This window comes from Miniopterus schreibersii (assembly GCF_964146895.1).
Source record: "Miniopterus schreibersii genome assembly, chromosome: 12".
Classification (NCBI taxonomy): domain Eukaryota; kingdom Metazoa; phylum Chordata; class Mammalia; order Chiroptera; family Miniopteridae; genus Miniopterus; species Miniopterus schreibersii.
Window position 1 is genome coordinate 13,810,027 of NC_138112.1, and position 144,179 is coordinate 13,954,205.

The window sequence follows — 144,179 nt, forward strand, 5'->3', positions numbered from 1 at the left end:
TCCAGAGACAGAAGCAAGGAACAAACTGAGGAATCTCAGAGGAAAGTCTGGGGTGGGTGGGTGGGTTGGGAGAGATTAATCAAAGAACATATATGCATATGTGCATAACCCATGGACACAGACAATAGTGTGGGGAAGGCCTGGAGGGGATGGTGGGTGCGGGGTGGAGGGAGTCAATGGGGAAAAAAGGGGGACATCTGTAATACTTTCAACAATAAAGCTAAATAAAAAAAAAAGTTTAGATGCTGACTCAGTAACAATAAAGGGTTGAATCTGGTGACTTTTGAGGTCTTTTCCAGTTCTAAGATTCTGTAATTTTGTTAATATAGCATTTTTAATAACCATATGCTAAATATTCAACAAAACTTAAACCCCATTGGCTGCTTCCTACATGCCCCCTACAAGGGATAGAGCCCACAACCTGTGCATATGCCCTGACTGGGAATCGAACCTGTGATCTCCTGGTTCATGGGTCAATGCTCAACCACTGAGCCACACCGGCTGGACACCATTTACTCTTGATAACTCTTTTATGCTGTACATTAAAGAATTTAACTGTAAACATAGCAAAATATCAAATGTCACTGTAATAATTATAAGTTTAGAAATTGCTTTGTATGTAGTGACATGGTACTCATGAATATACAGACTTGCTATTTCAACCCTAAATTATATGTTGAAATTTGCATTGAAATCATATTGAAATACTCATAAAATTACTTATATAACATCTTAATTGATAAGCTAACTGTAATCACTGTATTACATAATTACTAATTAGTGTGCTTATTAACAATGGCTCTCTTTGGGACCCTGTCAACAGACATGAGAGTATATTCTGGAATACCGCCTTCCAAAATAAAGTGCCTCTTAACGATGTCTTTTTGGCAATTCTGGTTCTAAATGGTATTGTCTGAGATCCAAGAGAAATCTGTCTTATTGCAGACTTTGGCCCATAGAAAATCATATTACATATGTTTCTAGTTTACTCTAAGGCTATGATGTAGTGCATTTATTTCAAATAGCTCAAGATATCAAAACATAAAAAAGGATTTAAAAAAACTTCTATCAGGTAAGATTAAATTAATAAAATCTTCAAATTAGAAATAACCTTGGAAGGTATCTAGTTTCATCTGTTTCACAAGGTACACATTTCCCTTCTGTAATCATCTATTTTCTAAGTTTGTCCAGGTACGGGAGAGATTTATTTATTTATTTTTTTGAAGTGATTTTTTTCTCCTAGTGGACTGAAATAATTATTAGAACTACCTTTCTTATATTTAACCAAAATGAACATTCTTATAATTTCCCAGCTTGAGTTTATTGTGGAATAATTCTGCTTCCCATTTCCTATGACAACAAGGGAAGAGGGGAGGTTTGAGGGTAGGCTAAACTAATTTATATTTTGTCTTTTGTGCTAGATGTTTGAAATGTATTAGAAATTCTTCCCCTCATTTAATCCCTATGAAGAAGATACTATCCCCTTTTCTCTCATTTTTAGAAACAGAGGCTGAGACTTGGGGAAGTTACACAACTTGTCCAGGGTCACAATTCATAGGAATGGGAATCAGACTGGGACCTACATCTTCAGGGCAGTTCGTCCTTCTAACACTGCTGTCATTTAACCTTGAATTTGTGTACATCTGTAGAATACCAGGCATGCTAAGTACTGAATATGTAGTGATGAACAAATCACATGGTTTTTTATTTGGAAAAAAATAAAAAGGTAGTGCAGATGTATCATTTCTGACCCAACTACAACCACAGATGACCTTAGGAAGGAGCTCTCCCACTCAGGCCACACACACCGTCTGAGATAGTTCATAGTTATGAGCGCTGGGGTTCCCATTTCTTTGAAAACCAAACAGTGATTCTGGTGTACAGATTTTACTCTCTGGCGACATAAATCCCCCCCGCACTGCGTACATGTGCTCTCAGCCTGTGAGACGTTTCCCCTAATGAACTGCTGTTCTTCCAACAGCTCTGGTTTCTCAAGCAATTATTTCTCTCAACAATTGGCTTTCAAAGTTCAATGATTCTCATTTCCACAGCATGTGTTTGATGAAAACAAAACGCTCTCCCACGACATCTTTCTAGCAACATTGTGTCAGTCAGCAATCTTGGTCAGCACATATGTTAGATGCTCGTTTGGCAGAGGGTACAGCCCAGGCATCTGCCGAACTGTCACTCGCTTTGGCATGCACTTCTCAATATATTCTACACGTCTAATGGCTTTTGCTGCGTGATGTGCCAGTCACAAGACAAGGGTTTTAATCACTCAAGGTATTACGCATTTCAGAATAGCCGTGAAAGTCAAGGGATAGATTTTTGATACGCAACTTTCCACTTAAATGTAAATAAAGGACATTACAATTTGATCTTTTTAATATATATATATCTTTATTGATATCAGAGAGAGAAAAGGAGAGGGATAGAGAGAAAGAAACATAACTGATGAGAGAGTCATTGGTCGGCTGCCTCCTGCACACCCCCTGCTGGGGATCGAACCCACAACCTGGGCATGTGCCTTGACTGGGAATTTAACTGCGATCTCCTGGATCTTAGGTTGATGCTCAACCGCTGAGCCACACCAGCTGGGCACAATTTGATCTTGAATTTGAAATATTACAGATAAAATACTACTGACTTATCAAGAAATCGATACAGTTTCTCACTTGTACACCGTGTAGACTTGGCCAAATTATTTACCCTTTTTGGTCGTCATTTTCCTAATCTATCAAATAATAATTTAAGAAAAGTATTTCTAGAATTAAAAGTCCATGGTTCCATGTATATGTTATAGATTTTATCTAAGATATTTACTCTACTTAGTAAAGTATATAAATTACATTCCATATTAAAGTTGTATAATTAATGTTATTAACTAATTTCACATGGGAAGTTTTCCTAAAATCAAATAAAAGAAGAAAAGAGAGATGCTTTCTATTAAAGTGTGTCAGTGATTATATATTTTGAATGTAATAGTGACAGTAAAAATTTATGTAGCACTTACCATATCCTAGGTATTGCTTTAAGTGCTTTTATGTATTAACTCTAAACCATCACATGATCTCCATAGGAAAGATGCTAATATTAATCCCATGGAATAACAAGGAAATTGAGACCCGAAGAACTAAAGCAACTTTCTAACGATCCCAACTGGAATTTTGAAACTACTTCGCTCCTGCCTCTATGTTTAACCTCCATACTGCGTTGTATTGCTGCAAAGTTTACTGAGAAAGTAGCAGAGAGAACAGCATAGTTTGATTAAGAACCAATTTCGAATTTACTGAGGTCAAGGGGATCTTGGAGAAGCTACTTCATCTCTAAGGGCCTCAAATATCTCAAAATCAAGATTCGGGAATAAAAATAATTCAGTTTTTCCTGTGCTTTCAGAAGATGGCTGGCATTCTAATAGTTTGGGTCCTTGTAATAAATAATTAAGATCTGTTTTAATTTACTGAAATAAAAATATATGAATGCATAAAATGTCCTATTTCTTAGTTCTGCAATTACAAATACTAGAATCTAAGATCAGATAAATATCTTTGAACTCATTATCAAATATTTATTTTAACTTAATGTAATATGTGTGATGTTATCCAAAGAGCATTAAAGCTTCCAGATGCTAGTATCTTTAACAAGACTGAAAACTGAACTAGGTGGTTTTCAAATCTCCTTCTAACTTTTTGGTAGTTAGTATTTAAACATGGCTCCCAAGTGAACTGTACCTCCAAGAAATTTTGGAAAACTCCCCACTGAATTCTGATATGGTCACTTTTGACAAACTCAATGTGGCCCAAGTAAGCATGTATGACTGCTTAGACTAGATCAGTTCTCCTGAAATTTCTGCCTTGGTCTCTTGGAGCACTTACTTGTGGATCCCTGAGCCATTGTGGAAGAACTCCAACTACCCTCCTGAATAAAATTTGTGGAGATTAGAGGGGGAAGGTCTGAGCTCAGGTTTCCAGCTGCCCCCACTAAGATTCTAGACATGTGAATGAGGCCTTCTTGGACTCTCCAGACTGGATGAACTGTCAGCTAAGTACTAGTGAGTGAATAATTAGCCATCTGAGTACCTCCCAAATCATGAGATACAACACAACGGTTGTTATTTTAAACTCTTGGGTTTTGTAGTAGTTACCAAAAAAGAAGTATATAACTGAGAATTCTAAAAGTAATTGATTCAATACATTATAGAGTCATCTCTTGGTTACTAGATTGCATTTCAGCTTATTCAACAATGGGCCATGGTCCACATGGCGATGCTGTTGAAGTTCAGTGAAGGTTTCCAGGATACAGTGAAAAGCCAGCAGTGAGTTTGGAGTCAGAAATAATTCCAACCTCAGAAGGTAATAAACAGCCCTTGGTGCAAATCACTCTTTTAACTTCATCAGCAAAATGGGAATAATATTTCCTCTTTCATAAAGGATTAACTATATTAAACTCATAAGAAATAATTATTACTAGTAGTTTTTATGGCTTGAATTGTGTCTCCCCTCCCAAATTCTTATGCTGAATTCTTAACCCCCACTACCTTAAAATATGACTTTATTTGGAAATAGGGTTGTTGCAGATGTATTTAGTTACCATGAGGACATAATGAATTAGGGTTGGCCCCTAATCGAATATGACTGATGCCTTATAAAAAAGGAAAATTTGGAGATAGAAGGTGAAATAAAAAGGATAGGGAAATGATTGCCATCTGCAATCCACGCAGAAAGACCTAAAACATCCTTTCACCAAAGGCCTCAGAAATAACCAATGCTGTCAACAACTTGATTTTGGATTTCTAACCTCCAGAACTGTGAGGTTCTGGTCTACAAGTCCCCCCGTTTGTGGTACTTTGTTATGGCAGCCTCAGCAAACTAACGCAGTAGTATTGCTGTTCCCATATCGAGTCTCGCAGTGACGCTCTTCCCACAAGCATCCAATGATTCACTCAACCTGAAGCTCTCACTTCAGAAAAATACTCTAAGTGCTACTAATTTTTACTAAACTGTAACTTATTTTAAGAAATTTTGCATCATAAAAAGATAATGTGGAAAACATTATTTTAAAGAATTGTCAGCATCAGAGGATGGTTGGGATAGATGTTTTTCTGAAGAGAGATTCCTGGTATTACTTCATCAATTCAAGTCACAATATATGGTCAGTACTGAGGTTTCGATCAGAAGCTCAGTTTTTTAAGGGGCATTTCAGGGCTAAGTTTGCAGGGCAGAGCAATCTTTTTTTTTACTACATAATCGATGCTAGCATTTTATATAAAACACGTCCAGTTGGAACAGATGAAGGAACAAATTAATTCCAACCAAAAAATAATCCAATTTGTCACTAATTGTAAAAACAGTTCAAGGAAAGATTGTACAGCCTGCTGTTCTCATATACACAATGAAATTACCATGGCTGTGGCAACTCAACAATATGAAAACAGTAGCTTTAATTAACATTTTGACATCGATGCATTATGGAAAACTCTGAGAGCAACAGGATGCTTTAATAAGGTGAATTTTCATTTACTCGTGTTTGAAATTATCAAGCACTATTTATATATCTAATAATTTCATTGTCTGTCACATTAATTTATAGGAAAAAGTAAAAATACATATACCACATCACAAGACTTTGAAAGCCTCACTTTATCAGCTACTAAGAAGCATGCAGGTAAACTTCTGATTTAGATATGAACATATGCACAGAAATTCCACCATGGCTCTCAGTGACCAATTCTGGTGTTTTTTATTTTGAGATTCGACCATTAGATCTACTGGATCATAATCTAAGTACTTTCTTTTTCTTGCCCCTTCAGAATGGAAACAACTAAATTATAACACAAAATAATCATCCTTTGCCAGAAAGTAAATTTAAACCCTCAGCCTTTAGCCATTTATTTATAAGAAAAAAATGACCAATATGACCAATTCTATTCAATAGATTTATTCCAACATATGTATTGAGCTGAGCTGTGGCAGGTATGGCTCTAAGTGCGAAACTTCACATAATTTCTATGGAGGAAAATATTAAAGAGCAAGGGGGCAGACAGCAAAGGGTAGGGGTTGGAATGGTGAGGGACTGAGATATGGCAGATGGTCCGGGAAGGCCTCTGAATAGACACGAATGATATAAGGGGACCCCCATGCACAGTTCTAGGCAGTGAACTTTCCAGGTGGAGGGAATAGTAAATATAAAGTCTATAAGGTGAAAAATAGTTACATATTCAAAAATGAGCGAGATAGTCCGCGTGTGGCTGGAGAATGGCTGAGGGTGAGTTGTCAGGAGGCGAAGTGAGAGACGTGGACAGAGGCCAGATGGTGCACCCTCACCCCATCCTGGAGCGTCGACCTGAGTATTATATTTATTTCATGACCAGGGGGCCGACACTCTATAATATGTTTATCGACTCTTAACATTTCAAAGACAGGAAAGATTCCCAGTACCCCGAAGGACAGAGTAATAATCATTATGATTTAATGAGAAACTTCCTATGGCACAAGGTCAGTTGTGCCACTAATTTTATGTGAGTGGGCAGAGGCTCAGTTTACATACACTGAATTCAGTTTCTCTATCTTTTGAATAGGGGGTAGGGTTATATTATTGTACTTTTTTTTCAACTCTGAAAATTGATAGAATATAGATAATGTTCCTTCTGTAGATCGAAACAATAATCTAAATCCAGCAAGAAGAAATATAAGAGGGATAAGTGGAACCACAGTGGTCTTTAAATGTTTAAATTACATATCAAATGACGGAATCTTAAAACACTCTGAAAATCCCTAGGAACTTGTAACTACTGTTAGGTTCCAGAAAATAGTATATTCATAAAAATAAAAAAAAAATCACAGATATCTAGTACCCTCTGACTTAAGGTTTAAGGCTCAATTTGTATCTAACTTTTCAATTTCTCTAATCCAGTGAATTTCTTTATGAAATTCTCAAATATTCCATTTATTATAATATACAGTGGCCCTATTTTTATTATTTTTTAAAATTTAAAATTCATGTACTATAAAATTTACACTTTTAAATTTAAAATTCAGTGGTTTTAGTGTATTTACAAAGTTGTGCAACCATCACCACTATCTAATTCCAGAATATTTTCATCCACTTAAAAAAGTAGCCTCATGTCTATTAGCAGTCACTACTGATTCCCCTTTACCCCCCTCCTTAGGCAAAGATCAATCTGCTTTCTGTTTCTATGAATTTTCCTATTTAAATAAATGGGATCACATAATATGTGGCATTCTTTTTATCTGGCTCCTTTCACTTAGCATGATTTTCATGGTTTTCAAGGTCCATCCATGTTGTAGCGTGTAACATGTAGCATGCATTTCTTTTTAGCTGAATAATATTCCATTATATGGCTACAGCACATTTTATTTATCCATTCACCAGTTCGTGGGCATTTGCATTGCTTTATACTTTTTGGCTACTACAAGATATAATATAATAGAAACCCTTAAATACAAGTTTGGGTGTAAACACATGTTTTATGGGAGCAGAATTGCTGGATCACATGGCAACTCCATGTCTAACTTTTTTAGGAACTGCTCAACTGTTTCCAAAGCAGCTGCACCATCTTACTTTCCCACCCGCAGCATAAGAGGGTTCCAATGTTGCCACATCGTTGCCAACACTCTCGAGTATTTTTAAATTAATTAGTACATGTGTTTTGGAAGAGATATGACTTTTTTTTTCTTTGCAGATTACATGATACTGGAATCCATATTTAAAGAATCTAAAATGAACTATATTTTTCTTCTTTTTCCTTTTTATTGAATTTATTGGGGTGACACTGGTTAACAAAATTATACAGGTTTCAGGTACAGAATTCCACAACACATCATCTGTACACCACCCCAAGTCAAGTCGTCTTCCACTTATCCATAAATGCTCTGTACTGTAGCTGTTTATAAAGTAAGTCTCCTTTAAGATATGTGCAAAGAAGCAAGGCAAGTGAATTTTATTGTGGATGCTTATCGTAGCATATTTTAATCAGTAATATATTCAGAATAACACTTTATACATTTTTAATAATTCAGAGACATTTTATGTATCTTATATCCTATCCCAGGGAAAGTCAATTTATAGATGATGCCTATCATATCTCAGAATGAACTGACATGACATGACTGTGTAAATATAAAATGATAAAACAGAACAAGATTGGCACCTAGTGCTAGACTCTTCGGGCAGGAATGAGAATGTAGGTTAGACTTGGCTGCCAAATGACATTACTATGTCCTTGGGGGCATTGTAATGTTATTTCTCAGGTATACGATTAGCATCATGAAGTGAAAACATATCAAGATGCCGCCACAGAGTGAATAATCCTGAAAAGGCAGTTGCAAGATATTCAAAACTCCAGAGAGATAGTTTTGGGGACATTTGAAAAATAGGTAAGTAGCTCCCAGCCATGGGATGAGAATTGCCAGCGGTGTTTTGACTCCTGGGTGTGGACTGTCTTAGGAGAGGTCTGAAATACTAAGCAGGTAATCAAAACAAGAATGCGGAGAAAGAACCCCAAACCAAAGCCAAATAATAAGAATTCTGTGTGAACATACACCCCCGATCTCAGGCACAGGAGCCTTGCCTGTGAATATGAGCATTAAGGTGAGTGTGTGACCTGTGAGAAATCTTGGTCAGCACTGACTTTGCTCCAGGTTAGAGAGAGGCAGATAGAATTCCTGAAACCCAGTGACAAGTCGTGGGGCCTGGTGTCCCTGTTTGCCCTGACAGGGGTCTGACTAGGGAAAAACAATCGATCTGTAGTTATCAGGGGTTTTTAAACTACCTACATTCTGTATATGGGATAAAGTGACTTGAATCTAAGCCTACTGAGTTTGAAGTTGCTCATGTAGTTCTTTTCTCTAGTTTTATTCTGAAAATTGGGAAACCATTGAAATTCTGATTGAGAGAGTAGGATTTAATCTGCAATGTCTACAGGGCATTATATTTAAGGGAGAAAACAAGATTATGATGATCACCAGGGTAGATGCATTTTAATAAAATGGGACTCAATCTTGTGTGTTTTTTTATTATTATTATTTCATCTTCTCACTATCAGACACACATACACACGTACACACAGAGTCACCATTTTTCCACTCTTGTTAATGTGCTACATGCTTGTCCCCTTCCCTCTGTTTTCCCTCTTCACTGTCTCACCACTTTTCTTTTTCTTTAATTTGCAGAAATTGCACAGGTTACTAATCTTCTCTGGTACCAGTCTTCCCAGTACTTTTCACTCTTCCTACTCATAAATTTTCACAACGCTGTCTGAAAGATATTATAAAGACCCAAATTACATTGTTTCCATGAGGAAAATTCTTCAGAAGCTCTGCATCACTTTTAAGATACAGTCCAACACTCACAAGCAGTATGTCTAGACTTGACCCATAAATACCTTCCCAGTCTCATCACATGTGAGCCCCCCCTTTTTAAATCAGTTTGGTTACACAAAACTAATTTTAAAATTACCTAAAATCAAGAAGTTCATTTGCTAGCTTCTGGGTAGTTGTATTTGATGTTTTTGTTTGTTAAGAATATTTGCCTCCTGACCCTTCATGACTATTAGTTCCATCAGTGTTTTCTCTCTTCTATAGAATATATCCCTGCGTATTATAATTTCCCTTTGTCCTGTTGGTTGGACTGCACTGACATCAGTGTCACCTCTAGGATATAAGCTAAATGGAAGAGTAGCTTGTCTCTTAGTCATATTTAGTCATTAAAGTGCTTGGCCCACAGTAAAGTGTTCAGAAACTCTTTGATTAAGAGCCGCAATGTATGGGTAATGACAACTCAGATTTAGAGCTCGCTTTCATCATCATTTACACCTACATAAACTAGGGAATGTCAAGTTATTACCTTTTGTTTCCATATATGTAAAATGAGATTTATACATATAGCCACCACAAGAGGTTAATATAAGTTTTAAATAAGAAAAAGTAAAAAACATACAAAGCGCCGGAGCATGTCTGGCACATGGTAAGCAGGTAACAAATGTTTGCGATGATGATGATGACATTGGTGATGATGATGAAGATGATGATGATAGTGGTGATGGTGATGATAGTCATAATGATGTCTGCCATTCGAATAAAATAACCCTGAATATTTGTGTCTTTGGGGGAACTGTGGAAAGAGAGAATGAAACTATTATGTATGAAGTACTGTTAATTTCATAGTGTTTTTCACTTAGTCTAGTCAACTTATTTTTAATAGTAAGAAAGCTAAGATTTAAAAAGTAGAAATCATTTCTCTAGTTCACACAGCTTTAGACCTATGACATTAGCTATTAGGCATTCTTTTTAGGACTCTAACATGAGTTATATTGAGTCATCTCATTTAATTCTGATAGCAAATGCTTTGCACAATGGAGGATGATGCTATTTCCACTCTATAATCATAATTGTGAAAATCCTGCTTCTGCCCAAGCTTTTACAAGGACCTGACCTGAAGTATAGATTAAACAAAAAAAAGTGGATTCTTTTCTTCTAGTTCTTGGAATTCTCTGGTGTAAGGAAAGGAACTTGGGCTTTGGAAGATAAATGAAGTGTTCTTGTTCTGCTTTGTGTTTTAGACAACAGGTAAGTACGACCATTCTTTAAAGGAGATACAAACAAATTGAAGCAGTCAGAGGAGAAAAATCAGCATGATAAAGTGACATAAAAATCAGGTAAGATTAAAAGTAGTTGGAGGAACCAAGGAGAGAGTGGACTCAAGAGACCCAAAAAAAAGTGTTGGTTTTTTTTAATATTTGATGTTCTGTCATGTGAATGAACATTTTTTCCATACGATTATAACAGGAAGAATTAGAACCATTGGGCAAAAGGCACAGAGAAATGTATTTGGCCTCAATATAGGAAAAGCTTTTCAAATAAAGAGAGTTTGTACGAGAAGGGATAGCTCATATTAAAAAACAAAAACAAGTTCTCAGTTGCTGGAGGTGATTTCAAAGGAATTCAAAGTGGTCTAATTAAATGACATTTAAGTTGTCTTCTAACTCTGATAATTTATAATTTTGGCTAGTTCATGGAGAATGTATGATGTTTATAGCATTATCAACTCTGTTTGCCTTTCCTATCATCTTATTCCAGACAGACTTAATAATTACATTGTGCATCTACTTAAAAGTACTAATTTCTGCTTCTCTTACAATGTGACCATAAGATCATAAACTTGAAATGAGACAGACTTGACTTCCAATCCTGAGTTTATCACTTACTCTTTTGAGGACTTTATGCAGTTTCTCTCGGCCTCCTCATAGCAAGATTTAATCAAGTGAATTTTGTGACATACCTACCACATGATAGTGGCCAACAAATAAAGTCATCAGTACCATCTGATAAACAACTATGACATGAACAACTACCAAGAGAATATTTAATTTATATTCTGGTAAAGTTTTTGTTAAAGTCTAACGTACAGAAAAACACTCAAAGTATAAATGGTTGGCTAGATAAATTTTCTTAAAATAGGTTTTTTTTTTTTTTTAACAGATAAATTTTATGCTACATGTAGAAGGATGATATCCAATTTAAGGGAGATAATAACCACACATTATGGGTTATATAATATTAAAAGAACTAAGAACTGGAAAATTATGTTTTTAAGCTATTCTATTATATATAACATATATAATTAACATGTAATAAGCACATAGATTTATAAATTTTGCCAAACACCTTGTAATCAGCATATAAATAGAAAATTACCCCAGAAGTGTCCCCATGCACTTTCTGTTTCTAACCATAGTTTTTTTTCCTGTTAAAGCATAAAGCAAATTTTTTTTCATATATTCATTTTCTTGCTTTTTTTTTTTTTTTTTTGCATACTGACCAGTGCTTCTCAACCTAGGCATGCATCAGAATCACCTAGAGGGTTTGTTAAAAAACAAAAGCTGGAGCCACACCTGCAGTTTCCAAATCAGTGGGTGTGAGGTGGGGACTAAGACTTTGCAGTTATAACAGGTTCTCGGGTGGTATTGCTGCTCTTGGCCCAGGAATCACACTTCGCAGCCTATTAATCTATAATGTTCCATTTCACGAACATATCACAATTATTTATCCATTAGACTCTTGATAGAAATTTTGGATATTATGAATAATATATATCTGGTTGTACTTGTACATGTGCTTGGGTGGGTAGGTAGATGAATACATAAATAAATAAAAATTGCAGGGTCAAGGTTTTTGCTTATTTTTTTCTATAACTGATATTGTTGACAAGTTTAAGAGTAGCTGTAATAACTTGTAATTCCACATGTAAGAGAGAGGCCTAATTGCTTTACATATATAACAGCTTTTTCATTAAAACTTCTCTGTACTAAACATGTAGCTGTGGCTCACTGTGATTTTATTTTGTATATTTCTGATCATTATTGATATTGAATATATTGGCACATGCTTCTTTGGAAGTACCTTTTCATGACTTTTGTTCAATCTTTTACTGGTTTATCTATAGGTTTCTTGCTAATTTATAGTTGTTTTTCTATTTGTTGGCTGTAGGGACTGTCTTTATGGCGTATCTAAGCAGAGGGGACAACCGATGGACTCACAAATATGTTCATGATCCAGGGCAACGAAAAGATGCACCAGAATAAGTCCCAATCCTCAAAGGTGAAAGAGAAATATATCAGAGCTCTCTTAGATCTGAAGGAAACTTAAGGAAATGAGGGGCATCATAGCTGCCATCTATAAATGCCCCAGCCCGGCTAGAGGACAGCCATCTCCACAGATGCTGATGAGTTTAAATGGATTAAATATAAAACAAATGACTCCTCCAACACCTCAGCCCTGCTTAGGACCCCTAAAATTGAGCCAGTAGTAGAAGGAAGTGGAGATGGAAGCTGACAGATGTTGCTTCTTCTACCCAAAAGAATAAACTCTCAAAATTAAAAAAATTTGAATCAAAAAATGCACTTAAATTTCCTGCTCATTTGAATTTGTAGATAAAATTTGTATAGAAAATGGGTATTTTTGTTTTTCAAAGAATATTTCATTCATAAATTTTAGTTTTTAAATTTAAATTTTAATACTTATGGAGCTTATAGTATTTCATTGCTTCTTTCTCAAATTACAATTCATATGTTGGCTTAAATAACAATTTCAGGGCTGAGAAAGTTACAGAGCTAAAAATGTCAATAACTGCTAATTGTGTCTTTGTCACAAAATCTTGTGATTACGTGTCAGTGTATTACAAAGGGCAGGAAAAACAAGATTTTTCCATATTGAAGCAAGACATTTTATATTCATTTGACCAATAAATGTAGCCTGTCTATTAGGGGAATGCTAGGAGAAGGGAAATAGTGACCAAGATCTTTAGGACTATGCATGCCAGACATAATTTATACACTGTGTCCATAATGCTGATTTTATATTATGTGGCAAATAAAGCACAGCAATGTGCATAAAAAACCCCCACAAAAACAATTTATGAAATGACTAAATCTTTCTCCTAGGACTACTGACATTTAGAAGTATTTTCGATTGAAGAGTTTTAAATCATACCAAACCAATGTAAGATTAAAATGCAAGCCATGGTCGATGATTAACCTTAGCTGACTCCCATGTCTTTTCCTTTCTTACAGAATTGTAATGTTCTTTAGTTTATTCCAGTGATTCATCAATGAAAGGATAAGAAAACAGAGTGAAATCAGTTAATTACGCAATGCTCTAAATTGGAATTTATATTTAAGTTGCAGTTCTATTTTTGTGATAAAGTAATACAAGTGTGCAAGTTTTTTCATTTTGTAAACCTTACAGAAGTGTCATAGGACATTCCATATAACTTCATGAAAGGAATTTTAAATCAAGAATTATTGGACCTGCCCTGGCCAGTGTGGCTCAGTTGGTTGAACATAATCTCATGCATCAGGAGGTTGCCAGTTTGATTTTTGGTCAGTGCACATTCAAGGGTTTTGGGGTCAATCCCCAGTAGGGGGTGTGCAGGAAGCAGCCGATAGAAGTTTCTCTCATTGATGTTTCTCTCTGTCTCTCTCTTCTTCTCTCTCTAAAATCAATAAAAACATATTAATTTTTTTTTTAAAAAGAATCATTTAGCCATATTTTATTTGGGGAATTAAAACAGTGTTACAGAGTTGCTGATTATATTTTTAATTATTTTGAAAATAGAATTATATTTTAGCTGATTCAAAAGGATAATCAAGCAGTCATTTTTGTTCTTTTAACATTTTACATGGATGAAGTTAAAATGTTGAACTATGTGTGTTCTTTCTTCTTCATGAAATTGAAATTGCTGTGGTCTTGGTCTTTGTGTGCGAATCAGCTTTTACCGTGCACTACACAGTCTTGAATCATCTGGTCCTTGCTAACCTCTGCAACATCTCTCACCAGGCTGTTCTATCAAAAATGTTTGATTAAAAAAAAAAAGTAGGCTTCAGCTACTATGTATTTCAAGTCCTTTATTTCATCTTACCCTGTCTTGACTCAAGGATTCTACACATCCCATTTCTTCTGCGCATAACCCTTCATCCTGCTCCCTTCGCCGAGCTAACCTGGGCTCATTCACTTGGTTTCAGCTTTAGAACACTTTGCAGGGAAGCCTTTCCTAACTATGGATCTCTGGGTCAGATGTCTCTCTGTCTGCTCCTATAATTTTTACATTTTTCCAGGACTACTACTTATTAAAGTATTATTTTATTTTCTGGATCCCTCCACAAGACCCAAAATCTCCACAAGAACAGGAAACAGGACACACTTGTTCACCAATATATACCCAGTGCTATCAAAGTATCTTACACATAAATAATCTATACATGTGCCATGTATTGATAACAATACACATTAATTAATAGCAATTCAGTGATAACACCGAATTGTGTCCTTCTCAAATTCATATGTTGAAACCCTAAATCTCAATGGGATGGTATTTAGAGGTGGAAGCTTAGAAACATAATTAAGTTTAGATGAGATCATGAAGGTGACACTCGTGATGGGATTAGTGCTCCTATAAGAAGAGATACCAGAGAATATTGGTTCCCCCCCACACACCCAGGTGAACACACAATGAGACATTCTACAGTCCAGAAAAGAGCTCCTACCAGAACCTGACCACACTGCCATGCCGATCTTAGACTTCTAGCCCCCCAAACTGTGAGAAAATTAGCTTCTGTTTTTAAGCCACTCAGTCTATGGTATTTGTTATGGTAGTTCAAGCTGACTGATTAAATGAATGACAAATTAAACAAATAAATGACTATTTGATAATATTTATCTTATGGACCTAGAACAGAGCTAATGACCATCTTAGACTGATAAATCTAGTCTAAATCTGTTTCTGAGCTCTAGACTCATTCCTTCATTTAGTTGATCTTCACTTTGCCAAAATGAAGCTGCCATTGAAGAGTTCAGAGTGAACTTAACATTCTCAACACTCTTCTTCCCTTCTCCTTCCCCTTCTATGTTTTATATCCAATTAATGGTGATGTTTAGAAAGAGCTCAGCCTAATATATTAAATGGAAGCAGTATATAAATTTGGCCTTAACATATAGTATGGTTAAGATTATTTTTTAAATTATATTTTAAAGCTGGTGGAAATAGATTCAAGTTGACATAGTTTCTGCTAAGCAAATATTAATTTTCCATAAGGATTAGATGCTTAAAACTTTTGAAAAAGTGATTATATGAATTTTTCAAAGTGACTTTATACCTAAAAAGTAAGTCAGTCATATCAACATGATAACATAAACTTTATTTATATATTTTTGAATATATATTTTTAGCACCTAGTGCAGTGCCATTTAATATGGCTGCTAATTAAGTTAACAGTAAATTTATCATCATTAAAAGATATATTTATTGTACATTATATGGTATGAAACAACTTCAGTGATGTGTATTTTCTTGGACCTTAAACTTTTAAACAGAATTATACCTAACAATTATGAAAGACCACAGAAACATGAAAGAAAAACAAAACATTTAATATTATCTTTTGTGTCATTTGCGTGGAAAAACAGACTTCCAGGATTTAAACCAGAAGAGATAAGTTATTTCTGGCTATGGCCTATGACTCTGAAATTCATAGTTATGGGGGTGATGAATGAGATAATTAAGTAATTTAATAAAATTAATGGGAATGAGGACATGAGATAGATTAGAAATAAACATAGTAAAAAGGAGAATTACCAAAGTCCTTGAAGTACAGATTAAATATTTTAAGATTTCATGAAATTAGAATCCTCTAAATTACCCTAAAAAGGGAAGAATGACCTTTGTTTTACCCTTCCTGCTAAAATCATAATTTTTACTTGTTTCTGACCTTCTAAATATGCCAGTTAGATTTAATTCTACTTGCCCATGGAATATGGCATACTAATAAACTATTCATGTGTGCCTTGTCAAGTAAATGTACCTTAGCTTCTTGAACAAAACTGAATTAGTAAAATCACTTAAAACTAGAAAAGAGCAACTGTGATGTTTCTAGCCAAGAAGCCTTTTGACTTTATAAATTCTAAGGCAGGAGAAAAATCATGTTGACTTTATAAGATGTATCAGAATTATTCTTTCAATATAACAGAGTATAAATAAATAATATATTAGAATATAGTTATCCATTTGAAAAGTATAGGAGAAAAAATTATGTTGTCTTGCTGTTCCTTGGAATTCATAGGCTACTCGCTGGACTCTAGAGAGGGCCATTGCTTTCAACAGCCTATTCCATTGCCCGTGATCTCTGGGAAACATGCGGTCCTATAATGGGCCGATTATGACTGGAATTTCCCTTCCCACAACGATTACCCTGAAACGGTCCGGAGGGCCAAGAATTCAAGGAAAAGGTAGAATTCCATGAGTAGCTGGATGATTTTATTACCTATTAGTCCCCCAAGACATACTTTTCAGCGTAGGAGAGTAATCTCAGGTTTCTGTCTTTGAATTGTAACCTGAAGTGTATGTCTCAGTTTCAGGCAGCAGTTCACAAAAGCAAACTAATAATTATCTCCCTTTTTCTGACAAGTACCTTTCCAAATGATGAAAGCCAGCTGTGGCTTTATGTTGACTTTTTCCCAAAACTCAAGGTCTTCATAAAATATTTCATATAAGCAATAAAGTATTAGAGAAAATGGCATGTTATTTAAAAATCTGATATTATTTTTCAATAGGAAGATTTTTGAAATTCATTCCCTTGGTCATATGCTTTTCTATTGTTTTATTAATTTTTAAAAATCTCACTCTGAAAGTAATCCATGCTTAATAAAGTTATTTTGAAAACTAATATAAATTAGTGGGTAAATTTCATTTTAGATTCTCTACTCTCTTTCCCTCTACAAACGCACAAAGACACACCCACATATATCAGTATCTACATCTTGATAGATAACTACTGACATATAAATAAAAACAGAAATTTGTATACTCGATGTACAATATTATGCCCTGTACTATCCATTTAATGTTGTATCAATATATCCTTTTTATTAGTATATATAAAGAATAAAATGTCTAATATTCTCCCGAATTTGTACACTCTAGATTTAACATTCCACCAGAGATTAAATATCTACATTAATTTTAGTTTTTCATGATGTATATATTTCTATTCCTAATGAGTTCTTAAGGACTGTTCTCGCAAATGGAAATTGTTGTATCATTTTCTATTAAGATTATGGCTACTGATAATATCAGATATTAGATTTATATGTTAATATATGAGAGTATCCCTTTTATTTGTCTCTTAGAGGCATTGGGTAGCTTATAAATGTTTCCTAATTTAAATTCTGAAAATAATATATTAATATTTTAAATTTATAGTGACATTACCAAAAAAAAAAAACACCTATTTTTTATAATTTTAAATCTATTGTATTAATCCTTTTGTGAATTTTGAATTTGTTTCTGTTGTCCATATATATAGGAATTTGAAACTTTTTCTGAAAATTTTCATGCTCTCTCTGTTCCTTTTTTCTTTTTTAATCCTCACTCAAGGATATTTTTTCCACTGATTTTCAGAGGGAGTGTGGGGCGGGAGGGAAACATCCATGTGAGAGAGACACATCGATTGGTGGCCTCCCGCACGTGCCATGGCTGGGGCTGGGGCTTGCCCTTGCCCAGAATCGAACCCGGGAACCTTCAATCCAAAGGCCGATGCTCTAACCACTGAGCCAAACTGGCCGGGGCTCTCTGTTCCCTCTTTTATAAATAAAAATACCAATAAAAATTTAGATCAATTCATTAAACCTATGAAAACTCTTTGTGTTGATATTTTTTTATTTTTACATTTATTGGAAATACATTCTTAATTTGCTTTGTTAATATAAACATCATTTTTATTATACATAGTAGAAAATTTTAGTTGATTATAATATTGAAATATGTTAATATTGTCTTATTAAATATTTCCTTTATTTCTAAACTTAGAAACCATTCTCTTCTTCATAGCTTTGATCACTATTCAGATATATGTACATATCTCCATGGTTTTATTTTCATAAATTTTTTTTTTTTTTAATATATCTTTATTCATTTCAGAGAGAGGGAGAAAGAGAGAGAGAGAAACATCAATGATGAGAATCATTGATCAAGCCCACAACCCAGGCATGTGCCCCGACCAGGAATCGAACCCCCATGGCCTGGATCCTAGGTCTATGCTCAACTGCTGAGCCACGCCCAGCCAGGCTATTTTCCTAAAATTTAACTTTTCAGTCCATGTGAAATTTATGCTAGCCTCTTTTAAAGTGAGAAATATTTTAATATTTTTCAGCTTGACTATTTATCTCAAAATATGGTTATTCGTTTTAAATTTAATAGAGTGTATTTTTTTATAAATTGATTTAGGCTCTGATGAAAAATTGACTGGGTTCAAATCTATTCTCCATTACTAGTTGGAGCCTAATTTTTCATAAGCTCTTTGTGCTAATTTCTTTACCTATACAAAAAAGGACCGGAATAGCACCTCTGACAAATAATTCTTGGAAGAACTGAGTTAATACATGTTTAACAATTACTTATGATCAGGCTGTTCTTGTTATTATTTAAATTGTTTTGATTTAATGTTTTATTAATATTTTTTGTTCAGTAAAATTGTAAGAATTTTTATAGTTTGTATAATGTCTTTTTCATGACATTATATTTGGTTAAAATGATTTTTTTAGTATTTGGAAAAATGTCTGAATTCTTTTTTTTGGCTAAACTTTTTGATTACACAGTACTAAGTACAAAACAGATGCTCCATAAATACTAATTGCTTATTAACTAAGATGCAAAAGTGTCAAAAATTTATGGCACACTGGTCACACTCAGCCACAAAAGAGAAGTCCTTAAGGACAGAGCCTTAGAACACAAGACCCTACGTAGTAAATACTGCCCTCAACAGGGAAGTCTCTCTCTGTCTCTCTGTCTCTCTCTAACACCCTGGAACATGCACATACTCACACATACAAACACACCACCTGTTTATGCCCCTGTGTAAAACCACATTCTTAGCTCCAGATGATTTAATCAGGATTGTATACTTTGCCCAAGCTGGTTCAATTAGGTATTCTGTTCTGGGACTTAGAATTTATGCAGATTATTATCCCTGGCTCTGAAGAGAGGAAAAAGCACAAAGGACTGATCAATACTGAAAGCTAGTATGTATCAGTCAAGCATAAAAAGGTGGAGAGAATGGTTTCCTGTTAAAGGCCTAACACAGTTCTCTTAGCTGTCAAATTAAAGGGCTGTATTGCTAGTCTAGTGATAGATAAAGGGAAAAGGCAGTTTCTAAACTACAAGTAAATTTAATGTAAATAAAACAGAGGGAATCAATAGTTTTAATAGAAAACAGTTTGACAAAATTATTTGTGTGAAATTAAAAAAAAACTGAACACAACTGTCTTTTCATGAGACTGTAGAACTTCCAAAGTTATCACTTCTTATAGCTCCTTTTCTCCATATAAATGATATAATTATTAACTAACACATAGAAAAGGCTTAGAAATAAAAAAATGCCACCTTCAATGTAATGGTTAGGAATATAACTGTCAAACATGTCTATGAGGAAGTTATTCAATACATTTTAAAAAATAACCATATAAAAATGCAAGAAGAAAATTAGTTATGATAAAGAAAAAAATATTTTTCTTCTATTAAATATACTTTGTTAGTAAAGGTTTGTAAATTCAATAAATACTGATTGACTTCAAGTTTTATGCAACTCATTATTAATTATTAAAAATATTATGTGTATTAGATTATTGATATAAGTATAGGGATAGGATGAGAGTTATAAACAGATGTCTGAGTATTGTTTAATATATAGTAATATGTGTGACTCTAATAACATATGCATATGTCTTTTCTCCCTTTGCTGTATATCTCATGCATTTCTGTAGTCACATCAAACAACACAATGCCTGGCTCAGATTAGGGTTCAATAATCAATGTATTAAATGAAGTACATTCTCTATCACTTTTATTCTATTTTTGTTTAAACACAAATTTTAAAAAATGTTTCTCATTTTTTAGTATCTTACAGTAAACTTGTTCTGTCAGAACTGTGGCTAATTGGTAACATTTAACTTACAGCTGTTTTTGAACAGTAGTCTGGTCTCTTCGCTTATGCTATAGCTTCTAAAATATAGCATATATCTACATATTTACTCTGGATTTCTTCCTGGATTTTTTTCTTCCTTTGATCATCTAATAATAAAATTTCTTAAAATTTATGAATTTCTTTCTGATTTCTACAAAATAGATGCATTTGGCAAAATTTTAGTGAAGTTGACTGTTATTTGGAAAAATTTGAGTGGCATTAATTTAGATTCTATACTAGGATTCTCCAGTAAAACAGAATATACATTTATATGAGAGAGAGAGAGAGAAATTGAATTATAAGGAATACTGTGATTTTGGAGGTTGATAACTCCCAAGATCTGCAGTCAAGAATCTGGAGACTCAGGAGAGCCAATGGTATAGTTATAGTTTCAGTACAAAAGTTAGCAGGCTCAAGACCCAGGTAAATCTCTTTTCAGTTCAAGTGTGAAGGCAAGAAAACAAAACAAAAACAAACCTATATTATAGCTCAAGGCAGTCAAGCTAAAGGAAATTTCTTTATACTCACAGGAGCATCAGCAGGTTTGTTTTATTTAGGCCTTTAACTGATTGAGAGAGGCCCACACCCACGTTAGGGAGGGCAATCTGCTTTACTCAGTCTAGCCATTCAAATGCTAATCTGATGCAGAAACACCCTCTCAGGCACACCAAAAATAAAAATAAAAAAATGTTTGATCAAATGTCTGCGCTCCCAGGAAACATAACATTAACCATTACAGATTCCTTTTTCATTTATTCAGGTTTATGCCTTTTGACTTGTTACTATGTAAGCTAGTGCCACAGACAGAGTAATATTTTCCCTCTTCAACTTTATTTATTTTATTTCTTTTCCCATTTCCTTTATAGGCCCCTCTGCCTCTGCCTGTGTTTTAAGTGGTGACATTCCCCAAGGTTCTTCCCTGGACACTTTTCCCCAGGTAATCTCACTGCTCACAGGGCTTCGACTACTACCTGTTTATAGTTGTATGAGTCTTCTCAGGCTGCCATACAAAATACAATAGATCCGGTGGCTTAAACAACAAAAATTTATGTTCTCACAGTTCTGGGAGCTGGAAATCTGAGATCAACGTGCCAGCATGATCAGTTACCCGGGAGACCTCTCTTCCCGGCTCACAGATGGCTGCCTTCTTGCTGCGCCCTCACCTGGCAGACAGAACAAGTCAGAAACTCTCTGGTGTATCTTTTTGTAAGGGCACCATGACTTTCTTTTTAGTTCTTGAGATTTGTCTTATTCTTACTAAACGTTATGATTTTTCATAAGCTGTTCCATCTGGCTGGTTAATTCCTATTTATTCTGCAGATCCCAACTTAAAATCACTTTCTCCAGAAAGAGTTCTCTGAGCTGTCAAACCTGCATCAGCCATCTCATAAGGGCCTACATCTTATCATAATGCTTATTACACACTAATTATCTGTGTTCTCCCAAGGCTGTTGAGATGGTACCTGTCTTGTTCAATTTTATACACGCAGCGGTTAGCACTGTATTTGTCACATAGTGGAAGCAATAGAAATAACCTTTATATGAAACAGAAAACAAAGAATTTATATGCATTTCAATATTCCTAAACCTATAAAACACTGGCATCATGTAAAATTCATATGTATTTTACATTGAAAATGTAATTGAAATACTGTTTTGACATTCCCAGTTTCTGTTCACTCTCAATAAAAATGATGTTATACAGTTTTGAAGTGTTTATTTATTTTGAAAGTTTATTTATTCAAAAGTCCTACCTGACTGACAATGGAAAGCAGAGATCTTGGCAGAAGACGTCCCTGCAGTGGGCCTGGAGTTTTAGGTATGTTTTTCTGGCCATGATCCTGTGGTCTTTCAACCCATGGCCTAGGAATTTATGGGACCAGAAGGTGGAAGCATATGGATCCTGCATTTGTCTCCCTGAGAATAGATTGTAGGACCACAGCACCCAACCACAAGTTTACAGGAGAAGAGCTTCAAGGAGTGACTCTTTAGGGAAACTGATGGAACGGATACATCTTTGAGTGTGCTCACAGGCAGATTTAAGGCTTCTTATAACGAACTGTACGGTCAGGAGTAGGAAAAGAAGTGTTGGGGGAAGGGGGTGGAACCAGGGCCCAGGGGCTGGTGTAGCTGGTTCTCCCTGTATCAACGTCTTGCGGGTCATTACAAACTTGTATTTGTCAGTGTAGGAGGCTAGAGATTTAATTTAATGAATTTTTTAGATATTTGAGTAATTTTAAGAATTGACTTATAAACTTTAAATATTTTGACACATGGTATGTGTGCTCCATTTGTATGATTGTCACAGTCTCTGCAAAAATGAGAGGTAGTTCAGGCAGAAAGTGATCAGACTTGTGGGCGTGCATATGTACTATTTAGAATGATCTTTCTTTGCTATCTGATGAGATCCCCAATGAAGATCTCTAGATTTATTACTAATTCCACACCTGTACCTCACTCACATGAATGCCACTACTGACCCTCTTCCACATTTATGCCTTAAAATACCTTGGGCACTTCTTCAGGACAATGCTGCTTTTCCAAGTATAAGAACATCAGATATATTTGTACACTTAGGCATAGTGTCTTCCGTTTTAAGATCTGTTATAGAGTTATTTCATCATCTCAGAATCACTTTTCTTTAACTAACTGAAAAATAAAATGTCCTACTCAAGAAAGAGAATTTCCCTTTGAAATGCCGTTTCCTGAGCTTATCAGGGCAGAAGTATTGCTCTATAATACATATCTCAAATGATATCTTCAGCTACAGAAGGCTGGGTGCTTTAGAAAAAAAAAACTCAAGTTGATTAATCTTTCAGATAACAAAGGCCAACACTAAAACATAATCTTGCAGTTATTCATGTCTTAGTTACATAGACTAAAGAATATTCCCTCAGAAACGACAATAGATATGTAATGACTTATATTTCTAAAACATGTAACAAGAGCCTTCCGTATTGCACAGAGTTGCCAAGACTTTACCTAACTTCTGTGTAGAATAAATTCTTCCAATTCTTTACCCATAATTTAGAGACAAAAAATTGTAATAATAAGACAAAGGTGTGTTGTTGTTTTTTAAAAAACAAACTTTAAGGTTCAACATATACCTTTAATCTTTATAAAATCCATCTTTTTAAAACTAAGCTAAATGGTAAACTCCTTAATAGGAAGAGATATCCTGAAATGGTAAAGCTCAGGCGTAGGTGGAGTGTGGTATTTGGGTGTTTGCTTTATATCAATATTTGTCAAACTCTTTCACCCTGTCCACATCATATGAAGTATATAGCGCCATCCTCATCTTATTGTAAAAACATAATTCATTTCACTATTTCAATTCCCTAACAAATATAGGAGATGAATAATTTTTAATAGCTTAGCAAAAAAAAAAAAAAAAGATTATTTTCCCTTAGGTATTCCAGGATCTACATTCATAATTGTTCACATAATCTCATTAGTTTGGGATCAAAATTTATTAAGGGACTCTTCCGTTAACAGAACCACAGGAGACAACACTTGTGTTTTTTTTTAATGACAGTGATTGACTTCCAAGATGAGTTAAGGCATTTTTTGTAAAATGAAAGACAAAAAATGACAAATATTTTATAGCAATAACCTGACATAGAAATTGCTATTGCTTTTCTTTCTCATAAAGAATAAAAACATCAAATATTCAAACAGAAATTTATATTGGAGATATTAAAAATAAAGCATATTACCAGACAAATTTGGAAATCCATGAATATTGAGTCACCCCATACTATATTGAAATTTAACTGGATTAAAAGTCAAATATAAAAAATCAAACAACTGAAAAGCTTGAAAATAGAATAAAATAGAAAGTAATATTTAGCAAACCCTTTGGTATGGGAACGTTTTTTAAGCTTAAAAGTAGTCAAAGTGTTTAGAAAGCAACTTGTCAATAGAGTACATTAAAGTTGATCTGGGTGATGTATTGTTATTTCTCATTCGATAATGAGTGGCAAAGAGGTTCTTGACTGAGGGAATTGTTTGAAGTTTGGGAAAATTAAGGTTAGGGTAAAAAATGTGTGGAATGCCATTAAGAAATATGCTAAGAATGCCCTAGCGCTGTGGCAGAGTTGATTGAAACATCATCTTATATGACAAAAGGTTGTGGGTTTGATTCCAGCTCAGGGCACATACCTGGGTTGAGGGTTCCATTCCTTTTTGGGGCACCTGCAGGAGGCAACAGATTAATGTTTTCCTTCCACATTGATGTTTCTCTCTCTTCCTCCCTTTCTATCTAAAATCAATAGAAACATATCCTCGAGTGAGAATATATATATACATGTATATATATATGTAATTAAAGTAAAATAAGGGGAAACATAGAAAGTAAAAAACGGTACGATCTCTCTTATATGTGAAATCTAACAAAATTGACTACATAGAAGCAGAGAGTAGAACAGTGGTTGCCAGGTGTGGGAAGGTGAGGAAATAGGGGAATGTTGGTCACAGGGTACAAAGTTGCAGTTATGTAAGATAAATGAGTCTAGAGATTTAATGTGCATCGTGATAACCATAGTTAATAATACTGTGCTGAATACTGCAAATTTGCTAAGAGAGTATATTTTAGGTGCCCTCATCACACATACAAAGAAATATTAACTACCTGAGGACAGGATATGTTAATTCGCTTGAATGCAATAATCATTTCACTATGTATATTCATATTATCATATTGTATACTTTAAATATATATAATTTTTAATTTTTAAAAAATGTACATCTAGTTATGTAATTTTGGGGTTAAAAGTTTACACTGCCCCTTCCCTTTTGCATTTAAGTTTCAAATTTATTTATACATTCACTTGTCCATCCATTCATCTATCCATTCAATTATTTTTAAAAATATTTATATAAGCAGAAGAGAGATGGAGATACAGATAAGACAACCAAAAATATGTAGTCAGAGAAAGAAATTAAGAGATAAAAGATTAAGTGTAATAAATTCCTGGAGCAGGTAAAGTCTAGAGAAAACTGAGATCAAGAATGGGACTTTTGGCCCAGCCAGGCGTAGCTCAGCTGTTGAGCATCGACCTAGGATCCAGGAGATCAGGGCTCGATTCCCGGTCAGGGCGCATGCCCAGGTTGCGGCTCTATTCCCAGTTGGGGGCGTGCAGGAGGCAGCCAATCAATGACTCTCATCATTGATGTTTCTATCTCTCTCTCTCCCTCTCCCTTCCTCTCTCTGAAATTAATGGAGATATATTTAAAAAAAAAAGAATGGGACTTTTGATTTGGAGATTTTAAGTTCACATGAAATCAGTCTTCTAGTGATCACTGTTATGAGAATGTTAAGTATAAAGCCAGAAAAAAAATAGGTTAAGAGTCAGTAGGTGGTAAAAAATGGAAATAGTGAGTTTAAAATATTATTTTCTGAGAAATGAACTTTTAAGTAGCTATAACACAACTATGATCAATTTTATTGCTCTTATTCAGGTTACTCAATGTTCTCCTTTCTACTTCACAATCAAGCCTTTGTTTGTTCATTAATTTAAAAATTTTCCAGGTTTATTGAGATATATTTGACATATAACATTGTATAAGTTTAAGGTGTAAAACCTGATGGTTTGACATGCATATAAATTGTAGGATGATCACCACAATGAGGTTAGTTAATGTATCTATTACTTCACGTAGTTACCATTTGTGTGTGTGTGTGATGAGAACACTTAAGATCTACTCTTAGCAACTTTCAAGTATATAATGCAGTGTCATTAACTGCAGTCACCATGCTGCACAGTAGGTCCAGCAAACTTACTCATCTTATAAGTGGAAGTCTGAACCCTCTTACCAACATCCCATTTCCTCCACCTCCCAGCCCCTGGCAACCACCATTCCACTCTGTTTCTAGTATTTTTTTTTTAGTGTTTTCTTGTTTTTTATAGATTTCACATACAGTGCTTGTCTTTTCCTATCTGACTTGTTTCACTTTCCATAATGGCCCCAAGGCCCATACGTGTTGTCCCAAATGGCAGGCTTTCCTTTATTTTTATGGCTGAATAGTATTCCATTGTAAATATATATCACATTGTCTTCCTGCACTAGCCCGTCTATAGACACTTAGGTTGCTTCTATGTCTTGGCTACTGTGGATAATTTTGCAAGGCATATAGTGGTGCAGATATATCTTTGAGATGGTGATTTTATTTTCCATATATATATATATATATATATATGGAAATATATATGTGATTGCTGAATCATATGGAAGTTCTAGTTTTAACTTTTTAAGGAAACTCCATACTATTTTTCATAATGGCTGTACCAATCATAATCAGCCCATTGAATGAATGAGTCTAAAACAATATTCATGCACAAGATTGGCTTGTAATCCATGTGGTCAGAGTCTCTGTTATGGGTTGGTTGTGTTCTTCCAAAATTCATATGTCAAAGCACTTCCCAGTACCTCAGAGTGTGATCTTATTTGGAAATAAGGTTATTGCATATGTAATTAGTTAAGATGAGTTCATGCTGGAGTAAGGTAGGCTCCTAATCCTATAGGACTGGTGTCCTTATAAAGAAGTGAAATATGTACACAGACACACACGGAGAACTCTGTACAAACATGAAACAGATATGGGGTGTTGCATCTGCAAGTCAAGAAATGCCTAAGATTGACAGCCAACCACAAGAAGTTAGGATAAAGCGTAGAACAGAATCTCCTTTAGGACTTTCAGATGGGACCAACTCTGTCAAATTCTTAACCTCAGACTTCTAGACTCCAAAACTGTGAGACAATAAATATTTGTGGTTTGAGGCAATCAAAGTTATGGTACTTTGTTATGCAAGTCTTAGCAAACTAGTAGAGCATTTGGACAATATCTATGAATCTGAATTTTATTTTCAAATGACACCAAAAATGAATCAAAGGCAGAAGATAGAGGCCACAAAGACAATGAAACACATTGAGAAAAGAAATATTGGTATTAAAATGGAATATATTATATTTATTTTTCATGAAGAAAAGGAGCTGTAGACAACAGGTGTGCCTGTGTGTCTGTTGGCTGTTCAAAGGGAGTGTTAAAACAGTTTCTGTGGGATTTTTGACTTTTTCTTTGACTATAACAATTTCCTATAATTATTTATGAGTCATAGGCTCCCATGCTTGACAAAATGTATTAAAATATTCACAGCAAAAATAATCTAGATGTAGAGTCAGCTACACTTGGGATTTCAGCCATACTAGGGATATTTCATATCTCCTGACATCTGCTGCCTTGACCTGTTTCTGCCTCCTCATGCTAACATTCTACTTTTTGTATTTTCAGCATTTTTTGTATGTTTAGTTGGAACTGGAATTGTGTAACCCTATGCCATGGATTTGAGGTCCAGATCTCTCTCTGTTCTCCACCTGCAGCAATCCTTGACCATTAGCAGTTTCATATCCACCCTGAGCTTCTGCCCACTTGACTCTCCAGACCAACTTTATCCACCTGCTCTTCGGTCTTGGGTATAAAAGAGAAATTGGATTTTTATGCTTCCATCAAACACAAGAATTGACTTTCTTCTTCTGAATTGGGGTGAGGAATCTTCGAGACCCATTCTTTCGGTACACACTTTATATTATTATGTGGCACAGCTGGAGTAGCGTAAACTGTTCATTGCCTAAGGCTGAATTAGGCTAATTTTGTTTCTTGACATTTTACTATTTCTCTGACTTCTTTTTTAAAAAATTTATCTTTATTGTTGAAAGTATTACAGATGTCCCTTCCCCCCACCCACTGACCCTCTCCTTGCCACTTCCACCCCCCCAGACCTTCACCACACTATTGTGTCTATCCATGGGTTATGCATATATTTATATAAATTCTTTGGTTAATCTCATCCTGCACCCCTATACCTTCCCTCTGAGATCTGTCAGTCTGTTGCATGCTTCCATGTCTCTGGATCTATTTTGTTTATCAGTTTCTTTTGTTCATTAGATTCCACATATAAGTGAGATCAGATCATGTGACACTTGTTTTTCTCTGACTGGTTTATTTCAATTAGCATAGTCCTTTCTAGGTCCCTCAAAGGGTAAGAGGTCCTTCCTTTTTTACAGCTGCATAGTATTCCATTGTGTAAATGAACCACAGCTTTTTTACCCACTCATCTACTGATGGGCACTTGGGCTGTTGCCAGATCTTAGCTATTGTAAATAACACTGCTATGAATATAGGGGTGTTCTTTCTGATTGGTTTTTTTAGCCTTCTTAGGATATATTCCTAGAAGTGGGATCACTGGGTCAAATGGCAGTCCCATTTTTAATTTTTTGAGGAAACTCCACACATTTTCCATAGTGGTTGTACCAGTCTGGGTTCCCACCAGCAGTGTACTAGGGTTCCTTTTTCTCCACACCCTCGCCAGCACTTGTTGTTTGTTGATTTATTGATAGTGGACATTCTGTCATGTGTGAGGTGGCACCTCACTGTCATTTTAATTTGCATCTCTCTGATGATTCATGATGTTGTAAGCATTTTTTCATATGTCTCTTGGCCATTTGTATGTCCTCTTTGAAGAAGTGTCTACTTAGGTCCTCTGCCCATTTTTAATTGGATTATTTGTCTTCCTTTTGTTGAGTTATATGAGTACTTTATATATTTTGGAAATTGACCCCTAATTAGATGTATTATTGGCAAAATGTTCACTTATAAAATGGGTTCTCTTTTCATTTTGATGCTGTTTCTTTTGCTGTGCAGAAGCTTTTTATTTTGATGTAATCCCATTTGTTTATTTTTTAAAATTTTTTCTTGCCTTAGACATTGTATCAGTGAAAATTCTGCTATTTGACATTTTGCTTCCTACGTTTTCTTCTAGAATTTTTATGGTTTCACATCTTATATTTAAATATTTTATCCATTTTGAGTTCATTCTTGTGTATGGTGTAAGTTGGTGGTCTAGTTTCATTTTTTTGCATGTACTTGTCCAATTACCCCAACATCTTTTATTGGAGACTATCTTTACTCCATACTACCCAAAGCTATCTACAGATGCAATGCAACCTTTGTTAAAATACTAATGGCATATTTCACAAATCTAGAACAAGTACTCCAAAAATTTATGCGGAACCAAAAAGACCCCGAATAGCTGCAGCAATCTTGAGAAAGAAGAACAAAGTTGGAAAGATCACAATACTGAATATCAAGTTATACTACAAAGCCACTGTAATCAAAACAGCCTGGTGCTGGCACAAGAACAGGCATATAGATCAGTGGAACAGAACAGAGAACCTGGAAATCGATCCAAGCCATTTCATTCAATTAATATTTGACAAAGGAGTCAAGAGCACACAATGGAGTAAAGACTTTTCTGACTTCTTAAATCTACTTTAATTAATTCTTTTATTTTTAACCTTTGCTAATAAAATGTTACAATGCTACAAGCTTTCTATGTCTGAAGCTTTGTATTTCCTTTGCCACATGTGGTACCATTTACAACATACAACTAGACTGATTCAGATTCTATCTGGAAGCCAAATTTGGTAATCTGCTCTGACAGAGGCAATAGTCAGCTACTGTGGGATACCTATAAAAGATGTTCTCTACAGGAAGCTAATATGGAACCAAAACAATGTCAAGTACGAAATCCCAAATTTTTGATATTTATTATTTGCACACTATACACCAGATTTTTCAAAATACATAATTCTCTAGAAATTACCAAGATTATATAGGCTGAAAACACTGGTCCTCATGATTTACAGAAATTCTTAAAATTGTATTACCAACTAATAAATATGGTTAATATTATGCATTTATGTTTTATCATAAAAATATTTTATTCAAAATATTGTTTTATTTGCGTGTTTTTTTAAAGAGATGATATAGTGAGTTTATACTTCTGTCCTCTTTGATGCAATAACACCATATGCCACTGTTTTCTCTTTATAAACGCCTAGAATTTTGGATGTGTTTCCAATAGAAAAATGTTATTTGGCATTAGTTGCTGTTGCTGCTGAGCAGAACTAATCTATATATAGTAAAGATGTTCAGCTATCCTATGTAAGAAAACAGATTGAAACTATGAAAAAGAATGTTAGGACACATAATTTATAATTTTAAGAATGGAGTATCAATGTAAAAGAAAAACAGCTATTGATTGATGCATTCACTAAATATTTATAAAGCAACTGACACATGTCAGTCTTAGCCCATCTGCTGGGGATGTGGTTATGAACATAACGCAAAAAGATGCTCCTCCTATACCATCCTAGTGGCAGGATATAGAAAACAAGTACCTAACAACATTTTTCTTTAAAAAGTACCATCCAGTAACAAATACATGTGGACACTAGGTATGGAAATTAACTTGGTGGCTACTGCGTGTTCAGGATATTTAATTCAAGAGAATGCTTATTAGGGCATCAAAGTCTCAACTCTTTGTTTTCCCAGCCAGAATCGATGTTTAGATAGTAGCTTTAAGAGAGAGCTATGTCTGTTAACACCTGGTTGTACTGTCTGGCTTTCCTTTGGGAAGGTCTCATCTTCTGCCACCCCATTTATCTTTCCGGTTATTGATTTAGTTAGTCATCCAGGCTTATATTTCTGCCATCTTACCCACTGGACTTTTTGACCTGTTTGATATCTGCTGTTTAACTCTAATTTTGACCTTGGACTCTGCCATGGCCATGTCTGTATCTGTTTGCTACTGACTCAGCACCGGTCTCAGGTGCCCTTTACTTCTGTCTTACTATGTCTACCATGAAGCTTTTAAATGACAATTACTGTGTGTAAGTTGTGGACATAACCACTATATTATCTTTATTTCAGCCCATTTTACCATTCAGCTCACTTTAATAATAAAGAAATAAACTCACTTGCTTAGAGCATAAGATCTGAGAGCTATTAAAAATTTTTTGCTAGCTTATTGATATTGTAATCATGCATAAATTTTAGAGAAATAACCTCTTGTACTTGAGTTTCAATGCCTTCTGCTAACAAAAAACCACTCTTGCCAACCTGCAGTTAGAGTTTAAAGCAGTGGAAATATTGTGTCATTGGTTTGAAAAATGATTTCAGTGAGACTGAAATCCAAGTTTACTAAGCACCCATTGCTTACACAACATTTACTTTAGAAAACTTGGTCTGGGAACTAAATGCTGTTGAAATAGAGTGATTTAGCTTTACCTCTACTCCTATTTGAAGAGTTTTGTTTTCTTGTTTTTTTGTTTTTACTATTAATGTTTTTCAATTAAATTCCACTGTTATTCTTCCAAAAAGAAATGTCAATGTAATAATGAGTTAGACTAAAAGAAAAAATAGTCTTTTCCAAGAGGAAGGTTGTCACAAAACTTGACGTCCTGAAAAAGAGAGCCTTTTGTAAGTGCTGTTTATGAGATTTTGTTCTTTGGGCCAAAAAGTCAGATGCTGGTAAATGAGCCAGATTGTCCCCAGTGCCCAAGTCACTTTGGAAGCTCAGCGCAGCCAGCTGGGTTCAGCCATCCTTGATGAACACTGGAGGAGTCCCCTGTGGTGAACCGGAGAAGGGAATTGAAACAAAGAAGTAAAAGGTTGGCTTCAGTTATATGAGTCAAATCTACCCCCTTTATACATTGATGTCACTAAAGAGAAAATGTATTAATGAATAGTCAAATTGCTTTTAACCAGTTATATTCACATCAGAACCTCAGTAAACAAAATAAAATAAAACAAAAACAAAACATAAACAAAAAGTGAATGCCTAAGTTAGACAACCAAATGCAGTTTAAAAAACAAAAACAGTGTAGGATAAAAGTTTTCCAATCTCTATGTAAAAATTCTTAAGGCAAAGGTTAAGAAATGTAAATTGAACAAAGAAACATAAAATACATTTTTAAGACCAGGTAAAAACTATAGCAATTCTAACCTTTCTATTGGCCTTTTTTTCTATAAGAATGCAAATGAGAGAAAAATTCAATCTTTTCTATTTTGCTAAACAATTCTGGGGAGAAAATAGATGAACTGAAAAAAGAAAGCAAATGTTTGTGAACACATACTTGTGTCCATTAAAATATATAAAATGAGTAATTTGGACCACGAAATTGTTCTATCTAAATGCCACCCATTTAGGGACTGTTCTCTGAGATGATAAAATTCATGCAGAACTGCTTTCTTCCTGTTAGCACAACAGGTAATCCCTGCTCACAACGGCCAGTCTCGGATTGGGCGGAGTGGCAAATAGCAGAATCAGATTGGAAATCTTTGGGTATTTCCAAGTAAAGCTGATCCAACACAATTCTGAGCTAAATGCACAGACATGCTTGAAGTTATTGCTCTGAACAAAAAGTAAATCTTTGTGGAGAGGCTAGCACCAATAGTCGTCATTTTTTCTCAAGCTGGTCACACACAGTGGTGCATGTAGCTGCTGATTTGACAGGACAGAGGAGTGTCTTTGATTTCACAGGTTGCCTGGAGTTTTGTTCCCAGTAGCTTTCTCCCTCCTTGACCCTGATCTGATGGTAACACAGCAACTGCTAATTTATATATATATTGCTCTCTGCCAATGGAGAGAGCAACACATTTTCTTGTCTACTTCCAGCTGACCCTCTCATACGCACACCACAGGCCACCTCAGGGAAATTCTACAAAATTGAATTTTACACATAGACCTATGGAGATGTAACCTAAATAAAATATTTAGTAGAAAATAAAGTAACCAAATGCCTACCAGAGTGTGCTTTTAAATGTTCTTTCCTGGTTGTAATCAGCAGTCTTTATTAGTTATTGGCTGATATAGAGGATTTTGTGGGACAGAAGATCTCTTTAGAGATTAAAGCTTTGTAATAACATACAAGACATTTTTACACCCTCAAAGACTTTATTTTCCTACATGGCAACAGAATAAAGACTGTAAAAAGAAATTTTCTCCTTGTGGGGATTTGGTGTCTGGTAAATCCATTTTCTAGCCAGCAGATTAATTGTCCTTCGAAGAGGGAAAGAAGAGAGAGTGGGTAAATGTGCAAGTAAAACGAGCCACATTAACAGTGTTCCAGAGGAACTGTAGTTGAGAGTCACTATTTTCATCTTATCTTGGAAATAATGTGATAGAAAGTAATGTTGATAATTACTGAAAAAACTCAACTTATTATAGTTGTCCTATTATTCAACAGCAAAGTAGCTATAAATAACTTTTCTTTATATCTATGACTTTATAAAAATAATAATCTTTTTTTCTCTAGTTAAATTTAAAGTGCCCTTTTAATCTATTTGATTATAAACAATGAATATGGAATATTATATTAAAAGATTTTCAATAACTCTGGCATATAATCATCATTAGTACATTTTTTTTAAAGGCAGTTAACACTGACACATTTAAAAAGGTATTTATTTTCCCCCCAGGATTTCTAAGATCACGGAATTGATAATATAAGAGCTACTTGTGTGGGTTTTTTCAACTCCGGTTGCCTACTTTTTTTAAAACAAAAATATAATCCTCCACAACAGCTCTTCGATTCAGTCTTATCCTTGCTTTTCCCACGGAAACCCTGAAGCCCAGAATGGTTAGATAATTAGCCTCAGGTCAACAGCTATTATGTGGCAAAGTAATATTTTTACTTAGGAGCTTGAATTCCTTAGGAGCTTGCAGCATATTCCTTTCAGAGTTGCATAATGTCATACATGTTTAGAATAGAATTTGAACTTAATCTAAGTGCTGCAGTGCTGGCGTCAGACAGAATTGTTTCGTGAGGCTGCCTCCTCCATTTACCGCGGCTTTCTTCTGTTTTTACTCTGTAGTCTCTTGCTAGGCTCATTTAAGTCCAAAGGCTCAACCATTATTTATATCCTGCTTATTTCTAGATGAGCTGCCCAGGATGAAATCTCTGAATTCAAGACATTAGATGTCTCCAATGACTGCAAATGCCCCTTAGCCAACTGGTCCAATCTCAAGCCATTTCCTCCAAATCTGCTCATCTCCTAGTTGTTTACTCAGCAATGGCACCGCCGCCCAAATACATTTTTATGTCAAAATTCAAAAAGACCCGCTTGCTATCCCTTCTCTCTGCTGTTTCCAACGTCTCGCCAGGTTCAATTAACTTTACCTTTTAAATACCTGTTGTATTGATCCATTCTCCTAAATCTCCTCTGCCACAGGCCTAATACAAGCTACCATCACCGCTTATCTCGGTCGCAGTAAAACCTAATTTAGTGCCTTTAAATTCACTCTGATCCACTTGCAATCCACTCGGCAGGCTCCAGCTAGAGAGGCGGTCTCAAAAGCTGCATCAGGCCCTGTCTCAGGGCTAAATCCCGTCAACGACTGACCATCGCTTTCGGTTAAAGCCATTAATTTGTCCTACAAAATCCTGCTTGGGCGGCCTCTGAAGCCAGTTCCATACCACTCCTCCATCTGGGGGCCGTGCCCACCTCAACGTCCAGCGGGCGTCTGTGGGTGTTTTACAATCCTCTTCATCAGGCACGACAGACACCCTGCTCTGACCATCAGGGACAAAAGTCAAGTGATCGCCCTGCCTTGGAGCAGGGATGGGATGCCTGCACACTGCACTTCCACGTCTCCTTTGGGAGAGGGAAGGGTGGGGGACCCCATAGCAATGATGAACTCCTAGAGGACTGACTTTGTAAAGACTCTGTCCAGCAGTGGAGAAAGTTACTTGACTAGACCCTGACTCTGTGCCCTGGGGAAAAAATCATTTGTCCATTTTTTCACCCTGCAGTCCAGGGCTACATTTGTAATGGGCAGTGGGGAGGATGTCCTCCTGGTAGGATTTACATTCTATAGCCTCATGTAAGTGTAAGTGGGGGGCAAGGGGGGTTTTAGACCAGGCTTATAGTTTACTTGACAATACAATTCTTGCAAAAATGAATCTAATCGCTTCAGTCAGTGCAACCTATCCGTAACCACTCTCCAGTTCTTTGATCATTGAAATTGCCTCGCCTGAGTCTTTTGTTTGGGTCTTTCCTCCTCGAATTTTCTTTCTCTTCCTTTGAAATTAAGGGCAGCTGTCTTGAGCCCATGTGACCTGAACCCTGTCCATCAGCCCTCGCCACTATTCATCCTCTCCCTGCTCAGAGTTCAGTCCTCGCTCAACCCAAGGTCCTCAATGTGTGCCTTTTCCAGTTCAGGATCTAGAAGCAGCTGGCATTTTCAATCCTGTGAGGCCCACGTTTTGAAATTCTGGTTTAAATTCACTTGTGCTCTGAAACCAGTCTGTTCTTCCCAGGGCTCGCCTCTGTTTTTTTGTTTTTTGTTTTTTTTCCTGTTACACCTCCCTGTAAACATTACTTTACAAAGAGCATACATACTGATATTCTGTTGTTTAAGCTTTTTCCCTCTGTGGCTATCCAATGTTCAAGGAAAACAATTTTACAAGATATTTAGTTATTACAACAACATGCGTCTAATAACACTGACAGCTACCAGATAATTAAGCCAACTGAGACATGTCACCTTTTAATTTTTTTGAGGTATAATTTACATGTAAAGAAATGCACAGACCTTCCTCTATAGTATGTTTTGACAAACGTGCACAGTTGTGTACACTATCAAGATTTAGTTTTCATCATCCTAGGACATTTCTTCATATCTCTTTCCAGTCAATCCCCTATACCAAAGGGCATCCAGTCATCTGATTTTTATAGTCATAAATTTGTTTTGCCTTTTTTGAAATGTACATAAATCAGACCCCATAGATGTATTCTTGGCATATGACTTCTTTTGTTTTATGTAATGTTTTCTATTGCATATGTTTTGCTATGTCTATTAGTTGTTAATTTAATTGCTTAGTAGTATTGCATTGTGTAAATACAACAACACAATATGTTTTAAATCCCTTCTATTGACAATTGGAATGTTTTCAGTTTGGGGCTTTGAACATTCTTGTATTAGTCTTTTTGTGGATATATGTTTTTATTTCTCTTGTATAAAGCAATAGAAATTGGAACTATTGAGTCATAGGAAGGTAATATTAAACTTTATAAGAAACTGCCAAATAGCTTTTCAATTGGCATCATTTTACACTTCCACTGTCAATGAATGAGTTTTAGTTGCCTTATAGCCTCACTGATGTTCATGCTTTCACTTCTTAATTTAGCTATGTTAGTCGGTGGGTAGTGGTATCAAATTGTTTTTTCCCCCTTCAAATACAGTTTGAGTACATTTTAGTTTGCTTACTGTTTGTAAATTCTCCTTTGTGAAATATCCGAGACTTTTGCTTTTTGTTTACTTGAGTTACTTGATTTTTAATTTTGAGTATTGAAAGGTTAAGGTTGGGTGGTGGGAGGGCAGGCTCAACAGCCCTCTCAGACAGTGGATAAAGAAAAATTGAATTTATTTAATTAAACGGGGGTGGGGATATCCAAAGGGAAGAGCTACACAGCATTGAGTCAATAGGTCTTGGGTCATGGTGGCAGCAAAACCACACTTGGGACAGTGAAACAAGGCAGAGCATAGAAGCAGCGACAGGAGAGCCCAGGCTGGGCTGCTGGGGCTCACTGGGAAGTCAGAGAGGGAGAGGGGGCCTTGGAGACAGGTTCAGGGGGTGAGCCCAGGACGAGCTGCTGCTGCCCACTGCTCCCCTGGTTGCAAGCCTGGAGTCCCCTTGGAGGGATGGAGATGGTGCTGGGTGCTCCCTTGGGGGGAGTGTGCTCTGGGTAATTTGTCCTGAGCCTATTTATCTCTTCCTTGCAAGTGGGAATCTGAGGGGAGGTCTCAGGGGAGGGTCTCAATAGAATATTCACCTTTCCGGGTGTGCTCCTTCAGGGTCGTGGTCTCCACTGATTGGTGGGAGCCAGGGCAGGGGGTCAATAGTCAATGCATCTGGTCCTGAGGCAGCCAAGGCGCCACTTGTCTGGTTTTGCTGCTTTTCTGGGCCTGGAGGTGAAACACAACGGAGGCCTAGATGTTATCTTTAGGGAGGAAGCACTCAGTGGTCTAAACCACATGACCAGCAATATGCTGTGGGAGGATAGTTCACCCGGGGGACAAGGTTCTTGTTTTCCCAGTTTTGACCCTTGTGAGGCATCTGGGGCTTCCTGCCCTGGTAGGCTTTTGTACCTGGCCCATTGTCCTTGCTCTACTCATGTCGGTCTAACAAGTCTTAGGAGATCTTCACATCTTTTATATATGTGTTTTGTCAAATATATGTATTGTGAATAATTTTAACTATGTTGTAGCTTGTCTATTTTTTAATATATTTTAATTTTAATTTTTTTTAGTGAGAAACGGAGAGGGAGAGAAAGATAGAAACATCATTGAGAGAAACATTGATTGGCTGCCTCCTGCATGCCCCCTACTGGAGATCGAGCCCACAACCTTGACCTGTATCCTGACTCGGAATCAAACTGGTGAACTCTTGTGGTGCGTGGAACGATACTCAATCAACTGAGCCACACCGGCTGGGCAGCTTGTTTGTGTTTTAATGGTGACCTTGATGAGTGGAAAGTATTCATTTTGAAAGAGACCAACTTACAAATTTTAATGGCTATACACGTGTGTGTGTGTGTGTGTGTGTGTTCTCAGATGTCTTACTGCACTAAAAGGTCATATAGATCTTCCCCTATATATTCTTTTTTTTTTTTTTTAAAAAAAAAAAGCTTTATTGAGATGTAATATGCATACCAAAAACTTTACCTATTGAATGTGTCAAATTATTAATTTTTATTATAATTACCTGCTTGTGCCCCCCTCACCATAATATAATTATGGAACATTCTCATCACTCCCAAAAGAACCCCCATTAGCAGTCCCTTCCCATTTTTCCTCCCTCCAGCTCCCAGCTCCTCTAGTAGGAATCACCCAATAGAAGGGTAAAATTTAATCTGCAGCCGTGACAAGGGAGGGGTTCTGGGGAAGTTATGCAGCCTAGCTGGTGGGCAAGGGCAAGGAGGGTGTGGTTACGGATTCACGCAGATGATTAGCTCTAGGCTCAGGAGAACAGGAAGCTTGGTCATCATATAAAAATGATTATGGCAGAGCAGAGGGCGGTTGGGGTTTTAATGGATGGTAGGAGAAAGTGTAAAATCATTGTTTAGAATGGCGGATGTGAATGAGTGAAGTAAATTACTATGCTTCTTGGTTAGCATCAAGGGCCATTTGAGGCTAGTGGTCATAAATTTCAATTTAGATCAGATGACATTGTTACAGGGCAGTGAAAAGCTAGGAAAATTCCAGGGCAAGTGGAATGGGGAAACTGAGACAGGAAAGTTAAAACAAGGCCAATGTGGGCAGTTTGCAGCTGGCTTGTAAATAACAAGACATTATCTTCTCCCCCAAGGACACTTGAGAGCAAATGGTTAAAAGCCTCCCTAAGGAGAGAAGGCAGGAAAGGGTGGGGGGAGGGGAAAGAAAAAAGGGCAGTGTTACTCCCTAAGCAGAGAAGCAGCAGTCCCAAGGCTTGGCAAGGTAAGGCTGCCAGGTGCTTCATGCATTCTGGAAAGGCCACAACAAAGTAAAAAGGGACCTTGAGAATTAGTCTGTACCAAGACACTCAGCAGAGGAATTCTGAGACCTATAGACAGGAGGGTGTATCACGCCTGGAACCCCCACCCCCCAACTCACTGAGAGCCTGTCTGAGCTTCATAAGCCAAATGTATAGTTTTGCTCGCTTTGCTTCTGTAATAAATTTTCTTGCTTTAATTGCTTTAATAAATTGGCTTTATCACAGTGCAATCATCTGTAGTTTTCTCATTTAAATTCATTTATATGAGAAGAAAAGAATTGAGGTTAGGGACAGCCCTTTGCCTCTGACTCAGGGGGCTGTCCCGTAACTCCTCTCTGGGGTCTGGGAGAGGTGCCTGTCACAACAAGACTAGGCATCGTTTTCCAATGATGTTCTGAGTGGAGGTGTTTAGAATCGGCAGAGTTAGAATTAACTTTGGTTGGGATTTTACCAGCTGAGAGGAGCAAAGTAAGAGATGACATGGGCGTTAGGGACTTACATGAGAAAGTGATGGTTGTCATGAATCAGGAAACGTAAGCTGGATACGGTGGGATCTGAGGACATGAGCAGTGCAGTAGGTAGTGAGAAACTATGCGTAGGTCAGTGGGTTGTAGGTCCAGCTGTAACTGAATAGTTGTTGCACTCAAGGCACCAGAAGGTATTTCTTCACAGACACTGTTTTGATCCTGCAAGTAACATGTATCAACTGCAACTAGTTTTGGAGTCCATTATTTTATAGTTCAACTACATCAAGACTTATATTGGTACCAGTTTTAAAATTCTCTCTTTTTCCTTTTACCACTAATTAACCATTGAGGTAGCATAATATTTTGAAAATTGATAGTGCTGATATTTCCAACTAGATTTCCTTTTAGTGCTTGGATTTATCCCTGGATTCAAGGACAGAAATCTACTCACTCCAACTGAAATATTTTTAGAAAATGGGAATTGTAATAAATGCTAAATTTTAGAAACTGAATGAAGTAAAGCCCGGTGTCATAAAAACAGTGTTTAGGAAGACTGGAATGAAAGTCACACTCTCCATCTTCGAGGATTGCATCATCTCTCTTACCTACGCTTTTCTATGATTTTTCCCCCCTCTGAGTTGGGCTATACTGCACAGGCCTGCAAATCCATGGCTGTCAGCTCTGGAACTCTATTTTTAGTTGTAGGACCCGTGACCATCTGACTAGCTTGCGTGTGTGTGATATTTAAATATGACTAAACTTAGACTTTGGATTCAGTCAAGTGTGCACTGCTGGTCCATTCTGCTGTGTCCAGGGCAGGAAAGTGGAGCTATGTGTCGATCTTTTCAGCAACTCAATTGAAGTACAATGGTCGAGCAAATTACCTGCAAATATTCGATCATTTAATTCATATTCTTAAACATCTAGAACAGGATAAATTAGCTTCTTCTGCTGATCAGCTCCCTATAGTTTTGTTACATGTGAACCCCTTTGTCAGTTACCCAAAGTAAAATCCTTGAAACCATCCTTGAGTGCTCGTTACCTTTGCCTTTAAAAAAAATCGTTAGTCTTTTTGTTCCTTCATAGTTTATCTTTTATTTTCCCTTTCCATTATCACCAATTTAAGTTAGGCGCTGTGACGGTTAGGTCTCTTTCTAAGGAAGGTAACTAACACTAATCTAGGTATTGTATAAGTATTTTGTAGATGTGGTTAATATCTACAATAAGTTGACATTAAATAAATGAAGTTATCCAATCAGATAAAGGCCTTTAACAGCAAAACTAGTTTCTCTCAGTAAAAAAACACGCATCTGTCATTGGACTGAAGTATTAACTCCTACCCTAGAGTTTCCAGCCTGTCAAATACCTCCCCCAAACCCCTATATTATGTACATAATCACGCTGACCATACACCTACTGGTTTCATTTCTCTGGCAGAACTCTGACGGATACAGACTTTTATGGCCTTTAACCAGAGTCAAATTGGGTACATATTTTGTTAAATATTGCTTTCTTTTCTTGTTTTTATTTCCCTATACATGACTTTGTTTGTAACCAGTTTGAGTTATCTGCATAAGTGAGTAGATGCAGGTGACAGAGATCATTTCAAAAGTAATGAAATCAGAGTTGATAGTAAATATTTGATAATTAAAATAAGATTGTGTACCAAAACACCAGGTTTTAACATTATATTTGGACAAGAAACAGAAAAGTTTTCCAAAGTTTTTGAAAATAATAAGAACCAAGGGTAAAGGCTTATTGTAAAGTTTCTTCTATAGGTGTAGAGAAATTCCCTCTGCCCATAACAGTTTTGGAGTTTCCTACTTAAGAGTAGCAAGAATACAAGGTTAAGGAAGAAAGATTCTTAAGTATACCCTTCCAAGCTTGAACCTCAAGTGCACTGTGACTTGGGTTCTGATGACTGCTTTGACAGTATTCAGTAGGGGATGGGTAGCTCAAGAACATAAGGGCTTGTGTCTTGCTTCTCTTGGGATACTAGCAAGGATCTGTATGCTTTTAGGGAAATCCCTGAGAGCAACTTCTTCCAAGATGGCACAGCCTCATTGATAGAGGCATCCTCAGAGATGGTCCTGGAACACAGGCCTGGTTATCCATCGTTGTTATACAGTGATCCCAGGAATTCCTGTCTGCCCTGACGACAGTTATAAAGGCAAGAACCTAGCTCAGGATGAGAAGCTGTTGAAGGTTTGGGCTTTAAGATTGAAAATCAGTGACCAGGACCACAGACCACAGTGGTGGATACTAGCATAACATATTTAACCCCCAAAAGAGCCAGGTAGAACCAGTTGCAGCTCATCAGTCACAAGTCAGTTGTAAGACAAGACAAACTACTCAAATACCATAACCTGTGTGGTTCCAGAAGATGCCTGCAACTGTGAGCACCCCTTTTCCTATAAATCCCTAGTCATTTAAACCACACTTCCTCCACCGTACAGTCAGATGACGTTTGAAAAAGGAGCGGAAGGAGGGAGGGGAAATCTGAGGGACTAATCATTTTTCTAAATGAATCTGAGTGTTTACTTTAGAAGAATGCTTATATTATTAGATTAAATTAAAAAGTTTAGATTGAATTACAGTGCGGTTAACATAAAACTTATCTTGTTTTCTACCTTCTTGTCAACTCTCATACCCTACTTGGTTTGGAATGTTTATGCCTCTATATCTCTCCCACAAGGCATGAGAATATAAATAACAACCATATCATACTCATTTTTATATCCCCTGAAGCACCAACCACAAATATTGACAGTTAGCCATTGCTAAATTTGAATTGAAGTACCAAGGGCAAAAATAGGTCAGTGACTCAACGCAGCAGCTCATCTTGGGTATGGCTACTGATGTCAGCGTGAGGGATTGTCTGTGCTCGTACAGGTGTTAAGTAGCCTGGAATAGGTCAGTTAAGGGAAATTTGGGGTTATATGATCCCAAGAGCGATTTAGATTTTATCATGTGCTGATATTGAAGCACAGGGACTGGATTCTCTACAAAATTCTCTAAATTTTAATGCTGTTCTTCAAGGTCTAGCTAAAGTGCTTTGAAGGTTCACTGGATAATAGAAATTTTATTAGCTCCATTCATTTAACAGTTGTGGAATATCTAATGACACCCTATGGCTAACATTGCATTCTAAGTTAACACATTACTATTAATTGATTTTCATTTGACTGAGTATTTTCTTTTAAACTAAATTATGAGCTCTTTGAGGCCAAAATGTTGGCATTTTTTTGTATTCCCCTAAAGTCTTCAAAGAAGACATTTTAAAATATCAGTCGGTTAATAAATAGCTTCATGTACGTCCTGGTGGCATGGAAATATCTATTTGGTTGCTCTAAAACAATGTCCTAGAAAAAGCAGATCTTGATTTTATCTTGAAATTTATAAAAAGTGTCAACCAGGAATTGCTTCCTGTAATTTAGCATATCACTAGAGAAAAATAAAAAAAAAATAAATGAAGGAGCACAGCACGAATGCAGTTTTGATATATAAAAACATATGAATATTGTAATTTCAGTTTCTAAAGAATATGATTTTGCAATTAAGACATAGACTCAGATTTTCAATGAAAAATTGCCAACACAATGCTTCATTACAGGTTTTAAAAATTAATGTTAATGATATATTCTATCTTTGAAAGTTCAGCCAAACCTATAACCTTTTGCCTGGAAAAAAGAGATAGGCAGAAGCTGAGTTGAGTAGGAGAATCAGTTCAGTGCTAACAGAGCTCATGATTCTAGTCATGTGGTGAGGACAGTGGAGACACACAGGGAAATGTAGAGATCATGGGTTAGATAAAAGGGAGTAAGAGAACAGAGCCTTTCACCTATGTGTCCCTGGTTCAGAGTGTCCCTGAACAAATCTGAAGACCATGGACTCTGCTCTGACTTCAGCCTGAGTTTTGAACGTGATAGCATGTTAATAACCTGTAAATGGCTGAAGGCAGTGCCACATGATGTGATCTTTATTGGCATTTTCTGGATTAGTTCACTAATTGTTGAGGTGGCATAGTGAAACTAATTTAATATGACATCTCTGTAAAATGCTATTAAAAATATTGCAAAGCCGTTTCTAGGTGAATCGGCTGTGGATTCCCACTATGTTAAATGATAAATCTAAAGTTAACCAAAAAAATTAACTTTTCAATGGATTCAAAATTCTCAGGGTGGGATTATTTCCCTGGCAAAGTAAAATAAATAAGGCATTGTAATTTACACACTTGGATCGTCTCTATAATTTCAAGCGCAAATCAATACTTAAATGAATTCTAATAAAAAGTGCTTCCTGTGAGTGAATACACAGGAATATGTGTCTAATGTGAGTGAGAGCAAAGTGTCCAAGAGCCGTGGTATGACCTCTTTTCGTGTGTAAGTTTTGAAATATGAGAGATCATTTAGAAAATCAACTAACCTTAGCTCTTCTCTAGCTCTTCAGCCAAGTTGTTTTTGTTCGCTTGAGAAATAGAGTTCTCTCCCTTATTGCCAAGTGAATGTTGAAGCCATCATCGGATCGGAGCCACCTCTGGGAGGGTAAGCACGAAGCCTGTCAGTCAGAAGACTAGGGAGAGCCCTGGCTGGTGTGGCTCAGTTGGTTGAGCGTTTTCCCATCCACCAAAAGGTCGCCAGTTCAACTCCCTTTCAGGGTTCATACCTGGGATGCGGGCTCCACTCCTAGTGCAGGGCCGTGCAGGAGGCAGCTGATTGATGTTTCTCTCACATTAATCTTCCTCTCTTCCCCTTCCTCTCTCTCTAAAGTCAATAAAAACATATTTTAAAAGAAGAAGACCAAGGAGAAAGGCAGCCTGAGAGCATAAGGCAAACTCACCTGGAGTTCCAGCTCAGGGAACACTGAGTCCCCAGATGAAAGCAACAAGCCCAATTATATAACCGTGCCCTTCTCTTTTAGCTAATGTAGGAAACTACATGACTCTTGTAGATCAATTTCAGAAAAGTGACCTTGAGAGACAAAAATGGAAGAGTTATTGGAGATTAAATCATGTCCTGCCTTTTTTTTTTAAAGGATTCCACTTAAATATATGCTTTCCAAGTAGTTTTAGAGGTCATGGAAGACTCCATGCATAATTTTTCAGCATGGTTTCTACATCTATTTTTGGTTGATGTTGTTTTAATTGAAATCTATTTTCTGGACAATATAAATGTCAAAACTTTGAAATTATTTTATACTTTTATAGCTTGTTTTTAGCAGCAATACACTGCAAGCAAAGAAAGATTGATAACATAATATTGTGTTTAATTATTTCTTTGTTTTAAGGTAAAGAAGAGAGTTGAAAATAATTACATAAGCAGCCATGTTTATCCAGGGCTTATTAACTATTAACACTTTACTTACATTCTTTACATTATCTTTATAAAAACATAGTAAAGTTGGGTGCTTAAATGTTTGTGAAATAAATGAATAAATTGTACAGAAGGGGAAAAAAAAACACGAGGAGCTAAATAACTTTTTTCAAGTTCATAAAGTTAGTAAGTAGCAGAGGAAGACTTGAGCCCAGGTTTCTATGACTCCAGATTATTAACCATTCTATAAAGTATAATTCTTAATAGAATGAAGCAAAGAATTAAAACTTATATAGAAAATATATTTAATAAGTGGAGCAGAATCATTTACTCTAACAGATTCATAACAAACTGTTTACTATATAATTAACTATTGCTTTCATTCACCAATCTCAAACTTTTTTGTAAGCATAATTTTTGGGTCAGTGTTGCATGGTGGCTATATTATTTTACTTAAAAGGTAAAAATTTAAACATTAGAAATGATTACTGTAAACCTGTTACCTGAAAGTGGACCTGGCCCTTGGTGAGCCTGCCTAGGGCCAGTGGGGAGTATGTGGGTTCTTGACTTTGTGCAGGAAAAATTCCACAGTACGAGTCCAGATGACTGAGGGAACATTTATTAAATCTGGGCACAGTAAAACAAGAAAGGGCCTAGCATGGAAGAAGCAACAGGAGAGCCCAGGCTGGACTGCCCTGGCTCTCTGGGAAGTCAGAGGAAGGGGGCCTTGGGAACAGGTTCAGGGGACTGGCCTGCGAGGAGCTGCCTCTGTCCCTTGCTGCCTTGGTTGCAAGCCTCGTGGGGTCCCTTAGAGTTTAGGAGGTAGGTGCCTGTGGGGGGAGGAGAGGGGAAAGGGAATGGTGTGAGGGGAGGGGGGCTTGGGGGAGGGTCGTGCTCTCCAGAGGGAAAGCACGCCTGTCCTTTGTCTTGAGGCTTTTATTTCTTTCTTGAAGGCGGGAAATCTTAAGGGAGGTCTCCGGTGCAGAGTCTTAATAGAATATTCGTCAGCTTTCCAGCTGTGTTATTTAGGGGTGTGGGCTCCACTGAGGGCAGGGGGTCATCAGTCAGTGTATCTGGTCCTGAGGCAGTAATGGCACCACTGTCTGGTGGCTTCACTGCTTAACTGGGTCTGGAGCTGAAATACAACTGAGACCAAATGTTATCTTTAGGGAGGAGCGCTCAGGGGGTCTAACTGCACATGCTGGGGGAGGACAGGTCACCCTGGAGACAAAGTCCTTGTTTTCCAGTTTCACCCCTTGCTAGGTATCTGGGGTTCCTGCCCTGGTGAGTTTCTGTACCTGGCCTTATCGAACACAAACCATTTATTCTCAAGTGTCCTTGGTTTAGGGAAGATAGGCTCTGTAGGTGGCTGCAAACTGCCGTTTAATCCGTCTCAGATATCCGATTCCACTTGTCCTGGCTTACTGGCCTGTCTCAAACCTACAGTGGGTGCTGGGCTGAGCCCACATGTTTAACTTACCTTCACATATATCACTGAAATGACAGTGAAGAAACATGCAAAATAATATATTTACAGAACGACTAGAACTAATGGAATGAAGTAAGAGTCAGCAATGGGTAACACTGCATCGCAGAGTTTCATAAATTTCTGGATTATGCAAGGTGATTAAGTTGTATGGATGCTTAAAACGAGTGGAGTTCAGAGCATGCACAAAAAAGAAGTAGCTTAGAAGTTATAATTCTTTCCAAAGAGCAGCATATCATATCAGGAGGCTTCTGGGCTCTGAATTAGTGAGTACAGTGAGCCAATAGATAAGTCTATTTTATTTAAAGACTTATCTGGTAAAAAACAACATGAATATACCTCCCTCTTTTCTAATCACATCCCCCAAATGTAATTATCACCCACAGCAAGTCAGTGGCAAAACATAGGCCAGAAATTGAAAGTCCATACCTGGGCCTTACCTGTGATTTATGTACAAACCAAGATCCAGGAAATGGGATTGATTTTTTGGGTTATTTTCCTTCTTCCTTTATAACACCATTTACAAAACTGAAATAGCAAAATGTTCCTTCAAAACCTAGTGAATTGTGAAGTTTGGCCAATTTGCTTTTTATGTGCTGAATAGAATACTGCAGTCTATATTTCTTTATGCTATATTTATGGGTCTATTACTAGATGCTAGTCACTTCTTTGAAATTATACTGGTATTTTTTTTCTGTGAAATAAAATATTCTTTGGAAGTCTATCAAAGAAAATGGACCAAATTTATTCTATGATTACAACATTCTGGCTTTGGTTTTACAATATCTAAATGCTGTCTTGCAGTGCTGACTCTGATACAGGCTGGGGGCCTTTGTTTTTGTGGGCATGCTGCACAGATAGAGGCCCGTTGCTTCTCCAGACTTTCAGAATCCAGGACAGGTTAAATACCCATTGTATTATGGGATAATTGCCAGCACTTTCTTAAAAATAGACGGGAAAAGCTGATGGAGATTCGAAGCATGTCTATAATAAATGTGACAAAAACCATCAATGCGTCATTCTACTCCATGGAAACTCCGTTGTAACTTCCATGCACATTCTGATCATTAAAAATATGTTTAATTTACAGATTTTAATGTGCAGTATCAATCCTTCCAAATCATTTATTAGTGTAATGATCAGGCAGCTTTTGAAACTATTCATCTGCTCTGAGTTTTATCACAGGCCTAAAGAGCAAACCAACCATTAACTGCTGACATCAAGTAAATCTTTAAGGACGTATAAGCAGGTGATAAACGAAGCTTGGAATTAGCACTGTTAATTGGAGAAAAGGTTACTTGTGCTCTTAGAGTTCAGTCGAAAAACTGGCCCATCTGGAATTCAGTTGACAACATTGTATCTTTAAATTATTTTTTGGTAACCTATCTTGTATATGTTAATACATTTTTTTATTATCAACAAATTGTTAAATGCTCAATATCTGAAAATAAGGCCTGGCTCACTAGCAAGGAATTTTCATATGGTAGAAAAACACGAAAACAATGCATCATCCAGACTTTTCTCTGCGTGTGTACATATTCCTATAAAATAAACACTTCAGGATTTTGCATTATTTAGATTTATTCTCCACAAGATATTTGCTTATTTTCATAATTTAATTATATTGATGCTCGTAGGAAATGTGTTTCTTACAATCTTGATGCAATTTGCTTTCTCAATTTTCAGGCATGGTTACTTATTTACTGGCTGTTCTGAGAGTAAATTTCTTAAACTTGGTATTTAAGACATCTGAGTCTTTTTCATTATATTATTAAAGATTTAGTACTTATTGTAACTATTAGAGCATATTCCTAATACTAATAAGAATAAGATTTTTTTTCCTGAGATCTTAGGAATTTATTTTCCTAATCTTTTTCTCTCTCAATTGTATATAATAGAATAATTATTTAAACAAATTTTGGTGACTCATGAGACATAAGATAGTGATAATACCATTCAGCTTCTCTGAACTGAATTGCATTTTGGAATCTGAGGTTTGTTTTATTGTTAGAAGTCATTTTCCGCTTTTAGCTAATTAGTTCTATGAACACTACCCTCTAAACGTTTAAACATTTCTCATGTTTATCCATCTCCATGTTGCTCCAGACTGAGTTCAAAACATCATTTCTCAGCCAGGCTATAAAAACAGCCTATGTTTTGCTATCCCTTTCTTCAGCCTTATCTTTTCCCCATAGACCTGAACTCCATATCAGAGTGACTTTTCTAAATAACCTTTATTCACTCAAAATTCTTTATTCACATTTCAGTTCTTACAGAATGATATCTTACTTTCTTAGCATGATATGATTATAATATCTTGTAAATTTGTTCAGCCTTATGTTCTCTTATTCTCTGCTTTCAATAAATTATTTGCAGTGACCTAAACCCACTGTCCAATTCATGTATCTATTTGCTTGTCCCCATTATTTAGGATAATTTTCCTCTTTATATTTATCTGGAAGCCTATTACTTATGCTTTAAAATTCAGTGCAAGTATGGTGGATCTTCAAAAATGGTAGAAAAAGAACCTCAGCACACCCTCTCCCCTAAAAGCAATAAGAGTAATAAAAAATTACCAAAAATAAGCATTTCAGCATTCTGGAAATTAACCGAACACATACAACAAATGTTTTTTTTAATAAGCAAGAACTACTGAATCTTCGTAATGACATTGAGCTCTGTGGTGCTTTAACTTGTGCCTGCACAATTCTATTAGGGCTCATCTGGTCTGAGGCTCTATGGAGAGGAGTCATACCCAGAGGCATTGTCAAAATAACCAGCAATTGGTAGCAAATAATGGGAGAAAGTCAGTATCTCAGCTGTTTCAGGCTGTGATGCTAGTTGAGACAAGCAAGGGACCAGCCAAAAACTTAAAAGGGAGACCTAGAGAATAAGAATCATGAGGCTTTGAAAAGCTTCAACAAATTTCCGGTAATCCAGAAGTCTGTGTGCATGTGCAGGGCTGCATGCATGCTCAGGAAATGAGGGAGAAGATCCCAGTTAGTTACTCATATCTGGCAGAACATGAGACACTTCGCAAGAAAATAAATGTTAAAACAATCATGTAAACTGCCTGAACATTGAATGCATGCCACAAGGCACACACAGATTCCTTTGGCAAATGGTGAAAGCATTACTGGCTCATGGTGTTTTAAAACAAGTTTTGCTTAATCTTTAAGTGACCACGAAGCTCTACTTAAGAAACTGGATTTTAAAATAATAATTAGAAACAATCTTAAACAGTAGGCAGAAATTTTAGTGTTTGGATACTATGGGGAAGACAGTTTCTACAGAATTAATCCAGGCAAGTCATTAACAAACAAAGAAAGGAAACCAAAGCAACAACTGGGGGACATTAGAATCCAGAGTTGCTACCATAATTTACCTAAAATGCCCAGTCTTCTTCTAAAATCGTAAGACATACAGGGAAACAGAAAACTGGCCTGTAGAGAGGGGAAAAAAGCAATCAATAGAAACTGTCTCTGACTTTAAGCCAGCTATTAAAAATATGTTTAAAACACAAAAGGAAAATAAGTTTATATACTTTAAAAAAATATGGCACCAAAGACTCACCAGGTAGAGAATATGAATAAAAAGATATTATAAAAAAATGGGAAGTCAATGGTCTAAAAAACCCACAGTAACTGAAAATGAGAAATATACTGGAAGTCCTTGACTGTACATTGGAGCTGGCAGAAGACAGAATTGGCGAATGTAGAGATAAATCAGTAGAGATTTCCCAGACTGAAGAACAGAACAAGTGATCAATAGAGAAGAAAATGAACAGATCCTGAGAGACCTATGGGGTACCCTTACTATGCTAATATATACATAATAAAAAGCCTCCAAAGAGAGGAGAGGGGCAGGAAAAAAAATTAGAAAAATAAGTGATCCAAAACATCCCAAAGTTGATGAAAAAAATTAATATACATATTTAAGAAGCTCAACAAAATGCAAGTAGTATAAACTCAAACAGCTTCATTCCTAGATGCACTATAGTCAAACTATCGAAGGACAAACACAAAGAGGAAAGCTTGAATGAAGAAAAAAAAAGAAATGGCCCATCACTTACAAGGGAACCTCAATACAGCTGACACCTGCCGCTTCATCAGACGCAGTGGATGTCAGAACCAGTGGGATGTATGTTTTAAAATGTGTATCAAAGAAATAAAAATATTCCGAGTAAATAATGATTGAGAAAGTTGTTGCTCGCAGACTTGACTTACAGGATTTGCTAAAAGAACTTCTTCACACTGTTAAGAAGTAGCTCAAACCAACACCAATGAATAAAATACTAATAAAGATAATTACATAGATACACATAAAAGTTAGTATGTGAATATATATATTTTATTCTCCTCTTAACTCATTCAAAAGACAACTACATAAAACACTATTTATAATATTGTGTTGCTGGGCTTGAAACACTGAAAATAATCATTTGTATTTCAATGATAACACAGAGGAGAAGGCAGGAAGCAAAGTTTCTACCTACTGTAAAGTTAAGTTGTTATTAATCAGAAATAGGTTGTTTTAAATTAAGATGCATCTTGCAATTTTCAGAGCAAACTAAGAGATGCTCAATAACTAAGAAAATTACTCAAAATGTATAATAAAAAATTTAAGTAACACACTAGAAAATATTTACATAACAAGAAAGAGGGCAGTGGAGGAAGGACAAAGCAACAAGATATGAGACATTAAAAAATCAATAGAAAAAAATGAAGGTGTAAATTCAACCATCTCGCTAATTACATTAAATGTGAAATGATTAAACAGTACAATCAAAATGTAGAGATTATCAGATTTATAATTGGATTATAAAAACAATCCAATTAAATGCAGCCTGTAAGAGACATACTTTAGAGTCAAAGAAAGAAATAGATTAAAATTAAAAGTATAAAAAAATAAAACATGCCAAGTGGCTCCACTAATATCAGACAACATAGATTTTATAACAAAGATGTGTTACTAGAAACAAAGACATATTAATAAATGGGTCAGTTCATCAGGAAGATATAATAATTATAAACATATGTAAGTTGAACCACAGAGCCCCAAAATATGTGAAACAAACATTGGTAGAATTAAAGGGAGAAATAGATAATTAATTCATCACTAGTAGTTGCAGGCATCAATGCCTCCCTCACTCTCAATAATTGAAAGAACTACCAGACAGAAAATAAACAATGCTATGGAAAATTTGAACAACACTAATATTAAACAATTTAACCCAATTTACTCTATTCAAAAACAGCAGAATTATTCCAGGTGTAGGGTATGAGATACATAGTGGGCTTCTCACAGAAATAAGCATGGCGCATTCGAGGGACTGCATGTGTAGTACATGCTGACATATATCTGAGGTGATGGGAATAATGGTGGAAATGAGGCTACAGAGAGTAGATCCTTGAAAGTTTTAAAGGACATGTTAAGGAGTTTAAATTTTATCATAACAGAAAAGGAAAACTTTGGGGATCATAGCAGAAAAGTAATGTTAGATTCATATACTAAAGGATCATTCTTACTGCTTTTAAGAAAATATATGAAAACTGTGCAAGACCAGAGACAACTGTGTGTAACCCAGTTGACTGCTGAGAGCAGTGTTATTTTCATGAGAGGTAATTGTTAAATTGTTTAATTGTATAATTTTAATTCTGCCCATATGAGGTATGCAAGTATAGATTCCTTTAGGCAGCATTATATGTATAAATTCAAAGCTTAAAAAAGAGTTAAGGAAGAGAAAGCAGTGTCCTATAGTTTTCTGAGTAAAGGTCTTTTACATCTTTGGTTAAGTTTATTCCTAGGTATCTTATTTTTTTAGTTGCAATGATAAATGGGATTGTTTTTTTTTAGTTTTTGTTTCTGAGAGTTCATTATTGGTGTATAAAAATGCCATCGATTTCTGGGTGTTAATTTTACATCCTGCTACCTTGTTGAATTCACTTATTAAATCTAGTAGTTTTCTGGTGGAGTCTTTAGGATTCTCTACGTACAACATCATGTCATCTGCAAATAATGACAGCTTTACTTCCTTCTTTCCAATTTGGATTCCTTTTATGTTTTCTTCTTGTCTAATCGCTGTGGCTAGGACTTCCAGTTCTATGTTGAATAAGAGTGGTGAAAGTGGACATCAGTGTCTTGTTCCTGTTCTTAGGGGAAATGGTTTTAGTTTTTGCCCATTGAGTATGATGTTGGCAGTAGGTTTGTCAGATATGGCCTTTATTATGTTGAAGTATGATCCCTCTATTCCCACTTTGCTGAGAGCTTTTATCAGAAATGGGTGCTGGATTTTGTCGAAAGCTTTTTCTGTGTCTATTGATATGATCATGTGATTTTTATCTTTCAATTTGTTTATGTGATGTATCACGTTTATTGATTTGCGAATATTGTACCAGCCTTGCATCCCTGGAATAAGTCCCATTTGGTCATGGTGTATGATTTTTTAAAAATATATTGCTGGATTCAATTTGCTAATATTTTGTTGAGGATTTTAGCGTCTATGTTCATCAGGGATATTGGCCTGTGATTCTCTTTCTTTGTAGTATCTTTATCTGGTTTTGGAATTAGGCTAATGCTGGCCTCATAAAAAGAAATAGAAGAAGATATAAACAAATGGAAAAATATACCATGTTCATGAATTGGAAGAATTAATATCATTAAAATGTCCATATTACCCAAAGCAATCTATAAATTCAATGCAATCCCTATTAAAATACCAACAGCATATTTCACAGACCTAGAACAAATACTTAGAAAATTTATATGGAACCAAAAAACACCCAAATAACCATGGCAATCTTGAGAAAGAAGAACAAAGTTGGAGGGATCACAATACCAGATATCAAGTTATACTAGAAAGCCACTGTAATCAAAACAGCCTGGTACTGGCACAAGAACAGACATATTGATCAGTGGAACAGAACAGAGAACCCAGAAATTGAGCCATGTCATTATGGTCAATTAATATTTGACAAAGGAGGCAAGAACATACAATGGAGTAAAGAAAGTCTTTTCAATAAATGGCGTTGGAAAAATTGGATAGATATATGCAAAAAAGTGAAACTGGACCACCAACTTACACCATACACAAAAGTAAATTCAAAATGGATAAAAGACTTAAATGTAAGGCATGAAACCATAAAAATCCTAGAGGAAAACATAGGCAGTAAAATCTCAGACATCTCTCACAGCAATATGTTTGCTGATACATCTCCTAGGGCAAAAGAAACTAAGGAGAAAATAAACAAATAGGACTACATAAAAATAAAAACTTCTGCATAGCAAAGGAAACCATCAACAAAACGAAAAGGGAGCCCACTGTATGGGAGAACATATTTGCCAATGACACATCGGATAAAGGGTTAATATCCAAAATATATAAGGAACTTATACAACTTAATAAAAGGAAGACAAACAATCCAATTAAAAAATGGGCAACGGACCTAAATAGACATTTCTCCAAAGAGGACATACAAATGGCTAAGAGACATATGAAAAAATGTTCAAAGTCGCTAATCATCAGAGAGATGCAAATGAAAACCACAATGAGGTATCACTTCACACCTGTCAGAATGGCTGCCATCAACAAATCAACAAACTACAAGTGCTGGCAAAGGTGTGGAGAAAAGGGCACCCTAGGACACTGCTGGAGGAAATGCAGACTGGTGCAGCCACTGTGGAAAGCAATATGGAGTTTCCTCAAAAGATTAAAAATTGACCTGCCATTTGACCCAGTGATCCCACTTCTAGGAATAGATCCTAAGGAACCCCAAACACCAGTCACAAAGAACTTATGCCTCCCTGTGTTCATAGCAGCACAATTCATTATAGTAAGATCTGGAAACAGCCCAAGTGCCCATCAGTAGATGAGTGGATAAAAAAGCTATGGCACATTTACATCATGGAGTACTATGCGGCTGTGAAGAAGAAGGACCTTTTGGCCTTTGGCACAGCATGGAGTGAACTAGAGAGTATTATGCTAAGTGAAATGGGTCAGTTGGAGAGGGACAAGTACCAAATGATCTCACTTATACGTGGAATGTAATAAACAAAATAAACTGATGAACAAAGTGGATCCAGTAACATAGAAGCTTGGAACAAACTGAGGGATCTCAGAGGGAAGACAGGGAAGGGGGTGCGGGTGGGGAGAGATTAACCAGGGAAAAATAAGAGAAAGCAAATAGCTGCTAACAGAAGTTATAGGAGTGAATGACTGTTACTGGCAGTCTCCCCTATTTGCCAAGATGGAGCAAGGAGAGTTTCTTACACTGAGCATGCCAAAATCTAGAAAGATGAATGAAGAGAGCCTGAGTGCCCAGAAAGCTAGCAAGATAATTGGATAGGGAAAAAAAGCCCTCCCCTCTGTATTCTTATAAGAACCAGGCTTGAGCATAAAGGGGGTAAGGTCTTTGAGACAGGAACCCACCTTTCTCCCAGGTCCTTGCACCTGAATAAACCTTTCCTTTTGCACCAGTGCCTGTCTCACAAGTTTGGCTTTTGTTGGGGCAGGCAGCCAAACCTGCATTTCCGTTATAGTTTTCACCTAGGGAGTGAATATAAGGTGAAAAGAGAAGGGGAAATCCTAAGGAACCATGGCATTTAAGGGATTGTCACACAAATAAACTAGAAAAATCTGTGGCTAACAAAATAGGAGGAAAACTGTGAGAAAGTCATGCCACAAAATTAATATTTTAAGAAGGAACAGGGCTTGATAAATAAAACTAATCTATTGCAGTATATCTATATATCCACTTCCATTAGTTAATTGGTATAACCAATTTATGCTTTAATTAATTTGCTCCTTTGTCTTCTCTTTTTGTCATTTGCCTGCCTACCATCCTCTCTCAAGTGTGATAACTTATGACATTTCAGCATATTCAAGGAAAGGCACCTCTGATTATATGTATATACTCATTTGTGATGACACTCAAGTCAGTAGTGATTTATGCTTTAAGTGTACGCATTAAACCCTTTGAACAATGTCTCAAATAAATTGAGATTATATTAATTTTTAATTTTAAAAAAAAAATAGTTTAAATTTGTCCAACTACCACAGTTAATTTATATTGATTTAATTTATATTAAGTATCTTCATATTGTATGATCTCAGGGTTGAGAAACTATATAGAAATAGCTACTAGAAGTGGTTTATATTTTTATGAATTACAAATGCCGTAGTATATAGTTCTGGTGTTCATAGACTAGTAGAATTTATATAAAGCTTGCCTCTATATATTTCTTCCAATATCCTCTCTCAGCTATCCATTGTATTTGTTATTAAGCCTGAGTCTAGGAAGCAGTAATTTGCTTTGGTTTTGTAATTTGCCCTAATGTGTTGCAAGCAATTCCTAAACCACATTTTATTTTTTGCTGACTATCCAATCCTTTGTAGACTATCCATAGGCTTTCTACCAAACTATCCTTTGCCTTTTAAGGGAGGTAGACAGGATTCGGGAAATCTAGGAAGCTCCAGACTGAGATGGTTCCTCCTTGCAATGTTTTCTAATGTTCACTCAACGGACAGTGTCATATCCCATAGAGTAGCAAAGGATATTAGTCTCTTTGTAGTTAACTAGTTTTCCCAGAATTTGTTTCTAAAGTCATGACCATGCCTTCATAACATTCAGTGTATGTGCTCACATATTTCCTATCTCCAGTTCCATAACAGTTTGGGGGGAAAGCAGAGATTACTGTAACCTTTTAACAGATCAGGTAAAGGAGTTTCAGAGAGATTAAATGGCATAGCTAGATAGTCTGAGAATAATCGGATGGGAGCTAAAAGTAATTGGTTTTAATGTAAGACACATTTGGGCTCGAATCATAGTTTTGTCTTTTATATGCTAGGTGGTCTGCTATTAGGGAATTACTTAAAATCTAAGAGAACTTTGTTATTTCAATGAAGATACAGAGATAATTAACTTCATGAGTTGGTAGTGAGGATTAAAGAAGATAAAACATGTTTGGTTTATGTTTATTATTATTATCATCATCAAACTCAGGTCTTTTGACATGAATACTAATGTCTCCCAGTTCTTATAGACCTGCTTCTCAAAGAGTTTTCAGTTAGGCTGTCCGGGGGATGGGGGCCGAAGGGAGGTGAGAATAATGCTCACTTTCTTCTTTTTCCAAATTAATGATTAACTTATTGTCTTGGATTTTCTTGGAAATTAAATAAAATAGGACATAAGATTCCCATGGTATAAATGTATTGTATCATTGTTGGTACTAATTAAACTTAACATATATTTAAGAAATGTAAGTCCTTTAAGCTGGCTTTTGTTAAAGTCTTGCTTTAACGATGTCATCCATGAAATGCATTAAGAGGAAACTAGGTTTTTCAGTGATGCCAGTTTGACATACCTGATAACATTTGGCTTGAAATAAGACTTATGAAGAAGCAGATCTCTTTGGAGAGCTTTAAAATATTGCGAAGTTATGATATATGTGTCACAGTTTATTAACATTGACTGACAAAGTATGGGTTAGAGAGTATTTTTAAATGAATGGGGAAAGGCTTTAACGACAAAATCCCCTGTTTATATACAATATTCAAAATACTTCCTTCAAGGGTGCTTCATCAATTAGTAATCAAACAAAACGAGGTATTTATGATACTCTCAAGTGATACCTTCATTATAAAACGTCCAACTAATTTTATTTCTAATTTATAACAATGAAATTACGAAACTGCATTCTTTATTAAATAATATTGCTTTAAAATCAGTGATTATCATAACCAGACTCAGATTCAAGGTCATATTGGACAAGGAGACAAGAGAGCTTTTATTTACAAATAAAATTCATTATTACTTGCTATGTATTGTCATATATGGCACACAGTTATAAGTTAGTGAGACTGATTCTCTTTTAGAGACACTATTTTAAGTTTATTTCATTCCCAGGGGCTATATTTTATTGACCAAAAAAGGCCAGTGTAGAAAATATTTACAAAAATTAACAAAAAAAAATACTAACAATTTTCCTTGGGGAAATGTGTCTGTTTGTAAAGAGAAAAAAATCTAGAGGTATCCATAACTAATATGAATAGTGGAATTTATTAAGTTATGTCTAGGGTGTTAGGGTAGCAGAGAAAGGAACTGATTTGGAACAGCAGGATTCAAGAGAGACAGGGACATTTGCATTTTTAGTTTAAAAAGGTAAACGCATTTGTGCATTATTTCTCTAATTATCAATAACTAAAAAACAAATTTATTATAAGAATAATGGACCATGTGCAGCTCAGTTATCAAAACATTAAAGTTGCTGTTGTTTCCAGCTTATTCCTGTAGAAAAGAGACTAAGGCAAGGTCCTTCATCATTCTGTTCAGGCACACTGCATTTGTAGGTGCTTTCATCTTTATAAGACATTTTCACCTTCCCCATGTGTTAATCTTCATAACAGCTTTAGATTATTTAAGCTTATTAATTTAATCATTTTATAGAGGTAGGAGCTGAGAGAAAGGCTGTGTGAATTACCAGCAAAGCTTGCTGTACATATCTTTTTTTTTTTAACCTCTATTAACTAAGAATGCCCTTAAAAGTAGTAATTTTATTAATCAAAGAAATTCATGAATGGATAAATCATGCCTAGTAAAATGCTTTGAAGACAGTTGACACAATAAATTCTTACAACTAAATGAATGTTAAATTCACTGTACAAGTATATTATTTGAGCAGTTATTTTTTTACTAATTAATTGATGATTGTAAAGACAAAAAGAATCTCTTGTTGTCATCATGTTTCAATATAGTACATATTCCCTGATTGTTTGCACTAAAGTGAAATTCATAATTAATCACTTCCCTGACTTTTATTTTGGAAATGAGGAGCTGAGACCAAGAGTGAAAAAATTAATTCTGACAATAACGATAATAGACCCATTTATCCAGTGAGAATCTGACCTCTTTATTGGAGTTATAGTTGAGCCTTTTATTAATCAAGCAAAATAGGTACTATTATTTTTCTCATGTAGGAAAAATAAGACTAAGACCAACAGGAGTTCAACAAATTAACCAAAAACCACTAGACCTGAGCCAAACATCTCTTCTTCTAAAGGTCCTGCCCTTTCCTGACCACCTTGAAGACCTCCTCCTCTGGGTCATTTTATGACATTGCCCCAATTTATTTTGACTTTAACATTTTTCGTTACCTACCCTCCTTTTGTTATTTAACGTCTGTGTTTCCCTTTAGCAAATGCGTAAGCTTTACGAGAAAAGGGAACTCTCTCTGTTTTATTTACCTAGACGAGAGTCCAGCACAAACAATATTCTCAATGACTATTTAATGAATGGATAAACATAATACAGTCTTCCTTCTTAGGGTTTTATTTGTGCCTTTAGGGAGAAGGAACTCTTTGAAAGTGTCAAATTGTCTTTTCTACTGTCAAATTCCTTATCCATAGACTTAATAGACCACCTTTATCGAACTCACATGCTGCACCACTTCACGTAGACTCATGAAATATAACAAAAGGAAAATGTATTCAGTGTGGGTTGCATTAGGCACCTGATGCCTTTTCACAGAAACAGAAGTTGTGATGTTTGGAAACAGTCTCGGGACATTTTTATATTCATCATTAAGCAATCAGCATCCTTCGAAATGGATGCTCCCAGGGCTATCATGTAAAAACTTCAGCAATGTTCAGAAACGGCATTTGAAATTTGAGCTCTATTATGTGAAATTCACTTTTACCAACTTGAAGATATCACCGTATTTGTGACTGTAAGATGAATAAAAGCATCAAGACACTGAAATCTCCTCTCTTAATAGCTCTGTCTTGACATTTCTTTCTTACTCTGAAATTCGGGCTGCAGTTGTGCATAAATGCTGCATTTTTCTTTCATCTGAGCAGAAGTACTTTTCATTTATATCTTGAGAATAACAACTACCTTGTTCATACTTTTAGAAACTCCACTCTTACCCTACTTTTGAGGCAAGATAGAATATCTCATCAGCAAATTATGACTCCTCCTTCAACTAACTGGGAAAGAGCCTATTTCGGAAAGGTGGTCTGGACTTTTAAAGGGCGGAATGTCCCCTTTGTTATCGTTGAGATACTGAAAAACCAGCACATTAGAGTTCAGCTGTGTAGGTTTGATGAATACTGGCAGGTGTTAAATCAGTGAGCTACATAACAAAATATCGTAGCACCTACAAGAAGCAGGCTAAGTCTTTTTTTGTTGTGCCTGGTATATCCTTTCTCTACTGAGCTGTCCAGAATAACTGGTTCCACATAATCAGCTCTTTTTGGTATAGGTATGCCCTAAAAATGACAGAAAACCCCTGTCTACTTTAAGTTTCAGGAAGCACTGGAGCTTGTCAAACATAAATTATCTAATGTACACAGAAAGCACCAGGTGCAATAGCTATTTTTAGAACATACCATGAATTTTAGCTTTCCCTGAAAAATTCCAGTAAGAACTTGAATGTACATTTTAGATGTCCAATAAGAAATTCTATGAACTTCATTGTGATGGCCTAAAAATGGAAAATATGTGGAAGAGATTTAATTATAAAATGATAATTGTTTGATGCCCTTAGGCACCCTGGGAGCATTAGACATAGAAAACCACTGGGTTATTATTATAGATGCCAACATTTATTTCCCTTTTAAAAGTTTAGGCAACTCCTTGAAGATTTCATTAAAACTGTGTGTTATATGAAAACTATAAATGCATTTTAATGTAAGAAAGATATCATTACTTGTTATTGAAAAATTGAAGACAACGTGCCTCCCTGACTCAAGGACAACCACGTGGCTGTGGGACTGGCACCGAGAGCTCACTACGAGGGACCACAGCCTGGCAGTGTTATCCTTTCCTGTTGGGCCTGACATTTCCTTCCCCTGCCTGAGTCATTAGAAAGGAGATTCTGACACCAATAGCGCTCAGACTGGAAAGCCTCTTCCTCCCTGTGGGCCTGAGGCTACCCCCCACCCATACCCTGACAGCCTGCCGCACCAGGACTTCCCTGGGAGGTACTTTGTCTTCATAGGCTGGAGACTCCATTCCCCCGTCTAGAGGCGCCAGCTTGCCCAGACTGGGGAAGCTCTTTTTACCCCTCAAGCTGTATCAGGAGGGACCAATGGGAGCCAACAAAGGCATAAGATAAACCGAGAAAACTAACATAGTAACACAAAGGCTCTAAAAATTAGATTAAAATAGGACACTTGAGAGCAAATGGTTAAAAGCCTCCCTAAGGAGAGAAGGCAGGAAAGGGTGGGGGGAGGGGAAAGAAAAAAGGGCAGTGTTACTCCCTAAGCAGAGAAGCAGCAGTCCCAAGGCTTGGCAAGGTAAGGCTGCCAGGTGCTTCATGCATTCTGGAAAGGCCACAACAAAGTAAAAAGGGACCTTGAGAATTAGTCTGTACCAAGATACTCAGCAGAGGAATTCCGAGACCTGTAGACAGGAGGGTGTATCACGCCTGGACCTCCCCCCCCAACTCGCTCTTCAGATTAGCTGAGAGCCCGTCTGCGCTTCATAAACCAGATGCATAGATTTGCTTGCCTTGCTTCTTTAATAAATGTGCTTGCTTTAATTGCTTTAATAAATTGGCTTTTCACAACCCACTCAAGGTCTCTCGTATAAATTCATTTATATGAGAAGACAAGGATGGGGTTGGGGACAGCCCTCTCGCTCCGACTCAGGGGGCTGTCCTGTAACACCTCTCTGGGGCCTCTGGGCTGCGCCTCTTACAATCCTCCCGATACTTCCCAGTGCACTAATATAGACGCGGCTTTCCTAGCTTATTTTCACCTCCCTTTGAATCAGGTCCTGTGCTGTAACCGTTGTTAAGAGAGGCAGGTACTGGGGTTTGCCTGGGCCCATGTGCTATCAAGTGTCCTTGCGAATAGATGGTGACTCCCTCATGCACAGCAACCTCAGCACTTGGGCAACTCAAATCCTGCCTCAAAAACAAAAAAAACCCACCAAAACTACAAATTACTGCATATCATTGCTACTTTCAAAGAATCGAGAGAGCTAATGTTAAATGTGTGAATGCCAAAGGTCTACTAAAAAATATATGAAAGGAAAAAGAAGCTATGAGAGGTATTCAAGTCAACAGAACTAAATTATGGAGTCCTGGGTTTGTTACACTTTTGCCACTGATTCCTGGGGGAGCTTCTGTTGTTCACCCTGTCTGATTTGTCTCTCGAATGACTGCACCCTCTGTATAAGATCACTTTCCCCCCCTGGAAATTAAAGTGAATTAAATGATTTTTGTCATTTATATTCAAGTTAGAGAAAAAGTGAAAATAATTAAAATAACTTATTTTAAAATAATTTATAATAATTTATAATTTTGGGGGGAGGGGTTGTAGAATGAATCTTCTCTCTGTGAGAACTTATTATAACATATTGCACAGCTGACAAGTAAGAATGGTTTACACGTTGCTGTTCAAATTCCAGTAAGTCAAAGTATTTCATCTCTCACCTCCAGTACAGATTTTGAGGGGAGAGGGAAAAGCACAGATTATCACCAGATCACTATTGGTTACATGCTCTGGTAACCTATGGAAAATTGGTCTTACGTACACCCTAAAATGTTGTCACTTAGTTATTACCAAGGGCACATATGTTATAGTCATGACTCTTCTAGTTCTGATAATTGAAAATGAATAGAAATAGATTAGCAGGAATGAGTAGAAATAGTGTATTGAACAGCTTATTTAAAACGAATACAAACATGTTCAGTAAAATTCAAGTGGTTTTTTCCCCCCACGTGTTAAAGGTGTTAGTGCTGTAAAATGTGTGGTAGTTTTACTTAAGCAACTTTATCAAATTGCATTTGGTTGCCTCATCAAATATTGGACACAAAGTGAGAGTAGATGGTGATTCACTATGTGAAAATGGATGTGGGTTGTCTTGACCAAATAAATAGAGCTATTTCATCACTTCAAACGATTGTTTTGAAGGTGCCAGTGGGATTTTTATTTCCAACGTGGAAGAAAAATAAGCACAGGACAGCTTTCAGGGAGTTCTGATCTCAGTTACTTGCTAACATTTCAAGGTTATCCTATCTCTTGTCAACAGATGGTTACTGACCCCTGATACACACACAAGAAAAGCTGTGAAATCACTTCGGGGTCAACTAATCTATTTTTTTTTTTAAACCGCGAAATCAAGAGCCTTAATCACATTAGGGATGCCTGACCATTCTGTTTCAATTCCAGGGCTGTCTAGTGAAACTAATGAACTGCCTTGGTGGCTCCAAAGCAGAGCCAGGGCCTCACAGGCCCGTTGTGAATTACGAGCACATTTCCTTTTATTGCCCATAAATCTTTTCCAGTTTTATATTCACAGTAGCTTAAAACACCTAAATTCACATCAGTGACTGTGCAGCAGCGCTCTGGATGTTTGGAATTAATAGTGGAGTTAAGTATATCCCCTATATTTAAAAAATGCATCTTCAGTATAGTCCAAACTTAATTACAGTAAATCAGACCTTATCTGGTGACAAGGTTGATAAATGTCAGCGCCTTCTTTTCCAGTATGTGTCATCATAACTCCCACACTGCGTTATGAAATAGTGGTCTGGAGAGAAATGGAGCTGGAGTTAAATACTATAACATCAAGTTTGAAAGGTAATATTGGTTTTGACATGAAACCAGCGCATGACTGAAGCTGAATAGCTGAAGTGAGGGCCGAAGAATGGGTGTGGGGAAGTCGGTTTGCCCATTGTGTGCATGGAGGTTATGGTATGGCTTTGATGGCAACTGGAATTTCTCAGGAAGGTGGTACAAAAAGAAAAGGGAGTTGGTTTTAAGATAGAGATTGGGGAAATGTCTGTAACAGAAAAACAGGAAGAAAAACAGGCTGAAGATCTGCAGTGCTTGTATTTAACTGAAAGTAACGCGACGGTCATAACGTGCAAATGGAAGTAAACGGGACGTGAGGTAGTTTGTGTCTTTCATGAGGCATCATTGAAATGAGTCAGAAATCGGATAAGTGGCCAAGAGGAGGCGAGTATTGAATGAAACAAAATTTGGTGCAAAAGGAGTGGCTGGAATCCGGTTCTGAAGTGTGGCAGAAGCCTGAGAAAGGTGCTGCGGAGGACGGGAACCCTGGGAGGGGAGGCAGATGGGATGAGAGTGGGTGGTGTTGGTGCAGGTGCAGCACCAGTGTGACTACGCTATAGAATTTGCTGCCTCTTGTTTTCCTCTCAGGTGCCATTGACCAGTGGACGAATCTCTGCTTTAATTTTTTTTTCCCCACCCTTCTACACCCACACTGGCGCTCTGGTTTTTGGCTGGAGGAGTCATTCAAATACAAATCAACTTTTTTGTTTATTAAACCCATTTTCCTCTAACTCTAGCACTTTTTAGGTGGTTTGTTTTTTTTTTTGTTTTTTGTTTTTTAAATTTTCCTTAGTTCATTGCCTTTATACATCCTCTAGATGGATTTCAGATGTCATAGGATTCCTGGCATGACTCCCAACCGTGCTGAGGTGATCTTAACCTGGGCTAATCCCAGAAAGGAGGGGACCAGGCCAGTATTACGCAGAGGCGGCGGAAACCTCCACTAGAGCCCTGGCCTAAGATTTCCCTAAAATACAAGAATAGTTGTAAAAATGGTCATTTATTAAATATAATAATAATTAATAAGAATAAAATAATAATAGCAATAGCAATAGTCCCTTTTTTGGTGTTGAACGTTTGTTATATGCCAGGGATTCTAATATGTGCTTTGCTTATTTTATTCATTTTAATCCTCTCACCAACTGATGATTTAGGGCATCATTTTCCCAATTCAGAGATGAACACTCTGCAGCTCAGAGAGATTAAGAAACTTGCCCAAGGCCACGCTCAACAATTAGACAAATCGAGGCTCTCATCAGATATGCCCTAGTGCCAAAGTCCATGTTTATAACATGACAATGTAGATTTATTTTACTGAATTGAGGATTGTCCCTGACTTTTATTCTTTTGTTAGGAAAATACTCTAAGGCATGGGGTAATATTAAAATTCCATAACTGTAGTTTTAGTAAATGCCTCATTTACTTTCAATTTAAAAGTCAAGGGCCCAATGCAATGTTGAGAGCGTAGGGCATTTGTGAAGAAAGGATGTGCTTAAGTGTTCGGTGTGAGAGAGGAAAGGAATCAGGAGCCCAAGAGCACATGTCCTGCATCACAATTTTGCTTAACCTTGTTTGTGACTGGAAGTTTTTAAGATTAGCTCATTTCAACAAGATAAGAGCAAATATGCAGTTCCAGACGGGCATAAAAGATCGCCACTAGAGCCCCAGTCCTGACATTTCCCTAAAAATATAGCAAAAGTTGTACTAATTATCATTTATTTTTAAATTGTGTTCATTCTAACCCTCCCACCAACCCTATGATAAAAACTGGCAAATATTTCCAGGAAGCATGTGTTCCTAGACACCAACAGGTGAGTGCCACAAGGGATGACATCAGTGCTGCTTCCAAATGAAGATCGAGACACCAAGAGAAATAAAATAAGAAGAAGTAATGAATGGCAATAAGGGCACATGCTTGAAAACAAGATTGGGATAAGCCTACAGAAATAACATTACAGTCTTTTCAGATGTGAGAGGTCAATTGCCTTCTACATTTCAAAATAGGCTCTTATAATTTCAAGTCAAGATAACCACACAAATATTTCAGGTTAGAAGCCAAAGGCACTGACTTACCTCCCCATCAACAGTGCACAAGGGTTCCCTTTCTTCCAAACCCTCACCAACACTTATTTTCTCTTATCTTTTTGATAATAGCCATAGTAACAGATGTAAGGTGATAACTCATGGTTTCAATGTGCATTTTGCCAATGATTTGTGATGTTGAGCACCGTTTTATACACCTGTCGGTCATCTATATGTCTTCTTTGGAAAAATGTTTATTCAGGTCTTTTGCCCAGTTTTAAAATTGGGGTATTTTCTTTTTGTTATTGTTCTGTATGAATTCCTTATATTTTTTGGATATTAACCCCTCATTAAATACATGGTTTGCAAATATTTCCCACCATTCTGTGTTGGTGGGAATGTAAACTGTCCTGGCCATTATAGAAAATAGTATGGAGCTGTCTTGAAAAATGAAAAATAAAACTACCATATGATCCAGCAATATCGTTGCGGGTAATAACACCAGTGTCTTAAAGAGGTACCTGCCATTCCTGTGTTCATTGCAGCATTATTCAGCATAGCTAAGGCATGGAAACAACCTAAGTCTCTGTCAATGGATGAATGGATTTAAAAAAAATACAGTGTGTGGGATATTATTTAGCCACAAAAAAGAAGGAAATTCTGCCAATTGTGACAAGATGGATAGACCTGCAAGAAATTATGCTTAGTGAAATAAGCCAGACACAGAAAGAGAAATACTATGTGATCTCAATTATATGTGGAATCTTAAAAAGTCTAACTCACAGAACCAGGGAGTAATTGTGGTTTCCAGGGGCTGGGAAATCGGGGAGAAATAAGGAGATGTTGGTCTAAGGCTATAAACTTTCAGTTATAAGATGACTAAATTATTGGATCTAATGTACAACATAGTGATTATAGTTAATAATACTGTATTATATTCTCACATTTGATATGAGAATAGACCTTAAGTGTTCTCAACACACACTCAGACACACACACACACACACACACACACACACACACACTATAACTATGTGAAGTGAAAAGATGGGAAAAAATCTAAAGGCACTAGAATCTGGGATTGAAACAGGGAAACCAGTAAGACAGAAAAGAGCCAGAGCTTTGTAGATCTGTGAGTGCGGGGGCTGGTCAGGTAGTTAATTGAACAACATTAATGAGGCCCCACCATGACCTGTGATGCCCTTGAAGAAACAGATAGTGTCAGGTTTCTTCCCAAGAGAGTCAGTAGTCTAATAGAAGCAGAGGCCACATAGAGGGAGAATTTAAATACAAAATGGCACTGTTTAAGAAACTTTTTGGAGCAGAGGAATTATTCTTAATCTGGACTGAAAAGAAAGGTCTGCTGGAGGAGGCGTGATGGAGAACTGGGTCTTGAAATATGAGAGAATTAGCTTGTAACGAAAACTAAGGCCTCCCATCTCTAGCGACATGACAGACTAGCGACTGCCCTTCCGAACAAAACAACTGAACTGCTTGGTAAGGTAATCAAAACATCGTTTTCAATGGCGTTCGGACATTGAAAGGAAAATTCTATGCGGCTCACAAAGTGAAAGCAAAAATGCTGTTAATAGCGCACATCAAAACCATTTTTCTGCCCTGACGATGTGGCTCAGTGGTTGAGCATTGACCAATGAACCGAGTCACCGTTTCAATTCCCGGTCAGGGCACATGCTTGGGTTTCAGGTTCAACCTCCAGTAGGGGGCGTGCAAGAGGCAGCCAATAAATGTTTCTCTCATTGATGTTTCTATCTCTCTCTCTCCCCCTCTCTTCCCCTCTTTTCCAACAAGGGGTTTCTGCCACACTTTGGAGACCTTAAGCTTCAGGAAATAGTAGGTACAGATAGAAAGTCTTGGAAAAGACCCTTATAGAAAAGTTGGGACCCCAAGGGGACAGGCTCGGTGTACAGTGAATACTAAATAAATCCCCTGCTCAGAGGAACAGTTAACAAACCTGACCTGAGATTAATACTGGGCATGTGGGAAAAAATAATCCCTCCTGAGAATTTTTTACAAGCCAGTAAGTTCCTGGTTCTTGTCTGAACTCATAGTACTTATTTGGTCTAAAAAAATATCAAACAGATAATTTAATTTCCAATAGTCCCTAGATGAGAAGCTTTCAAACCAGCTAATAATATCAACCAAAGCCTAACAATTTTCCCTCAGACACAATTCTACAGAGACTATGCAGTTCACAATAAATGTCACATAGTGAATACTTAAATAATGCCCCTGCAATAAGACACCTGATAAATACCAGAAAATGTAAGTAAATACACATATGTTTCAGATTACCAGGAATTATCAGGCAAAGGCTGTAATATACTTATGTTAAATGCATTTAAGGAAATGAAGGCATATTGCAAATAAAAGCAAGAAACAAAAGCTACAAAGAATTATAAAATAAAATTAAATATAACAAAATAAGACTTATAGAAACATTATAGATATGTGCACAGTATATTACACATCTAATTGAATTTTAAAAGTTGATGAATAGATTAAATAGCAGAGTTGAATATGGAATTTGAATAAATTTTTTAAATTACCCAGGATGCAGAGAGATGAAGTAAGAGAGGGTTTGAAGGCCAGAGGACAGAAGGAGAGCTGCAGCAGCCGGCTGTTTGAGGTCCCAGCATTAGGGAGGAAGGGGAACCGGGAGGGGCAGCCCTTGAACAGGCAAAACCACAAGCCCAAATTTAAGAATCTCCCTAAACCTGGACACATCAATGAAGAGAAGCGAGGAGATTAATGGAGAGGTTAATGAAGATTAGACCTGTGGTGGTGACACTGCATGAAGAAAAGGCAGATTCCTCAAAAGCGACCTGGTGGAGACAGACATCACCTCCAGCGTCGCCCCGATTAGTCAGACGGCGGCTTCTCAGCAGCGCTCATGGGAGCTGAAGACCCTGGCCTGTCTTCCAGAGTCTGAGATAAAACAACAATAACAAAATGCAACCTCGAGAGAAGCTATCTTTCCAGAACACAGGTAAGATACCAATGGTACACGCACACCTGAGAGGTCCTCCCACCAGCGGACACTTGCCGGATAACACGCGAAGGTGCAGGAGTTGAGGGAGAAATGAAATAATCCCACAGGGAAGGTCTGTGGGTGATGCCAGAGTGAATACTGAACAAAAGTGTTGGCAAATGTGCGGGCAAGTTCTAACGAACGCTGTGTAAAACAGTAATAATGCCTGGATTTGTAGGCGAAAAATAAAAATAAAGCACATAAATTGGAAGAAAGATGAACAAATTGAAAACTATGGAAAACTTGTCACTTTGTAAAATATGTGATTGTCTCACCATGATGCTGTATGCCTGAAACTAATACAAAATATTATTAGATGCTGTTGTCAGTTTCTTAAAAAGTTAAAGGTGTATCCACCCTATGACCTAGTAATTCTATTACTAGTTATTTATGCAAAGAAAGTGGAAACCTCTGCCCCCCCCCACCACCAATAGCATTGAACAAGAATATTTAGGGCAATTTTATTCACTACCCCAAACTGAAAATAGCCCAGATGGCCATGAATAATAGCAGGTATTTTAATGAAACAAAAACAAAAATGCAAACTCATAGTACATTCATACAATGAGATACAACTTATCAATTTAAAGTAATAACTGATGCACACAAGACGGATGGATTTCAGAATTAGTATGCTGAGTGAAAAAAAGCATGACACAAAAGATAATACCCTATGATTCAATTTATATGAAGTTCTGTAACAGATAAAACTAATCTACGCTATCGACGATAGAAACCAGACCATGGCTGTTTCAAGGAATGGAGGTGGGGACTGACTGAGCAGGGGCACAATGGATCTTTCAGGAGTCATGGAAATGTTTTATATATTTCTGGAGTATCGATTATACAGGTGCAATTAAAAAGTGATCAAATTGTACACAGAAACCTTGAGCTATTCAGTGCATGTAAATTATACATCAACCAAAAGAGATAGATACATAACTTCTCACCAAGTCTAGGGCAAATAAAACTACAAACTGAATACCTGTCGCAGAAGGCAAGAAAGAAAAAAAAAATATAAATAAGACTGAAAAAAGGGATAAAGAAGGAGTACATATTAAGATAAGAATAAATCTAAATCTATCAGCGATCACAAAGTATATAAAGTCTCAAAACACAAAGGTATATTATTACTTGATACATATTTAGAAAATGCAGCTCTGTGGCATTTATTGCTACATAACAAAGGTATGAGGAAAGAGAAAGACTGAAAGTGAAGGGTAAGGCTCCGCCGGCGTGGCTCAGCGGTTGAGCATAGACCGAGGATCCAGGAGATGGAGGTTCGATTCCCGGTCCGGGCACATGCCCGGGTTGTGGGCTCTATCCCCAGTCGGGGGCATGCAGGAGGCAGCCAATCACAGACTCTCTCATCATTGATGTTTCTCTCTCTCTCCTCCTCTCCCTTCTTCTCTCTGAAATCAATAAAGATATATTTAAAAAAAAGAAAGTGAAGGGTAAGAAAATATATAGTAGGGGAAAAACAACTTAGAGAAAGAAGGTATGAATTCATTAATATTAGACAAAATGGACATAGCAAAAAGGAATATCAAAAATAAAGTAGGGTTTTATAAAATGATAAAAATCTAAGTTGAACAAGTGTATCTAAAAAACTTAAACAATATTTTCCTAATTAGAATTATATATAGCCCCACCCCCTTATATATACATATATATACATATATATATGTATATATAAATGAAATTTGATAGAACCACTAGGAAAACTTGACAAAGCATCATGAAATTGACACATAAATCACACAATATATTAATAAAGATAGAGAAAATGTAAACAACTTATGAACTGCATATCCTGAACATATCTAGTATATTAAACCTAGCAACTGGAAAATACATATTCTGTTGAGACTAACCTAGATTTTAAAAAATGTCCTCACCCTGGTCTTTAAATTAGCCTCAAAAATTGTAAAAGATTGAAACCATGCAAATAACATTTTCTGTCTAAAATGTCATTAAGCTAAAGCCCACATATATAACTAAAATAAAATACTAAATGCCTAGAGATAACAAATCACACTTTTAAATAACTCACAGAGTTTGAAAAAAAAAAAGTATACTGGAAGTTAGGTGGCATTTATAATGGAGCTGTAATACCCACACCATGCCCCTTGGAGGTCCTCGGATTTCTCTCCAGGGAATGGGCACCTCATCCAGACCAAGGAGAGGATTTTTGCATAGACCGGTTTGTGTAGGTCAGTCTAGCAGCAGAGTGTAGAACGTAGTTAAGGTTGTTTGGAAAACACAATTAAAATTAAGAATATGAAGACCTAAATAGAAGTAAAAGGGGGAAGAAATGGAAAGGTGGGAATTCAGAAAATTTTACAGAGTCAAATGAGCAGAATTTGGTGCTCAGTTAGATGACGGATGTCATACAGAGAAGCCCAGGATTTCTGTTAGGTTTCTGGCTTGATGTTTGTGAGATGAAGATGGTGGTGAATCCTCCATTGGGCTGTGGAATACAGGAGACAGGTCGGGTTTGAGAAAAGTTGTGCATTCGGATTTGAAAACGTGGATTTTGAGTCCTGGCTGGCGTGGCTTAGTGGTTGAGCATTGACCCATGAACCAAGAGGTCACGGTTGGATTCCCGGTCAGGGTGCATGCCCAAGTTTTGGGCTTGATCCCCATGGGCAGGAGGCAGCCCATGGATATTTCTCTTTCTCCCTCTTTCTTCCCAAATTCCTCTCTCTCTCAAAAAAAAAAAAAAAAATGTGGATTTTGAGATGATTGTGAATGTGTCCACATTATTAAATGTCTTGAGAACTCAAACATCAGGAGAGATGTGCAGATTTGTGAGTCGTCCGTACATAGGATGTGATAAGATCGAGAGCCATGCAGAATGGCCATCATACCAGACGCAGCAGACAGAACAGGGACATGAACTCTCTCCAGTGCCAACACGCTGGGCTTGGCTACACCGAGACCACTGGTGGCCCCACTGGAAACAAGCTGAGTGAGGATGGTGGCTTTCCGAGTCTGACTGCTTTACTCTGAGATATAAAAGTGAAAGGAGGAACTGGACACGATGATTATACCCCTTTCTAAAAAAGTTCTGTTCAATGGTAAGGACAGAAAGCAGACAACTGGAACTTTAATGACCAATGAGAATTCTTTTTTTAAGACTGAGTCAGAACTGGGCATATATATAGCCTTGTAGAAAGGAGTCAATACTGAGAAAAATGGTAACAATGAAAGAGAAGAGTTGATTTTTACTGGAAAAAAAGATTCTGGGAGAGTGTAAGTGAAATCAAAGGCTGACCTCAAAGAGGTTGACCATCCCAAACTCTCTTGGAAACAGGCTGTGATTATGGGTACAGATATAAACATTTCTCTTACAGAGAGCTAAAAGTAGAATGTGCTTCATACATAAATCCTATTTTAAATTGTGGATGGGGACCTTATATCCCTCTATTCTTTTAAGTAGACTGCTGCCAAAATATAAGATTTAAGATTTAACAGGAGACCAAGGTAACTAGGAAACATACTGACCTCACTTGAAGCTTTCCGTGTGCCGTGGAGTCTTCAGAATCATTTCCCCCATATATTTGAACACATTGCTGCTAATGACTGCACTCATCACACTCTCAGAAATTTGTGTTAATTTGCTATAGGCACTTATATGATAATTTTAAGAAGAGGTGTTTCTGTAGGAAGAAGCCTTTCTTTTGAACAATGGTATGGAGGGGGAGGTGAAATAAACTGATAATGAATATTAGAAGCAAAATCCAAAGAGAAAACAAGTATCACTCTTTGTTTTTGTAGCAGAAACCTCTCTTAATTTGTATCCATGTCACTAGTTTGGGGTGTTTTTCTTTGCAAATTTAGGGAGTCAGAAAAACAAGAGGCTTTCTGTCCTTTCAAGTGATAGTTCATCCCAGAATTTCTGTGAGAGCTTTTGAAAATTGCTCAGGGCTAGTTCTTAATGTGCAGAAGTACAGAAGTATGTATATTTTTGTCGGGGAGATGTGGGGGTGGTTTGCAAGTAATTGTGTCAATATTTCAGAAGAATGAGTTGTCAACAAAAGCTCAATACTCCATTTATCCATTTGTCACTGCAAAACCTTCTGCAAGTTCAGTTTTAAAATGAATACATCCTACTACCTCCCTGCTCTGCTAAGATAAGTTTCAGAATTATTTTTAATCAATTAGGCTATTGTATTTAGATAAATTTTATCATGCTTTCGTATTTAAAAAACAAGTGAATGTAGACTTGGTATACAACTAGAATCTCTATCAACACAGAACTGTGAACATCAGCTTAAAGATGCATAAAAATATTTCCTTAGTCAGCAGTCTGAAGTAGCAGAAGGTCAGCACAGGAGGGGCGACGTCACCGACAGATTATAGAGGATGCATTGTCCGTTTCCCAAGTGTAGAGGGCAAATCATTTTATGAGCACCAGTGGTGTGCAGACCACCTTGTATTCTTGATCTCATTTCGTATTTGGAATAATTTGAGGTAGGAACTATTCTGGTCCTGCGCACAAGAATATTAAAACTCAAAAATTAAAAAAACAATTATCTTTATTGTTGAAAGCATTACAGATGTCCTCTTTGTATTCCCATTGACCCCAGGCCATCATTTACCACACTATATTCTATGTCCGTCGGTTATGCATATATGCATATACATTATTTGGTTAATTTCTCCCCACCCACCCAGCCTTCCCTCTGAGATTTGTCAGCCTGTTCCATGCTTCCACATCTCTGAATCTATTTTGTTCATCAGTTAATTTTGTTCTTTAGATTCCACATATGAGTGAGATCATGTGACACTTGTCTTTCTCTGCCTGGCTTATTTCACTTAGCACAATACTCTCCAGGTCCCTCCAACTGGCCTAAATTTCTGTCAGAGCACAGATTTGAAACGAGCATTATATGCATTACATGCTTAACTCAGTCCTCCACACACACCTGCTCCTGAATTTGACCATAATGAGAATCATGCATTTTCAGGGTGAAGTAAATTGTAGGAAATATAGAGGAAATGAAGAAGATAGGACTCTTACCCAAGCAAGGGAATTAGTGTGGGTCTTGGGAAGGAGGTTAGCAGGATAATCAGAATTAGCCTTTGGCAACTATGTGGTCAGCGACTGTGGACTGCACCCCCTTGACAAAGGCCACCCTTGTCCACAGAGATAATCTCAAAAGTTTAGGATGATGACTCTTGGCCAAAGTTTAGTGGTCAGAATTTACTTCAACCAATGTAAACATGATAAGTAGCACTCAGAGATGATCAGGGAAGCCACATAAGTAGGTGCTTTCTGCTTGGGGCTAGATGAGGGTGCAGAGGAGATATAATTCCTATTAATAAGACCAATCCACAAGCATACTGATCATCTTCTAGGCTAATAGCAGAATTTATGATAAATAATATGATTTTTAGTTTGTTTTGGGGTTTTTACTTTTTATAATAAATATTTAGCAAATAGAATAAAATGTTCATTTAAATACTGTGTGGTTCAAAATTGTTAATTCCTCTGTTATCTTCCCTCATGGATTCCAAATAGCTCAAGTGTCTATCATAAGCCTAGAGGGAGAATATAAGTACAACACTATTGTGATTTATTTTTAACTGCTTAGCAGTTCCTAATACCCAAGCCTCAGAGGCCTCCTATTATCTCAGATGTATGTGTTGTCATTTTAACAGCTTTTATGACATAAGCATCATACAGTTCAGAGCTAAATTGCATTTTTTTAGACTTGTATCCCCACCAAATTTATCATTTGTCACATTAACTTGATACTATATCACTGGTTCAAGCAAAATAACATTCTAATAAAAATATTGACTCAGAAAACTGCTTCATATACAATATGTCATTTAAATATATGCCAGTGCAGAGAATATGCTTTACAGAAAATAGTATTAAATTACAGAATATATACATCACTGAAGTCATTAAACCTATGAGTTAAGGTTCATATAAGAGACATTAAGATACATTTAGTTTTAGTATGTTCAATATGCCTTGAATATGTATTATGTTCTGCAAACTCACATACAAGTAACCATGTAGCAACCAGTTAATGAATACTTATTGCCTAAGGATGGACTGAGAGTTTCATAGCATTATCTCATTGTATCATTGTAACAATCCCTGGAGCTTGGGTGATGTTATCCTCATTTAAAGATGAGGCAAAGATTTCTTACATGCAACACAAAAAGCATGCCCCATAACAGGAAAAAAAATCAATTTTATTAAAAATAAAAACTTCTACTCTTCGAAAAATAATGTTAAGAAAAATAAAAATAAGCCACAGCCTGGGAGAGATTTTTGCAAAACACATATCTCATAAAGGACTTGTATACAGGATGTATAAGGAACACTCACAACTCACATAAGACATTGTGTTTATAAGAATTCATTCAGCAAGGGCCCTGGCTGTTTTTGCTCAGTGGTTATAGCATTGCCCCGTGGACCAAAGCATCCCGGGTTCGATTCCCAGTCAAGGGCACATACCTGGGTTGCAAGTTCGATTCCAGGCCCCGGTCAGGGTGCGTTTGGGAGGCAACCAAACTGTGTGTCCCTCTCACACTGATGTTTCTCTCTCTTTACCCCTCCTTCCCTCCTTTCCACTCTCTCTAAAAAAAAAAAAAAAAAAAAAAAAAAAAAAAATCAATGGAAAAAAATATCCTCGGGTGAAGATTAACCAAAAAAAGAAAAAAAAAAAGAATTCAGCAAGAGTTCTGTATATATGACTAACTTGTCAAAGTCATTTTTATAATTAAATGTTAAAAACTAACATTTATAAAATTAATTTACATAGCAAATAACTAATAAAGATTACCAAAAAAGTCAGTAAGTCTACCTCAGTACCTGGCTCTAAATGTAGAAAAGACATGTGTGATCACTATGGAGACATGTGTAAAATATACTGAAAATCATCCAATAAGATCTCAATAAACGGGGAGCCACGTTGTATTCCTGGATAGGAGGAGTTTATATTTTGGGGATTTTAATTCTCATATTTTTAATTAATCTTGCAGTCCCATACAAATCCCAATAGAAATTTCATGTTTGTATGTGGAATTTGACCCCCTACATCAAAACTTTAAATGGAAGGGAAAATGGTTAAAATTAGCCAAAAATTTTTCAAAAAAAACACACACACAAAAAAAAACAAAGTCAAGAGATTCTCCTACAAACTAGAGACTTCTTATTAAGGTACAGTAATTCAGAATATGAACAGTTGAATAGGAATGAAGCATAAGAAAAAGTATATACATGTATAAAACAACGTAGATAATAGTATCATTAAGAAAAAAAATAGTCAAGAACTCATGTTGATAGAATTGGCTAACCACGTGGAAAGTGTTATTTTGATTCCCTCCTCAGGCCCTGCATAAACATCAAGTCGTGAGTTTTAAGTGGATGGCCATGCGTTCCACTTTGCTCAGATCAGTCCCAGGTAATCAGCATAGCACCTCCTGCCCCGCCAGGCGTGGCTCAGAGGTTGAGCATCGACCTAGGATCCAGGTGATCGGGGTTCGATTCCCGGTCAGGGCACATGCCCGGACTGTGAGCTCGATCCCCAGTGGGGGGCGTGCAGGAGGCAGCCGATCAATGACTCTCATCATTGATGTTTCTCTCTCTCTCTCTCCCCTCTCCCTTTTACTCTCTGAAATCATAAAGATATACATTAAAAAAAAATATATATATATATATAACACCTCCTTTCACTATCAAAGATGTCCAAGTCTGGATGATAGATTATATGATAACACTGAAATGTGTCAAAGTATACCATTAAAGCTTTTAAAAGAAAATCCAAACATATTTATATTACTAAGATTGACAAAAGATTCCTCAAATAAGAACCAAAAGTTCCACACTATCTACTCCACAAAAATGGTTAGCACATTACAATTTAGATTACTAGACAGGGGCAGGCTTAGACTCTGCCCTTTTAATGAGAGTAGTTTAGGAGTTAGGAATAAAAATACTCAGAGAAGTTGGAACAGGAACAGGACAGTTTCAGAACAGGAGAAGCAGAGAAAAGGAGACTGTGAGAGCCCAGTTCAGGACCTTGGAACGGTCCCTTCCTTTAGAATTTCTGAGTGTGGATACGATGACGACCGGGTGCGGAGCACTGAGAAATGGGTCTTCCTGGAGGTGGCTTTTAACTCGTCTTCAGAGCCCCTGAAAATTCACTTTTGTTTTCAGTTCCCCTTGTATCTATAGCAGCTACCCAGAAATATCAAACAGCCATGTCTTTGATAATTTATTTGTAGTTTTGACAGGATTATTTCCCCAGACCTTCATGGTAGCTCTTTCTGACTTTTACTGAGTGAACTTTTAAACGAGATATTTGATCAGAATCCTGTTCTATGGGATATAATGTCGTGTGGCCATGCATTAGTTCTTCTCAAGTCAAACTCATAGCTTTATTATTCAAAGGTAAAAGTTCACTTTTATGCACCTACAAAATATAAGACTCGGGAATAAAATTATTTTCTAGCATTAACTAACTAGGAGGAAATGATCTTGGGTTACTTCATTCCTCTCTCTATAAACTTAATGTTTTGAAAAATTTGTTTGTTCCCTCTTTCATGCAACAAAACTTTTGAACAGCTTCAGCGGGGGCAAAGTACAATCAATACAAATATTGGTAAGACACAGCCACTGGTTGCCTTAAGTCCGCGTTCTGGGAGAGTGAAAGGTCAGGCAAAGAAATAACTTCTAATAGTTTAAATTATAAAAGTTCCAACGTAAACAACAGTGAATGCCAGGGGTGCACCTAGCTCCGTGCGTACCAAGACCCAGGTGCCAGAAGGTGCCATAGGCATGCTGTTCCCTCTGTATCTCTCTCACGGCCCCAGTTCCTTTGGTGGTCAGCACTCCAGCCTTACGTGGTCATTCTCAGGAGAGTTCTGTCTTTCAAACATTCCAGGAACCCCCGAGGATGTTTCTGATTTCCAGCACCCATCCCTCCCCCCTTTCCCCACCTCCGTACCTATAACACTTGCAGCCAGGGGCCTCGTGCTCAGGTCAGGCCCGGTAATGTGCCCACACATCGGTATTGACTAGGAGTGTGGTGACTGGAGAGAGGAATGACCGCTACTCATGGAGCTGGGGCAGGTGGAGCAGTTGTAGTCCGTTGGGTGAGATTTATCTCAGGTCACCTGATGTGTACTGGCGACCTTTAATCACGTAAGCTTTACAGGTGGGGGAAAGATAGCAAATTTATTTCTGTACATTTAAATTTATTGTGAGAATTCTGGGTAAAGGTGTTCAAAATGATCTGTTTATGAGTACAGAGGATAACATTGCCAGCCCTCTGCACAGCAGTGGTACTTGGAGCTGTGAGGTAGATTAAGAGAAAGTCGACCTAAACAATAGCACCACAAAAACCCCATGAAATAAAAGCAGGATGATGCTTTACTGTGATAGGTTACAGGAAGCATTTTCAGGGGTACAGAGAAGGTGCATTTAAAATGGTAGACTCTGAAGTATATTTGAAATTGACTTGCAAAAAGAAAATGATTTACAAACAATGTTTAGTCGCATCTTTTTTATGAAGTAAAGAGCTATCACATCCTTCTGCCAGAGTTTGTGGTTTGCAAACAGCCTTAGGAATATTTATGTTTATTTTTCACATTCACGCCACAGACCTATCAATGCTCAATCTTACACAAAGGTAGAGAAAAGAGTGAGAAACTTACACTCTACTCAGTTGGGTAAACACATTTTATGCTGATGATTTCACATATGCAAATAAAATGCAATGTCCTAAGTAGCAAAAATGGGGCCCGGTGTTCCTTCTTATATTTTATTTTAAAACTAGAGCAAAACTATTCTATTGTAATGCAAACTTTGATTAGATAGTACAACTGACCTTGTAGACTATCTAATTATTCCCCGCTTCCTTCATTTCTAGCATCCCCAGAATTACATTTTTAGCCCTGAGCTGTGTTTTATACATGGTCCAAATCTGTCATTGCTGTTTAACTCATCACTATAAAAATCCTTAACCAAAGGACTTTTCAGATCATCACTGGATGTGATATCCATTCTATTTTTTTTTCTAGTTAAAAAAGAAACATGGACAATAGAAAACATGAAGTTTTTCTGAGAAAAATCAGATTTTATTTCCCCTACTGTATCATAATTTAAATTTTCCATAAAAATGAGATTATCCAGGACTTAGTCTTTTAACAAGTTAGCAGGAGGTAATATTGGTCATCATAGTATTTAGCTTTCAAACCTCTTCTTAAAATAAGCTCTTCTTTAAAAACAAATCACAAAACCTAGAGTGTTACAGTGCACAGAAGTAGCAATTAATGTTAGAGACATAAACAGCTAAAATACTACCTTTCCAAAGCTGTTAGTATGAAAGACCATGTGATAGCCAAGGAGTCTCTATAGGAAAACTGCACTTGCCTGCTGTTCCCTACGACTTAGGGACTCCTTTATTGATAAAAATAAAAAATTGGTACCAAACAGATAGCAACCAGAACTTTCAAATTTTCGTTGAGTGCATTTTTGAACTCTTAGAAAATGTTAAGCCATATAAAGTGTTAGACTGAGTTTTATTGAAGGCTCTGCTGAAGGATGTTGAATTATAGTAAAACTAGCAATGTAAGCATTCATTACCTTAAATTTACTAATATATATATATATACACACACAGACACAGACACACACACACACACACACACACACACATATATGCAGGTATGCAAATAAATAATAGAAACTTTCAAGCTTAGAATAATTCTTTATGTACCTCTATCTTCTTGCAAGTAATTATAAAACATCAATTTATAGTTTTAATTTCTCTCATACTTGCTTTTTAAAAAAGTCTGATGTGGTATAGTTACAAGGCTGAAATAACATTTAACTGTTCCACATTTCTTTTTTTAAAATGTTTTTATTGGATTTCAGAGGGAGGATAGGAGAGGGGGAGAGAGAGATAGAAACATCAATGATGAGAGAGAGTCATTGATCCGCTGCCTCCTGCATGCTCCCTACTGGGGATCGAGCCTGAAACCTGGGCATGTGCCCTGACCAGGAATCAAACTGTGACCTCCTGGTTCACAGGTCAACGCTCAACCACTGAGCCATGCCGGCCAGACGCTGTTCTCTATTTCTTAAAGTACATTTTCTATATGCTTCTAGAACTGTTTAATTCTCATATATACCTCTTTTATGCTGAAGTTGTCCTGATGTAGGTACCATGCTATTTCTGGTCATGCATGGTAAAGGCCCATGTCTGTATTTTATCTATGTGTACAACTGAGGCTTTAATTGAATGGGATCTTCTTTCCTTTTATTGTAGAGTGAGACAGATTTCATTTCCCCTTCATTTGTAGTTATGATGTCTCTACTAAAGATTCCATCATCTATGTAGGACACTGTCCCCTGTAGGTTTGATGCTTTGCAAGACCAAAGGGACTAATGCATACCTCAAGGTCACCAGTCTGTGCACCGACAAGGTGGCAGCTGAATTCCTGAGTATTTCCAACTGCTTCACCGGTAAGCTTCTTCCATTCTTTTATTCTGAAATTGTTTTAGTATTTGTCCATTCTCCCTCCTTAATTAGAATAACTTGCTTTGGATTGTGTTCTTAAATTATCCCAGGCACTATGTAAAATGCTTCCCATGAATTTTTCTCAATTAATCCTCATAACAACATTGTGTGGTAGGTTTTATTACTAAGAAAGAGAAGTTCAGAGAGGTTAAAACACTTGCTCAAATCAAGCAAGAAAATGAAAAGAAAAAAAAAGGGATTTTGAAAAACAATTCTGCAGTCTATTGGCCAGAAGTACCTGCAAATTCGTCTTATAGAGATGTTGCTGGTAACATCAGTTTAGGCCTATAAACTAACATCAACTGATGCCAATATATTCCTTAGGTTTCTTCCCTTCTCCATATATATATTAAACAAGTGCTTTATGGATTGAAATTTGCTCTTGACCTACATTTCTGGACTCTAGGTAGTTTTGAGTTTATTGAAGATGTGTTTGGCCATGAGTTTGAATTCAATAAAGCCTGACTTCTAGTAGCCCTGTTGTTTGAGACTCCTTTTCACCTGCAGGACTTGGGCAAGCCTAAAATATATGCAGGTCACGCATTTGTCTACTTCAGTGCACAGCAGCATCCATTGATAGAAGGGGACAATTCTTTTCACTTAGATTTTCAGTTCCTTGAAATATTAAGACCATGAATATCAACTTTCTTCTATAAACATTGAGAGAAAGAAATGCATAGATATGTTCAACTTCAGAAAAATAAGTATTTGGCAAAAGTTATTTAACAATTGGTGTCATTATGCTTCCACACACACTCACGCTTGGACCCTACACTTTACTTTTTCGTTGCTGTTTACTTCATATAGCTTACACATTTCAAAAACTTGCATGGGCCATACAAAGTGACTCATTTTTCCCCATTGTCTTATCTAACTATGATGGTGTTTCTTTAATAATTTGAACTCCAATATCAGCAAAACCAAGGATTTATTCTGATAAATTGTTTTCTCTGAAGAGCATGGGGTTTTGCATTCTGTTCCTGGAAACAAACATTTAAATACTGAAAGTAGCCCGACCTGGTGTGGCTCAGCGGTTGAGCGTTGACCTAGGATCCAGGCAATCCGGGTTCAATTCCCGGTCAGGGCACATGCCTGGGTTGTGGGCTCGATCAATGACTCTCTCATCATTGATGTTTCTCTCTCTCTCTCTCCCTCTCCCTTCCTCTCTCTGAAATCAATAAAGATATATTTTAAAAAAAATAATAAAAAAATAAATAAATACTGAAAGTAGCAACTTAAACCTACCTTGGTATGATAGGAGCTTGAGACTAACATCTTTAAATGCATACAAATTTTCAGAGAATTCAGCTTAAGCGTTAAAATGAAAAGAGAGACTGACTCAACAGTGATCCATTCTCATTCAGATGACTGATAGGAGAATGTGAAAGAGTGTGTATTTTATGCTATTTCAAGATTGCAACAGTCCATAGTTCTTAGGCAAAAATTCTTAAATCTCAAGAGAGAGGAAATGTTGAGTTGTGAAGAGGTAAGCACTATATCCACTAAAACAAAATCTTATATTCTACATCCAAAAAGAAAAGTTGACAAATCTTATAATACATGTTCTTACAGATTTTAAAACTTTTAGTTATTACATCAATATTCAATAGGTTAGTGGAAAACTCAACCATGTATTGACAATAATATAAATCTGCATTTGGCATATCCTGGTAATAATTTATTGCATGACTGAACTGATCAGAATCCAATTAATTCATTCTTTCAGTCTTTAAAATATTTGCTTGCTGAAAACTGACCAAATTGCTATACCATTAATCCAACTAAGTGATTACAAGGATCAAATTAATTGCTTTTATACTATCAAAGTTTGGTTATATTGATCACTTTAGTACTATGATCTGCAACATCATTTCTGAATAATAAACACATATGGCTGCTTTGTCTTTGATATCTGGTAAAGCTTTGTATATTTGGGAGTGATGATAACAGATTACACTTTACCTTTGAATTTGAACCCCAAAGCACAGATTTTACGATTGTTTCTGTATGTCAGATAATCAAGAGTCAATTGCTTTGACCATAGTAAATTTTTAATATGTACAGAAAAGCAATCATTTATGGATTCTGCAAGAAATACTTTCTCTTATCACTATTATTATTATATTGTTTAGCACTGGCTTTTCTCACCTATTTAGTAGAGATAATGAAACCATAGAAATAAAAATGAGGAAAGTTTTCTGATAAGTAAATGATGACGAACCAATTATCTCTTTGTATTTAAATATTTAGTAATTGCACCATGGTGTGTGGGAACTGATGTCCCCAAGCAGGGCCCCCTGGTGTGCATCGTGAGCTGTCCAGTTGTGGAGAAAGTTCTTGTACTTGTGACAATCAAAGTTCACAAGACAGTCACGGATTCTATAAAGAGAAACATGTAGACAGGAAATGGACAAAGGACTCGGAATATGAATTGATTTAATGTGTTCACTTAGCATTTTAGGAGAATACTATACTTTAGATATGTAATAAAAGATAGTCAATGTCTCAAACTCCTTATAGTCTAGTGCCCATCTACAACTGAACAGGCGAACAAACATTGACAATACGTATTATTTTGGAAGGAAAAAAATGAAGTCTCATAAAAGGACTAGAGGAGAACACATATAGTTTTTCAAGGAAATAAAGGAATGATTTAATGTTCTAAGACCAGCTGCTGTCAATGTGGATGAATTGAAATGAATAGATAACACTTCATTTTTTAAAGAAAAGTATTATTTATCAAGTGTTATTCTAGTTATTTCTTCTGTCTTCCAAGAGTTCACAAAATAAATGGCTCCTGATGTTTCTATGATATCTGTCTTTTTCTTAAGAACTAGAAGTTTCTATCAGTCTGTGCTGCTTATTTATTGCACCCCCTTTTCCCCCATGGAGAGGGGAAGCTTTTCGCTGATGACATTGTGCTGTGTTACTTACAGCAAACCTCCTTGAGAGAGTTGTTTATACTCCATTTCCTTCCCACCCATTTACTCTTGAACCCACTTGCATCAGGCTTTCATCCCTTCCTTCTATAAAAACTGCTGTTGTCAAGGTGACAATCTGGACATTGCTAAATGCAATAGTCAATTCCCAGTCTTCAGTGTATTTGATCAACACACTGTTGATCCGTCTTTCATATCTGAAGCATTTATTTTACTTGGCGTCTAGGACACCAATCTCTGTTCTCTTCCCACATTACTGACAATTTTATTGCCGACTATTTTCCTGATTTATCCAGACCTCTAAAACCTGGAGTGCCCCAGGCATCAGATTTCTATATTTTCCTAGGTCCTTCTTGGTGCTCTTATTCAGGCTATGACTTTAGCTAGTGTCTTCCTGCTAATGATGTCCAAATTTATATCCATTATGCCTACAGTTGATTAAATTGCTATTCCCCTCTTCTCTAGGTGAAAATTATATTCCTCCACTCTAAAAATGTCAAACTTTACCATGTGATTTGCTTGGGCCAATGAAATGAGAATAGACATTATGCTGGCCACTACTTCAAGCTTTATGAGCCAGCGTGTGATGTGTCATGTGTACTCCATCTGCTATGAGACAGACGAGGTGTTAACCGATCTGCTCTGTCCGCCTGGGTCTCGGAATCAAGGCAATTGGAGCAGAGCCTCACCAGCCCCAAGGTGGGCATGTAGTATGAGTGAGGAATAAAAATGTGTTTACTATAGGCCACTGAGATTTGGGAGTCATCTGTTAACTGCTGCATAATGAAGTATTTTGACTGGTACAAACCCTTCCATTTCCCCAGGTCCCATGTACTGTCTCCTCCTGCATGTTGATATTTTACATGTTTCAAATAAAATCCTCATAATTCTCCTGCAAAACTTTCCTCTTGCCGTCCTCTTTATCTCCCTGAATGGTGATTCCATTCCTTCTGTTGATCAGACCTTGACTTCTCTCTTATTTCACGGGCCCAAATTAATCCATTGGCAGGACCTGTGAACTTCAAAATATGCTATAGTTTTATCTATAAATATATAACTTCTTTTATCCATTTTCCCTCTAATACAATTAACCATGATCCCTCATTTGAATGAACTACTACAATGTCCTAACCAATCTCTCTCTACTTTGATCTTTTTTATATATATTATATTGCATCGTTCCCTAACTGAATAGTCTCTACTGGTTTTCCATTTCATCGAGATATAAAAGTTCTTTTTACCATTGCCTAGAGAACCCTAACCATTGACTGCCCTGACTCCCTCTCCCACTCCCTTCTCTCCTCACTTGACTGCAGACACATGGGCCCCCTTGTAGTTCTTCAGATTTGCCAAACAGGGTCCTTCCTCAAGGTCTGTGCATGTCTGTCCCCTATGTCTGGCATGCTTCTCTCCTGATACCATGAGTGTTAAGTCTCTCACAGCCTTCAGGCCTTTTCTCTGAAATATCACTGAATTCATAGGGCAGTTCCCGATGACTGCATATAAATCTAAACTCTTACTCCCCAAGCTGCTCCTCAGCTCTCCCAATTACCTTTATCTTACTTAATTTTCCTCTGAAGTGCTTAACCCCATATGAAATATTCCACAAGCACTTGTTTATTGTACCCTCCCCTTAACCAGAAGCTCTGCGACAGCCAGGACTTGATCTGTTTTGTTCACGGCTGTATCTCTTGTGTCCTGATCAGAGCCTAGCATATAATATGTAATCAGAAACATGTGTCAGTCAATGCTGAAGGCATACAAAGAGAGTTACGAGGTCTTGGCTGTCCCACTTACAACATTTGCAACTTTGAAAAGTAAATTGCCTCTGTTCTTTATTTTAATTTTTTAAATTCTGAGACTAGTTGGACTTATATGGTTTGTATAAGGATTTTTAAAAAATCCTCACATAAGGATATGTTTATTGGTTTTATACAGAGAAAGGGAGAGAGTGAGAGAGAAACATCTAAGTGAGAGAGAAACGTTGATCAGTTACCTCCCGTACACACCCTGACCGGGAATCAAACCTGCAACCTTTTGGTGCACAGGGCGATGCTACAACCAGCTGAGCCACCTGACCAGGGCTGTATAAGGATTTTAAAAGAGAAAATTAATGTAACACTGTCTGGAACATAGTAATGGCTCAATACATAATAGCAAAAAAATAGGAGATATATGGTTTATTGAAAATTGGGAGTGTGTTGAGTATCAGAAATTCATAGTTTTGAATCCCTGCTGAGCCACCTCAAACTGGATCACCTGGCATAAGCCTCAGTCTCTATGCCTCAATGTTCTTATCCATAAGTTGATGATAATAGAACATAGAATTGAAGATAATGTATATATAATGTCCAGACTCTGTCTTACTCATAGTGGGCATGCAAAAGTTATTGATGTAATGGCAAGAATTTACTGAGTAATTAATTTGTACCAGAAGCTTAGTACTTCAACAATCCTATAAGGCAGCTATTTTTATTGTTCCCACTTTTCCAAATAAGGACATTAAATTATAGAGGGGCTTAGGAAATTTTATTAGAGCATATGGATAATAAGTACTGGAACCGGAATTTGAGCACTATTTGTGCTCTTAAACACTAGTGTACATTCTCTATTTATTAACTCATTCGTTAATAAACATGAGTGTTCATCCTCATAGAGTTTAAAACCTGTCTGGCAGAGAGGTGGTACATCTATCAACACAGTTGAGTAAACATGATACAGGATTGAAATAACAATTGGAGCCAATATTAAAAGCTTCCTTGTGGCACTTTTGGAATTATTACACCATGAATAGTTTTAACAGTGAAAATTCAGATTAAAGAGGGAACATTAGGAGATGTTTTCAAGAAGAAAAATAATTTGCTAGTTTGTTGACCTGACAAGCAAGGCCTTGAAGGACGCATCTGTGAATTGACCAATCATATCTTGTGTTAACATTTCTGAATCTTTACATCATCTTTCTTCCCTTTGTGGAGAGATTGTGCTCTAAGGCTCCTGTAGCTACTTGAGAGGAATAACTATGTTGTAGGGTTGGTCTTGTTATACATCTGTTCCAGAGAAGAGGCCAGTAATGCCTATCTGAGCAGATGTAATAAATCTAAAAAGAGGAGCAGTTTGTTTCATTTCTTGAGCTTATAAAGTGTCTAATTAGTCGTCTCAAAGTTAAATTTCTCATTAACAAGGAAGGAAAGGAAATAACAACTGGGGGTTATCTATTGTGTTTTACATTATCTCACTTAATCCTTAGAAAGTCACAAGGTAAATAATACCATCTCTATTTATTTATGAAAGAATTGATGTTTAGAGAGATAGGTTGTTCAAAGCCATGAGACCTACTTGAATACGGAGTGTCAGCCTCGATGGGCACGCTCACCCCCCTTAGACCCTTCATCCTACTAAACATATCTGAAGAAGATTAGGAGGACACAGGAAAAGTAGGGCAAACATTTCCAATTTTCATCTCTGAAAGTTTTACTGCCATTTTAATTCATCTCTTTAAAACCTAGGTTAACTTTAAACCCTGAATCTCTGTTGAAAAGAAAAAAGTCCATCATATAGTTCAATACTTTGGAAATTTGTGGGGTAATATTTCAACACCTTAAAAGGGGATTTAAAACCAACAAGACCCGTCTCTATCTCCTGTTCTATCTCTCTGTGCACATATCCACATTCAAATCCATCAATTGATCAATAAATCCATTGACCTATTGCTATTAGATAAAGAGATTCTTCCAACGTATTACTAGGTTTTTTCCTATGTTTAAACAAATTACCAGCATGTGGTCTAGAGAATCCTTTTTACTGGGTTGAGCTAAAAGTGAACTGAGACTCAACGAAGGGCAGCAGGGAACCAAAGATGAATATTCAGTGTTGTCCCCTTTCCTGATAAAATCTGAAAAAATGTTTTGTAGCGTGCTTGCCTGGGCTCTTTGGGTAGGGGGTTCCCCAAGCTTTGAAAAAGAGATGGTGCAGGAAAGGAAACAAAAACTAGGGCCAGGAAAGAGCCGGAGGACTTGCTCACGCAGGTGAAACTGGGTCTGTGCAATTTGCTCCCTAAGAATTAATAACACGGTGTCCAACCTAGATGCTTCTGTCTTGTCTTTTTCCTGGAAGGTTACAGAAAAATCTTCCCTAACTGCACAGACACATCGTGGCATCGGTTGGTGCAAAGGGTCCGAGTGTCGGATTTCTCCGAGCAACCCGAGCCTGCCTGGTGTCCTGGTTCCAGAAGAGCAGCCCGTCTGCGCCAGGAGCGGGCTGGCTTCCCCGCCGCTGCTCCTGGCCTGGCCGGGCTCACGCGCTGCTCGACGCTCTCTTCAGTCTGTCTAAACGGACGTGTTCGGTTTTAGCTGCAACCCTTCACTTCTGTCCATAAACTTTTTCATCATGTGTTAAAATATTAAGTAAGTGCCTTAGTCTGCACCAGATCACACCTTCTTTTTAAAGATCCTTCTGGGGAACCTGTACTTGTTAGTCTTATGTAACGTGCTGAGAAGTTTTACAGAGAAACAAGCTGGGTGAAATCTTGGCTTGGTGCCGTTTAAGGCAGGCTGAGAGCTGGAGTGAAGCGCACTGTATCACACGCACACACACACACACACACACACGCACACACACACACACGCACACGCACACACACACGCACACACACACGCGCACACACACGCGCGCACACACGCGCGCACACACACGCGCGCGCACACGCACGCACACGCGCACGCACACGCACGCACACGCGCACGCACACGCGCGCGCACACACGCACGCACACGCGCGCGCACACGCGCACACACGCGCGCACACGCACGCGCACACGCACACACACACGCACACACACGCACGCGCGCACACACACGCGCGCACACACACGCACACACACGCGCGCACACACACACGCACACACACACGCACACACGCGCGCACACACGCACACACACGCACGCGCGCACACACACGCGCGCACACACACGCGCGCACACACGCGCACACACACGCACACACACACGCACGCACACACGCGCGCACACACGCACACACACACGCACACGCACGCACACACACACGCACACACACACACATACGCACACACACGCGCGCACACACACACGCGCACACGCACGCACACACACACGCACACACACACACATACGCACACACACGCGCGCACACACACACGCGCACACACACGCACACACACGCACACACGCACACACACACGCACACACACGCACACACACACGCACACGCACACACACATACGCACACACACGCACACACACACACACACACGCACGCACACCCCCCTTCTTTCCTTTTCCCTCTGTTCTCAGTGTCACAGGTCACCTCCGTGGCGGCACATCGCCTGCGAACCAGGGAGAAAGGCCATGTCCTGCGAGCCGGGGACACGCTGCCCTTCAGGAGGAGATGCTCAGTCTCCAACGCCCTGCCCGTCTCACCGAGGGCACGGGGGCTGCCCCCGCGCCCCCCAGGGTAAGGCCGCGCGCCGCAGGCCGGGCTTTCCGTGCCCTTGGCAGCAGCACTGTTGGCCCGAGCAGCCCCCGTCCTGCCTACATGTTTCAGCTCCCCGAGCTTCGGCTTGTGCGGTCCTCGCCACCCTTCCCCCGAGCAATGGCCTTTCCCTTTGACTTCACATTCAGACCCTCTTATCCCAGCGCCCCGCCTGTCATCCCTGAGACCTTCCCCTGTCCCTCTGCCCTTCCCCACACGCCCCCCGGCATGTTGCGCCAGTTCCCGCCTCTGAAGAGCCAAAACAGTCTCTGTAAAATTCTTAAACGCAGGTTTTACCTGTGCCATCATCCACCATGGATAGATTTCACTTCTTTCCACAAGGCCTTAAGATCCATGGGACCTTTGATTATTCCCTATACCGTGAAATTATTAAAGGGTTGCTAGGTAATAAATAATAATAATTAAAAAATATATATGTTTCTATTGATTTCAGAGGAGAGGAAGGGGGAGGGAGAGATAAAAACATTAATGATGAGGGGGCCTCCTGCACGCCCCCTGCTGGGGATCGAGCCCGCAACCCAGGCAGGTGCCCTGACCAGGAATCCAACCGTGACCTCCTGGTTCACAGGTCGATGCTCACTCGCTGAGCCACACTGGCCAGGCTAACCCTCCAGTTTTTTAGGTGTTGCGTTTAGGGTGTAGGCAAGACTACTGGTAGACCCCAGGATCATGCTGAATATGTGGAGTCACAGCACAAAGGGTAGGTCAGGTCTTATGGTATAATTTAGGAACCTTGAGAGCAGAAGCATATGTTTTTTTCCCCCTCTTCCTCCCCACAAGTAAATAGTAAAATGCACAGTTTACCCCACATTTTGGCACCTGCCACTTGGGGTCACCTGTTATATGTATTTTCCTCAGAGGTGTTTTTATATGTCATATCTGAAGACCTGTGTGTATATGTTCAATTTCCATATTTGATAAACCATAATAGATACAACTTTGGGTTTTTTATAATTTAATGCAGAGAACAGAGACACACACACATAACACTATGCAAGTAAAATTCAATCGGTGGGGTACAAAGTTTATAAGCAAGTTATTATTAGGGTGAGAGGGCTGAGAAATTTCTCTGGCAAGAAGATGATTTGTCTACAATAAGATTCTTTAAGAGCAGGAGAATTTGAGTTCTACAGTGAACAATGGTGAAATTTTTTCAAAAATAAATATTGTTGATGTTTGTTTGCCTGGCTTTAAAATGCTGAAACTGTAAAAAAGTACAGTATAAAGAAGAATGAAAATGGTTCATTCTAACAACAGTGAAATAACCGTAGTAAACAATATTTCCTCCTTTTTTTTCATATTGCTTTTATATACAGATTATATACTGTATATATGTTACATAGGTTGATTTTGCTATTTAATATTAAGGTCCAAGAATATTAGCAAATGACAGATAGCAATATTTTCTAGTTATATAATACTTACCATGTGGGCATATTATGTTTTAACTTATCCATGATTTTAATGTTTTCAATTTTCTTTTATTACATAAATTCCCCAATGACTTGTCAGATTAGTTTTTTATATATCAGTCATATTACCATGTGAAATGCATGAACAGTTTGAAAGCTTCTGATAAACATCACCAAATAGCTTTCTGTAGAAACTGTGAAAATGTCTAATGCTGTTTGAGTGTGAGAGTGCCTGTTTTCAATGCACTCTTACTTGTGTTTGATATTTTTACTTTTATTATGAATCTTTCAAGATTGAAATGAGAATGACATACCTCTGAAAAACTGTGCATTCCATTGATTAGAAAGATTAAATAGTTTTCTAATAATTTGTTAGTATAACATTGCCTCTTTTAGATCTTCTGTTTAATATAATTCTACTGAGGTTTAAAACTCTGCACTGAAGTTTAATTTCTTATTGTCTGATTTCATTATAGATTAAAATAGTAACCCTTTGTCATATTTCTTTGAAATATGTTTCAGATTATACTGTTAAGGTTATCAGGTTATTTAAAATGGAGAAAATCAACTCTATGAACCCTTTAATTTTTGGTTTCTTCCAGTGCTTTTAAGATGCTAAATTCTTTTAATATGCAAAAATCAAATATAGTATACAATTTATTTTATTTCTAAAATAATTTCTTAAATTTTATTTTATTCTTTGATGCTTCTGAGACTTGCTTTACTGAAAAATAAAGCATATATTATGAAGCACCATTTATGAATAATCCCCTTGCCCATTTTACTTTGGGATTTGTTCTGTAGGACACATTAACCAATTTCATATGTACTCAGGTCTACATCTATTCTGACTAGTCTCTTCTATTGGTATTGACTACTACACGCCCAAACCAAACTCATTTTATTATTTGGGCTTCATAATTTGTTTATTCTCTCCATCCAGTTCATTATAAAATCATATATATTAGTTTCAGTCTTTTAAAAATGCACCAGAGGGATTGTGGCTTCTTTACACAGACCAGGCTCAGTTTACCCAGAGTATTTCATATATTTTGATGCCACTACATTTGAATATTAACTTACTTTATTTCATCTAAATAATTGTTGGTGGTATAAACAAAGTTTTTGAATGTTGCATATTTATCTTTTAGCTCATAAGCTTAGTTACTAAGTAGTTCAATTAATGATCTGAGGTTTTAAAGTCTGTATTGTTTCTTCCCCAAATTATTATTTTTTCTCTTTTTTTGTCCTTTCTTTATTGTACTGACCAATAATTCCTGAATACCACAACACATTTTTGCTTTGTTTCTGATTTTAATGAGAAAGCAATTGATGTTTTACTAAGAATGTTGTTGGCTTGCCGGGGCAGTGTTGCTCAGTGGTTGAGCGTCTACCCGTGAACCCAGAGGTCACTGGTTCAGTCCCTGGTTGCCCGGACTGTGGGCTTCATCCCCAGTAGGGGGCGTGCAGGAGGCACCCTAGCCATGCTGATGTTGATGTTTCTCTCTCACTGGTGTTTCTATCTCTTATCCCTCTCCCTTCCTCTATCTCTAAAATCAATAAAAACATTTTAAAAATTAAAAAAAAAGAATGCTGTTGGCTCTTGGTTTAAAATAATCTTTATCATGTTAATATGAGTATTTGAGGCTTTTCTAATGTCAGTTCAACATATTTTCTTTGGTGACTTCATTGATGTGATCGTCCATGTTAATAATTTATAATATTAAAATGTCTATTCATTTCTAAGATAAACCCCATTTAATAGTAGTGAGTTATTCTGTTAACTCGATCTACTTCTTTTATTTATGACCTGTTCGTCTTTTTCTAAGTGGGAATGTTTATTTCGTGATTACTGTTTTAGATTTGACATCAAGATTACACCATACTCAGAATATAAATTATTTAGCTTTCTATCTATCCTGTTATTTGGGAAGCATTTTTTTTTTCCTTTTTATGTCAAAAGAGTTCAAAATGTATAAGTGTGAAATAATCATCTATAAAATATTTAGGTCCAAAACCATTTGTTGAGAAAAATTATTCTATGGATTTTATTTTATTATATTACAATTACTTTAATAACATTTTCTAGCAATCAAATTATTAAAGCACATTGAATAAAATGCAGGAAATTGAAAGAAATGAAATAAAATGACCTAAATTGTTCTATCATCAATCAATCTATCTATCTCCATCTATCTAATCATCTTTCTGTCTAGCTATCTCCCTATACATTTGTTTATATTAATTGACACTGTACTTTATATGAAATTTTGCAATTTATTTTTTATTTTACATCCTTTCAGCAATATTGTCACTGGCATTAGAGTTTAGAAGGAATCTATAGCAATTATTTTAACTTAGCTCTACATTTGAGATATTTCCAAGCTCCTCTTATCTTAACGTTTCAATTTCATTAAAATCCCAATTATATTTAAAAAATTTTGATTTAAAGGTGGCCTTAAGTTACCTTTTATTATTAGGTTGATATTATGATTTCACAGCCCCTGCATGAATAAAAATATATCTGACCTTGAGCACAGCATGATCTTTTTTGGACTTTTCTGTATTTATGTGCTTCTTGATTTGTTTGTTTCTACAATGTATCAGATTGCCTCAATGTGCCTAGGTAGATATTTATTTCCATTTGTATAGCTTAGTCTGATAAAGACATTAAAACTACTTGCTCAAGTATTTGTTTTTTTCTTTTGGCTTTGGTATGTACTAGACACTGAATACTTTTTATAAAATAACAGATCAGTATTTCTGCACTCTTTCTGTTCCCTTATACAGAAGTTGAAATTATTGGATGGCAAACAATAAAAAATTATTTCTGAAGTAATCTAAAAACTTATAATAATGTTCCATAGAACATTCCATGATACTTTCTTGCACCCTTGATGACAGGTAGAAATTTTCTAGTATTTTGTTTTCTTTCTTCATTCACAGAGCTTTGTTCTTTCTTAGGCAATATTTTCTTTCTTTTGAGCTATGGAATTTCTTCATCACTCCTATTTCTAACAATAAAGAGCATGTTGGAGTTGATTTTCAGCCACTGTATGGACCATTTAGGTGCTGTTAGAACTCCATTTCATATCTAAAATTGGAGAACAGAATAATGCGCCCAGTTCCTAATCTTACCTCACATTCCTAATTGGCATTTACCGTGTTGCTTTTCCAGATCTAAATGCCTCTTCTGTCGCCCTCTCCCACTCCTCACAGGGTTTCTGATTGTGGACAGTAGAACACTACAGGCCACCTGTCATCTTTCTGTGTTAAACAAATTATGTGCTGTGCATGAAAACCACGGGTCCTGCATACAATGTGCAGAAGCAAACCTTGTGTTTCCTGACATGCTTTCCAAGGAAACTGTAGTCTTTCAGTGAATGTACAGAGGCAGGTACTGAGGTTGGTAGATTGAGAAGGAGGAAAGCTTGGCAGGAGTGTTTGATGTTCTGCTTGGTTTTCTGAATTCTTTGACAGACTTCTATATTTAAATTTAAAAATACGGTGTTAGAGGAAAGCTAATACTCCCTTTGCATTCCTCTTTGTTAGTGATATTCTTCTATATCATTGAAAAGAGAGTTTACTTTAAGATTTAGTTCCTCAATCTGTCTTAATATTATTGGGAATTACTTCTGAAACACTGCCTTACTGTATTTCTTAGTTTTATTGGTTGTTATGCCCTTTAGGCTTTTTCTATGTTTCTATAAATATTTTAATAAGGTGAGCGAAGCAAATTTAAGAATGTTAGCTTAATATCATCTTTACTTGGATTTCCACCTTATCAGAGGAAAAAAATGTGAGCCAAGTCAGAAATGTGAGAAAAAGGGGTATTTCTGGAAATTGGCTAAATCCTGGAAATTATACACTTGTACTTTGGATGCCACAGTGGGGAGCCATTAACATTTTTCGACCTGAAATTTGACATTATGAAGCTGTATTTAATAGAAATTGGTGCGACCACATGGTTAGAATTAATCCAACGAGTCAGTGACAATTTATGAGGTATATTGCTATGGTTCAAGTGAGAGGACATTTAGGCCAATACCAGATGACACATTTAAGGCTGTATGTATGACTTAGAAGGTCAAATTGCAAAATGGTTAGTTTTTAGAATCGGACTGCCTGTTCACTTATATGAATAACCTAAGGACACAGACATTGGTATGGGGAAGGCCTGGGTGTGGGGTGGATTTGGGGTAGAGGGGATCAGTGGGGGAAAAAAGGAGACATTTGTAATACTTTTAACAATCAAGATAAAATAAAATAAAATAAAATAAAATAAAAATGCCTCTCAAAACTTTAAAGAGATTTAATTTTGGGATTTGAAAACTATACCAAAAGACCTGAAATTCACAATATTAATAATAGAAAAAGATTTGAGAAATTGGGCTACTTATTTGGATAGGTTGAGCCAAAAAGTAAGTCTTGATAAGAATTGAGAAGGTAGAAACAAAACGTTGTGGCTTTATTTTTTTTTTACAGGAGGAAATGAACATTCCTCAACCATGGCTGCTGCAAAGAAAATGTCCAGTTTATGATTCTAGCAGATGTCGGAGCAAAGATAAATTGCTATTGTGTCATCGTTGAAAGATGCTATCTCGTTAGACCGAATGAGGGATGATGGTTTCACAGTCAACAAATAGTTATCTCCTCAGATTTATTTTTTCATTTAAATTCTCTCCGCGAGATTGTTCTTATCTTCTGTGGGCCTAATATCTACATCTTTTTCATTTCAAAGAAATTTAATATTGAAATGCTGGAGATGAAAAGATGGGAAGTCCAGACTAAACTTCCAAATCTAAATCTGTCTGGGTTTTTGGTTCTACATGAGTAAAACAGTTTATAACACCTACCCAGGTAGGCCAGACAAGGCAGCTATAGCCATCTAAAAAGTGATTCAAGTATTTGGATTTCTCTCCCTCTGTCTCTCTCTCCATCTGCCTCCCCCTACATTCTCAGCTCTTTGTGTATTTTTTTTATATTAAATATCATGTTATTAATTTCTTCCACTTAAGTAAAAATTCTTATATATCACTTATATGAATGTGTATCAGTCAAGTGCTGCATGGTGATGCAGTGCCCAGACATCACAGAGTAGACTGTTCACAGAGTCACCATTTCTTAGCTGGGTGACATTGGGAATGTTATTTATGACCACCCCCCGGTCCCCCTACAATTTCTGGCTCTATAAAATGAAGTTAATAACAAAGCCCATCTTGTGTGTGTGTGTGTGTGTGTGTGTTTAAATGAATAAACATTTGTAAAGTGCAGCAAGGGGATTTCCTACACTAGCATTATAATTGGCTCATCTCTGACTCTTGGAATGTTGTAATTTTCTTTGCATTGATTATTTCAGTAATACTGTAGAGTAAGGCATAATTAAATGTGTCAGATCTTAAGTAGGTGCCAATAAATATTTAGTAAAGGAATGGACACACACACACAAAAATAAGCCTCCCTATTATTTATCTGGGGAAGCTACAGAAATGGAATACAGTCACTTCTGACTCTAGAATTCTTCATTCACAAACATCTTCACATCAGTTTCACATGATTTCACAATCCTTGTCAGCAAAACTCTTTGACAGTTATTGATTGGGAAGAAAATAATTAGCAGCTGGCCTGTAATCCATTTGTTCCCTTTCTACGGGAAAGCATATGGTAGCACCCAAAGAGAAGGAAGGTGGGGTGGGAGGCAGGGAGGGATGGAAAGGAAGGGGGAGAGAGAACATTTTCCTTTCTTTTGTCAAAATCCCTCTCATGTCCGGGCACCCTCACCCTATACCTCTTCACGCTTACCCTAATGTAGTCCTCAGGCATCCTGGAGAGGCCAATTGATTGATCTTTGCTTTGCTAGTAGATCTGGCCCAGTGTCCCCAAGACAACACGTGACATTTTGTTCACTCTGCTCACTCAGAGAGCATCTTAAAGCAAATTACACATTCATCTGTTGAAGTAGTAGGGTGTTTTTTTTTGCTTGTTTCTAAATCCTTACCTGAGAGGATATGTTGGGTATGTTTTTATTGACTTTTGAGAGAGGAAGGGAGAGGGAGGGGGAGAGGGAGAGAGAATTGATGTGAGAAAGAAGCATGGATCGGTTGCCTCCCATACAGGCAAGACCAGGGATCGAACCTACAACCTAGGTATATGCCCTGACTGGGAATCGAACCCAGAACCTTTTGGTGTAAGAAATGATGCTCCAACCAACTGAGCTACCCAGCCAGGGTGAGGTAGTAGGTTTCACAGGACCAAAACCATTGGAGCTGAAGAAGGAGGTGATCTACCAAACAGGAAACAAACGGAGGACTTCAGAGCTCAATTCGAATAGAAATTCCTCTCTCATTGCAACAACTGAGGCTAAGCATAGGTGAGAATGGGACAGAAGTGTAAAGAACCAGGCATCTGTCTTTCTCCTTAGAATTTCCTTCTGCTTCTCACATAACTCCTAAACCCAGGCTTATTGTTCTAGGCTGAGGCGGCTGAGAGTTTGCAGCTTGGGCATCTCTACTACAGACATTAAGGACACACATTCTGCTTATTTATTTCTTGAGTGTGCATGTGTGTGCTGTGTGCTGTGGGGATGTGAGCACACATGGCACGTGTACACTGACTGCTATGCTCTGGATTAGCTCTTTCATTCACTGGAAAGGTAGGATGAGATTTCAACCTGAGCATTAGGGAAATGTGAAGCGAGTGTTTTTGCAGACTTCGGTTTGAGGGTTTATAAAGAAAAAAATGCAGTGTACAGGAGTTCTGCGTGGGGCGTTGGGTCAAATCACCAGTGAATGTAAAGGTCTCCTCCAAATCCATCATTACGCAGGGCGACAGCAATGAATTCCAGGACATCAGAAAAGCACTGTCAAAGTAAGTAAACAGTCTGGACAGGACAGTAGAGAAAGGTTTACAACATATGGCATAACTATGGTGACTTATTTCCTCCCATGCTGAAGAAAAGAATGCATTTAGAGAGCAGGAGGCATAAGTTATCTTCAAACCTTTGTAAGTGGTGAATATTTTAATTTCCCTCAACACCCTGAAGCTTGAAAAACAGGGTTTTCAAGACTGACTTTTGCTCTGAATTATGATCAGAAAAGGACATGCTTTTGTTACATTAATAGAAAAAAAAATTCAAGTTTGGGTTTGAAATGATTAAGAACCAGATCAAGAGGGAGTCCCCAACGTGTTTCACTAGTATTAATACAACAGATTTCTTCATAAATCTCCTCTGCTTCTCCTTGGCTTCTGTAGACAGGCTGAGTCTCCGGGGTCTCCTCATCTCAATGAAGGTTTAATTTGTCTCAACCCCTTCTCTGTGGGAGAATTTCCGTTGGTTGTCTAGATTTCCTAGCACATCCATTTCAGAATGATAGCCCATATTTCCCTTTGACACTTAAAATGCTTACTGCTAAAAGAAACAGTGGGACGTTTTTAGCTGACTGTAAATCTGACTTTAGAGAGCTCTGCGGGTTTACTGTCAATTACCAATGCAGAAAACATCCATAACTAAGGCTTTAATGTAAAGGAAGCCCTCACAACGAGAGGAGCATGTGTACATAAGAGATGAGGAATTTGGCCATCAAAATGGGAAGAAAACTGTTTAGTGCACCGGAGACTGTTTCCAGGGTGCGGGAGAAGGGGCCCCCCTTGCCCTGCGGCCCCTGGGCTGCGGTAGTTAATGAGACCTGTGAATCACCAAAGAGGGTCGCTTCATAAGCTGGAGCAGAACTGATCTTCACTGATGAGTCCTTCCCGGAAAGGCCTGCGATTTCGAAGCGAATTCCCACGGGTGACTCTGAAAGCAGCTTGCATAGGACTTGAAGCTCTCTCCAAGGGGCAGGTAAAACAGGAGCGCGCTCCAGGTAGAGTCATAGGAGGGTAACTGCATGCAGTGTTGTGCTTAGCGCCTATTCAACCACCTCTACAGAAGTCAATCACAATTTTTTTTCTGAGGTGGAATTCAAGTGTATTTTAAAACATATCTAAAATATATAAAGACATCTAAAATAATTCACAAGTGACATCTTTCTTTTTGGCTAATCTGTTTCACGTTCACTATAATCTTCCATTTCTGTCTTTAAGCATCAAATGTTCCTAAGCGTGTCCTGACCGCAGGCTCAGTGCCTTTGTGCCCAGTCCCACCCCACATCCATGGGTAAAATGTGGTCGGCTAGGTGGGCCCTGTTTTACAGCGAGGATTCAAAACAGTCACATAAGAGCCAAAAAGGACAGCAATCGGCGGGAATTTGATTTTGCAAAAAATTTGGATGATTGACTTAGTCTGTCAGCTTGAAGTGTGAGAATAAAATGCTGGGAACCAGAATTTTTCTGAGATGACTTCGATGTGGGTGTGTTTCAACTCGTGACTGATTCCACAGCGCATGGAAATGCATGATTTCATAAGTTCTTCATGTCTCTTATCATTGTAGTGGCCTGAAAACAAAACAAAAAACACCTGGAGCTTAGTCAAAAGCTCGTTACGTGCACCTTTTCTGAGACTTCACCGCCGTCTTCCTTGTCTTTTGGAGCATTTGGAAGAGACCCAGTCTGGAAATTCAGGCAACATCAGTCATGTTAGGTTCTTGGGGCTTTTGTTCCTTCAAAATTAGAATCTAGAGTGAGGAGCTGAAAATAGATGATATTAAAGGACTAACATTTCATTTCATCTACTTCTCTCTTTCTTTACATGAAAATACTTATTAGCTTAATTAATGCTCTTATGAGCATACCAAAGGCTATCATAATGGTGCCTAATGGTATATTCAGATCAGGGAAAAGATCTTGATAGGTTAGAAGTTTACCTCTCAATATTTAATGTATTTCTGTGTGTATAACCATATCATCACAATAGTATAATAGGTTTGATTTTTAAATTATTTTATGCCTGGTAAGTAGTGGACAGTGAGTTGATTTTTTACTTCATGATTTTTTTTTTTTTTTTTTTAAGAAATCAATCTTTTATGTACTCACTTTGACTACAGAACACTTATGTATTATCTGGCATGTCCAGTCATTGACTAAGGCGGAACCCACGTATTTCTCTCAGTTCACTGGAAGATCAAATTATATTTCCTCCTTACCTCATGGATTTGATATCTTTTCAGCCTTCTGTGATAGAGTTTTTAACACCCGCTCTCATATGAAACCTACGGAAGACTCACTTTAACGGAATCTGGTTTTCTAGCCCTTACCTCTCCCGCCTTTCAACCCCAAATAACTAACGTAATGATGTGATTCATATGCTTTTATTTTTCTTTGCTATAGTGAGCTCTAAGGAAAAAAAATCTTATATTTTGCATAGTAATATACAATTATTTTCAAAAAGTCCTTGTTTAAAGACAATGGTTGAAAAAACAAGGCTGTTAAATAAAATACAGTTGCTATGTTAATGTTTAGGTTAGATGTAAATGAGAGTAATTTCCCCCCCAAATGTGATGAAACCCAGTCTGTAGGAAAGTCACCAAAAAGGCCAGGTGAATGATGTCAACGACAGTAAACCCAGTTTCTTATTAATAGGTATTAGCTTAGGGAAAACAAAATGACTTCTGTAAATGAACATAATCTGTATCACTATTTACCAACTGTAATTTTTATAAAAGAATAAAAGAGTTACACCATTCAATCCAGGAGCAACTAAATAAGGAAACAAAATAGAACTTATAGTTACTGTTTACCGTTTTATAAATACTCCACTTCTAAAGAAGTCCTAGGGTTGCTGAACAAATGCTCTCTTTCTAACATGTTTGCCATTACATTAAGGTCGAGGGAAAGCTATCTCTGAATGTGGTTTCTGAAGGTTATTTACAAAGGCTTGGCTTTGTAAAAACTGACTTCCAGGCAGTTTTGTTTTTGGAAAGCATAGACAAAGCACGCTCCGATTTACTCTTCTGTTTTGTTCAGCCTTAAATCTGCATGAAGCGCGTCATCGGGTCCTGAATACCTGCTGACAGATGCTTAAAGAAAGGCCTGTCCTGTCACTCAGCAAGGTGCCTGAACTCTCACTGTTAGCACTGCTCTCGCATTTCCCTCCCAGCATATCAAGGTGATGTTTAAATCGCTTTCCTCACTCCTATATTCACACGCCTTATTTGCAAGTTCCCTTGAGTGTAGAAAGATACGATTGCCTACAACAATATGAGGGAGCTGTGACTACATTTAAAATACAGCCTTAAGAATTAGATCTAACCCAGTTAAATTTTATTACATGTGTATCAATTCCAAGCTTTACATAAATTATTTATATAGTAGATAATCATTCTGGATTCTTTTGCTCAACATAATGTTTTTGAGATTAAATTATGTTGTTACCTGCTTCTGTGGTTAGTTCACTTTTATTGCCATTATTATTTATTAACCCATTCATGCGTGTTTATTAATTTCATTGTATAAATTTACTAAACGTTGCTTATCTGTTTACCTGTTGATGGGCAGTTTGGTTTGTTTCTAAATCCTGATGTTTAGGACTAAAGCAGCTATGAGCATGCTTGCTTAAGTCTCTTCGTGTATGTATATTTTCATTTCTCTTGGGTGAATGCCCAGGATTGACAGTGCTGGGAAGTGGATATTTAACTCGGAAGCGGCTGTACACTTTTTCATTCCCACTAGCGATGGGTTAGGGTTTCTCTTACTATGTATCCTTACCAGTCCTCGGAACTGTCATTCTTTTTACATTTATAAATTCTATTAGGAGTGCAGGGGTATATAATCTGGCTTTTATTTGGATTCCCCTAAAACTAATGATATCAAATATCTATGTTTATTGGCCATTTATTAATCTTCCTCTGTAAAGTTTGAGTTTTTTATATTGGGTCGTTTCTACTATTGATTTACTTTTCTATTTTAGTTTCAAGTCCTTAACAGAAATGTGATAGGAATATTTTTACAAGTCTATGGCATGACTTTTTACGTCCTTTAATAAAATTGCTCCTTCATATCGATGTCTCTCTCTCTCTCATCTGGTGGGTTTTTCTTCTTTTAAGTTTTGGTGTGTTGCACTGCTCATTTTCCAATGCTGAAAAGCAGTGATCTTTTATATTTATCTACTTTTATAGGGAGAGAGAAAGAGGGAGAGAGAGAATGAAAACCGATGTATTTATTTCAAGGATTTTTATTCAAGCCTATTCAATCTCCCAGGTGAGAACAGCATTTCAGAATGCCTAAACTTTCTGGTTCTGTGCCAAGGAAATTATGCCCTATTTGAGTGTTGGAATAATTTTGCTGATTCATCGGATAAATGTCTTTATTATTAATTCATTTTTAGTTGATCATTTTATGCTTAACTTTTCCTTGGGTTTAACTTCCCGCCCTCTGTAATTTAAGCCCTTTGCAAAGTGCAATATATCTTTATTGACATGAGTTTGAACTGTAATTATGTAATTCCAACTCAAATGGCACAGAAAAAGTCTTTCCATCACCCTTTCTTATACTCTGCCTCCAATGTTTATTGAATGTGAAACCCCAGTGATTGTTTTTATATGTGTAAACAAATGCAAATTGTAGAAGATGATTACCGAGCAAAAAAGAAACTGCACTGTCTAGCTCCATTAATTAAGGCAGAATGACATGATCAAATGAGATGGGAATAGTACTTATAGTTGGAAGAAAAAGACAATGGTATTCAAATGGGGAGTTGAGAATCCTCTACATTGGAGTAGCTGAGGTAACAGAATTGGGAGTAGCTGCTGTAAAATGGGAGGCGGGGGGTCGTATGGTTTTAAGCAACAGAAAAAGAAGATTGTGGCCTTGGGTAGATGATTACTAATAAAAACATAATCGACATTTCTTTAGGATCAATACTATTTTAGACCAAGTACTAAGAACTCTTGTAAGAGGTTTTACTAAATTTGCCTCCTAAATTCAATGAAAGTAGACCATGAGTGGCTGACCAAAACAACTGTTAAGGCCTCTCCGTGTCTAATTTAAAAATGATATATCATTTGTCTAAGGCTGAAGGAATTTTGTTAAAAACATAACTTTGAGATAAGAAAGGTATGGATTCAAGTTCTAGCTCTGGTATTTGTAAGAAGCGTCCTATTAGGAAAGTTACCTTTGAGCTTCAGTGTCTCTGTAAAATGGATGTGACCGCATGAAGAGTTGTGGTAGGAATTAAATGAGATAATTTATATATTGTTGCCATGGTGTCTGCCACATAAAGAGCATCAGTCAGGAGTAAGTTATTACTTATTATAATTAACGCTGCTATCATTGTCATCACAGTCAAGAAATCTACACTGAAAGTTGGTTATATCTGCGATTATTTAACAAGAAAAGAGAACATAATGATACAGGGTTAAGGTGCTTCTTGGGTGAGAGACACAGGAGAAAGCTTATGCCCTAAGAAGTAAGAAATATGTGGAAATAGACTGAGAAGCCTGATGTGCTGACAGTGTATATGAAACACAGAGAGCATTGTATAGGGTCATAACTGTAATATATTATCATGACTGCACTCATCTTTCTAAAAGCCAGCTGTATACTTTACTTAGTTTTTACATAAGTAAATTAAATAAGTATTTCATACTTTCTCTTGGTTATGCCTATTTGGGTAGAAAGAATACAAAATGTTGTAATGTATAAAAAGAACATGCGAGAAGATTTTATATTTCAAGTGTTAAAAACATTTACAAATAAGATATGTAAAGGTAATCAATATATTTTTAAAATTAAAATCAAACTGAAGTGTGAATGAAAAGATGCAGCCCTTTTGGAAAGAAATTTGGCATTCTCTACGGTGAGCCCCCAAGCCATATGACTCAGACTATTTCTGGGAAGCCATTCTCCAAAAGTAATTCAATATAGAGGGGTTTCCATAGACATTAATGTTTTTATCTTAATATTGCTATGTTAAGTTTCCAATTTATATTAAATGTGCAAGAAAATTATTGATAAATAATTATCAATGCATATTATTTGTAAATTCATTTATATCATTAAACTAGTAATATAGAAATGAAACAATTATATATATTAAATTCCAAATGCTATATTTATGGAAGGGTCATGATAACTAATAAGAGAAATAGGGGGTCATGAAATGGAGAAATGCACTAATATGTTGACATGGTAACATTCTGCAAATAGATTGGACTAATTTTTTCCTTTCTCTATTTTTATTGTTTTATTTAAAATTTTAAAATAATGGCATAATTTTTTCCTATGAACTAAATATTGTCTCCTATGAAAACACAAACTAACTTTAAAATAAGGATTGATTGTGCCTTTTTAGGAGTATTTGTTTAACATACACACACATAGCTTTAATAACATTATAGGTTTTCTGATTTAGGTGAAAGTTCATGTTCATACAATTTAGATTATAATCTGATGCTTACTGCTCCTAGAATCTTCTGCATAATATATCCTTTTGTAGCTGGACTTTTGGCTTCCACTCATGAAAATGGTTATTGCCTCTCCTTTCAGCTTATCTTTCAAAGGGCTGAGAATATTTTTTCTCCTGTTGATACAAAATCAGTCTTCCTATAGATTATAACTTTTTGAAGTATAATCCTTATACATGGCAATCTTTCAGATGCATAAACACACTAATAATAACACAAAAACAAATCAAAACAGACAAAAAGCACCCAGATTCTGATTTACTTGGCATTTGTCTCTTCAGTATTTTTGTCTTAATTCATCTGCAATTTATCTCTAGTCTTCTTTATAGTTTATTACTGAGATCTGAATACATCTCTGTAATTTTCCCTCACTAGCTCAGAATAGAAAGAGACTATCACCTTTCTCTTTCCATTAACAAAGCTTAAATCCACTTAGCTTCCTTTTGCTTCATAGGAAAAACATTTTTAAAGAGGCATAGTTTACAAACAGAAATTACCTTTGAGTTTTAAGCTTGATCAGAACTGACTTTAATGAAAAATAAAATCAAAACCATTCCCATGCTTCCCATTCTCTTAACTTTCAGAGAATCAATAAAACTACCCAAAACACACCACAAAACATGCATTCCACTCAATAAGGTGTTAGGAAATCAATACAAGCAAAGAAAAATTATTTTATGGGAGCGGAAACTTTCACTCTGTTTAATATAACTGCTTAATCATATTGCGCTCCACATTTTTAATATGTCTTGACAGAAAGGGAACTATATCCAATGCTTCTCTTAGCTAGGCTTCAAATATTTCTTAGGATTAAAAACATGAAGATATGTAAAACACATTTTTAAAAATCTCCTGACCAAAAGCACATTACTTTTTGATTGAAGGATATGAGGTTTATTCCACCTATTCCTTCCTTAGTTAAGATGCTCCCTTGAATTTTAGTTGGCATAAATTGATTTAAGTGAGTACTTCAAGAACCGATACTTTTCAATTCCCTACAGTTTCATTGATGACTTTTTCTTGGGTGGAATCTCCAGAATGGACATATCACATGCAGTGCATAATTGTCCTCTACGCACATCAATACATTGCTAGTGTGCGATACTAAAGTCCAGTTTGCAGAAAGTTTTTTCAACAAAGTCACTTTTATTTTAAAATATATCTTTATTGATTTCAGAGAGAGGAAGTGAGGGAGAAAGAGATAGAAACGTCACTGATGAGAGTCATTGATCAGCTGCCTCCTGCACCCCCCTACTGGAGATGGAGCCTGAAACCCTGTCTAGTGCCCTGACCGGGAATCGAACCCTGACCTCCTGGTGCATAGGTCGATGCCCAACCGCTGAGCCATGCTGGCTGGGCAAGTCACTTTTATTTGAGAGCCAAGTCATCCTTGTAATCTTAGGCTCGTCATTTTTTCATTATCTATAGAAGTATTTATCTCCATTTAAAAATGTTGGCAAGGATGCTACGCACATACCAGAATTCTTATGCACGTGCCCTTGGCTGAGTTGTCCAGCCAGGCACAAAGGCCATTTTGCACAGGGACCTGTGTCTTCTCAGCGTAGTGATGGTGAGGCTGTAGCTCAGTGACGACTGGCCAGAACCACCGCTTTAAGTCGTGGATTGAAATCGGACAGCCGCTGATGCTTGAATTCTTAATCCACCACTTTAAACACAGGGTACAAAAGAAAATAAGTGGGCTTGAAAAGACTTCCGAAAGAGGAAGGGTATTATATTCAAGAGAGAAAATGGTATTAGTCACCACTTGAACCAGTATGCGCGTATTTCATACGCACAGATCAGGAACTCGCTTGCTTCCTGTCTGTAGTATACCGTAGGCTATGGTAACACACTCTGAAATAATACCTTATTTTCAGGGCTTGTTAACAAAAAAAGAGTATTTTAATATTTCTTATGGCATTTTGCCCAGTCTCTACTTGATTGCTCAAATTTTCATAATTCCATAAGAATGCAGTCCCTTTTTAGGCAATAATGGACCTTTTGGCTAAAAGCAAGCTTATTTATGTCTCAATTCTTTTGGTCTACAGACAATGACTTCTCTCTGGATAAAAATGTTGGCATCATAAAGAGATTCCTTAATGATAAAAAAAATTAATTACAATGGAGTACTTTCAAAAAATTGAAATAATTTTTAGTCATATTACCCACCACACACATATTCTCTCTCTCTCTCTCTCACGTACACACACAGGGCACATTATATTTCTTAGTGTCATGAACCAAAATTATATTATTTTTTTAAGATTACTTATTTCTGTGTCTCCAAATACAATGTAAAGGAACATTTTTATTTATTTAATTGCTAAAGCCACAGTGTCCAGTAGGGTGCCCAGATCATAGTAGGTACTCTGTTCTTTTTTGTTAAATAAGCTAATTAATTATTCATACTATAGAGTACGTATTTAATTATTAAGTGAATCAATTAAGAAATGTATAAATAATTGAATAACTGAATTAATAACTGTGATGTTAGAACGCCTGTCTTCATTTAACACACATAGGAAGAAATAATAGGGTTTACTGAAATCTTGAAGTAAGAATCTATAGCAAAAACATTGGCTCTGTTGCCTCCAGATTTTCTTGCATTTTTGTACTAATGATTGAAGTGGGAACTTTTAAAATATGGTTGACTTCTTAGCGGTAAATATGAAATAGCAGCAGGAAATCGGAATTATCTTTAAGAATTCAGAAATATAGTTTGTTTTTAAATTTATCTTTATTGTTTAAAGTATTACAAGTGTTCCCCTTTTTCCCCATTGACCCTTTCTACCCTGCACTCGCCTCCTGCCCCAGGCCTTCACCACACTATTGTCTGTGTCCATGGGTTATGCATATAAATTCTTTGGTTAATCTCTTCTTACCCACCCACCCACCTTCCCTCTGAGATCCCTAAGTCTGATCCATGCTTCTATGTCTCTGGATCTATTTTGCTCATCAGTTTATTTTGTTCTTTAGATTCCACATATTAGTGAGATCCTGTGATACTTATTTTCCTCTGACTCAATTATTTCGCTTAGCATAATACTCTCCAGTTCCCTCCATGCTGTCCCAAAGGGTAAGAGATCCTTTTTTACAGCTGCGTAGTATTCCATGGTGTGAATGTCCCACAGCTTTTTTATCCACTCATCTACTGATGGGCACTGGGGCTGTTTCCAGATCTCAGCTATTGTAAACTGTGCTGCTATGAACATAAGGGTGCACATATTCTTTCTGATTGGTATTTCAGGTTTCTTATAGTTTTAATGAAAATTAAGATGTAAAATTACCATTATTTATATAGAACTATTAGGAGTTATTTGAGTGCTTACATTCATTCCGTAAATTCAAGGGTTGAGTTTTTGGAGGTTTAATATGGATCTATTTAATAAGATATACTCAGGTAACACTGTAAGTTTTTATCAGTTTTTCTGGTTGTCATCCATCGTTACAAGCTCTAGAACTTAATCTCAAGTACCATTGGTCTTTTTTTAGTAAACTCAGTCTTCAATTTGTTTTTTCTTTTTGACTCTACCCTTTAGGTTTCAGCCTGAAGCTTCTGGTATATACACACATGAATATATATATAGAGATATATATATGTATGTGTGTGTGTGTGTGTATAAATATATGTATATGATATATTATATATTATATTTCTCCAAACTACCTCTGCACACTCATCCTTTATTCCCACTGAATCCCCTGTTGCCCTGCATAAAATTTGTTTTTGTTCGATCAAAACTAATATTCTCATGTGCCACTTTAATTTTAACATTTCCTTTTCTGAGATGACTTAATGATACATGTACTCAACAAATATGTATTGATCACCTCCTGTGTGGCATGTTCTCTAGGTCCTTCAAATGTATCACTTTAACTAAACAGATAAAGATCCTTGCTTTCATGGAATTTATAGCATTGCAAGGAGTGACATGTAACAAAGTAGACGTACTAAATAAGTAGTTTAGTATAAGCTGGTGAGAGCTAAAACAAAAGAAAAGGGAGAACAGGTTATGGGAGATTAGGAACACGGAAAGAAACTATCAGCAACAATTTTAAATAGGTTGTTAGATCAGGGATGCTTAAGGAAGTAAGCTATGAGTAAGGATACAAAGAAGGTGAAGAATTAGCTTTGCAGATTTATGACTGCAATATATGTAAGATGATTCGGGGGCGGAGGTGACTATGGAGAAAGTCATGATTGATTAGGTAAAGGCTAAGGGATAATGTATTATTCAGAACACTTTGTATTTGATGTTCCTAGTGGGATAAACCTTAAGATATTCACCAACAGCCCTGGCTGGTGTGGCTCACTTGCTTGAGCATGGTCCCATGCACCAAAAGTTGCAGGTTAATTTCCTGGCCTGAACACATCCCTGGGTTGTGGGCTCGATCCCCAGTGAAAGGGGTTGCAGGAGGCAGCTGATAGATGTTTCTCTCTCACATCAATGCTTCTCTTTCTCTCTCTCTAAAAATCAATAAAAACATATTTAAAAAACAAAAGATATTCACCAACAGTTTGGAATTCTAGCATATCTCTTTTAAGAAAATTTAGAAATGAAACAGACTCTTTTCTGCATCTAACCACCCTTTTCATGTTTGGGGTAACCCTTCCCCTTATGGGGTAGCGTCTTACTTTAGAATCAGAGAAAGGTTCCAAGTAAATCTTTCTCCAACCTTTGTTGCAGCTGAAGTCCGTGTTCATCATCAAGACTCCACTAATGAGGTTTATCTATCCCGAATGCAAAGCAAACAGCTAGTAAGCAAAGAAGCAAAGTTGATACAGACTTCCATCTTTTGAAGCAGCAGCAGAGTGGCACTTACATCAGTGTGCAGAGAGCAGGAACGGGTGTAACTGATGATGGTGGCCCTACGGTATCTCGGTTAGCGGTGCTCTCATGAGACCCTTGCTGTGTCACACTAGTAGAGTTGCTCCTGCCTGTTTGCCATCCAAGCCAAGCTCTGTGGTCCTCCCCAAAATTTTGTGTTTAAACAACTATCCTTTAATAAGTTTATTTTCTGTCTAATTTTAATTCAGGCAGAGCTACTTAATAATAAGAACCAAAGGCAGATATGGACGCCATATACAAATACACATAACAGTTGAAGTCAAATGATGAAAAATACAAATTAAAGAGTTGGGAACTAAGGACAATAAACAAATATGATTGAGTAAAACTATTTGGTGAATTATTTGGAAGAAGAAAGAGGAATCCTAGCAGAAGCAGCCTGAATATAGGAGAAAAGCCAATAAATGGCTTCCTTGTAAATGGGGTAAAATTTTAAAGTATTTCAGGGAGGAATCAAATTTCATAGGGATCATTAGGAACATTCAGGGTACTTTTTGAGTAAGATCATTTTGTGACATTCTCACAAACTCACATCCACCTAAATTGTGAAGGCAGCTTGAGGCCATGTGATTATCCTACTAGTGTTCTTTCTACCAAACCAACCTTATTCACAATCAACATCCCAATCAGCATCATATGATTCGGTGTTTTTATTGCTTCACATACATAAATATGTTAGTCATGCCTGCTAGATTACAACCTTCAATATTCTTTATATTCTTTGTGCTCATCTAAGATACTGCACAGGGTGTTCTTCAGATTCTTTAAAGGTTTTCTATATGTTTTATTGTATCTCTTGTCCCTACCTACTTTCACTGCTCTTGCTGACCTCTCAACACACGCAGTCTTCTGCTCATTGTTGGCTTAATTATTTGGTCTGTGTTCATGAAAAATGTAAAGCCTTTGAAGAATGTACTTAAAAGATACAGTCACAAAGTCTCAATTGTAAATATCTATTATAGGAGAGAACCTCTTCTATTGGCAGAATGATTGGATGAAAGAGTGCCCTTGTTACAGGTTCAAGGTTCATGTGCCCAATGCTTCAAAAATAGGCCAATATTCAGTATGTCAGAGTTTGGAGTAAGGAAAGTTTTATTATTGAGAAGGCCCAGCTCTAAAAGATGAGGGTGCCTTGAGGCTTCTGCAAATCCATCTTAAAAGGGCCCAAAATTCAGGTGTCTTTTATTGTCAAGGGAAGGGAGGGTGGGTGAAGCAAGTAGTGGGGGGGAGGGGAGGGGGCTTCGAAGGCTAGACTGCTGGGCATCAGAAGGACCCAAGGAAGAGCTCAAAATTTCTAAATCTCTTTGTTCTGGGACCCTTGACCCCTATTGATCTAAGTCTGGATTCTGGAGACCCCTGTAAATCTTAGAAAAACAATCATTACTTTGTGCATATTTCTCCACCTTTTCAGTAAAGGTGGCCCCCACAAAGGTAAGTTCAAGCCTTAAGCAGAATTCCTTTAGTTAATTAACTTACCTATAGCAGCAGCTACTAGCCTGAAGGCCATCAGAGAGCAAGCATTGTGCTGTTCCACCTGTGAAGTTAAATGCAACATATTACAGTTTTCTATTAACATTGTTGTTCTTAGACCTGGGCAGGTGGGTAACTACCTTAAACTCCTCACATGCCGCGCACACACACACACACACACACACACACACACACACACACTAAAACTATATGAAAGAGCATACAGGCAGCAATACAATTATTCTCATCAAGTTCAGACATTGAACAGGTCAGATGAAATCCATGGACTTTCATAGTCTTTCCTGAATGAACATCTAATTATGATTAATATAATGAGAATAAAGAAAGCAATTATTTTCATCAAATTCACATCTCAAAAGCAGCAAATGCAACTCTGACCCATCCATTAGAATAGCAAATTATATTCAGAAAACCAACAAATTACACAATAATTCTGGATGATATCCATCACATCTTTCTGACATTGTGAGAATGTTTCTATCTAAACATATTCTGATTCAAATTAATCATGTGAAATTACATTGGAGTAACACGACAGAAACTTTAGTATTTAATATTGCACCATTTAAAAATGGAGAAAGAAAATGTAGTAACCAGCTTTTAAATACTAATTTAAAATACAACATATTTTCCCTTCGTTACACATTTTGCAGTAAGTTAGCTTCATGATCAGCTTTGCCAAATAAGCTATCTATGATTGAAAACACTCAGGTTCTCAAATAAAAATCACAAAATGTACTTCCACACAAAAGAGTATATATCTAATTATAGCTAATTAAACAAAACAACAGTATTCAACAAAGACAAGTGTATTAGAAAATAGAACACTAGCATTACATTCTTTTTTTTTTAATTTTATTTTTGTTTAAAATATTACAGATGTCCCTTTTTCTCCCCAATGAGTGGTTCCACCCCGTCCCATCCCCCTCCCCAGTCCCTCTCCCCACCATTGTCTGTGTCCTTGGGTTGTGCATATATGCATATAAATTCTTTGGTTACTCTCTCCCCCTCCACCCACCCGCCCTCCTCCATCCCTTTGACATTCATCAGTCTCATCTATGTTTCCATGTCATTGAATCTATTCTGTTGATCAGTTTATTAAATTCTTTAAATTCCATATATAAGCGAGATCATGTGATGTTTGTCTTTTGCTGCCTGGCTTATTTCACTTAGCATAATTTTCTCCAGGTCCATCCATACTGTCCCAAAGAGTACAAGACTCTTCTTCTTTACAGCTGCATAGTACTCCATGGTGTAAATGTCCCACAGCTTTTTCATCCACTCATCCACTGATGGGCACTTGGGCTGTTTCCAGGTCTTAGCTATTGTAAACTGTGCTGCTATGAACATCGGGGTGCATATATTCTTACTGATGAATGTTTTAGGATTCTTAGGATACATTCCTAGAAGTAGAATCACTGGGTCAAAAGGCAGCTCCATTTCTAATTTTTTGAGGAACCTCCATACTGTTTCCCATGGTGGCTGCCCCAGTCTGCATTCCCACCAGCAGTGCACTAGGGTCCCCTTTCTCCACACCCTCGCCAGCACATATCATTTGTTGATTTGTTGATGGCAGCCATTCTGACAGGTGTGAAGTGATACCTCATTGTGGTTTTAATTTGCATCTCTCTGATGATTAGCGACGTCGAGCATTTTCTCATGTGTCTCTTGGCCATCCGTATGTCCTCTTTGGAGAAGTGTCTATTCAAGTCCTTTGCCGGTTTCTTAATTGGGTTGTTTGTCTTTCTCTTGCTGAGTAATATGAGTTCTTTGTACACTTTGGAAATTAGCCCCTTATCAGATACATCCTTGGCAAATATGTTTTCCCAGACCTGGGGTTCCTTTGTATTTTGAGGCTGTTTTCTTTTGCTGTTTTCTTTTGCTGTTTTCTTTTTAGTTTGATGTAGTCCCATATGTTTATTTTTTCTTTTGTTTCTCTTGCCCTAGGAGATGTATCAGTGAAAAGTCCACTATGTGAGATGTCTGTGACTTTACTGCCTATGTTTTCTTCCAGGATTTTTATGGTTTCATGACTTACATTTAAGTCTTTTATCCATTTTGAGTTTATTTTTGTGTATAGTGAAAGTTGGTGGTCTAGTTTCATTTTTTTGCATGGATCTGTCCAATTTTCCCAGCACCACTTATTGAAGAGACTGTCTTTACTCCATTGGATGCTCTTGCCGCCTTTGTCAAATATTAACTGACCATAATGGCGTGGGTCTATTTCTGGGGTCTCTGTTCTGTTCCATTGATCTATATGCCTGTTGTTGTACCAATACCAGGCTGTTTTGATAACAGTGGCTTTGTAGTACAGTTTGAAGTCCAACAGTGTGATCCCTCCCACTCTGTTGTTTTTTCTCAAGATGGCTGCAGCTACTCAGGGTTTTTTTTGGTTCCATATAAATTTTTGAAATGTTTGTTCTAGGTCTGTGAAATATGCTGTTGGTATTTTAAAAGGAATTGCATTGAATTTATAAATTGCTTTGGGTAGTATAGATATTTTAATGATATTAATTCTTCCAATCCATGAGCATGGTATATTCTTCCACTTGTTTAAATCTTTCTCTATTTCTTTTTTCAGTGTCACGTAGTTTTCCAAGTACAGGTCTTTTACATCCTTGGTTAAGTTTATTCCTATGTATCTTATTTTTTTAGTTGCAATGGTAAATGGTATTGCTTTTTTAGTATCTCTCTCTGAAAGTTCAGTGTTGGTGTATAAGAATGACATTGATTTCTGGATGTTGATTTTGTATCCAGCTACCTTGCCAAATTCATTTACCAAATCTAGTAGTACTTTGATGGAGTATTTAGGGTTTTCTATGCACAATATCATGTCATCTGCAAATAATGACAGTTTTACTTCCTCCTTTCCAATTTGGATACCTTTTATGTTGTTTTTTTTTGTCTGATGGCTGTGGCAAGGACTTCCAATACTAGGTTGAATAAGAGTGGTGAAAGTGGACATCCCTGACTTGTTCCTGTTTTTAATGGAAATGGTTTTAGTTTTTGCCCATTGAGTATGATGTTGGCTGTAGGTTTGTCATATATGGCCTTTATTATGTTGAGGTATGATCCCTTTATTCCCACTTTGCTGAAAGTTTTTATCAGAAATGGGTGCTGCATTTTGTCGATTGCTTTTTCTGCGTCTATTGATATGATCATATGATTTTTGTCCTTCGTTTTGTTTATGTGATGTATTACATTTATTGATTTGCAGATGTTGTACCAGCCTTGCATCCCTGGAATAAATACTACTTGGTCATGATGTATGATCTTTTTAATGTATTGCTGGGTCCGGTTTGCTAGTATTTTAGTGAGGATTTTAGTATCTATGTTCATCAGGGATATTGGCCTGTAATTTTCTTTCTTTGTAGTATCTTTATCTGGTTTTGGGATTAGGATGATGCTGGCCTCATAAAAAGAGTTTGGGAGTTTTCCCTCCTCTTGAATTTTATGGAATAGTTTGAATAGAATAGGTGTTAATTCTTCTTTGAATGTTTGGTAAAACTTGCCTGTAAATCCATCTGGTCCAGGACTTTTGTGTGCTGGGAGTTTTTTGGCTACTGCTTCAATTTCATTAGTTGTTATCAGCCTATTCAGGTTTTCTGCCTCTTCTTGATTCAGCTTTGGAAGATCGTATGCTTCTAGGAATTTGTTCATTTCCCCCATGTTGTCCAATTTGTTGGCATATGGTTGCTCATAGTATTTTCTTACAGTCCTTTGTATTTCTGTTGGGTAAGTTGTTATATCGCCTCCTTCATTTCTGATTTTATTTATTTGGGTCCTCTCTGTTTGTTTCTTAATGACTCTGGCTAAAGGTGCATCAATCTTATTTACGTTTTCAAAGAACCAGCTCTTGGTTTCATTGATTTTTTTTTTGTATTGTTTTTTTAGTCTCTATGTCATTAATCTCTGCTCTGATTTTTATTATTTTCTTTCTTCTACTTCCTTGGGGCTTTTCTTGCTGTTATCCTTCTAGTTCTTTTAGTTGTTGTGTTAGATGGTTCATTAGATCTTTTTCTTGTTTCTTGAGATAGGTCTGTAATGCTATGAATTTCCCTCTCAGGACTGCTTTCTCTGTGTCCCATAGATTTTGGGTTGTTGTCTGTTCATTTTTGTTACTTTCCATGAAGTGTTTGATTTCTTCCTTGATCTCATTGGTAACCCATTCATTGTTTAATAACATGCTATTTAGCCTCCATGTGTTTGAATATTTTTGAGTTTTTTTATAGTGGTTGATTTCTAGTTTCACAGCATTGTGATCCGAGAAGATGCTTGATATGATTTCAATCTTATATTTGTAGAGACTTGCCTTGTGCCCTAATATGTGGTCTATTTTTGAGAATGTACCATGTGCACTTGAGAAGAATGTGTATTCTGCTGCTTTGGGGTGAAATACTCTGTAAATGTCAATTAAATACATTAAATCTAGTGAGTCATTTAAGGTCTGCATTTCCCTGTTGAGTTTTTGTCTTAATGATCTGTCCAATGCTGATAATGGGGTGTTAAAATCCCCCACTATGATTGTGTTGCTGTCAATCTCCCCTTTAAAGTCCCCCAAGAAATTTTTTATATATTTAAGTGCTCCCATATTGGGTGCATAAATGTTTATAAAGGTTATTTCCTCCTGATGGATTGATCCCTTTAGTAATATGTAGTGACTGTCTTTGTCTCTTGTTATGGTCTTTATTTTGAAGTCTGTTTTGTCAGAAATAAGAACTGCTACTCCAGCTTTCTTTTCCTTTCCATTTGCATGGAATATTTTATTCCATCCCTTCACTTTTAGCCTGTGTGAGTCTTTTGCTCTCAGGCAGGTCTCTTGTAGACAGCATATATTTGGGTACTGTTTTCTTATCCATTCAGATACCTTATGTCTTTTGATTGGGCTATTTATTCCATTTATTTAAGGTTACTATTGATATCAACTTATTTAATGCCATTTTTCCCTTTATGCTGATATACCTTTCTCTCACTATTCCTTCTTTTTCTTAAAGCAATCCTTGTAGCATTTCTTGCAATGCTGGTTTAGTGGTACTGAACTCCTTTAGCCTTTTTTTGTCTGGGAAGCTCTTTATTTCACCTTCAATTTTAAATGATAGCCTTGCTGGATAAAGCAATCTTGGTTGCATGTTCTTGCTTTTCATTACTTGGAGAACTTCATGCCACTCCCTCTGGCCTGAAGAGTCTCTGTTGAGAAATCAGCTGTCAGCCTTATGGGGGTTCCCTTGTAGGTCACTGCTTGTCTCTCTCTTGCAGCCCTTAATATTTTCTCTTTGTCCTTGACATTTGCCATTTTAATTATGATGTGTCTTGGAGTGGGTCTCTTTGGGTCCCTCTTGTTTGGAACCCTCTGTGCTTCCTGAACTTGTGTGGCTTTCTCCTTCGCCAGCCTAGGGAAGTTTTCTATCATTATTTCCTCCACCAAGTTCTCTATCCCTTGCTCTCTTTCCTTCCCCTCTGGGATTCCTATAATGCGAATGTTGTTTCGCTTCATGTTGTCCCAAAGTTCCCTTGGACTGTCCTCATGCTTTTTAAGTGTTTTTTCTTTTTTGCTGCTCTGATTGTATGATTTTTTCTACCTTGTTTTCTAAGTCACTTATTCTATCCTCTGCTTCAATGAACCTGCTTTTAATTCCTTCCAGTGCATTCTTGATATCAGATACAGCATTCTTTGTCTCTGTCTGAGTTTTGTTTATGGTATGTATCTCTTTTCATGTTTTCACTAAGGTCCTCTATCTTATCATCTAGTGTCTTCTTAAGTTCCTTGAACATCTTCATCATCCATACTCTGAACTCCGTTTCTGATAACTTGCTTAATTCTCTCATCAAAGTCTTTTTCTGGTGATTTTTCCTTTTCTTTAATTTGGGGGTTGTTTCTTTGTCTCCCCATTTTGGTAGGTCTTAGTGTTTGTATCTATGTACTAGATATATTTGCTGTCTCCCAGTCTTGTGTGATGGGATTTTGTGTTGTGGGTCCACTGGAGCCCAGAGGTGTGTTTTCCTTATACTTCTGAGCTCTTTGCTCTAGGCGTGTCCCTCTTGTAGGTGGTTTCTCTATGTTCTTCTGTTGTGGTTGGGTCTAGATTGTCGTTGATCAGTCCTTGGGAGGACCTTCCTCTCAGGTTGACTAACTGTGTCTCAGCCCCAACCTCGTCATGTAAACTGTTGTACGAGTGTTGGCAAGGCAGGACAATACACAACTAGACTTCCAGGAAACAAGAGGTATCTTACAAAATATCTTGACAGTCACAATGAAAACAACCCATGTGAAAACAGAACTGGGAGAGTGAAGGGAGAACACACACAAAAAAAATGCTTAAAAAAATGAAAGAAAGAAAAGTAATGCTTAGAGAGAGAGAGATGTATATTGTTGTTAATACTGGTGAAAATTTAGAAAATAATAATAAATTAAAATATAAAAAATAGAGAAGCTATGGGAGATAACAGAAGCAGGGAAAAGATTCTGAAAGAAGGGCCAGCAAAAAATTAAGGGAGAGAATAGGAATAGGATAAAAGTTGAAAATGAGAAAACAAAAATACAATAAAGAGAATAAGAGAAACTAACAATCGAACAAAAAGACAGAAAGAAAGAAGGGAGGATAAAGAAATAATAATAAAAAAAAAACAACTAGAAAATGAAACAAGAAAAAGAAAAAAAGTTATGCCAATAGATCGAGAGGGGAGAGAGAGATGAAGCCCCAGGCAGGGAGGGAGTCTGGTAAGAGATTTGGGGAAAACTATAGAGGAAAGCAGTAAACTTGGTTATAATGATAAAGTCCCAGTTGTTAAGCAGGGATATCAAGAAAGTCTTGATAGAAGAAGCAAGGATAAAACAAAATAAAACAAATAACCAAAACAAAACTAAAAACAAGCTAAGCAAGACAAAATTCTTTTATAAAAAAGAGAAAAAAAATTTAGTTAAAAAATGTTAAAAAAAAATTTAAAAAAAGTTATTATAAAATTTAAAAAAGAAGAAAAAACAAATTTTCTCCCCCTTCTCTTCTTCCTAAGGAAAAAAGTGAAAAATAAACAAACCCACAAACAAAAAACAAACAGAAAAAAAACCCCCAAAAAACCCAAAAAAACCAAAACCAAAACCAAACTAAACAGAAAAACAGAAGAAAAGAAAGTAGTCAATCAGGTGAGTTTCTTTTGGACAGCTTGTGTTGTCTGCAGTTCACTGTTTTTTGTGCTGATTTCCGTTCTCCTGGGAGGTGCTTGTGTATCAGCCAATGGGAGGAGCCATCCAGGTTTGGCTCTGGTGTCTTTAGGTAGATGGTTGACCTGAGGCTCTCCATGGACCACCTCCTCTTGTCAGCTTTTGCAACCTTGTAGTTGCCTGGTCTTGCTCCAGAGTCTTCTGTAGAGTCTTTAGGGTATAGGGCGGCTAGTGTCGCCCAGGGTGTCACTCCCCTTAGAGGTGTTGCTATCGGGCGCTCACTCTGCGGGAGTTAGTCTCTGCTCCACCGCCAGCTCCTCAGTCCCTACCCTGTCCTCTGATTCTAGTTCCCCAGGCTCTGTCTGCTGCAGCTTCAGATTGATTTCAGCCTGTTGCCTTTTCTGTTTGGGCCTTTTCAGCAGCCTGGGCTCAGTGGGTTCAATTAAAGAGAATTCCAGTGAGCCCTTTGCCTGCCCAGCCCCCAGCAGGGGTTTTCAGCGTTTCCTCCAGCTCCCAAATAACAGTCCCTGAGAGTCTTATTTTTGTAAAGTCCTCCTGTGAGCTGCTCTCCCTTCCCCTCAGGACTGTGCCCTGCGGGGTGTCTGGGGCCTCAGTGAGTGGGACCCGCCCCTTTCCTGTTGGGGGCGGTGCTCCCGGCTGCAGGAGAGGCCGGTGGGCCCCGCCCCTCCCTGCTCAGCTCGGGTTGGCTGGTCGCACCAGGCCTGCCCCTCAGACCGTCTACTGTGCAGACCCCAATGGCAGCCTCTGCTGGTCTGTCCCCCAGTGCACGCCGGGAAGGTGGGAGCCAGTTCTGAGATCAGACTCACAAATGCACAAAGCAACACACAGGCAGAGAGTCCGCCCTGCAAGGTCCCGCTGCCTGCGCACCAAGGCACCAGCGGGAGGGGACCCAAAGTCAGCTCCACGCAGCTCCCCCCACCGCTGGTCTCAGCAAAGCTGGGGCGGCTTCATGCACCACGGTGCCCCTCAGGGCTGGTCACAGATCCCAGCCTCTCCCACCCGGAGCTCAGGGCGGGGGGACACCCTCAGGGCTGGTCACAGATCCCAGCGTCTCCCACCGGGAGCTCAGGGCAGGGGGACACCCTCAGGGCTGGTCACAGATCCCAGCCTCTCCCACCCGGAGCTCAGGGCGGGGGGACACCCTCAGGGCTGGTCACAGATCCCAGCCTCTCCCACCGGGAGCTCAGGGCGGGAGGGCTCCTCCCTTCCCCGCACCCCGCAGATTCAGCACTTTTTGGGGTTCAGCACAGTGCCCCACAGGGAGGCAGGGGGTCCCTGTGTGCGGCTGCTCAGCGCAGTCCTCTGGTCCCTTATTACTTGGGTGCCACAGGCCTTGGGACGGCCTTCCCTACGGTCGGCACTCCGAGCACTAGACCCCGGTTGCAGCCGCCACTAGAGGCTTTGTTTCCTAGGAAGGCGCCGGCCGCCATCAGAGGCTCTGTTTCCTAGGAAGGCGCCGTCCGCCATCAGAGGCTCTGTTTCCTAGGAAGGCGCCGGCCGCCATCAGAGGCTCTGTTTCCTAGGAAGGCGCCGTCCGCCATCAGAGGATCTGTTTCCTAGGAAGGCGCCGGCCGCCATCAGAGGCCTTGTTTCCCAGGAAGGCGCCGTTCCCTCGGGGACTCACCGCTCCCCTGGGCCCCTCCACCCTGTGCGCGGGGTGCTCCTTCCCCTCTCGTCGCTCCGGGTGTGGGGTCCCCGCTTTTGGATGCCGTCCGCACCTGGAGGGGAGGGAGCTTTGCAGCCTCCAGGCCTCCGGGCTCAGAGCCCAGCACAGGCTTCAGGGGGGCTCCCTGTTCCTCCGAACCCCCTCTTACCGGACTCCGTGATGTCTCTTCAGTGCTCCCCACTAGCACTCCGTCCACTCAGGTATGTGTCTCTGGTTTTTCCAAGCTGGCTGCATAGGATTTGAGGAGTAAATCGAGTCTGTGGCTGGGAGCGGGGCCTCTGCTGCTCTCACAGCGCAGCCATCTTCCCTCTCCTGCGCCAGGGAAAATTGAGCATTATGTTCTTAAAAGAAGGAAATCATGTATTCCACATATCGTTGTTATGGGGGAAAGGTGTGGATGATCTTTCGCCATTGCTAGTGGGAGTGAGGTTCTGGGGATGCCACTGGAATAAGCATTTCCAGAGGCCCCCAATGGAGGATGAGATGTGGTAGAAAACTTTATTTTTGTGAAATTACACCCTTGGATTTGTGAAGTCCCATTCCCTTTAATCCAGTCCCTGAAGATGTGCAGCTGGGGATTCAGTAGATCTAAAAGTGAAGCCAGCGTCCCGAGCCTCCATCCCATAGTGGAGCTGGGCCTTGCGCAGCTTTGGGCGAGCTCTAGCCCACCAGCCCGTTGTGTGTGCCCTCAGGGCTGTCGGCATCTGCGTGAATGCAGGAGCAGGAGGCCCCTGAGAAAGCACGAATGCAAGAGCACAAGCCGGCAAGAGAGCAAACTCCTTTGCTTAGTAGCTTAAGTATCTCAAATCTTCCTGGCTCCCAGTGGCCACTCATGCTCTGGCCAATGACCTGTTCCCAAGTATGAATGACAACCAAGCACCTACCCTCTTTCACCCAGACTTTACTGGGCATGCGTCTAAACTGCAGCTTCCTGGCAAAGCTGCGCATGTGACTATATTTGGACTTACCTTTGCTTGGTTCCAGTTACTCATAACTAGGTTAAATTACAGTGGTATAGCCACACATAATGGTGTACATCTTTGGGTCTCTTAAAAGCAGAGTGTATACTGAAAAGTTTTTTAAAAAATCTGGGTTTTTTAGACATGAATTTAAAATTTGATGCTAGAGTGGACAAATATGCATAAAGATAAAAATAATTTAGTGACAGAAATGATTCCTATGTAGGATAAAGAATGCAACCTGATATTACTAATTAAATGCACAAATTTAGAGAATAAATAACAATTAAAATAAAATAAGTAATTAGGGAAGATTTGACTTCTGTAATGGTAGCACAATGAGCTATATAAATCCACTCCCTAGGAAACAACTGTAATGTGAAATTATTTTTAAAAAATTATTTAAAAATCTCTGAAAATTGTCCTAGAGACTAAAGCAAATAAACGGTTATTTAAGAAACTTTTCTAAATTGTGATACCAATAGCAAGTCTGTGACACTTGAGCATGACCTGCTTTCTCCTTCCATCTCCTCATCTCAATGTTTTTACAGAATATCCAGTTTGGGTGGGTGGTGCTAAGAAAATGGGACGTCTTCCCTCATTTCATAGTCAATGGATATGCTATCTCACCAGGAGGGATGGGTTGCCAGCATTTCTCATCTTTATCAGCTCCTCGTTACAGAGGCTACATTCCTAGCATTTGAAGCTGAGAAATTAAAGTCTCCCTTACTCCACTTGATCCAGGCATTCCAGGGGCCCAGGGACCTGAAGGTCCATGACCCACTGTGGGTTCTTGACTTCCTGCAGGAAAGAATTCAACACTAACCAGATAGAGTTTAAAGTGAATGAGAGATTATTAGTGAAGTTTGGGACAGACAGTGACTATTCCACAGACAAATACCCTCCCCAGTAGGATTTACTTCTTTCACTGAGGCTTATTTAATCAAGGGGTAGGGCACTCAATAAGGTGGAGAAATATTCATGATTTTTCCAGGAATGAGGTGAAGGCTTCTCAGAAGAGTCCCACCTGCAATTTTGTGTCCTTATATGGGCTTTCTGTTTCTGGTCATGGAGGTAAGGTGTGTCCTTTAACATGCTAATACATTACAACGAGCGTATTGTCAATGAAAGAAACATTTGAACCTATAATAATTTTTATGCGTTTATTTGAACCAAACTTACAATTGCCAGGAAGCAAAATCTCCACAGAGAAAATGCTCCAGAAAATGGCTGTTTTACCACTTGTTTTGTACATCAGAATCAAAAGGGAAGACATAAGATGGTTACATGAAATGCATTGGTGATGGATTAGGGATGTGGGAGAAAGCAAAGCAGGGAAGTCTCTGGAATTGGAAAGACACATCTTTTACGTAGGCCTGTATAGGATAGTGAACAGTTAACAATTATCATGATAATATTCACAATGAAGGGATTTGTGGTCTCTGTTCTCTGGTGGGAGACTGTACCCTGAGGAGTCTGGAAAAAGGGATTACTCAGACATTGCAAAGATTTGTTATCTTAGATGCAAAAAGACAATAGACAGGCTCAGGTAAAGGTAAAGATTGACCTTTGTCAGGGAAGATACCAGCCTAGGACGGGACTACCCACCATGACTTGCTTTTAGTTAAGACGTTTTAATTTCAGACCATCCTATGTGATTACTTTCAGTCTCTGAACTTTTCAAGTTTAGTATGCAGCCCTCTTTTTGTCCAGGGGCTAGGGGTGGGGCTAGGGGTTACTAATACCTGACACAATGGGTCCTTTACTGCCAGTTGCCACTAAGCCAGTAGTAGACACAAGGTTGAATCCTTTGAGTATTTATTTGAATTGCTGGCAATAGGAGAGAGCAGCAGGTATGCTACCTTGAACAACTAACAACCGCTCTAACATCTCCCGCCAGTTGGCTGATTATATACGAAGAGGGAAGAAAAGCTACATGCAGCAGGGAGGGTAAAACAGGATGAGGGCTGCAGGGTATGTGGTCAGTGTGTCTGCTCCCAGAATCTTGAAGTCCAGTAACAAGGTGGTTAGTATTTTTATGATGTCAAACTCTTAGCCTGTTCCTGGAATCGGAGAATGGGCAGCATTCCCGGGGCAAACTCTCAGAAAGGGTCAGAGTCTAGACACAGCAACCAGGTTAGGGTCCACTTTCTTTGATCAAGACAGAACAGACGTGATTAATAATATCTATGAGCATTAGTAGCACCCCTCCATTCCCTCCCTGACCTTATCAACGTGACATAAAAATAACCATCACACTCTATTTTTGTAATTTGTGTGTTTCTAAGAATTTGTACATTTTATCTAGTTTCACTAATTTGTTTTCATACATTTGTTCATACTATTATGTTATAATCCTTTTATTATCTATAAATATGGTAGTGATGGTTCAACTTTAATTTCTGTTTTAGTTATTTGTGTTTTCTTCTTCTTATTATTGTCAGTATAACTAAAGTTTTGACAATTTTGTTGCTCATTGCAAAGAACCAACTTCTGGTTTCATTGATGCTCTTTTTTGCTTTTCTAATTTTTAAATTATTGTTTTTTGCTCCAGTCTTTATTATTTCCTCCCTTCTGCCACCTTTAGGTTTAGTTTGCTCTTCTTTATCTAGTTCCTAAAAGTGTAAAGTTAGGTTATTGATTTGAAATCCTTCTTTTAATATGAGTTTACAGCTATAAATTTCCCTCTGAGCACTGCCTTTGCTAAGTCCTATCACTTTTTTAGTGTGTTATGTTTTTATTTTCATTCATCTCTAAGTATTTTCTAATTTCCCTTGTGATATCTTTTACTCATGGGATGTTTAAGTGTGTGTTTTAATTTTCACACACTTGAAAAATTTTCTCTTTTTCTTCTGTTATTGACTGGAAGTTACATTTACTTCTTGTCAGATAAAATATTGTGTATGTTTTCAATCTTTTAAAATGTATTGAGACTTGTTTTGTGGGTTAACATTTTGTTTACCCTGGAGAAAGTCCTAAGTGCTTTGAAAAAGAATGCATATTATGCCGTTGTAGGTGTTGGTATGTAGTGTTGTTCAGGTCCTCTGTTTCTTTGTTAATCTCTGCCTAAAAGTTTTTTTTCCTTATGGAAAATGATGCATTGAAGTGTCAACTATTATTGTAGAGCTATTTCTCTCTTCAATTCAATGATTGCTCTATATAGTCTGGGGTTCTAGTATTTAGGGTTGTAATTGTTACATTTTGTGATGATTTTTGTGGAAGATAGTAAGAAGCTAGGAAAATTCCTGGACAAGTGCAAAGGGAAACTGAGACAAGAAAATTAAACAAGGCCAATCAGTTTGGGCAGCTTGCAGCAAGACTTTATTTTCTCCAACCAAGGACACTTGAGAGCAAATTATTAATATCCCTCCTCCTTAACCAAAGAATACAGGGAAGTGGGGAGGGAAAAATAAAGGGTAGTTTTATCTCACTCACTGAATAAAGAAGTCAGCAGTCTTGGGACTTGCCAAGATAAAATTGTCAGATGTTCTCATGAATTCTGGGAAAAGCCACAACAAAGTAAAAGAGGGAGGGACCTTGAAATCTAGTCTGTTGCCCAAGATATCTGACAGAGGAATCTTGAAACCTGTAGACAGAAAAGTATAAAATTCCTAAACCTCCATCAGGTGGGGTGCTCAGATTAGCTGGGTGGCCTGCTTGTATTTTATGCCAAATGTATTTTTAATAAATTTGTTTGCCTTGCTTCAACACTGCTGCCTGCCACTCATTTTTTTCTTTTAGTGCTTTAAAATGTCATCTCACTGCTCTGGGATCCATGGTTTCTGAGGAGAATTTGACTATTTGTTCATATTGTGGATTCCTTGTACTTGATATGTTGTGTCTCATTTGCTGCTTTCAGGATTATATTGTTGTCTTTGTCTTTCACAATCTTCGATCTATTTTGGTTAGGGTCTATTTAAGTTTATCTTACTTGGATTTGTTGATTTTTTTTTTTGTTTATTTGTTGTGGTTTCTTTTTTATTTGTAGATTCTGTCTTCAATCAAGGTTGAAATATTTTCAGCTATTATTTTGTCAAATTTCTTTCTCCATCATATGCATGTTAGTCCAGATAATGGTGTACTACAGGTTAATTAGGCTCTGTTCACTTTTCTTCTTTTCCCCCCTGATATTCAGATTCAGTAATTTCCACTGTTTTGTCTTGAAGTTAGCTAATTTTCTCTTCTGCCTGCTCAAATCTGCTGTTGAGTCCCTCTAGTGAATATTTTGTAGCAGTTATTTTAGCAAGAGGATTTATATTTGACTCTGTTTTATAATTTTTATATCTTTATTGATATTCTTATTTTTATACACTGTTTTTCTGATTTTTTTTCTTGTTTTATGTTTTCTTTAGCTCTTTCACTATATTAAAGACTTGTTTAAAACTCTTTTTCTAGTAAATGGCTTCATCAGGGATAATGTCTGTCAATTGGCTTTGTTTTTTCAGATGGGTCATATTTTCCTGTTTCGTTGTAAGCATTGGATTATTTGTTGAACAATTCAGATTTGAATACTATAGCAAGGGAACTATGAGAATCAGATTGTTTTTCCCCCAGGATTTACTGTATTTTTTTCCAAGTTACTAATACCTATAGCTGTCCATTTGTTTAGTGATTTTCAAACTATTATTTTGCAAAGACAGTATTCCTGTGTGTGATTACTGGAACCTCTATTACTTATCTTGTGTTCAGCTATTATTTTTACCCCAAAGACTAAAAACTAAGACGCAAAGAAACAATTACCTTGGCCAGTCTACAGACCCACTCAGTGTTGGGACATTTATTCAATGAATACATAGCTGGGCTTGCACTGAGTCTAGGTGAAAGATACCTTCTCAGGTTGTTTCTTAGCATCTTACCCCACACATACACATATATTTCTAAATTCTCCAATATACATGGTAATTTTAAAAGTCCTAATTTGCTAAAGAAACCCTCCTCAGCATTTGCGTCCAGGTCTCAGGATCCTATTGCTTCTTTAAGTCATAATCTTTTGCCTTAGGCACTTGTGGGTTGTTAGTCTGGCCTGAAGTGGTTTTAAGCAATGCCCACCACTTTCTGGTCAGAGTTCTGAATAAAGTGAAACAGAGTCAAGCATTCTAAGCACTTTAGACATATTTATTGTATAAATGAATTCCGTTGTCCTCTGGAACCTCTCTACCTCCCAACAAATAAAGTAATATGGCATAATCAATATCTTTTTGCATAAAGAACATGTATTTTCTTAGGCTTTCTTGCAAAAAATCTATAGAGTAGGAAAGAAGGACATTGAGAGACAAAAGGGGGAAATAAACATGTTCTCCTTTTAACGTTCTTGGTGGAAAAAAGGAAGATTTGATTTCCCTTCTCATTATAAAAGAAAAAAATTCTTTCTCCACTAAAAAATTACATAAACATTGCACTGTGAATACAAAGGAGAGTAATCAAAGGCACTGCTATTGTTTTCAAGACAGGATGCAAGAAATGATGCCAAGTAAAATAAATGTTTTAATTGATTCCCCACAGGCCATCCAACAGCTATCTAATAGTTTCTGTTCAATCATTTGATGATATGTGTCAGCAATAATAAATCCAAGCATGATTACTCTTTCTAAATCCCTATCAACAAAAAAGTCACTGAATAGTTGCATAAGAATGCATGCTGAACGTTTCCTGTCTGAGAATTGTCCCCCCACATGCATGTTATCTTGCAAACTAACAGCACCTCTGCTCAAGCCATGGCGCATGTGAAAGTCTGAACTGTCATGGCAGTTTCCATCTGAAGTGAATGGGCTACTACAAAGGAAGTAAGACGGGTGCATTGGTCCTGGAGTAACCTGCCATTAGCACGATGATTGGGTATTACAATAAAACACTATGTGGGGGGCAGCAAATGCTATCCTTGGTCTGTAGCGATTGCCTACCATTCCCCTAACTACTGTGAGGTTTGAAAAAGAGGCATGTTTTTTCTTCTCTTCTGTGAGTTCATCATTGATATTCACAAAGCTTGCAGAGTGGTGTTCTCAATCACACTTAGTGCTTTTACTCCTCATATGCAAATTCAATCTTCATTCTCCTTTATAGTACTTAAGGGAAGTTCAAAGCCCATACTGGGCTTTTAATTTCAAAATGAAACATGAATCAAAAATGAATTCAGAGAGAGTGGATAACATCAAAATTATAAAATAAGCTGAATTATGAAACCACAGCTTCCCCCATGTTAGAAGCCCTTAAGAAGTAGCTGTCAATGGTATTTCTCCCTAAAGTGGAAAGCTGAACTAGATGGCAGATAAATTCTAATAGTGCCATTAAAAGTAGCTACTTTGAGCCCTAGCTGGTTTGGCTCAGTGGTTAGAGTGTATGGTTTGATTTCAGCCAAGGGCACATCCCTCTATTGGGAGGCTCTCCCTCCCTTCCACTCTCTCAGAAAAGCAATGGAAAAAATATCCTTCGGAGAGAATTAAAAAAAAGTAGTTACTTAGAGAATTTACTTGGTCTTTTCCTCCTTTTTTTCTCTCCACAATTTAGTTTGCTTTACTGATTATAACTACATGTTTTATAAGCATTGATTTATGATTGATGGGACTTTTATGTTTCTAACACTGTCACCAACGGTCATTGATTTCTCTTCTTAAATCTATACTAAATGTAGGAATTTAGGGAGAAGAAAGAGAGCCATGTGGCCGAGCTTTCTTACTTAGGCAGTATGTTAAAAGCTCCTATTCAATAGCTAACTTAGGACAGCCAGGATGATGCAAAGCCGGAGCCATGTAGGGTCTGAGATGTTGGTGGGCAGGAGGAGATCTTAAATGTGATCGAGGAGCCCTTGGGATCGTAGGTCAAGATATGTGAGTTACAGTGCAGGATATTAGCCACGCGGTAATCTCAGGTTATTTGAATCCTGAACATTAGCTTGGCGGTTCACTAGTAAGAAGGGGAACAGAGGAAGACCTGTTCAGAGCATCATGGGGGCACAGCCTTCAGTGTTTGTCCCTGATAGTGCCACTGACGTGGAAAGCTCACATATCTCTTTATTCAGCATACCCAGGCTGTGGCTTGTGAGGGTAGTGAGACTATTTGGTAGGGATGGGGTGGGGGGTTGTCGACATATTCTGATGTGAAATGGAAAAGTAAAGAAGTTATGGGATGCAAGAATCAAATAGCATTAATTAATCCAGTTTTATGCAAAAGTAATTTTTCAATCATTCTCTAATTCAAGAATATATTGAGTATTTACATATGTTTAGGTATAAATAACACAGTATGACTTCACAGACCTCATTTCGTTGAATAAAAATAATAAATTGGTTTAGTGATTTATAAAAGCTTACTGTTCATCAAATGCTGATTTGCAAACTTGCATAATTTTTAAATGTATTAATCTTTTTTATTTCACCTAATGAAATACAAATTCCTTCTTGGTAAATGTCATTTTAATCATGCTTTTTAGTAATTTGAAATTTAGTGAAAATAAATGTGATTTTTTTTTTTTTTCTTGAGGGAGAAAAGATCTTTATGAGAGCAGGAGTATTTTTGAAGAAAGGATATTTTTACTACTGACAGAATAAATACTGTAAGTACAATTTTGTACATGGTTTAGAGTAGTGCCAAACCAGTTTGATCCAAACATTTCTCTGCCAGTATGCCTTTGACATTTCATATTTTCTGGGCATGAAAGTCTATTACTAGCAAGTCTTTATTTACAAACTTGCCCCTTCAGTAGCATCTATTTTATGCCTCCATTCTCCTCGTAAACTACCTGATGATTGCATGGCTGAAGGTAGATGATTGTGATATGGGTCCTAACTATAATATCTTGTTTTAGTGATATGCAAAGTCTGTTTCCTTGGTGACCATTCTATGCTAGATTCCTTCTATTTATGCTGCTGGGTGCAGAATGATCTGAAAGGTGTGGGCAAGGGTTCTGAACAACTTGTTCCTCCAATATAATTTAACCCTGTGTTAGACATTTACAGCCATCAGGGTCCTTCTGATGGGTATTTTGATTTCTGTTGAGCAAAATGTACTGTCTTTGCCTCGCTGACATAACTCAAGTCCTCCAGCCCCTTTCCAACTTTTCTCTGAGGGGCTTCCTTTTTGCAGTTTCTCACTAAGATTTTGAAATCAGAATCCTTCTGCTTGCTTTCATCTAAGTACGGTTTACATGTCCAGCACTTTATTAATCTTCCCTTTATTTATTTTGTGTATGTGTACCTGTGCACGGCAATCCCAGTTATTATTCAAGAACTATGTGGGATGGAATTGTTGTCTTACTAGATTTCAAACAAATTCTTAATAAGAGTACATGTGCCAGCTTCTAATTTGTGAAATTGGAAACTAGAATTATTCAGCATTTACTACATAATTAGTACCTTTGAGAACAGAGAGGAAGCAAAACCTTAAATGTTTCATGTCCCTAATGAGAATTAAATATTATGCTCTGATGGTGCATGATGAGTCTCTCATAACAGCCTTTGTTTATACCACAAGCAAATGTTTGTGTTTACTGAGATGTAATTTGGAGTGACGTTCTGCAATAAAGTCCAAAATTCTTTTCTCTGTCACTTTTTAATGGGGTACAGTATAGACTTGTTGTAAAAATACAAATGTATTTCTAAAAAACTTATTTTTTTCCATGAAATCTGGTGATGTGTTTTAATTCCTCTTTTCCTATCATATTTAAAAATAAAAATAATATTAAGTTTGGCAATAGAAGGCAGTATATTCAACTGTCCATTTAATACAAGAATCTCCAGTCAGTGTTGTAAAAAGTAGTCCATCCAAATTTGATGTCAGCTCTAATGGTTAAGATGTTTTGTTTTCATTTTCTTTCAAGCTAATAAATTTCAATTATATTAATTACTTTAATTAGTCTTTCTGTGGCACCATCTCTACCTCTTCATAACTTTGGGAGTTCTTTTAATAGAATTCTGGTTTGTAAACACCTTTTTTAAACTTTTTTGTGCTTTTATCATATAAGAAAACAAAAAAGTCACCTAATTTAATAAAATAGAAACTAAACATTAAAAAATAAACTTAAAAGGATAATTCATTATTCTTCCTTTTAAACATAAAGACTTTTATTTTAGAATAATTTTAGATTTGCAAAAATATTGCAAAATGTAGAGAATTCCTATTATCCTACACCTACATCCCCTTATTATAACATCTTACATTTGTATGTACATTTGTCACAACTGATGAACAAATATTGATACATTATTATTAATGAAAGTCCATATTTTATTCAGATTTCCTTAGTGTGGTAGGCAGGATAATGACCCCCCAAAGACGTACACATTCTAATTCATTGAACCGGTGTATATGTCAGGTTATATGGCAAAGAGGAATTAAAGTTGTAGGAGCAATTAAGATTGTTCATCAACTGATCTTAAAATAGACTCATCTGGATCTTTCTGGTGAGCTCAATGTAATTATAAGATCTCTCTCTTTTTTTAAACTGAAAATATGAAATTTTAATTTCCCAGGAAGTACAGTCTTAAATATTTCATTTCAAAGCTTTAGATTTCCAAAGTCAAATTAATTTGAGTTTTTATTATTAGTGAAATTCTGTAGAAGAAGTTTACTTGAAATAAAGATAACTATATGTAAAATATTATTAGGTACACATACTATGAAGTGAGTCACTTTCAGTGGTGTTTCTTATTGTGTGCCTATCACATTTCAAACACTGGGCTGATGCTAGAAAGAGCAAGAACGGACCTGTGCTGCTGACATCCCCATGGTGCCCTGGCTGATGCTTGTTCTCCTATCTTTATCCTGCAACAAGGTTTACGCAAAGCCTTGACTTCTGGCCTGTCACAGTGTGTGTCCTTTGAGCAAGAGAAGGGCAATAGAAGTTTCCGGAAGGAAAAGCTAAAAGGTCCAAAGTCTCTTAAATGTGAAAAGGGGGAAGCAGAAGAAGACATTGGATTGATGCAATGTGAGCACTCAATCCACTGTTTCTGAATTTGAGAACATAAGGAAGCCCACAGACCTTGGGAAGCTGGCAATCTCTAAAGCCTAGAAGGAGCAGGAAAATGAATCCTCCCGAGAGCTTCCAATATATAATACAGCCTTGTCAGCACCTTGATTTTTGTTCAGTGTGGCTCATTTGGACTTGTGAATTGCAGAACTCAAGAAAATAAATTCATACTGTTTTTGTTTTCTTATTGATTTTAGAGAGAGAGGAAGGGGAGGGAGAGAGAGAGAAACGTCGATCCTCTGCTTCCTGCACACCCCCTACGAGGGGATCGAATCTGAAACCCGGGGATGTCCCCTGGCCTGGAAGGGAGCAGGTGAGCTCCCAGTGTATGGGAAGGCGTTCAACTGAGCCACACTGGCCAGGGCTAAACTCACATTGTTTTAAGCCACTGCTTTGTTAAAGCAGCCATAGACAACCAACATGCTTGGTTTTTAACATGATGGCCCTTTTCTGTTTCAGGATACATTACATTTAGTTGATGTTTTCCGATATTTTTCCCTTTTTCCTTTTTTCACAAAGGTCAGGGCTCCCTTCCCATTTTCTCTCGCAGCCTTGCATGGCTGATAAAAGAATAACTCGAATGTTTAATTCTGAAAGTTATTTATGCATAGTTAATTATACACATTTGAAATTTGCTTCAACTTGGTCAAACACTAACTTGTCTAATCGAGCTCAGTTTTAACCATTTTTCTGAGGCTTTGAAGGTGGTTAGAATCTGTGAATTCTTTTGTGTCATGGTGAAAACATGATTGTCTTTCAGAAACAAAATGATGTCTTTATTCTTTTACAAAGTTCTCCTTCAATTGTTTACTGCTAGAGCTGATAAAATAATCCATTTTAAAACATGGATTTATGGGCAAACATAGTAAGAAAATAATCTTTATTTTAATCTCTTAACACCTAAGTTCAAATATGAATTCTGGAAAGATCAGTAAAGGTAATAAAGAACAGATATGTTGGTAGAAACTCAATTCAAAACAAATATTTTTAAAAAATAGATATTTATTGAAAAAGAAGAAAAAAAATCCAATATCTCTCCTCACTTAGGTTTCATCATGTGTAAAATGCGGGAGAGTAATAGTAAATTTTATAGGATTCATTTAAGATGGAATCACATAATGTATGTGTTAGTGCCTGGGCAAAGCCGGCACTTAACCTGAGTTAGCTAGTCTGCTGCTATCTGCACAAGGAGAGAGAAGAGCAAATGTTAGCCATTGTCCTTCCATTATCTCACCGAAGGTAAAAGGAATCTTCAGCAGTCTCTTTCCTCTCTTTGTCCTGGTCCTGTGTGGGTAGATATTGCTATAGTACTAGACTGTGAAGTTTTCTATCCTGGATGAAAAAAATTCATTTAGTATTATGCTAAACGAAATAAGTCAGGCAAAGAAAGACACATATTGTATGGTTTCACTTATATGTGGATTCTAAAAACAACCAACCAACCAAACCAAACCAAAACAAAAGAGACTCAAAGAAACAGGAACCAAAAGGATGGTTACCAGAAAGGAGGGAGTGAGGAGAAAGGAGGGAGTGAGGTGAAAAAGGTGCAGGGGAATGTAATCAATAATATTGTGAAAGCACTGCAAGGTGACAGGTCATTACTAGAATTAGTGGGGTGATCACGTTGTAAGGTATACAATTATCGAATCACTTACATTGTACACCTGAAACGAATAGAACCAATATAATAAGGTATACCAGCTACACTTAAATTAAAAAAAAAATGTTGTGGGAGGCAGAATTCTAAAATAGCCCTTGAGATTATTTAATGCTGGGGTGAGCACTTTCTATAATGCTCTTCCCTTAAATGTCTGTGAACCTTACCTAATCAGGTGATCGCTTTTTAAAGAGGGTCCAGAGAGCAGAGAAAGAAAAAAAATCAGAGAGATTGAAAATATGAGAAAAAGGACACTAGAGGGGGTCTGTGTGGAAATGACGTAAGAGTGGCCTCTAACAATGGAAAGCAGATCCTGACCAATAGATAGCAAGAACACAGAGACCTCAGTCATACAACTGCAGTAAAATGAATTTTCCCACAACTTAAGGGAACTTGGCAGTGGATTTTTCCCTATTTGACTTTCACAATAAGGATGCCCTTAGTCAACATCATGATTTCGACCTTATGAGACCCTGATCAGAAGACCCAGGTGAATTATGCAAGATTCCCATGAAAACTATGCTTTGTTTTAGGCTGATTTTGTGTAATTTGTTACTCGACAATATAAAACAAGTACTAGGAGACATGAGTGGTTATTTTAGTTTAAAGTATAATTTGAGGGCACCTGATATGTATCAGGCACTGGCATAGATCCTGCTGTCACAAAGGGAACTGATTTTCCATTTTGTGAAATAGTTAAGGAAAGAAATCTGGTGTGCAAATGATGTGGTAGGAAATAGGTAAAAAGGGTTGAGAGAAAACTACAGAGAGGTTAAAGGAGGCTTGGGAAGCAGGGTAATTCTCAGAGACTATTTTCCAGGGACCAGATGCCACAGCAAGGCTGGGGGTGGGGGCCACATTGAAAAGAGGCCACATAGAAAAGTTGGCTCTTGACCTCAGAATTCGTTGCTCAGAAACCAGTTTTTGTTTTTTAAAATATATCTTTATTGATTTCAGAGAGAGGAAGGGAGAGGGAGAGAGAGAGAGAAACATGGATGAGAGAGTCGTTGATTGGCTGCCTCCTGCATGCCCCCTACTGGGGATTGAGCCTGCAACCTGGGATGTGACCTGACCAGGAATCAAACCGCAATATCCTGGATCATAGGTTGATGATGCTCAACTGCTGAGCCATGCCGGCCAGGCAGAAACCAGTTTTGAACTGTGCACAACTATTAGTTTCCACTGTGTAAGATCTGAATGCACTAGACATATATGCACTCTTTAATCCTATAAGGCAGTACTTTTCGATGAGTGGTCATTATTTGTACCCTGCAGCCCTTCTTGTACTGAAGAGGAAGCAGAGTAATGAGTTGAGTGAAACCTCTGCAGAGGGTCAGAGATCCTTCCCAGATGCCACAAAGACCAGGACAGTTGTCAGTATTAACAACAGCGGGATGAGTTTTGCAAAATACTGATACTGCATCGTTTCTCTAATATAATGTGGAAAAAATGTCACATAAGAGCTTGATAATAATGAAACTTCCTGTATCCCACACCAGACCTACTGAATCTAAACCTCTGGAAGTGGGCGAAGCTACATTGTTATCAACTTTGATGATTCTTTGCCATGCTAGATTAGAGAAACATTGCCATAGAATTACCTTGCCCACCAGATTCTTTTCCTACCAATGTGGACAACTTTCTTTATTTGAAGTCCACTCAGCGGATTTTCTTCCTTCCTCTTCAGTGGGGCATAGATTCCCGAAATCCTATTCTGACTAATATGACCTGACTTAGACCTGCTAAATGTTTCTATCGTTTGCCATTCAGTTGGATGAAAATTGCTTTGGTCCCCTAAGAAGTGACCATTGTATATATTACTTAGTTGGACAGGAGAGCAATTATTAACTCACAACAAGATATTACAACACACTAACAACATATTTCAGGAAAAGATGAACAAAAGGGCTTAGCTCTAGCAGAAAGAGACTGTCCATATCCAAAGAAGTCAAAGCATAAAAATAAAAACAGAGGAGTTGATAGCAAAAAGCAGAAGATGGACTGTCATCCATTATTTTTGTTTTCCTTCATGGAGAGCCTTACTTCACATAAATCTCAATCTTCAAGAACAATTTCCATTGTTTCTGCTCACTGTTTCCTCATGATGGGACTCGGGTCGCGCACTTTTCCCTAGAGCAGTGATTTTCAACCAGGTGCAGCAGCAGGCACAATGGTGTGTTGCAAGAATTTTTCAAACATGCAAAACCTGAATTTAGTCAGGGGCACTTACCTCTTTTCCCTTAGATTTTCAAATGAAAAAATGATGACAGCCAACACAACAGCAACGGGTGTGAATGGATCTATATTTTTTGGTCAGATTGGCAAAAAATATGTATTTATTGGTGTGATGCAAAATTTTAGTAATTAGTTTATGTGTGACCTGAGATGAAAAGGGTTGAAAATCGCTGGTCTAGAGTATGACAGAATTGATGCTGTTATTTCCTTTCATCCTTCCATGTGACATACGATGTTGATTTGTCCCTTATTAGTAGCTTTCAGTCACTCAGTGAAGATAGAATCTCTAGATATCTTCATCATAAAGTTACATGTGTTCCCTTTGTAAATAAATATTTTATGATGAAATACTTTGAGGCTACATAAAATCTTGTTTTTCATTACACTTTCTCCCAATAGTTCAGCATCTATTGACAGTTTTATTTTGTCTAAATTTTTACTATGAAAATTGCTAAATAGTGATTATCTGATTCCACCATTCTTTCTACATTTATTAGTTGGCACTTTACTATAAAAAAAAAGCGTTCTCTTCTCTTCTTGTTATTTATTAATTTACTTATTTATGTATTTCCTCATTTATGGATTTCTAATCTAGTCATTATAATATAATCCATTATTGTCATTACATATTTTGTGCTCAAACCGCTTTACATTTCTCTGTTAAGAGCTCTTTTAATCTAAATCGGATGTCATTTTGTCATGTGCCCACCATTTCTAAGTGCTTTATTACTGTTGATAGAATAAGATGCTCTGGGTTCATCTTGTACATTTCCTGCCCCAGGCTTGGCTAAACCTTTTTCAAGAGGCTCTGGAATATTTTACTGAGGTATATAATTAAAAACCAAGATCGATGCTCTAGGTATGCTCATGGCTGCTGATGTGTTGCTTTTCAGAGCCATTTACAATGTACAGAACTAGAATAACCCTCTCCCCCAACACACATTTACTCTATAAACATTTATCTTTTTGTCAGATTTATTGAAATTATACTAATAACACAAATTCTTATGCAACCGTACAGTGTTCATTCTAGATTTACCTCTTTACACATTTGTGATACACTTTCCCAAGTGTAAGATGCCTGCATCCCATTGTACTCAATACAATTTTGTATTTGCTTAACTGCCCTCTGCATAACCACAAGACAATTGATAGATTTTGTGGGACCCCAGAAAAATATTTTTGTGACCTTCTGTTGTTATAAATAATATGATTTAAATTATTTAGAATATTCATGGGTTCATTTAAGGTATGGAGACATATAAAACATTTAGAAAAATAGGTAGAGGCACATATATTTGTTTATTGTTAAATCAATGCATGCAGATAGTCTTCACATCACCTAGGCACAATCTCTTCCCATTCAGATTCAAGAACTAGCTTTTCTTGTTATTTATTATGAAATGCACCATTCCTGATTAATTTCCTATCTCCCAGGAAAAAGGAGCAACCTGGTTATTATTTACAATGCCATGGATCTTCTGAATCTGTTCGTATTAAAACAATATAGATGATCTTATTTCTGCAGTAACACCTATCTATAGCTGATTTCATAATTTCTCATGACATTGCATCATCCATCCTGCAGCTCATACTGGTTTCCACTGACTCAGAGTTTGTTACCATGTATCATTGACAGTAACCATAAATACAAGTCTTACCCAGAGTGTGGAAGGGAAATATGGTGATTCATTCTGTGCTCGTGAAATTTACCATACAGAATTTTCTAGTAAAAATCCAGAACAACATATTTTCTAATGCTACCTTTTCTTGAACTGTGTGGATTGTAATCACTGCAATCCTAGAATAAAATCACTTTCAATGCTGACCATATTCCTTGCCTTCCTGCTTTCCAAATAATGCCACCAGTAGGGAAGGTTGGTCAGAAGTCCTGGAGAGAGAGAAAAGAATGGTCCCATTTGGACAAGGAAAGTCTATCTCTCACCTGATATGTCTTAAGACCAACCAGGAGAAGCATGACATCACAGTATTTAGAGGTAAGAGAGCACATAGATTGGAAAGACTTGTTGATGGTCCTGAGTGCTCTTGGAGGAGATAGGCTGAGAGTCTCCTGGAGGAAGGACTAACATCTGATGGGAAACCTGTGAAGAGATACCAGTGGCAGTGGTGGACTCTCCACAGCCCTTAGGTGCTGTAGATCAGAGATAGCATCGCAATCAGAAGGTAGAAGGGCAAGAGTCAGTGTACTGGCTACACATTTTAGCTCAAACCAGTGAACCATCAGTCACCCTTAGCTCCCCTTGGTTCAAAGAGTAAAATTCATCATGTTATTATCCTTCTCAGGCATGAATCTCTCCTAATCCAGTGAAATAACTATGGCCCCCATAGGAGTGACCCTATAACCAACTGCTTTCTTGAAACCATGGAGAAGCTATGGGGCCCAGAGATAACCCCATAGGCATGAATCCTTGAGCCTTGGGGCATCTGGTTTATCCCATGTGGGTTGGGGAAGAATAGAAAGTTAGAGAATGTCCTAAAGAGAGAAACAGGGACAGGCCTACATGTTTCCTGGTCTAGGCTTGGGGCATCACTACTGAATGACACTGCAAAGAAAGACCCTCAAGAGAACCAGGCCCCTGAGCTGCATACTCCAGGAAAACACCCTGCATGTCCAGGTCAAAGACATTCTGTGTAGCCTGACCTGACCACTCCAGGTCACTGCCTGTCTGGATGTCCTCCTGGTCCAGGATTAGCCTCCAATAGGCTGCTTTTCTTCCCATAACACCCTCCCTGTGTAAGTTCCAATTGCCTGTGAGCTGCCCTTCTGTCTCTGTAATTTTTAGTTATTTAAAACTTACAATATCTAGGTAATTTTCAAATTTTTTAATATAAACACTTATATATGAATATCAGTTTACACAGATCTTGCAATCATCATTCATTATTTTCTTAAGGCATTTCCTTGGAAGTGACTTTGTTAAGTTAATATGAATTGTAAAGACTCAGGTAGATATTAAAGAGGGCTTACATGAGAGTTATAAGGTTTAATTTAAAAAAGAACATTAACAACATTTTTACATTCAGTGTATACATTTTTAAAAATTTTCCACTATTTGTTATTAAAGAAAAAATATCCCCCCATTTTTTTACCTAATTGTTTTTATCTGGCTTATTAATTTTATTTTATTATTGTTATTTTTAATTCTCACCCAAAGAGTGAGGATATTTTTCCATTGATTTTTTAGAGAGAGTGGAAGGGAAGGGCTAGGGGAAGAGAGAGAGGAGAGTGAGAGTGAAACATCAATGTGAGAGAGAGAGACATCGATTGGTGGCCTCCCTCACACACCCTGACCTGGGGCAAGGATTGAACCTGCAACCCAGGTACCTGCCCTTGCCTGGGAATCAAACCCGAGACCCTCCAGTGTTGGGGCTGATGCTCTAACCACTGAACCAGGACTGGCTTGTTCATTTTTTATGAGGTTGTATTTCTGCCTGATATTTTTCAGAAATGTTAGGGGTACTTGTGAGATACCAAATTCCACCAAAATAGAAAAGCGAATGTCACCTAGGCTATTAAACCTTGTGTCAAAACGAGCTTGCACCCAGTTCTTGGGGAGTCTTATGAGAGTTTGAAAATCACAGATGGTGATATTTATAACAATCTCAAAATTATATAGAAACATTTTTCTCAATAAAAATTATTTGGAGAAAACAAAATAGCTTAGAATCCAGCATAAATCATTGGTAGAGTAAATATTTAAAGACAAAATATATCTATATGCACATATTACGTGTAGGAAAAATGAGCGTATCAGGTTGAAATGTGTTTTAAAACCTGAAATTCCAATCTTATCCTTTCAGTTACACATGCTATAATAAAATCTGCACCTTTTATAAAAATTTGATTGATTTGCGATTCTTTTATTTATCAAAACTGAGTTGTTTAACTGTAGGACTTTGAATGGTTTATTACCTACTTTTATGAGTAATAAATAAAACAAAAATATCTTACATTATGCCTTTTTATTACTAGTCAAAATTTATCAAATGCTTTTTATTCATTTTTTTGTGTCCATTACTATCTGAGATTTTTTCCCTAGTCTTATTCCGCTTCATATGGTGCAAATCATATTTCTATTATTCATTAGATTGTATTCTTCTAAAGTTGAAATCTGTTTTACTTCTTGGCTTTAGTTTATATTTTTCCAGCTTCTATTTAGAAATAATGAGCATCACTTTGTTGTTGAATATCATTTATTTTCAATGGTTAATTGTATTCTGTGGGTTTTTTTCTAAGCTGAGGTTAACATTAAACTTTTGACATGACAGATCATTAAAATTTGTTCAGTCCTTTTCTTAACTTACACTTATGACTTATTGCTCAATTTTATTTTTCCCTATTAATGTTAGTTAAAATCTCAAAGGAAAGCATCATTTTACAAGTCACACAGAAATAGAAACATGTAAACCAAACAGACACACTTTTGTGCTTATAAATTGCTTAGTCAGTAGACTTTGGGTCATTATTATTCTGGGATGTTTTAAAAGTTTGTTTAAAACAAACTTTATCACTTGGGATGTTTAAAAATTTTGTTGCACCCAGCTGGTGTGGCGCAGTGGTTGAGAATCAACTTATGAACCAGGAGATGGTGGTTCAATTCCCGGTGAGGGCACATGCCTGGGTTACGGGCTCGATCCCCGGTGAAGAGTGTGCAGCCGATCAATGACTCTCTCATCACTGATGTTTCTGTCTCTGTCTCTCTTCCTCTCTCTGAAATCTACAGATATACTTAAAAAAAAAATTGTTGCTATTATTCGTGGCTGATATGTTTTGCCACTTTACATTCAGTAAAAAAAATTAAAAATATCTGTACATAAAATATAAAGGTAGCCCAGCCGGGTGTGGCTCAGCGGTTGAGCATCGACCTAGGATGCAGGAGATTGTGGTTCAATTCCTGGTCAGGGCACATGCCCGGGTTGTGGGCTCGATCCCCTGACTGTGGTTTAAGCCCTTCCTCTCTCTGAAGTCAATAAATTTCCCTTCCTGTCTCTGAAATCAATAAGGATAAAAAATATATATATAAAGATAGATTTCTTACTTTCAGACCATGGCCAATCATGTTAATTGTGAACACCTTCCAATTATTAAAACCTAGAAATGCTAGACAAAATTAAAAGGGGGTTGGTCAGGATGAACACTCAGTTAACCTAGCAATAAAGTAAAATTCCCAGGTGCCTAAAGAGGGACATTTTAGTACTGTAAATGCTGCATGTAATGAGGGAGAGTGTATGTCCAAAAACACAGAAAAAGATTTTAAAGACTAAAAGTGTAAATCATTTTACACACACACACAAGTTAAGGTATGCAGACAAGCAAGGTAGGAAGTATGAACTTAGACCACTGAATAAAGGCTGGAAACTCTAAGTTCCAATTAAACTTACCAATTCAGGAAGTAAAGAAGAAATTTATATATTTTTTCATTATGCCCTGAGTAGAGAATACATTCTTGAGAACTGGCATACAAACAATTTCTCATGTCCTGGTGAGTGTTTAGAATTTGATCAACTTAAAAGGAGTAGGAAGAATGAAGCCGATGAGACTGGGTGGTAGGAGCACAGCACCTTCCATGGGGTGGGAGACCACACCAAGCTCCATCTGGACAAAATCCAGGAAATATTCACAGATATCTCTGAATATACAGCAAAGAGTCTCCATTACCAAACTTGTTTTGTAGAAAGAGCAACAAGGATCAGGTTTGGAAAATAGTGGACCTTGGTTAATGCTTTTAAACCTTGCCTTAAATTCCTGTCACAAGGCTTCTGCTTCTGACCAACATGGAGTAAAAACCAAAAACAAAACAGCAATTGCTGCCTTCTCCTGGTAGCAATCGAAGACACACAAAATACATTAAGTGATGGCTTCCCAAACACTCGCACCAGGTGATGAAGGACATGATTCTTGAGATATGGCAAATAGCTGAGGTTAGATCTTTGCTTGCCTGGCTTACTGCACTAAGTTTCCAGGCTGCGGTGCAAGGAGGAAGAATCCCAGCCATGGTTAGTGAACTCCCTGAGGGGAAGACCTAGAGCTGAGAGTCCAGGGAGGTGAAGGCTGCTGGAGTTTATTGGGCAAAACACCAGAGAGGGAGAGCTTCACGGGGGAGAGCCCCAGAGATCTGCAGAGGATATCCCATACGGAAATGCATTGATTACGTCTATCAGTGATAGAAAATGTCTATGAGGGAAACTACCTGAGGCTGGGAAAATAAACACCCGAAAGGATTAGAGAGAGGAGTGCCTGGCAGCCCCTGCGCCTGGAATACTGCCCATTTCCTTTGGCCACACTGGAAAGCTGTGATTCACAGGGCCTCACACAGGCACACAGAAGGATCTTTTCCGAGCACTGAGGGATAATTAGCCTTGATCGAGCACTGACTCTGGTCCCCCTCTACAATCTTAAAAATAAAGCCTGCTAAAATCAAATTATTTGTAAGTTATTTAATTATATTATAGAATAAAGCTCAAAGATATGTACATCAGAGTAGAGTATGTGTGTGTGTGTGTGTATTTATGTAATATGAAAGGCTGTTGAGTTTGCCTCTGCATTCCTTCCAGCTGGCACTGGCACCAGGCACCTAGATGGTAATCAATTAACATGACTTTTTATTTTTCATGAGCATGGGTTTTAAAGTGAGCAACACCTGGGTTATCAAATAAAAATACTAGCTGTTTGATTTAGAGTAATTTCTTAATCTAGAAAATGAAGATTGAGGTGTTTCAGTGATTAAATAGCTAACACTAATTGATAAGCTAGTGCCTAACAGTACCTAAAATTATAACTGCGCAGTGCAAATTCAGTAAAAAATTTAACAAATTCCCAAGTTTCTGCCTTCATTTTATAAATACCACAGGTTAAAGTCACAAACAACAGATTCTAATATATTTTTCTAAAGATGATATATTAGAAAAAGATACAGAAAATTTTCATCACTAGTATAACCAGGTGTAAAACATAAAAGTGATTATTTATGATGTTCATTCTACCTACATGATTAAAAACTGTATCAGGAATATGCCTTCGAACTCCTGCAGTGGGTTATTTAATTCACCCATGAGGCTAGTTCCCTACAGAAACAGCTACAGACAACGATTATAATGCAGAACTTAACAGGTCCCAAATGTGTTCTCTTGACCTCCAAATAATGTCCCTAATGACAGTCTAGCTGTTTATTACTGATCTTAAAAGTTAAAGCTCAAATTGTATCAGTTTGCTTCATAGATAAATTGGTAACAGGCAAATCTGGGAAATATTGAGAATGACTTGTCAAATCTTACTATGTTTTACGAATAAGAACATGTCTTGGTGTTCCTTGTACTTTTGGGTTTCTAGTTATAATAAAACTACGGTTGCCTTTTTCCAATAACAAGTGTAAGTCAACGTCTAACGGTGAAGGACTATATTCAGAGATCAGTTTCAGAGGCGCTGTGATAATGTGATTATTCTGCCTATGCCTTAATAATGCATTAAAGGACAAAACATGAAGAAACCTGGAGCAACTGGGAATCAGGAGCGTAAGGCCGAATGTTGGCTTTCACCTAAGAACAGTGGGGCCTTCTATAAATGACTTCACTTTGGTGGGTCTCAATTTCCTTGCCTGTAAAATAATGTTTGAGCCAGACAATGTATAAAGTCCTTTTCAGCTGTTAACATGCTATGAATATTGTAACCAAATTACCAAAGAGTTCATATTCATTGATTTTTAAATTTTTTTTAGGTTCTGAAAGTATTAGAGAGGTAAAATTTGTTCATATTGTTAATGTAAAATAAAGAACATTTAAATTAGATCAGTACATTTATTAGATATCAAATAACCTGGAAGGGTTCCACCTACTAGAATCTCAGGAGAGCTTGAAAGCTTCGTGGGCCTGCTGCTGTTCGACTTAAGCTAAATTATCAGACCTTCCCTGGGAGGATTGCAGGAAGAGTGCCAATCGATCTGGGATAAAATGAGACCATGACCTGGGTGTTTCCAGATTTATTCCAGGTTTTAATCTAACCAATTTTCTCCTTTGAATGACAGTATTTTTGTGCTGTGAACTTGATAATCTGAGTATTTGGCCAGATTGTTTATTACTTGGTACACTGAGTTGGGGGAGAAATGGGGTTAATCAAGGACAAGTGTTTGAAGGAGATAGGTGTTGAGCTACTTAATGGAACGGAAAGATAGCACAGAGGCGAACTGGGCCGCATCGGCCAAAGGCTGCTCTGCACGAGAAAGGGTTTGTAAGAGAAGTGGGGAAAGGGGTAAGGTGAAGAGAGGGTGAGAAAGAAGGGAGAATGGGTTTCAGCATTTTGAAGGTAACATTCAGAAGTTGATATTTTACCTGAGGGCCAAGGAGACTCACTGAAATAGACAGATGACAGCTTCAAGGGTTTGGTATAAAAATGATCTAGCAGTGGTGTGTTACAAATCTAGAGAGAGAAGACACCAAAATCAAGAAGGCCAAGAAAGAGTGCATTATGTCTTAGGTGACTAGAACACTAAAAATTAATAATACTAATTGTAAGTTAGAAAGGAAAAAAAAATAGAGAAATTGAAACTGTCATAGAGAAAAGATGATTATGCCCTGTCCCGGTAGCTCAGTCAGAGCATTGTTCCTATAGCCAAGGTTGCAGGTTCCATCCCTGATCAGGGCACATACAAGAATCAGCCAAGGAATGCTTGAGTAAGTGGAACAGCAAATCAATGTCTCTCTCTCTCTCCCTTTCCCTTCCTCTCTCTGTCTAAAATCAATAAATAAAAATTTTAAAAAGAGGTGATTATTAGATTCTACAAAAGGAAAGTGTAGAGAGAATTGCCACACTTTGGAATTTGAATAATGTTCAGAGATTATCCCTTAGTTAATGAGAAAACTAAAACATAGAGAAGCTATTAGAAATACTGTTATTTAACCAGTTATTCACAGAGCTATAAATAGTACAATTCTTCTGACACCAAGTTTAATTTTATTTTTATTATGTCATTACCTGCTTTCTTGGAAATTTAATATTACTAAAGCATTTGGATATATAAAGGGAAGGAATATATCATCATGGTGTTTTCTAAATTGTTGTAAAAATAGACAATTTGAAAAACAATTGGGTGCACAACATTTATTTTCCCCCCCAAATAAACTTGAGGAAGGCAGGAAAAATTCCACATATTATTAATTTATGTATTAATATATGCTTATAATGTATTATGCTAGGAGCTGGGTTTATAACTATGAGAAAGACTGTTTCTGGTCTCAAAGCATTCATGGTGTTGATAAATGTGAAAATAAATGTTAACACAGGGTCATAAACTCCATGACAGCATTGTGCACAGAAATTTATCCACCCAGAGAAAGGTAAACTAACACAGTTTGTTTAGTCAGAGAAGACTTTCTGGAGGAGAAATATTTGAAAATGAAGGGCAGGAGTGATCGAGCCCCAGAGAGAGGGGAGAAAGGAGTTTACCAGGATAAAGAGAGCGTTGGGATGAACATGTCTCCCTGAGGTAAATTACAAGAAGGGATGGGTGGGAATGGAGGTTGGAGAAAAAAGGGCAAAGATCAGATCATGAAGAACTTCATATGCAATACTACTGAGTTTGTAACTCATACTGCCGGGTGCCACCAAAGGACGCTAAGTAAGGTAGTAATGATCAGGTTTGCGTTTTAAGGTGCTACCTCTGGTAATAATGTAGAGAGCTGCTGGGAATCTGGGAGGCCAGATAGGAAGCAGTTTCCGAACTCTACAAGAAAACAGGGGAGCTTTAACTAGGGAGCTGCAGGAACTAGAGACAGGAGAAGCTCAAGACAAGAAAGTTACAAGGCTTGCTACCAAGTGAATGCTTATGGAGTGGGGGAGCGTGGAGGAGCTCAGAGACGCAACATGCCTCCAACAGTAAGGCCATCTGGGAAATGTCGCACTCTGTATGACTTTCTGTGACTGTTCAACTCTCTGTCGCCTCAGGTTTGGCTGACTATCCAGAAAGCCGGAATACCATCCAAAGACAAACAGCAGGCCCCAGGAAGGAGGTTAAGGAATATAGAAAGTGTGGATAACTGCCTGACGTTGTCTGTTAACTTAGAAATGCATTGTTCTTTCTGGTGGTCTGCATGGCTACCCACCAAATGCTTTTACTACTAACACTCTAGAGAAAAGATACCCTGTCCGGGGAGGGCTGTGGATTTCTTCCTGGCCTGCCACCACTGGGGGGGGGCAGCTGGTTTGCCCGTGTATGTTAAGTGTTTCCTATTAAAGCTCTTATAAAGTTGAATAAGGCTAACTGTCAGATATTCAAAACTGATCCTGAATTTAGGCTTTTGGGACTTTTCTCCAACAGGGAGGTAGAGGCTATGTGTCTCCAAGAGTCCTGACTTGGGAGGGGCAGTGCTATTAGAGAAAGAGTGTCTGGTCAACAGTGGTCAGAATAGCGATTTAGCAGAAAGGGAAAGAAAGGAATTAATACTAAGAGAATACGTAATCTATGTGAGGTATTGTGCTAGACAATTTATAAGGGTTATCCTTTTCAATAGTGATGATTAACCAGGGCTCAGGAAAAAGCTATTTTTTTTTGGAAGCAGTTATAGGATTTGAACTAGTACACTTATGATTCAGAAAAGTATGCTTCTCCCACTTTATACTTCTTAGTGAATCTCAAAGGGGCCACATTTGAGGCCAGGTAATGTGACCTTTGAGTATCTTATAGAAAATCTTTTATTCAATATGAAAGTCTCTGCTTCTTACTTGCACAAAAGTATTAAGAAGAAAATAAAAATACACACAAGCCTCATAACAATGATTATTATTAACAACTGGGTGTAGTTTCTTGATATTTTTATTTTGTAATGTTCAATATCTTAATTTTGTCATGTAACTTTATAGCATGACCAACTTAAACTGTCTGGAATTCTTATTTTAATTTTAATGAGTATTTCATTGTGCAGAAATATCATATTATGATGCCAGAATTGGATATTTATGTTGATTTCAATTTTTGGTAATTTAATAGTATTGTGATGAGCTCCCTGTCAACCTCCCACAATTTTATGTTTGACTCTCTGAATATTTCCTACAGCTTAATTCCAAAAGTAGAAATATTGGGTCAAAGAGAATGAATACTTTTACAACCCTGTAAATACCTACCCATGGAGAAAAATAGGAATAAAAATAGAGTTATATTATTCCACATCATCTACCAAATTTATATTCTTATCAGCCATATGCAGAGTGTTCATTTTCTCTAATTCTTACAAAAACAGGGTATTTAATTATTATTTTTTGCCAATTTGATGGGCAAAAATGCAACCTCAATGTGACTATGATGAACTTGTTTTGATTACTAGTGAGGCAGAATGTTTTATAATTTAATTGTCTATTTGCATTCTTTTATGTATTAACTATTCATGAACATTAAAATTCTTCTTTTGAGTATTTATACATTTTGAATGATATGAAAGGAGACTTTGGTGATGTTTACAATGTATTTTGCACATTAACTAATACACATACTAAGTTACACATACATTACCGGGTTTCACTTGCCTGCAAGTTTTATTTATGTTTTTACAAAATATATATATGCTGCCAAGTTGGTCAG